At 48.6% G+C, this 144,179-nt stretch overlaps 1 protein-coding gene, 1 long non-coding RNA gene and 1 other non-coding gene across 3 annotated transcripts; 2 read left to right on the top strand and 1 right to left on the bottom strand.

Annotated features, from left to right (window-relative positions):
- Positions 1-9,892: 9,892 nt before the first annotated feature.
- Positions 9,893-25,476, top strand: LOC144139551 (uncharacterized). The gene is made up of 3 exons (XR_013316265.1): positions 9,893-10,039; positions 23,536-23,590; positions 25,239-25,476. It is a non-coding gene; the product is annotated as an uncharacterized LOC144139551 (long non-coding RNA).
- Positions 25,477-42,490: 17,014 nt separating this feature from the next.
- Positions 42,491-90,408, top strand: LOC144139550 (uncharacterized). Its single transcript, XM_077671856.1, has 6 exons — positions 42,491-42,641; positions 44,689-44,798; positions 53,702-53,846; positions 72,923-73,117; positions 80,062-80,187; positions 90,165-90,408. Exons 1-6 carry the CDS (start codon positions 42,492-42,494, stop codon positions 90,369-90,371), a joined length of 933 nt encoding a protein of 310 aa, XP_077527982.1. The 5' UTR covers position 42,491; the 3' UTR covers positions 90,372-90,408.
- Positions 90,409-136,365: 45,957 nt separating this feature from the next.
- Trnar-ucu (transfer RNA arginine (anticodon UCU)) lies at positions 136,366-136,437 on the bottom strand. Its single transcript has one exon. It is a non-coding gene; the product is annotated as a tRNA-Arg (tRNA).
- Positions 136,438-144,179: the final 7,742 nt, after the last annotated feature.

Raw genomic sequence — 144,179 nt, 5'->3', positions numbered from 1 at the left:
TTTCAGGAACACTTGAGCCGAAAGATAAAAGCCCGCAGAGCAGACGCCGTGGCTTTCGGAACGTCGACGCTCGCCTTCGCACGTCACTTTGTTGCCTTCTGCTTCGCAGCCTGTATACTTTGAGTTGTTATGTGAGCGCAAGTTCGCTCCAATAAACCTGTTATCCTTGAAGACAACTGCGTCGTCTTTGGCCACGTGACGTTTGGTGGAGGTTAGGGGTAAATGCACCCTAAGCCCTCGTCAAGCCGACAAGCAAACCCCACTCGTGCCAGCCGGCGACAGCAAGGTCTCATGCCAGAGTTTGGACTGCTTCCGGACAAAGTGAAGAATGAAGACGTCGTGACGACCACCATGATCAACGTAGGCACCATGACCAGCGCTGCCAATCCTGCCCTCGTTCTTCAACAGCCCCGGGAACCACCATCGTTGCGCGGATCCCCCGGACAAGACCCTGAGGACTGTTTGGTGAAAGCGGAGCGCGTCCGCATCTTTAACAGGTGGGATGACGAAGAAACGTTCCACTATGTTTTCTTCTATTTAGAAGATACGGCCTGAACGTGGTTTGCAAACCATGAAAGCTCCCTAACCGACTGGACACTCTTTAGGAGCGAGTTCCTCAAAACATTCGCCACCGTCGTGTGGAAAGAACGATCCTTCCTTTTGTTGCAAACGCGCACGCAACACCCCAAGGAAGGGGTCGTGATCTTCGTTGAGGAGATGAAGAACTATTTCGCCGCGAGGACCCCGAAATGACGGAGAAAAGACGTTACGCTTCTTGATGCCCGGTGTAAAGGAGGAACTGTTTGCTGGACTTGTTCGCAACCCGCCCAAAACCATCGTTGAATTCGTGACTGGAGACAGCGAAATTGACAAGGACCTTGAAATGCGGGCTAAGCAGTATGACCGCAACTTTGTTCGCGTGGCCAATGCAAATTACGTCGACAACCTTCGGACTCCGATTGATAGCCTACGGGAGACCATCCGCGCAGTAGCGAGAGAGGAGCTGCGGAAACTTCTCCAGACGCCGCCGCAGCCCCACGTCTCTTCCCTTACCCACGTAATTAGGGAAGAAGTGCAACAAGCATTGAGAACTTCTACGCCATCCGAAGTACCCCGTGAGCCACAAGCTTTGTCCTACTCCGCGGCAGTTCGTCGACCCCGCCCTGCTCCAACACGTCGTCAAGAGTTCCCGCCGTACCACCACCCACTGTCGCCCGCCCGACCCCCGGTAGCCCGAAACCAGACACCGAGGAAGACGGACGTATGGTGAACGTTCGACAATAGTCCGCTATGCTACCACTGTGGACAGGGCGACCACATTTACCGTCGCTGTCTGTACAAGAGGCTCGGTTTGCGAGGGTTCTCCGTCCACGTCCCACGCCCCCGACCCGGCCAGCGCCCTACTGAGATCAAAGAATATTTTGCCAATACCAACCGAAGACCAGACCGCTTTAACCCTTCACTGTCGCCCTACCCGTACCAGTCACCGAACCGCCATAGCACTGCTGACTTCTCACGTGGAAGGTCCCCCAGCCCAGCAGCAACTTCTGGAGGTAAAGTTGCACGACCGGAGAAAATGAAAACCCTTCAACGACGCAGCGACTTCCTGAAGACAAAGATTCGCGACATGCCCTCTGCCCGACGGCCCGCTTTAACCCTGACGTGACTCCCGAACACGATGACAGCAAAACGGCTCGACATGTACCATACATGACCGAACCTGCCCCTGAGAATACGACGAAGACGACAACGCATAGTGCCCGACCGTCAACACGTACAAGCAGAGATACGACGCTACGACGTACCCGGAACTCGAGGAAGGCGGCCTCGGACGTTCAGCTGTCCATCGACGGCTTTGATGTAGTCACTCTCATAGACACGGGAGCCGGCTACTCGGTGCTGAGCGGATCATTCGCGTATAAGCTGAAGAAAGTTACGACCAGATGGTACAGTCCGCACATACGCACACCAGGAGGCCACCTCGTGACGCGAAGTGGAAAGTGCACATCGCGCGTCACCATAGACGGCACGACTTACCCTGCGGCGTCCGTCATTTTGCCTAAATTCTCCCGTGACGTAATTCTTGGAATGGACTTTTTGACGGACAACGGTGCAATAATTGATCTACAAGCCAAGTCTATAACATTTTTTCCGACCACTGCATGACGCTGGAACCGAACTCCTAAAACCCTGCTGCTTTAAGGAAAGCCGTCGATCATGTCACCCTGCCACCCCGCACAAGCTTGATGATGAGCGTCTACTGCGAAAATGCGGTTACGGACCTCGACGGTATCGTATAGATTGAGAAAAGATTGCTTCTCGGCCGCGGTGTCTCTGTTGCAAGAGGCACTGCGCGCTTTAAGCAACGCTAGTCGCACGTTTTGGTCACTAATTTTACCGACGAGTACCAGCCTTTAAAAGAGGGTGCTGCAATTGCGTTCCTCGAAGAAACGCAAAAAGCAAGTGATGTGATCGCGTTTTCCAAACTTAAACATGCACCCGAAGATATCTTCAAACTTCCGAATCCATGCGACGCTATTCCGGCGTTACCACAAGCAGAACGGAACAAATCATTGGTTTTGCTGCGTCGCTACAGGGAGTGTTTTTTGTAGAACACAAAACTACGTCAGACCCCTCTACCGAAGCACCGAATAATAACTGAAGATGAATCCCTACCTACGCGACAGTCACCGTACCGCGTCTCTTCACACGAGCGGGAAGCCGCCATCCGGACCCAAGTCGACGACATGCTCAGAGACGACATTATACAGCCATCGAAAAACCCCTTGGCTGCGCCAGTCGTACTGGTGAAGAAAAAAAACGGCACATTAAGGTTTTGCTTTGACTACCGGCGACTGAACAAAATCACCAAAAAGGACGTGTAGCCCCTGCCATGAATCGGCGACGCCCTCGACCACCTGTGCCATTCGAAGTGCTTCTCATCGATGGATCTGAAGACCGGCTACTGGCAAATTGAAGTGGACGAGAGAGACCGAGAAAAGACTGCATTTATGACCCCGGACGGCCTATACGAGTTCAAGGTGATGCCGTTTGGACTGTGCACGGCGCCAGCAACGTTTTAAAGAGTCATGGACACTGTGCTGGTTGGCTTGAAGTTGCACACCGGCCTCGTATACCTCGACGACGTTGTGGTATTCACCCGGACCTTCGACGAACACCTTGCAAGGTTGGAGTCTGTACTCGAGGCCATTAGTACGTCGGGGATAACGCGTAAGCCTGAAAAGTGTCGTTTCGCGTACGAGGAGCTCACGTTTCTGGGCCACGTCGTCAACGCCGCGAGAGTCCTACGTGACCCGGCAAAAACTTCAGGTATTGCTAACTTCCCAAGGCCGAAATACAAGAAGGGCGTGCAAAGATTTCTCGAACTATGCGCATACTACCGGCGCTTCGTCTCAAACTTCGCACACATTGCAGAGCCACTCACACGCTTGACGAAATATAGGACCCCTTGAGCTGGGAAAACGACCAAGCAAAGCATTCTGCAAGCTGCAAAAACTCCCGCAAAGCCCGCCCGTGGTCGCTCATTTTGACGAAGACACCGAAACTGAAATGCACACGGACGCCAGTGATATAGGCTTGGGTGCCGTCCTTGTCCAAAAGCAAAGCGGCTGCGAAAGGGTAATCGCCTTTGCCAGCCGTGGTCTGTCGAAGGAGGAGAAAAACTACTCAGCGTCTGAAAAAGTGTGTCTTGTTATTATATGGGCGATTTCAGAATTGCGCCCATGCGTGTACGGTTGACACTTCAAGGTTGTGACAGACCACCAATGCGCTGTGTTGGCTCGCCAATTTTAAAGGCCCCTAACGCCGTCTTGGGTGGTAAAGCTTGCGCCTGCAAGAGTTCGACGTTACACTCGTCTATAAATCCGGCAGGAAACACTCCGACGCCAACTGGCTGTCCCTTGCTCCCATCCACCCACCAGCACAAGACTCTTAGAAAGACAGCGCGTTCTTCGGAGTGATGGCGGAGAGCGACCTCGCCACCCAGCAGCGTGCCGAGCCGACTTACGTGTCATAATCGACCACCTCGAAGCATGCAACGTCGCCGTGGCTAGGACCTTCAAATGCAACCCACCAGCATTCAGCCTGAAATACTTTGTTCTCGTGAAGAAAAATGTTACCCCCGGAACGAGAACGAAATATCTTCTTGTCACAACCGCAGACCTTCGCGACAAAATCTTGGAAGCGTGCCACGACGACCTTTTTTCCGGACATCTCGGCACAGCCCGCAGAGTCGGAAAAATTAGGGCGAAGTACTACTGGCACCGCGTTACATCCGACGTCACCCACTACGTGTGGAGCTGCCGTTACTGCCAGCGACAAAAAACTCCACTGACGAGACCCGCCGGACTTCTGTATCCTATCGCCGGCCCATCGAGGCCCTTCGAACAGATTTGAATGGACTTTCTGGGCCAGTTCCCTATATCCCTATTCGTGAACAAGTGGATTGTCGTTGCGAGAAGACAACATGACGCGCTACGCAGAGACCGCCGCTCTTCCGAGGGGAAGTGCACAAGAAGTCGCAGAGTTCTTCATAAGCCAAGTTGTGCAGCGACATAGAGCCCCGGAAGTAATAATCACAGACCACGGAACGGCCTTTACTGCGTAGCTGATACAAGGAATATTACTCTACAGCAATACAGATCACCCAAGAACGACGGCGTACCACCCCCAAAATAACGGACTAACGGAACGTCTGAACAAGACAATCGCAGATATGCTTTCGATGTATACGTCGACGTGGAAAATATTACTTGGGACGAAGTGCTCCCGTATGTCACGTTTGCGTACATTACGGCTATCCAGGAAACTACGCAGCTGACGCCGTTCGAGCTTGTCTACGGAAGACAGCCGACTACTATGCTTTACACCATGCTTCCGCATGTAGAAGACAACGACCTCAACCCTGACGTCCAAGGATACCTTCAGCGTGTGGATGCCCGCCAGCTCGCTCGAGTTCGTACAACGGACCAGCAGTTGGTGGATTCCGGGCGCTCCAACCTCCGACGCCGAGACGACGAGTACCACCCAGGGGATCGTGTTTGGGTTTGGACTCTACTCCTACGACGCGGACTCAGTGAGAAGCTTCTGCGACGGTATTTCGGACCCTACCAGATTCTACGACTTGTCGGCCAGCTTACCTACGAGGTAATACCCGATGGTGATTCCGGAACGCCACACGACGCACGGGCCTGAAGACTTCCACGTGGTTCGCTTGAAACCTTACTATTCAAGATGACGGACTTTTTTGTTGTTTGTTCAGATTTTCTTTTGTTTTAGCGTCGAGTCGATGTACTCTTAGAGGGGGGGGTAATGCCGGGAACCATGTATGGGTTTGTTTATTTATTGTTTGTTTTTACTGTTCGGCCACGCCCTGCTCTGGTATCTGTGTCAAGCGAAGCGCGTCTTCCATTCTTTATTTTTACGCCGCACGGTCTATCTAATTGAGATAAGCAGACTGTTTCGTCGTAATATCACTAGCCCAGAATATTCTTCTCTGATCTGCAATGTTCTGGAGGTAAATCGACGGTTCCAGAAACACTCGCACCGAAGGATAAAAGCCTGCTGAGCAGACGCCGCGGCTTTCGGATCGTCGACGCTCGCCTTCGCACGACACTTTGTTGACTGCTGCTTCGCCGCCTATATTTGAGTTGTTTGAGGAGCACACGTCCGCTCCAATCAACTTGTTTTCCTTGAAGACAACTGCGTCGTATTTGGCCAAGTTGACAATATACAGGGCTGTGCCGGGACCAAGGTGGCAGTTCGAATTAACTATAGGTTTGAATTAGCCGAGTTCGAATTGACGATCTTTTACCATACCAAGATATGTACGCTATTTATGCTGACGTTAAAGAAAGCCGCAGCTTTTATTGAGCCCCAAAACACGCTATCAAAAGCAATAACTTCGAAACAATAGTTGACCTGTATCTAGCTGTGCGTACCACCTGCAAAGTCGGTATTTTCTCTTCTAAGATGGTTGGTCCCGGACAAAATATGTAGTACATTTAGTTGCAAGACAAGATTTGCCGATTTCTCATTCGCGTGAGTTTATCGCCACGTGACAACGCAGAGATAGGTTGCAAGGAAGAAGGTGTATGTACAAATGAAACCGCAGTCACCGGCACAGAGGAGGGTTGATGGCGCAAATACGACCCTACCGAAACTCCATCTCTCTTCTCTTCCTTTCCGTTGCTCCTTCAACATCAGCACTTACCCAGATGAACAGATGAAGAGAGATTCGACGTAGCTTGATATGCACAGGTGGTTAGCATCAGCTCCTGGCGATGCTGCCCAAGGTCTGCGACACAACTGCCCGGTCTTAGAAACACCGTTCCGGTGCCTGTTATGACGGAGGAGCAGCGCTAGGGGGATCCCGTGTGTGGTACTGCTTGAGGGGGCCCACGTGGACGAGCTGAGGTGCCGAGGGAAGGGACCACTTTCGAAGCGCCAGAGGCACAATATGCATCAGTGTTAGCACCAGTATGTGCATTTGTATGTGTGTGCATGTATGATTGTATATGTGTCTATTTAAGTACATTGATGTATATGGGTGTATTATGGTTCTTACGACCGCTTTACTTTATTGTCCATATTGAATATATTACTGAGTTGCTATAATTGGATGTATTTATTGTATAGGCCCACGACATGAAGGGCTGAAACGGGCCCACATGATGTCTTGTATTTAAAAATGCTCTGGCCAAATGAAATTGAAGTTAACGTTTAAGTTGAACATTCACTTCCTCGTTAGTTGCATGTATTCGATAATTAATCCTGCCACTCTCTATTCAATGATGAACTTTTCAGCGCCAAACAGAGAGATGGCTACTCCTGCATGACGATCTTGTGCGGCGTCTGTATTTTTGCTATTTTGGGATTTCTCTTGGGGCTCTCAGCGTTTTTGATCTCAGAAATGAAAGGTAAGCTCCACCTTTTGCAGCTTTGGAATGTATTTTCTGCAGGGTGGCACTCTTCACAGCAGCATCAAACAATGGCACCGCATGTTGTAAACTGCTTTTTACTAAGGCTGAATTGCTGCGTTGCATGCGAGTACATCAATCTAAACGTCTCTCCGTTACTCAAATATATGTCCGCTGTATATGCATTCTGAGAATGTCCTTAGAAGTTTCTTGAGAAGCTATCGTGGTGGTTTAAAAAGAACTTCACCTATATGTCTGAGACAATGCAAGAACGTACACAGAATTAATTATTCAAAGACAGATACAGTTAGCTATCTGCAAGATATCGCACCTTAAATTACTACCAGTAGGTTCTGCAACAATTATGATCCTCAACACGGTGTTTGTCGTTAGGAATAAAGTAATTATATCTAGGGTCTCAAAAATCGTCTGAGGAGCTTAGTACTTCCACCCGCACTGTAAGCATTAATAAGCCAACGATATAAAGACTGAAATTATTAGCGCAGCCCGTATATATTATGTTGAAAGCTTTAGAGGTCCATTCTTAGAAAATGCAAAAACGTTTGTTTTGGGGTTTTTTTTCGGTCAAGAAAGTGACCCCTTCTGTTTGAGTACAAAAACGCACAAGCGGTGTCATGGGATTTGTACATGGGTTTTCACCTTATAAGGTCGATGGAATACCGCTTATGCAATATCCGCATGCTGCCCGCGGTCGAACAAAAGTTGTCGTCGTTGTTTTTTTAGATGTGACTCATCTCTTGCTCGCGGGTATGTTCCTCCAGCGTCGTTGTAGCGGCGTTGTCCGCACGCTCACTGCACATGCGCAACTCTCCTCCGTTCTTCTCACCGACAGCTGTGCGCAACACTCTCACTCCTTCTCATTATCATAACAACAGTTTCGCGTGTGCGCTTCGCTGCTCTGGGTGCGCGCATGTGTGCGCACTCTCACTCCGTTTCATTATCATAACAACAGCTGCAGGTGTGCGCTTCGCTGCTCTGGGTGCGCACATGTGTGCGCATGCGCGCGACTCTCCCTACCCCCCCCCCGGCTCCTCTCCTTTCAAAAGCGGGAATATAAGCGAGGGAGCACACGGCACCGGATCATTCCAGCGCTTGCTCTCGAACTTGACTTTGCTTGACGATACCTTCGTGCAAGGTCTTCCAATGAAGACGTGATGGAAGCGACATTCCCTTCAGGGAGTGGACTGACGCAATCCAATACCAGCGTCAATCCAAACGCTCCCCCCTGGTGCGTCGCATCACATCAGGGTTCCCTCGCGGGAAGATGGGCGTAATTTTTTTGAGCACATGCACACTTCGAACAATGGCAGGGAAGCGGAGGAAGCTCTAAGGAGCTAACTTACCCACGTCACAAAATTTCCTTAACCTGAATTGGAAACGCATGAGTTGTTGAACAGTGCGTTCTTTGGGAAACAATAACATGATGGCACGTGAGTACAAGGGCAAAACAGCTACCAAAACGCTGGTTGCAGGGATGTTGTGGCGTGCGTCAGTCTGAATGTTGATGTGAGTCGTGCCGTAAGACGAAGAAGCTATATAAAAGTAAAAGACGCAAACACGCTGTAGCGGTAAAGAAGTCGATGAGTACAATAAGCGCCAAAAAACAGAGCACATAACTCAAACAAAGGGACGGAAATACTTGTAGCATTACACAACCTGTTGATAAGCACCGTCAGGACATCGAATTCGAAGCACGTAAGAAGGGTTGAGTGTACGCAAGAATTCGTACAAACCGTGGAACCTCACCACCAGGTGTCGCTCGTTCCTCTGTACAGAGTATAGCCGCTGGAATACACCGTCCGAACAGATATTTCTTACTTAGCATGGCCTTTGTTATAGTTCTATCACCTTTTTGTATCTGACGTATCGTCAAATAGGGCCACACATTTAGATATTGGCTCAATGGTACGCCGTATCAACGTGCCGAGTGGTTTTGTCGAGTGTTCAGCCCTGTGTAGGCGCGCACCTCACCGTATGATGCCGTACAATGGGAATTCCTAATTCCAACTTAAATACCCGTCATTTAAATCTGTCGTGGCATAGTGTAGGCCGCTCATGCGACTCATGGGGCAACGTTTGGCGCTTGTTTATGCAATGCGGAGGAAACTTCTCCGAGTGCCCCCCTCAGGCCTATCATCCAAGTGCTCAGCTCTGATTGCGATGTTTCTTCTACTGTCTCCAAGACGGCGATGTTTAGTGTTGCGTAGTCCAATTACAGTCTCCAAACTGGATTCTTTAATCGGGTGGTCTCCCATCTACAATTTTCAGCGTCCCGGATCTGTGCGTACTTATCAACAAGCTGTGTTTTACTCAAAAAATTATTAACCTGATAAGTTAAAAATTCGACGCCTGCAGCACGCAGGTCGAACACCACGACTCATTGTTCAAAGGGTACAAAAAAGGTCACAGGATGATAGGCTTGACGGCGGACATCCGAATAAGGTTTCCCGCAATCAAGGTAAGGGGGAAAATTCGGGTCTGGTGTGAATTAGAGCTGCAGCTGCAGCAATACCAGGCGACGACGCATTTGAATGTATATAAAAATAGTATACGAACACATTTTTGCCTTATTTTCATAGTTTTTCGCTTTGTTATTCTCTTCTATTGGAACTCTAACTTTTTTATGCTTGCCGTTGCTGTCTGGTTACAGTTCAAGCTGCTTTTGAATGTTTCCCTGAAACATGGCAATTGCGCAGTGCTGGTTCACCTGCTTGGGCAGAAGGTTCAAAAATGAGCAGGCACGTATTTAGCTTTTATGGGGATGAGTATATGGCAACTTCAAGACCGTCGCAAAATTACGCACCCGTATGAAACTGCGATTTTGTAATAAATACTTGAGACGCCTGGGAATTTCCGCCAGGGTCATTGTAAGACAGTATACAGCTCGTTCGTTAGCGGAAGTAGCTGAAATGCGTGTGTACTTTGCAGAAGATGACGACTACACCAGCGGTGGTGCTGACAAGGCGACTACCAGGCAGCATCCCAGTGTCCAAAGTGTGCGAACAACGAATACACCTGAAGAAGTGGTAACAACGAATACACCTGAAGAAGTGGTAACAACGAATACACCTGAAGAAGTGGTAAGTATTTTGGAGAGAAGAACCTCTGTTAGGCAAACCTGCACCCAATAAGTCTACTTTACGATCTGGCTTTGTGAAATGAGTGCAAAAACAATTTGTGCTGGGTATTGTCTGTACTAGACGTGGGAAGACATCTGCCCAGACCTTGTGAAATAAAATTTTATGCTTGTAGAAGGAACAAGGGTGCTCCCCTTTAATAAATCATCATCACCAGCCTATCTACGCCCACTGCAGGGCAAAGGCCTCTTCCGTTAATCTCCGATTATCTCCATAAATATACATAGGACCTAAAATTAGACAGAAAAGAAACAGCAGGGAAAACAGAGTAAGTTTATTTCCTATGTTAGCCAACCGCTTTACTATCTCGAGAGAAACAAAAAAACAATCTACCGCCCGCATGCATTTTCTGGCGTTCTACCTATACATTCCCGTCGCACCCCCCAAAACTGTTTTGTGTGGTTTTAAGGGCCTGTACCACGACCATTTTCCGGGAAAGGAGTGCTGACAAAGGAGTGTTATATGGGTCAAAGTAGTGGAGTGTGTACTAAACACAATGGAAGTTATCCACGAAGAGAGGTATGGCAGTGTTGCACAGTTTGGTCGCCATAGGATCACAAAACATGTTGTCTAATAAAACATTACAAGACAGCGTGATAAAACGTCTAAAAAAATACAGGATCAACAGAAACATTGGTTTATGCTGGGGACAGCCTGACGTGCTATGGCCGCTGTGGTAATAAATATTTGTACCTCTGCGACCCAGGCACGTTCGTGTGTCCTCCCCACACAACCTATTATACAAGGTGATACCAGGGACCGGGAGTCACGTCCGCAAGTTACAGGGGGCCTCTTTATTACCACAGGTAGTATTTGCAGTGTCCACAGTTTCGACCCATAATTACACTCTACCCTCATTCGGTATGTACTGCTTCAGGCACATGCAGCATCCGCAATCTTAATGTTCTGATTTTGGAGCTACATCACTGGTGCTTACCGAATGGCCGGCAGAAGATCAATTTTTAACGATGCCTCATCGAGCGGTCCAACTTCACTACAGCTCAGTTTGAACATCTCTGGGTCTATGTGGGGATGCTTTCATGTGTTATCTTTGAGTGGACCGTCAAAGAGATAACCTCGAGACTTAATTCAACACGGTGCTGGAAAAAAATTCCCGCTGCGGACGTGTATACGATATCTTTGTTGTGCAATACTCGGCCAGATAATTGTGTGACCCTTGTGTTGTACTGTGTACATGGCTGCCTTTAGTCTTTTGCTGCGCCAAAAATCTAAGCCAGCTTGCACAGCGGGGCAAGCCTAATATTACAGCAAAGCTCTGTTGGCCTCACTAATCTAAACTCGATGAGCGCAATAGGTCATTCAGAACCATTTACCTAGCGTATATATACGTCACTTGTCACGCCGCACAGGAATCGATGGGCCTGACGCTGAAACGTTTTCATGATTCGTTATGCGCGGTCGTTTTGTCGGCGATGCTGTTTGCTCAAACGCAGACTTTCACACATCCGATCGGAGTCCTCAGCTCGCCGTCCCCGGTTACGTTCTCACCTCGCAGCGCGGCGATTGCTGATAAGCCGCCTCTTTGGCGTTCGGATCATCTGTAGTCGCCCCATCTTCCATATGCACGGCAGTGTCGGAGAAGGTTATGCCACAGTTAAGGCATAAAGTTGGGCTAGTTGGTTATCTGACTGCATTTTCAAAATCTGAATTTTTGTGCGCGGTTGGTACGTCCAGCATATGTGTCCCGGGCTCAAAAAAGCAGAATCTGAATTACGCTTCGGCCCACTCCAAGGTGGTTAAGCACGGCATAGCGGCGAACTGCCTGCGTGGTGCCCTCCAGAAGCCGTGCGCTCACAAGGTAGCTGGTAGTGTGCAAGCTCAAGTGGCTCGTCTGACGTATGCGGGCTTCCCTTTGGAGTTGGTGGCTTCGGTCGCAGAAAGCCTGATCAAAGAGGTTAAAGCCGGAGAGGGCTCTTTAAGGGAAGGAAACGGCAACCGGGAGAGGTTGCGACGCGTAGCCGTACCATACGTACATCAGCTCACGCACCGCCTCAAAAAAGTGGGGGAAAAACGCGGCGTGGAAGTGCTGGCCACCACGCCTGACAAGTTGATGAGGATGTGCCCCGCCGTAAACGAGAAGCCACGCCAAGCTTGCACCAAAACACATGGCACCAGTTATCTCACGTGCGAAGAAGGTATCATCTACCGCATTCCGCTGTCCTGTGGCAAATGCTATGTCGGACAGACGGGGCGGTGTTTAAACCACAGGCTGAGAGAGCACCGTGCAGCAGTTTCGTCGCTTGCGGCGGGAGGCCATCTGGCTGATCATTGCAGCCGGTGCCCTGGTTGTACGCCAGCGTTCGATAAAACACGTGTTTTAGGATCTGCACGTGACCAAACTAGTCGCGAGATTAACGACGCATTTCATATCTACAGGGAATGAGTTAATTGTGTGAGCACCCCTTCAATCACTCTTACAGATAAGAAGATAGGCTACCTACGAGGGCGCATGTGTGACACATTGGCTGGCGTGTGTGAGGATGTGTAGGGGTTGATCGTGGTGATATGTTATCTTTCGTTGGAGAGGAAGAAGAAGAAGAAGACGGAGTACAGACCCATGTTAACCTCGCTCCGTCTTTCGACCGCGACCACGGCGATTATTTCATCCTAATTGACCGGATTCTTTCACCAAAACCTCCGTGAAGTCTTCCCGACCATGTGGACACCAATTTCACAGGTGGGAGATCTCGGATTTGCATTCTAGAGGACTTTGAGTGAAATCGGCTGCCGCCGCCGCGCTAACCCTAACCTCGAATTCGGCCACGCCGGGGTCGAGGCGGGTCTCGGGCGGACACTTATAACGACAGCGGGAGCTACTCGGCTGTCGGAAGAGATGGCTTCGGCCATGCACATAGAAGTCGACGGGGAGGAAATTGACCCGGCTTTATGCACGCGAGCCAACGGCTGGAAGACGGCCGGGGAAAAGTTGAAGAAATCGGCGGTGCCGCATGGCACCGGAGGCGAGGCGGCTAAGGCCACGCCTGACGTCATCGGAGACGCCAGCTGCAGCTCAAGGACGGGCGTGGACGGAGCGGAGCGTACAAAGCGCCCGCCTATTCACAAGGGAAGGCTACTGAAGAAGTCACGGATGCCGGAGCTCCCGCGAGGCGACATGAAGATCGTCGTCCGACCACGTGGCGGGCTCTGCGTTAGTGAAGTGACTAAAGTAGAATTAAGTCGAGCTCTGGCGGCGGCAGCGCAGGTCGCAGCAAAAGAAGCAAGAGAGGACGTCGTCTGCCCCAACGGGCACCAGAACATTCTCGTAATAAGCACCCCCCGGCGGGAGAACGCTGACCGTTATGCGGCGGTCGAGCGCATCGACGTCAGGGGAACTGCATATGAGGTCAGTACATACGAGGCCGCACCGTATGGAACCGTTAAAGGCGTGATTCGGGGCATTCCTCTCGAGGACACGGCCATGGACATCCAACAGCAAGTCGTGCAGGACTATAACTCCACGGCATTACAAGCAAATCGCATCGGGCGATCTCGGTCGGTGGTCATCGCGTTTGCCGGAAAGAAAGTCCCAAGATATGTCAGGTACGGCAACCTCCTCACGGAGTGCACATTATATAGAAAGCAGATTGAAGCATGTCAAGCCTGCGGCCGGTTGGGGCATAGAATGGACGTGTGCCCAGACCCTAGCAACACAATCTGTCGAGGGTGCGGAACCGCCAAGCCGACCGACGATCACGCGTGTGAGCCCAAGTGCGGCCTTTGCGGCGGCAACCACATCACGGCGGACAGAACGTGCAAAGCGCGTTTCAAGACTCCTTTCGTCGTCCGGCAACGCCGTTGGGAAAGAAAGCATCAGAGACGACAAGAACGAGGACGAAGCCGCGAGCGTAGAGGTCCTGCAGGCGGACCCCAACGAAGCGACGGTTCGAGATCAAGGGCGCCAACAAGGAGCGCCGACGGTGGCCGGCGCAGCCGCTCCCGATCGCAATCACGGGTGCGTGGCGGCGGCAGCGGCCGGCAGGGGCGCTCCTGCTCAAAGATGGCGCAGAGCGGCAACCGCCGCTGGGAGACGGCAGGGAGAGGGGCGTCCGCCGGGCGGAGCAGTTCGAGGCGGCGGAGCGAGCTCAAGGATGGCGAGGCGTCGGCACGGGGACAGCGTTCGAGGTCATGGGGACGGCCTGGAGAACAAGGATCAGCAACCAAAAAGGTGGGCTGGGCCAGTGGGTCTCCCAAATCGCTCGATTCGGAGTTCCCCCCCTCAACCCTTCCTCCCCCTCCTCTCAGACTACAACTAAGGAAAGTGCAGAAATTGCGGAGCTTAAAGGGACACTGAAGTGATTTGTAAACATTGCGGGATTACTAGCGCAAATTGTAGTTCGGAGTCCGTAGGCATTGTTTCGACCACTCTGGCCGCGTTTACGCGAATTTATTTAGTAGAAAAATCAATTCGAAAATGCTGTCCTCCTCTCTTTACGCTCGCCCATTTTCTGTGGCGTTTTCGTGTGACGTCAGCAGGAGATGAGCTGGAAAATCGCTGCGCTACTGCACGGTTCGCCGACCAGCCGACCTACCGATCGAGTCAGTCGGCCCAGCGTTTCGTCCGCCGGCCGACGGCGGGTCGTCGCTATTCGCTCGCTCAATTGAAACTAAGCCACAACACCTTTGTGAATGAAAGAATGTGCCTTTCCTTACTTTGTTAGTTTGTACACTGTGTCAAACTCAGAGTCCGGGTCGCTCCACACAAGCGCTGCACAAGTGCACATGCGACGCTTCGCTGACTTTACGCTAGTAGGAAAATCTAAGGCCAATTGAAGGCGGGAGAAGAGTCAGCGAAGTCAATATAGGTACTAAGAAAATAAAATCACCTGAAACTTTTACCGTACAGCGCAAAACTAGGGAGCAGGAAGCACTTTTTGCGCTGGGTAAACAAGCACAGCGGTCAGCAGCACGACCGCACATCTGCGAACGCTTTCCGTCAAAGAAATGCAATTGCTAGACGTGAGATATTGTGGAAGTTTGGGGGACACTTCTTGCAGGAGTGATATACAACAAATAGTTACATAAAGTACTTAAAATGCTTAAAATAAATAAAAGTGTAAACTGGTCATACATTATGAACCTTATATATCCAAACCGGCAAGCGCCGGCTCGTGGCCTAGCGGTATGAGGCTCTGGAGTTTGTTTTGAAAGTCGCAAGTTCGAATCCCCGAGGGTACATACAAGTTTTTTTTTTGTAAGTTGATTTTTTCGTATGCGGCCGATGTTTTCTCAACTGAGTTCACCATTTTTGGCCCGTAACGTTCACTGCTCCACGAGCGAGATCGCAGAACGCGCGCATACTGACAATGACGCGCTAGCGAGTTCTCGTTGGCGTGCTGTTGCCACAAGCACCGACTGCTTGCGGGCAGTGGGCCCAGGCCTGAATCAGCACACCCTTGGCCTGGTGCGAACTAGCTTTTTACGAACAGACATGAGTGAGGCAAGCTCCAAATATGCGGGAAAAGCGCATGGCATTTGAGAGTCTGCGGTGACGCGGAGGGCGTTCATCCACTGCGTAGGCCTCGTCTAGTGATTTCTACAATTCCAAGCCGCCCTGGGAGGTTTAGCTTAGACATTTGACAGCCGACAACATGGCAGAAGCGCGGTACGGCGATAATTGAGAAATCGAGAATGCCCATCCAACAACGCCATCAGATGTCAAGCATGTTGTTTTACAGAACCGAAACCGAAACCGAAACTTTTGATTGCTAACCTTGGGCATCGTCCAATCACGGTGCCCCCCCTCCTGACGTCACAGCCTTTAGTTGGTGCGGCCGCCGCAAACCGCGCATAGTAGTTTTTCTTCTTTCGCGCTTTGTAAAATAATTACCGATTTGTGAACCGGATAAACGATGAATAGTGTGTTAATTTGAGCCAGTCTACACAGAGCAAGCAAAAACGGGAGCTTGACAAATTCACTTCAGTGTCCCTTTAAAAAGATCATTGCAAAGCAGAACGCTCAGATATTAGAACAGAACGCCCAAATAAAGGGGCTCATGAGGAAAATAGATCAATTAGTTGCTAAGGCAGACCAGGGGACGGTAAACGACCAGGCAGAAATAAGCGGAGCTGCGGATGCCCCGCGGAAAATGCCCCGTAGGAGGTCACCCCCTCCGACTCCTAGCCAAACACAGGCACCGCAGAAGCAGGAAGCCATGGAGGCTGAAGAGGCACAGACTAGCGAACCGTCTACGCAGCCACCTGTGGAGGAACAGAAGAAGCTATCGTATGGCGAAACGATCATTCTAGCGGCGCTGAAACGCATGGAAGATCGAGTTAACACGCTCTAGACTAAACACATGAAGTATGCGGCACGAGTGGCGGCCATCGAGGTCAGAATGAAATCCACATTGTTAAAGAAGGAACGAACGAGTAGGATCAAGGAGGCCATCTCAAAGAGAAGGGGACGGCTAGAGACATCCGCCAACGAGGACAATGGCCCCAAGTAACAACAGGACTAAGAAAAGGGGCCGCAAAGAGCCCACAACCATTTTTCAATGGAACTGCAGAGGAATTAGATTTAAAGACACGGAATTGGCACTTTACATGAATCAGGTTGAAACTAGGCCGGCCATTCTTGCGTTACAAGAGACAAGGGGAGTCCCAAAAGTTCCGGGATACGTTGCGTACAACGACCCAACCAAAATGGGTACGGCGATCCTAGTGGAGAATCGCATAGCAGCTACTCAACACCTTACTGCGCAGGCAGGGTGTGAGCACACGCTGGTAGAAATACACGCAAAGGAAATTGGCAACAAAAGTAATATTTTCGTCATGAGTGTCTACTGCAGACCATCGCAAAGACAATATGAATTCGATAGAGTTGTGATGGACGCGAAGAAATTGGCCGGGAACAGGCCACTCTTGATTTTGGGCGATTTCAACGCACCACACACCCTATGGGGATACAAATTTCAATCCAAAAGGGGAAAGGCTTTGATTAAGACTATGGAAGACCTGGACGTTTCTCTACTCAACGATCCCGGAGTACCCACAAGAAGAGGCAACAGCGTCTCCAGAGATACAACACCAGATCTGTCATGGCTCAGCGGAACGCTGGATATCTCGTGGAAGTGTGAGGACGAGTATTTGGGCTCTGACCACACCATCATCACACTCACCATACGGGGCCCAGACTTCCGGGCCAAGCTGGGAACAGCTCGCATGACGGACTGGGATAAGATGCGTGCATACACAACACAAGACGGCGATGGCGCGGACGAAGGGGAGCCTCAAGATACCTCGTACAAGACATGGGCCGATAAGCAGAAGAAGATCCTCGAAAAATTCACAAAAAAAATTGCAACTACAACGAAGGTACCTTTCGTCGACAGCAGGCTCGCTCACATGTGGGCGGCCCGGCATTCGCTCACAAAGCGCTGGAAGAGGCAAAGGCGCAACAGGAAGCTCGCGCGTCGCATAGCCGAGCTTAACAACGAAATTTCGGAGTACGTGGCTAAGCTCAGCAAAGAGAACTGGCTGCAGGTATGCGACGGCCTTCAGGGGCAGTTGTCCGTGAGCAAGACATGGAAACTGCTGAGGCATCTCATAGACCCCGCAGGCAGCAAGACAGCAAACAACCGGTTGCTGACGAAGGTTTTAAACACGTACGACGGAGACGGCGACCGGCTTATGACGGACCTAGAAGACCACTATCTTCAAATGGAGCGAGGGCAACACCCGACCCCGCGAGAATACACAGGACCCAGCAATGAAGACCTCGACAGGCCGTTCACGATCTCCGAGTTGTGGACAGCAATTGACAAGAGCAACATGAAAAGCGCTCCGGGGGGAGACGCCATCACCTACAGGTTTCTCGCCAACATGAGTGGTAGGACGGCACAATCCCTGCTCGAACACATAAATAAGGCTTGGGAAACCTCACACCTCCCGCAGGAGTGGAAAGAGGCTGAGGTGCGATTCATTCCCAAACCGGGCAAGGCCCCCGCGATCGAAAACATGAGGCCAATATCGCTGACCTCCTGTGTTGGCAAGGTGATGGAGCGTATGGTTCTACATCGCCTTCAGGAACACCTTGAGATCACCGACCAACTTCCGAAGACGATGTTCGGGTTCCGCAAGCATCTATCAACACAGGACGTCATGCTACAACTTCAAGAGCTGGTGATCAAAAGAGCAGCGCGAAACAGCCCCAGGGCAATCCTCGCCCTAGACCTCAAAGGGGCATTCGACAATGTCACTCATGCTAGTATACTCACTAACCTCAATGAGACGATGTGCGGGCAGCGCACTTTTGGATATGTGAAAGACTTTCTGTCCCCCCGTAAGGCTCGAATCTCAGTGGGTGAAGAGCGGTCGGAGCCCATTGAATTGGGGGAGCGGGGAACCCCACAGGGAGCAGTGTTATCACCACTCCTGTTCAATCTGGCCTTACTGCCACTGCCACGTCTGCTAGACCAAATCGAGGGAATCGGACACGCGTTCTACGCGGACGATATTACTATATGAACGGAGCGAGCGGGTTCCGACGGCTGGATGGAGGAGACACTTCAGGCGGCAGCACTCACAGTGCACGAGTACGTGAAGACCTGTGGACTCAATTGCGCGCCACAGAAGTCGGAACTCCTAGTAATCCAACCAGGGAAGCCCCGCAAGCAGCCCCCACCAGACATCCACATCCAAATTGACGGCACCAAAGTCAAGCCGACAGACACATGTAGAATCCTCGGTCTCCTAATACAAGACAATGGCAAAGCACACGCCGCCGTCGACAAGATCAAGACCAGCGCGGAGAAGATCCTAGCCATGCTGAGAAGGGTTTCAACTCGAAACAGAGGACTGAAGGAAGACGACGCCCTCAGACTCGTGCAGGCATTCATTACATCCAGGATAACATATTCGGCCCCGTATCTTAATCTCAACAAGACGCAAAAAAACACACTCGATACCATCATCAGAAAGGCCACCAAACAAGCCCTCGGCCTACCCATCTATTCGTCGACCCAGCGCCTTCAAGCCATGGGGGCACACAACACACTCGACGAACTCGTAGAAGCCCACCTGTCTAACCAGCGACTCCGCCTGAGCCAGACAAATCATGGCCGCGCGGTGCTGGATAAGATAGGGTGGCGCAAGGAAAGAGCAACAATCAAGAGGTCCATCCCAACTGAATGGATGACGACAATCACCACCAAGCCCTTACCGCGGAACATGACGCCGGGGGAAAATGATGGCAGGAGAGAAGCCAGAGCTCAGGCGGTTAATTCCCAAATGCAGCGGATTGAGGGAGTCCTATACGTGGATGCGTCCCTCGTCAAGGGCAGCAGCAAAGCAGCAGCGGTGGTAACCGACGGGGAACGGTTGATAAACAGCGCTGCAGTCAACACCAGGGAGTCAGCGACAGCAGAGGAAGTGGCCATAGCCCTGGCGCTCGTCCAACCGGGTGCCAGGATGGTGGTCACCGACTCCAAAAGAGCATACGGCGGCTAAAGGAAAGGGGTGATCTCCTCAGAGGCAGCCGCAATATTAACCAACAACAGGGCGCCGGAGCGAGCCGTAGAGCTCGTATGGGTGCCTGCCCACACACAGGTAGCCGGCAACGTCATAACCGACTATCATGCCCGAGCGATGACCCTCCGGGCAGGGCAGGACACCGACACCACCAACCCGGTGCTCACGTACAAAGAGATTACCTCCGAGTATAGGGAGGATCGGCGCACCTTCCCCGAGCTGCACCGCACCCTGAGCAGGGAACAACAAACCATCATCAGGCGCATTCAGGCGGGTTCACTTATACACCCAGTCCTGATGAAAAAATTCTACCCAGAAACCGAAGAGGACACTTGTCCATTTTGCAGAAATAGCATAGGCACTCTCGCACACATCCTGACGGAGTGCAATTCACTCAAGTCCCCTATCCCACCCACCCCCCCCTCCACCCTCCACTACCCCACCCCATGAGCGATGGGAGACCTTACGGTCCAGCCCCGCCCTGCCGATCCAGCTCGCGCTGGCGACCAGGGGCCAGGAGCTGCTGGCCGTATATGGGTCCCGAAACGAGGGAACCACCCCGTCCGACGTCTGAGAAGACGCCGTCATTTTATTTGAGCTCAATAAATGTTTTCTACTACTACTACTACTATCTTTCGTTGTTTCACGGACGCTAAATAACATTTCAGTTGTTGTCTAACGAGTGTCCTGTGTACTTCTTCTTCGTCTGTGTATTTTTCGCTAGTAAAATGCAGGAAGGTTATGTAGCCACCAAATGTCACAAGAATAAGGCGTTGTCTTGTCAAGGGAGCTTCTTAAAAGCGATGCTGCACTTAGAAGAACCTGGATGAAGGAGAAGCCCGGACATTTACCCAGGCTAAGGCGCTGGCAGTTTGAAGAAAGAGATCCGCTCGGCGGTGGTACCAGCTACCGCAGTATCAGCGTTATTAGTGTGGCGTGTGACATCTGGAGGAGACGACAGGTGGCGAGCGCATTTCTGTTCATTGACGGCGTAGCCGATTCTGGCTTGTGACTACATGCTCTTTCTTCATTCAAATGCTTATGCTCCTAATTTACAGTTTGTGTTGCGGGCGGGTTAGCCCTTCTTACATCCCGATTCCTGGTCAGTCCTCCACTGGGGTGCCTGGTATGCTACGTGAAATATTTCACTACTGACGCTCACGTGCTCTCGCCCGTTTCTTGTTATTTTTTCGCTTTATTGACGGCACAACCAAGAGCTCAAACAGCTCTGCTTTTAAAATTTAAGTAGTTTGAGTCAAGGCGAAAGCTGGCGAATTGGCGAGCAGTCATTCGCAAGGGAGGCTGCGGCGCGCTCTTCAGACTAGTTTCAGTAGCAGCCTGGCGCTATTACTGGGAGCAGTGAAGAGAGAGCGCCGCAGCCACTGAGAATTTGTTTAAAGAGGCACTCGAATGAGTTTTAATCTTTAGGGTAAATAATGCGTTATTCAAGTTATTAGATGCGACTACCTCTCATTCACTCACCTTGTCCCTCGATACGGCGTTGTTGTTGTCCGTCCACACCCCTCCCCCATTCTCCTCGCCGCGCGAGCTGCGCTCTCCGCTGCTCACCCCCTCTCCTCCCCGATAGCGAACACTCTCTCGCGAGGGGCATTGGATTGGATTTGATTGGCTTGGCTTGGTTTGGCTTGGCTTGGATTGGATTGAATTGAATTGGATTGGATTTCGATTGGATTGGATTAAAGTGGATTGTGTTGGATTGTGTTGCGTCATAGCCGCGCCACGTTGCGTCATAGCCGCGGTCGTTCCAGCACCGGCGTTCCGATTTCCATCGATGCGTTGAATGGAGCCTAACAATTCTGCTATCGCCCACGCAACCATAACAAGCACCGATCACTGTGATAACAGGAATGCTAGCACCACTGAAGACAACGCTGCGAAGCGGCGTGAAAGCGATGCTGAACGCAAACGGAAACACCAAGTGAACCCCCAAGATGCGTCGCATCTCCACAGGGTTCCCCTCGCGGGAAGGTGGGGTAATTTTCTTAATATTTGATATTATTGTGTAGCTTTTGACGGCGAAGCAATGGCAGGCTTCATGGTAATGGGGCGGCGGGAAAATCACCCCCAAGAATTTGCATATGAATAACGTGTGCCTCTGTGGCGCAGTTGGATAGACATCAGCTTCGAAACGCGAGAAACCCAGGTATTCATCCTCAACAGAGGAAGCGGTCATGTTTTCGAAGCCTCTGTTTGGGCACCTGTCGCCGCGCCGCGGTTAATCCGGCGACTAGATACTATAACCCCGGACGAGTTGAGAGAAGTCGTGCCTCTAAAGTGCACCGCACCCAAAAGTGGACGGGATGCACAAAAATGTGTGCTTGTGATTGTGGGGTTGGGGATTTTAACGACTTTCGATCGTTAAAAGGTGGCATGGAAGACGGCAGTTTGTAGCTGACGGCGGATTACTGGCCGTGGTTGTTATTCTTGGCCCCTAAGTCGAAGCACGTTTACTGAAGGGTATTGTATCAGCTTTCGGTTTTTCGGAGATTCAGTATTCAACAAGGAGACTTCCTGATTCGCGTCTCTTTATTCAGTGCCCGCTGTGTTAGAAGGCCACATATAGTTGCTTGGTATTCCGAAGACGCTGGAAAGCCGTACAAGCTAGTGTTGCAATGCCTACGCGTTCTGTCTCTCGCGATACAAGATGAAAGCCAGGGCTTAAGTTTATGCTAAGGTCTTCGATTTCATCGGTTGTTTGACTAAAAGGTGCCTTACTGGTGTAACGACGAACCACAAACTCACTTTTCAGACAGTTTTTTAGCTTGTGCGGTTGTCATATTCAGCCATTTGCGTGCACAGTAGTCGCACTATAGAGTTGTCTGCTATCGCTGAGCTCTCTAATATGACATGTCTTCACCAAATACGGAGTGTGCGCGTGCTTCAATTGTTGTAGGCGTATAATTATTAGCAAGAAATGTTTGCCTCCATCGGCTTTTTGACAACGTTTAGCTCGGTTTCCCACTAAATTACCCTACCTCTCACACGGTAGTTTGTACTTCATTGCACGGGAGACTGTCGTTTACGTAAGGAATTGCTAATTAGCTTTCCAAGATGTCGAGTGGCGATATGAGACAGCGTCTTGCTGCGGTGTGTGTGTGCGACTAATAAACTCAATTGATTGCGTTTGGTTTGTCAAGTTGCACGAAAAATGTCGAAAGTGACTGAACGTTGTAGCGGTCGTCTTTTCATCGAGGCAGGCGTTTGATCGAATATGTTGGTTTGAGTACCCGAAGCTTGCAAAAAGTGTTCCTGTAATTTAAAGACAGCCTGAACGGAATGGTGGCTTCGGTTGCGTTCTTACACTTCATCCTCCAAACCTGGACATAATTATTATTTTTGAGTTAAATTCGAGTAAAAAAAATTGGATTTCAAAGCGTTTCAAGTCATCATGCAACATCCTGATGCGGCTTGAATATGATCATTGATAGATCGGCCGTTTGACCAACGTAGGAGGATGTGCCACAAGACATGGATTTTATAAGACACACATCTCTGGCAGTCAAAGCAGCCCTTCGCGTGTTTGTCTGGCACCTCCAATTTCGGGTCCAGAATTTAACCAAGTAACAACTCGTGTAGCTTGATTAGTAGTGAAAACAATCACAAACCCCTACACTTTCGCCCCATTTTTTTATTGTGCGGGCAACACTGTGAACATCACGTTTCAGTGGTGACCAGTACGAACGTAATTTTTGGTGCGCGAATTCACAGGCAGCTTCTCGCCAACTGCTCAACCATGATTACAAAACGCCCTGCTACACTCCAGCCATTCAACAATCGTAGCTACACCATCGTCTATGAGGAGAAATTATCCATCTCGAAAGGTGGATTATACATAGTGATCTTTTCCCCGAGACTGGACAAGAAGCTACATCAATTAATTGCCGCGCTTCACCCTCAAGTTACAGGACTCCGTTACATTTTTCTGCCAGGTGACTTCAACGGACGCGCCAAGTCTGGAAACCACAACTACTTCACCCGAACCACGTGAGCTTTTATTTCGCAAGTACTAGTTTTTATGTTCGGTTCGTGCACAGGCAACGAAGGCAAAAGTGCTCACCATTAAGTTACAAGCAGTCTTTTTTAGTTCATGTTAAAGCATCCGTGCTGTGGTCAAAAGGTAGTGACGGTTCCTCGGTGCCAGAACGGGCCTCATCACTAATGTAGTGAATGAAGCAGAGGCAGCAGCTCCGCCAGCAACAATAGTATTAATTAACTCTGTATCGTGAATTTAATGGTGTCATCGCCGATAGTTATGGTGCTCAGAAAGAGAGAGAAGCAAATATAGAAAATCGCATCCCTGCAAGCTTGTCCTGCATGTCACTGCACAACGCCAGTTCGCACAATATGACAATTTTTAAGAAGGGGTGATCTGAAGCAGTAATGGGATCTTCAGTGGTCAAAGAATGATTCGACTTGGGGTGCTGAGCTATAGTTATTGGGCTTGCGTGCACACTTGTTCTTTGATTAGCTAGGATGGCTGGTTGAAAGTGCCTGTGGTTAGATAAATTGGTGCCATGCTGTGTCTAGGTAGCGTGGCACTGCGTAGGTCGCGTTACGTTGCCTCGAGTACGGTGGTTCATGTTCTGCGGTGAAAAGATAGTGTACGTGCGTGCGTGCGTGTGCGTGTGTGTGTCTGTGTGTGTGTGTGTGTGTGTGTGTGTGTGTGTGTGTGTGTGTGTGTGTGCGTGCGTGTTTGCATGTGAGCACACACACATGCATGCATGTGTGCATGCATGTGTGCATGCAAGCGTGCATGCATGTGTGCATGTGTGCGCGCACACATTTCCTGAACGTCGGCTGAATGGCCAAGTGTTTTTATGTCATTAATGTTGACGAACAGGTTCGACGAGTGGCATGGAAAATTACATCCCTCTTTGTAAGCCTGTTCATTGCAAACTTCCCCAATGGTTCTCTAAAGAACTTCCAAGTTCGCTTAAACTTAAGGAGAGCGTCCGCAGAAAGGAAAAGCGTTCTGGGCTTGACAAGTGGAAAGCGGAGTTTAGACGGTATCGCCACTTTCTAAACTCCTTTAGTGGTCACCAGCTCCGTGTAGAGTGCTTGGAGGCGGCTGCGTGTCAGAAACCGGCTGACTTTGTAGCCGTTCTCTAAAGAACACATAAGCCTACCAAACTCTGATGGTACGTGAACAGGTTGAGGATGTTGCCACCAGCTTTGCTCAGTACTTTCATTCTGTCTTTCAACTACCTGATGCTAGCGACTAACGCCTATCCTTAAAAAATATGTCCACTTTTATGTTCGATGAAAAACGTGTCAATGATAGCCTCAAACAGATGAAACCATCATTTTCCTGTTGTGATGATGGAAATCCAGTGGCCGCCATGAAAGGCTACGGAAGGCTGCATGTGGCTGTTTTAACTTCCATTTATAATAATTGCTCACTTTCCGGCAAATTTTCTCGTGTATGGAAGATCGTTCCAATTTCTCCAATATTTCTCCAAGTCCGGTGATAAGTCAGCCGTTACTAACTATCGTGCGTGTATGTGCGTGCGTGCGCATGCGTGTGTGTGTTTGTTTGCGTGCGTGCGTGCGTGTGTGGTAAGAAGGGGCACGGAAGATTGCCAGTGGACAACTGGACTGTGACGCACTACGTCTGCTCGTCTTGTGTGCGCAGCCGCTACGCACCCGCCCTCGACGTACTCGCTGCTGTGCGCCATTCAGGCGTACCATCCACAGGGCCCTAACACCGGCGTCGAGGCACCCCCCGACGGCGTGTGCGACTTCGTTTTCTACGATTCCCTGTACTACGACAACAAAACCGACATTATACTTGGACCTCCCACGTACCGCTTTACGAGCTTCGATGCGGTGGCCAAGGTGTCTCACCGAACTCAGTACGGCTTTTCAGTCGATGCCCGGTGAGTAGGTGTTATGCGAAACTATCCGCTTAATGCGAGAAAAAAAGCGCTCCGGCCGCTACCCGATTTTTCTGGGGTTTTAGGGTGAGTGCAGTCCTTGCTGCGGAGTGTCGTTTAGTTAAGGTGCTAACGGTAGTGCTGCGACAAAATGTTTCAGAGTTGAGAAGCGGGGTTCACGGCCTCCACAGCTCCTTTTCTGCAAGTCCTCGCAGTCGCACCTCCTGGCTGCTGTGAAGCCTAGCTCGCTGCACTACTGCGTACGTTGCTTGGATACGGGTGCGACAGCTAACCGAGCTCGCCCGCGGCTTCTCGCATTTCCCTACACGTTGGCACGGCCTTAGGTCAAGGTTGTGGCCTTCAGCTGGTATCTACGCAGGTTTTACAGAAAAGCTGCGTAACGTACCCTCCAACAATTTCATCGCCGTGGGAAAAAACTATATCCGTGGGCAAAAACACCAAGGCGCCAAGGGTGAAGGCGCAGAGCAAATGCGTCGGGCTAATAAGGCACACAGAATAGAGCTCAGAATTCATTTACGGAAACCACACAACAAGCATCGAAACCGCATAATGGATATTAGGCGCCTGTGAACAACGGGACTCCTCCCTCCCCTATCACGTGTCCGTGGTAAAGATCATGTTGGCGGATTATCTTCGAAAGCTAGGCAGGAATAGTGTCACAGAATAGAGCCGCTCTTGCCCAAGAGTCCAAGCGCATATATCCGGCTAGGTAGCAAACAGCATTTGCCGCCAGAGAATCCGAGCTTCGTGTCAGCGGATGGGATATTAGAGGTACCGCCACGGAGGCAAACAAGTCAGTGACGGCGGCCATTTTATCATTCAACAGTGTTGTTTGATTTCTGCATCTACGAACAAACCGTTACTTCGACCCGGTCGGGTGTTATCACCACTACCAAAGATGCAGCGAAACAGCATCCTTGGACCCACTTCTGCTGCTGAAACGTTGTTACACGCGTTATCTTTGATTCACATTGGAAACAATATCAGTCGCGCGCAGCCGCACAGCAGGGAGGACAAGCTAAGCCTACCACAGTTGACCAACTAAAGCGCACAAACAACAAAATGGCGGCACCCGTTAACCATCGCACTGTTAACAAATGTGACGTTATGTGAACTGAGAAATGATCATGGCAGCGGCACGGGACAATAGAAGAAAAGAGCGCCGATACTCAGCACCCTTGTCTAGTCACACTAGCCGAGCACAAGTGACAAGCCCGCCAAGATGACCAGAAACATTTTACCCTCCTCTATCACAATTTGTCGTGGTTTACAGCAGCTTTGCTGGACATCCACTTCAGCAGGGCGGTTGGGCAACCCATTTTGTATCATGCTTCAAGCAATATGAGGCGGCACGGACGATTACGCTTTCCTGTTTTGCCGCACGATGAGGATAGGAAACAATGGTACTTTAGTGAACAGCCTCCGAGGCAGCACCCAACAGAACCGCGTACGCGTCACGGCCAATGGTTTACGTGTTGCCTCACTGCCACGGACTACTAAAAATGGCGGGAAAGTTTGAAAGCATAACTTTTTCCTGTTTCTCGTTCAGTTGTACCCGGTCTGTTGCTGCTGCTTCTCACTGCTGCTGTTGCTCCCTGTTTATTGCGGAGTGTGCAGCCGGCTTATATCTTACAAGAGATTCTGCTTAGTACTGTGGGTCTTTCAATTCGTTGGAGCCATATTCTTCCCACAATAATCAAATTGCTTCTTTTTCAGCCATTATGCCCAGCTTCAATACTGTCATTTAGGGTGGGGCATAACCACACACACTTAAGATCAGAAAAATGATCTGTCCAAGAAAAAATGTCGCAGAATTGTTGAAACCACCCGAGGGGCCATCCTACGGTTCAACATTTTCTAGCGATCACTATACTGAAGCAACCCTCCATTTGCCATATACGGCTGGCGTTGTATTATAAAACGAAATAATGCACAACATACCAACACTATCGGAAATAGCCGGCCTAAAAATAGGTACCTGCTCTAATGATTGGGCAGGGATCACGCGGCGGACTAAATGTTTGTTCTTCCGACGAGGACACAGTGTACTTATATATGATGGCACAGTACACAAGCGAGATTTTAACACAAGACGAAACGGAACACAGCCCGGGCATTAGGGAAAAGTTGGGGAAAAGGGAAGAATGCCGGCGGTTCGCTACATCTGTGACAATAGGGTCCCGTATACATTAGATGTTCCTAAGTTGCGTCAAAAAGAGATCGCAGAGTAAGCTCCTGCAGTACGAGAGCGCTTGACGCAATCAACTCTGAAAATATTTCCATACAACAGAAAGAGAGAGAGAGAGAAATACGTGCTTTATTTGAGACCTGTGCGAGAGTACTCTTGCTGTCTGCATCAGCTCGGGCCTGTGAGGGTGTTTGGGTCGTCGGGAAAGCTACAATGTAATACCCCGCAGACGTGCTTGACCGCTTTTAGGCATTGTAAACACAGTGATTCCTACTACGTTTGGAATAACGATTTGTGAAGCTACTGGCCAGACAAAAGCTTGCCATTTGTGCTCAACCTCTCGTTTGTTTCAGCAAAAGTCTGGGGAACAAGTTTCGAAGCATTGTGCCTACTATGGCCTAGAAAAGAGGCAGCATGGATGGTGTCAGAGGTGTCGGTTCCTGATCGAGAGAAATGGCTGACTTTGGTCAGGTGCTCGGAGAATTAGAGCCGGAGAGCTTTTGAATCAGGGGGTTGAGCGCCGCCTGCTGACATTCACCCCAAGCAACACGATTTGTGTCTGTTGTTGTTATTCAGGAGCCTGGCAAAAGCAGCATAGTTCGGAAGGAAATTCCGGTAGTTCCTCGTCAAGTCGCATACCATGGCCTATGGACGAAACATTCTCTTCAATGGAGTCGCACTTGTCTGCCTTGCACACAGCAACGCGTTGACACGGTGGCTTCATCTCAGAGGTATGTTATGGGGCTACCCCGACCCTCCCCGCAGATGTTCTCCACCAGCGGTCGCATGACCTGACGAAGCAATTGACGTATCCGCGCAGACTTGGCCGGTGACCCTCGCTAAGGATGCGGCAGGCCGTTTACCGCATGCCCTGATCACCTCACTTGCAGCTTTCGTGGGTAACTGGAAGTATTGACTCTCTCATTTTTTTTGGCAGGACGACCTGTATGAACGATCTCTCCGCTGACAGGTGAAAATGACGATATAGGACCGCGCTGGGTTTGACGAAACAGTACTTGTGCACTTTATTGATGCGTTTTTTTCCCAATCTCGCGGAAACAGTTCATTAGGGTAGGGTTGTTTTGCCGCTATTGTGCCACCTGGTCTCTTTCAACTGGTCAGAATTACAAGCATTTTTAAGCGTGTGGTAGCCAAAAGAATCGCCTTTGCCACCGCCAACACCCAAACCATCATTGCTCGGGTAGCCAAGCCCCTTAGTGATATTCCTCACTAGATTGGGTGAACGTCCGTCTGGACTCTCGAAGTGAGGATTCGGGTTGCCCGCAGCTCTGACACCTGGAAAGTTTCCGAGGACAAGATCGCAGATCGGCCGATCCATACAGGATACTGCGATTTCCGTTACGAAGTAGACAGTGTTGACATAGTCCCTCGCGTGGGCTCATTGTTTCATGGAGCCATCTATGAGCGATACCCAGTCTGTGCTCCCTGTTAAACAATTATATTCATTCAAATCACACCAAACATAGGCGGCATTGCTCCAAGTATTTCGAAGAACTGAAGAACGCTTTCCTTCGAGCGCGGCCTTCAAAGACAGGCGTGCCGTTCGTGCGAAATGCGTCCTTTTCGGCTTCTTCACAGCAATCACGCGGGTATGGATGCGCACGTACCAAGGAAGCGCTGTGCTGACTCCACACCCGATGGTTTCGGGAGATCATGGTCAGTGCGCAAGCAGCAAACTGCTCTCTTCATCGTCTAACCATTTTAAAAGTCCTTCTGCTTGTGTCCGATATGTCCACAGGCACTCCCTTTAGGTAGATGACTCGGTGCGCTGCGGCAGTCCGATGCGCGCGGTCCCCGGCGGTTGCACAAGAAGCATTTGAGAGGTATCTCTTGTGTGTGTTTTCCGCATTCTTCGGCGGTTTTCTCTCGTTATCTGGGCCTTTCCCAAGATTTAGAGATTATGTGCATCAAGGAACCCGCCGGTGTAATCTGCCAAGACATGTGGAGTTTTGCCCTGACGCCTTTAAAAAGACTACAAGCTCTGGATGGCAACAGTAAAGGAATTGCTCCGCTGACTCCACACCCGATGGTTTCGGGAGATCATGGTCAGTGCGCCAGCAGAAAACTGCTCTCTTCATCGTCTAACCATTTTTAAAAGTCCTTCTGCTTGTGTCCGATATGTCCACAGGCACTCCCTTTAGGTGGATGACTCGGTGCGCTGCGGCAGTCCGATGCGTGCGGTCCCCGGCAGTTGCACAAGAAGCATTTGAGAGGTATCTCTTGTGTGTGTTTTCCGCATTCTTCGGCGGTTTTCTCTCGTTATCTGGGCCTTTCCCAAGGTTTAGAGATTATGTGCATCAAGGAACCCGCCGGTGTAATCTGCCAAGACATGTGGAGTTTTGCCCTGACGCCTTTAAAAAGACTGCAAGCTCTGGATGGCAACAGTAAAGGAATTGCTCCGCAATAACGTGATCGCAGATACCCTCAAACGCTTTCGCTAGTCCCGTCATCTCTATCATGTGATCAAACTAATCGCATATTGTAGCTGCTAGCTCCCTTCGTCTTTCGCAATCCTCAGTTCGTGCTTTTAGAAACTTGTTCTTGTAACTTCGGGCAGTAAATATAAACCGCTGAAGGAGGGCGCTCTTGACTTTGGCATAGTCTAATGACTTTGTTGCGGTCATCTGCCTCCCCAGACAAGCACATACGAATGCCAACAGCCCAGTTGTCCTGTGACCAACCCTTACCATTTCCTACACGCTCGAATGGTTGATGATAGGTGTGCGAGCCATCCACCTGACATCATTTCCGTTCCATCCGCCTTGCGTCTCGGTCATGCTCCATCTCGTTCTCTCTGCCCGTTGCTGGTGCAACACATCTTGTTTCTCTTCACCAGCCGCAACGGCTTGGTCTTCGGTTCTTGTATTTTGTAGCATAGGATGCATGGGTATTCCTTGCATGGGAATTCTATCACAAGTACTTACCCACAATGCTATATACACAAGTTTCAATTCGTACACCACGCGCAAAGTACGCATTACAGATGTTCCGACATAACCGTCCAAGATGCCTTAATTACATTTATCTCTATATGGCCTAAATATCCAAACACCTACTAGAATGCAGCGTTTTCGCTTTTCGACACCTAATGATAAACATAAAGACTCAACACTAGTCATACTATTTGTTTGTACTAAGTCACATTTTTTTGTGGCACTATCATGACGTTCTTTATGAGGTCTCCTCTGGGTATTTTTGGATGGGTAAATATTCTTGCTAAGGTTAACTGCTGTCACTTCTGCAGTATGTCAACTTACTTTGTGATGTTTTAGAGATGATGCATTGATTTTGGTTTCTTGATTGATTATAAAGTTTAACACGACGACGCTATACAGGTGTTTAGGTGATTAGGCTCCGGTAGAATTATGACCGCATAGAAATTGTTACGTGCACCCAAATCTCGAACACACGGGCGTCTTCGCTTTTTGCCTCCATCAGAAATACTTTTTCTTTATTACTTTAACTTGTTTTGTGTTGTCGGGTTCTGGAGCAAACGGTTTCCTTGACGTGCAAACAGTGAAGTTGCCATTTCATTTCCATTGTAACCGATGCTGCGGTCAAACCATCAAAGGCCCTTGAGCTAGTGACGCTTGTGGCTTTCTGTCCTGGTGTCGTCTGATTTCTTAGCTGAATAAGGTGGTTATTATTATTATTATTATTATTATTATTTTATCATTATTATTATTCAATCGACGGTTACAAATATCGCCAAATTTATGACACAGGGTTCTGCTGCAGTTGCTGAAAACGGCCAGTTGGACGCCATTTACTGTGACCTCAGTAAGGTGTTTGATGTGGTTAACCATCAATTATTACGGTGTTATTACGGGCTTGTTGGCGCATACTCATTTTTGATAACACCGCTAAGCCAGGGCATTGAGGAGGACAGCAAACGACGTACTCATGGCAAGTGTATGATGTTTCCGGACGAAGGACTGCAGCTTCTACGGTCTGGTGCCCAGCCATTCGTATGGAACTGATCTACAACTGTGGATGGCGAAGGTAGACCTAGCGACGTACCGGACGACTCGATGGTCAGCCCCCGCCTTCTTGCTTCGGCGCCCCTCACCGCGTTCGCCGTGTCTCCTCTGGTTGCCCCTGGGGACGGAGAAACAGGTTTGCGGGAACTCCTATTTAACGCACTGCAGGGTATCTCGTTCCTTACCGACTCGGTCGCTCAGCTTCGGGAGTGAAATGACCGGCTCCCCAGGGAGAAAGCACGTGCGCTATCCTAACATACGGACACCATCGCCTATCTCCCATCGGAGGTTACACGCCGGCGCGACGAGCTGTTGCTGAGCGCCGCATTCATACGGCCTCCTGGTACTACATCTCCCGACCCCAAATTTCTGCAGCTGCTTGTGTACAAAGTGTCGGTGCATCGAAGGCGACACTCATTTGCTGGAACACCTCTCCGGCCTCCCACACAACTGTCGCGAAGCGCACCAGGGCCGATGACCACTGCAACACCTCCTCTGTCTGGCGTGCTGCCCACCACTTCAGTGACCATAACATCTCCCAGTAGTGGACTCCGGGCAATGAAGAGCAAGGAACCAGCCTTACTCGTATCATCCGACTTGACGAGCTTGGTTATTGTAAATCCACCGAAGTGCCAGGCCAAACTCATTTTCGTGTCGAAACTGAGTCCAAGTACGACGGCGGGGCTGTCCCAAGCGCAGCTGTCTTCAGTGAACGTTGCACCGCTATTCTGCCACCAACGTAAGACCAATACGAAACATGTGTATGGTTCTGTGTCTGTGTCGACGACATTTACATTCAGCGTTTATGTGACCCCGGCAGCTGGTGCTCGGACTGTTGGTTCAAGCCTTTTCGAGGTAGACTCCATTCTGATATGACTTTTTCTCCCAACACCAACTCCGTTTCACTCGATGAAAAAAGCGACGTTAGCTTCGTAATATTGTACCAAAATGGCCGCGGCCTTCGTAAGAAATCGACGTTTTTCGCGAATGTGCTGTCCTCTACATACGCAGTCATTATCAGAGAAATTTGGCTTTCAAACGACACTTCCTCCGCTGATTATTGCCCTACTAAGTATCAAGTTTCTCGTGCTGATGAAATTCGTCTAGTTCTAAGAAAAAAGGCAGAGGTGTTCTTCTAGCGGTACAGAGATCACTGCAATGCGTTCGACGTAGGGATCGTTAAACACAGGTTAACTGTGTCTGGCTTGATGGGCTCCTCTTCGAAGGCAAGAAGCTCCTTATTGGGGTGTTCGGTGTTCCCCCTGATACTACCCCTTCCGTGTTCAATAGTGTCCTTTCTTCTATCGAGCAAGCATGGACACTTAACAGCAATCACAATCTGCTTGTCTTGGACGACTTCAACACACCAGGAGTTGAATGGTATAACCTTACATCTTCTCTCTGCAATTACAACAATGAGCCAAAGTGCAGCATAATTCTTGATTTCTCAGCATTTACTTCTTTACACCAGTTAAATCGTACTAAGAACTGCAGTGGTAGCATTTTAGACCTTTCTTTCACGGACATTTCAGATGCGGAAGTTTTTCATTCGGACATTGGTTTTATTTGCCCTGATAAATTTTACCCTCCACTTGTTATTTGCTCATCTTTATCCGTACAGCATGCAATAGCTCCATCCTCGTACTGTACCCTTAGCCGTTATTGCTTTAGGCGGGGTGACTATATAGGTTTATACGAATTCCTTTCCTCGGCCGATTGGTCCACTGCCTTGATCCACTCTGATGTTGACGCGCAAGTTGACTGCTTCACTGAAATTGTAAAGAATGGTTTAGACCGGTTTATCCTGAAGAGTAAAAACTCGCAGAAATTTTATTTTTGTTTCTCCAATGAATTCCGAGCTGAACGATCGCCTACATAGAAAGGCACGTGAATCTGGCCTCGATAAGTGGTAGACATAGTTTGGAATTTACCGGTCAATGTGTAAAAAGTTATACAAAGAAGTCTATCGTTCGTACCTCGAGTCTATGGAGGCTAGTGCAACGCGTGACCCTTGAAAATTCTGGGAGTTGATTCAGTGCTACCCAAGTAACGGCGATGATCACATTCGTTTAGTTGATTCTTCCGGGGTTGAGGTAACTGATCTAGCCAATTCCTTCAGGCGTCACTTTGGTAGCACTTTTGTACCTGTCAGCTCGATTTATCAACATCTCGATTTATCAACAGCGTGCGTGGCGCTAGTTCAGTTCCTGACGAGAATCTCGTATTCGAAAGCCTCAAGGACATGAAACCTTTGTCGCCTGGCCCAGATGGTTTAATGTATCAATCAAAGAAGTTCATTTTTCTCCATATACAGCAAAAAAGGGTAGTCGTAAAAAACAGCCGCACATTCGCCTAAAAGTGCGCAGCAAAAACTTTTACCCTGATACAACACGATAAAACCGCAATGATGCATATAAATATACATTAAAACAAGTCGATATGTTATGTATCTATGATTTCGGCGCACGTTATAGATCGCCAGGTGGTCAAAATTAATCCGGAGCCCTCCACTACGCCGCGCCTCATCGCCTGCGTTGCGACGGCGCGGTAAACCCTTCAAAAAACATGCATCACCCTCGTGAAGCGAAGCATATCCTCATCACTGGAGTAAAGATATACATGTATATATATATATATATATATATATATATATATATATATATATATATATATATATACAATAAAAGAGAAGACTAAAGGGTAACGAACATGTATCAACGTTTCGGCATGGGGCAAGCCTTCGTAAGAATAAAAAATGTTCTGTTATTCTGACGAAGGCTTGCCCCAAGTCTAAACGTTAATACATGTTCGTTCGTTACCCTTTAGTCTTCTCTTTTACTGTGCATTTTTATCGGCCCCATTGTACTTTGTTCACATGCTATATATATATATTAATATATATACATATATATATATATATATATATATTCATATACGCACACATGCGTACACACACACATCTATATACAGCAAATGCCGCAACTCACACGCCATACAAAGAGTAAATATTGGGGTATGACACAAGGCATAAAACTTACAGCACTGCATTAAACAAGCAATAAACAACCTGGCAACAAACGAAACAAGAGCAATAAGTGAGCACCGTGACAAGGTATACGTCGGGATGCTTGCGGTAGAGCAAAGTATTTTCACGCATTATACATTCTTAGAAACATGTGATAAAAGCAAAACTTGGTAAAAATAAAAAGGCATTTTCTGCTGACAAATGCCCTAACAAAAAATGCAAAAATACCTTTACGAGGCATGTTTAGGATGTCTATACATCTTACATCCAGGTAGTTTAGTGTAGCGGGTAATGCGTGCCGAATTCGTTGCGTACCGTACGTAGCACAAGAAAATAGACAGTTTTAGCATACCGGGTACCTTCCGCTAACGCTATGGCCGCGGGTAGGGGGGCCCGACTGAGGAGAAAATTTGTTCCGGTGGCGGGATTAGTTCCGCCGGCCGGCCTTCGCCATGCCCGCTCCTTCTCTCCACTGAGGGGCAACCTCCTCGCCCTCCCCTCGCGCGCATGTGCGGTCGGGTCCCGGTAACCCGCCACCGTAGCGTGAGCCTCCCGTAGCCGCTGTGCTGAAACTCTCTAATCGTATCTCCCATGGTGGTCTGTAGCGCACGGGATATATATTATTATGTATATTGGGATGAGCATGCTCTAGAACCCTCTACAGCTTTCGCTGGACGACACTTTTGCAGGTATACAAAAGTCTGAATATGTATATATTGTGCGCTTTCATTATCGCATGTTTTTCAGAGTGCTGCTGTGTGCTGTAGGTATGCAACATATCCTATTTTACGAATAGGTTATTTCTGTAGTAAATAAATTCTGTGTAGGCTACATGAAGTGGTTTAGCCCACACTAGTTCGCTGTAACAAAGTTAAAATGCGCGTTGTACAGGAGCTTTTTAATCCTACATGGTAGCAATGGCATATTGCGGTTTAACATGGCTATTATTTTGCTGAGTGTGATCGATAAATGCTGAGTGTTTTTATGTGATTTCTTTACCGCAATACTGAAGGGGCCTTGAGTAATTGTGTCTGGATAGGATACATGGGTATTTTGGTCCTATACAATACGGATGTTTCATTTGCTTCATTAAATGTTAAGCTGTTTTTATTGCACTATTTTTGCACCTGGTGGCAGAAATTACGGGTCGTTCGTGTTATTGCTTTTATATCCTTGCTCCTAGGGAACACTGCGCAGTCATCTGCGTAAATAACAAATTTTTGTACTCAAGTGCAATTTAATGCAAAGAGGGAGGTGGCTAAACATACCAACATTACTCAAATTACGATTGTAGGGAACGTGCACCTTGGGGATGGAAATGGGGGTGCTGGTGGGGTGCGACGACTGCCATCTTGCTTTGGGCAACTTTTGCCGTGGCTTTACACTTGTGTGTAAAGACCAGTCTGGGATTACAAAAATAATAATCGAGGCATTCCCATGATAATAAAAAGGCTTTACAATTGCTTGGTTTTTCAATTCGATATTCTCAACGGCGTTCCACGATATATATGCGTACAACCAATGAATTTCAAAATGGTTGGTGCAAATGTAGTGCAGTTTGTACCTTGTGATACTCTGGCAGTAAAACTTTATGAAGGGTTCTTTTAGTGTTATGTACGTTCAAAACAGATTAAAAAGTTGAGTCCCGCCCCCCGCCTGAGCTGCCAAACATTTGATTTGTCAGGCTCCTAAGGTGACGTAATAAATGTAGTTCTTCTGCTCCAAATCAGTGTTCCCCTCCAAAATCGAGATTTCGCTGCTCGAAAACCTGCTCTCAAATCTGGTTCAGCTGTCCCACCCCTGTAACTGCTTAATTGCTAACACATTTCCTGCTACAAGGAAAATTTCTAAAATATATCCTATCTTTAAGCCAGGCAACAGCGCATACCCAGCGAACTACCAGCCGATTTCAATCCTTTGTGCCGTGTTCAAACATATTCGGTCCGCGTTACACACAGTATTGTCTTCATGCGTAAAAAATGCGTTGTTACCCGATCAACAAGGCTTTATACCTGGGTGGTCAACGACAACTAACCTTATCTGTTTAATGACGCATGCATACAAAGCAGTCACAGACCGAGGACAGATTGACGCAGTTTACTCTGATCAAAGTAAGGCTTTTCACCTTGTCACCCATTCCCTGTTGCAAAAAAAAACTCTTGCTCCGTGGTGCCAATGCTCCTTTAGTTGCCTTACTAGGCAGCTATATTCAAAACAGGCGCTGTTATGTCAGTATAAATGGCCAAATATCTGTCGACTACATGATGATTGATAATAATGATGATTGCTATTGGTTTCTCCTTTGTATCAGGGTCATGAGATGTTATCGTACCAAAAAGGACTAATATACCTATGCTCTATACTCTTGGTTTAGTGGTAGCGCTGCTTAGGGCAGGTACAGAAGCCTATTAGGCACAAAATACTTTTTTTTCCCGTTACAGGGGGTAATTGTCTTAGGCAAAATTCCTGACTCTGCTTTTCGTCCACCAGCATTCTAAAGTTCTTTTCGTCGCCTCGACAGCATCGAAGTTAACTTCCTCTGGGCTACCTTTAAATCTTAGGGCTGCTGGAAGCCGAATATTTCCCTCATGTAGAGTTGGATTGATACGCTCGCATTCTAACACTATATGCCGCAAAGTATGTTTCTTGTCCGCAGACCACGTATAACCCATCAGTTTGTGAACACTTTTCCACAAAGCTCTTAGTTCGCAAGAAACCTGCTCTAGCCCCAAGAATCAAAGCGCTGCCCTGGGTAATATCGCAGAAATTTTTCTTTCTGATGTCCAATTTCTCAGCCCTGTACATCTCTAACAACGCCTTAGCTTCCATTTTTTCTCTGCATTATTTCGTTTCTATCTGCCTTGCCTCCTTTTGGTTACCCTGGCTGTTGTGGATTCACCACTTTTCTTTCCATATTTCATCGTTAGGCTTTTAGTCTTCCTTAACGACTGCGTCTCCACGCTTGTCGAGTATAGGCACCTGAAAACGTTGATACAATTCTCTCAACCTCCTCTCAAAACATAATTTACTCTGCGGTTCTCGAACTTCAAAGTACGCCCAAACCATACTTCCCTGCACTGCTTGGTTAGTTGTTTTTCCATGCACGCCTGAGGCCAAACGTCCTACCAGCGATGAACCAGCAGTGTAGCTCAGGGGGCCGTGTTGAGCCCTGTTGTGTTCTCTTTTTTCATTAACGACGTATCTACCTCTATCAATAGTTTGTTCTCCTTGTTATGTATGCTGATGATGTAAAGGTTTACACAATTATTAATTGCCCAGAGTTCTGCCTCGCCCTTCACCATGACATCTCCTGTTTTGCACGCTGGTGTCATCATCATCATCATCATCACCAGCCTATCTACGCCCACTGCAGGGCAAATGTCTCCCATTATTCTCCAATTACCTCGGTCCTGTGCCAACTGGGACCAATTTACCCCGCAAACTTCTTGATCTCATCTGCCCATCTAACTTTCTGCCGCCCCCTGCAACGCTTGCCTTCTCTAGGAATCCACTCTGTTACCCTTAATGAGCAGCGGTTATCTTGCCTTCGCATTACATGCCCTGCCCACGTCTATTTCTTCTTCTTCATTTCTACTAATATGTTTTTAACACCAGTTTGCTCCCTGACCCACTCCGCTCTCCTCTTGTCCCTTAATGTTACACGTATCATTTTCCGCTCCATTGCCCGCTGAGTCGTTCTCAATTTAAGTTGAAGCCTCTTAGTGAGCCTCCAAGTTTCTGCCCCGTAGGTGAGTACCGGTAAGATGCAGTTGTCATACACTTTCTTCTTCAGCGACAATGGTAGGCTGCTATTCATTATCTGAGAATGTCTGCCATATGCACCCCACCTTATACTGATCCTGCTAATTATCTCTGCCTCATGGTTGGGATCTGGGGTCACAACTTGGCCTAAGTAGATATATTCGCTTACCACTTCCACTGCCTCGCCACCTATCTCAAACTGCTGTGGTGTCCCGAGGTTATTGATCATTACTTTAGTTTTCTGCATATTAATTTTCAGGCCCACGGTTTTATTCTGTTCGCCCAGTGCGGAAAGCATGCTTTGCAATTCGTCCCCCGAGTTACTTAGCAAGGCAATGTCATCAGCAAATCTGATGTTACTGAGGTATTCTTCATGAACCCTTACTCCCACCTGTTCCCAATCCAACGTTCTAAATACTTCTTGTAAGCATCCTGTGACTAACATGCTTATTGGAGAGATTGTGTCTCCTTGTCTGACACCCTTCCTTATAGGTATTTTACTGCTCTCCCTATGGATGATTATGGTATTTGTAGACCCACTGTAGATATCCTCTAGTATCCTTACATAATGCTCATCTACCCCCTGGTTCTGTAATGCCTGAATGACTGCTAGGGTTTCGACCGAGTCAAATGCTTTCTAATAATCTATGAAGGCTGTATATAGGGGTTCAGTATACTCAGCGCACTTCTCTATCACCTGATTGATCGTGTGAATATGGCCCATTTTGAATAAGCTTTACGGAACCCTGCTTGTTCTTTAGGTTGACTGAAATCTAAGGTTGCAGAGATTCGGTTAGCGATTACCTTGGTAAATACCTTGTAGACGACTGACAGTAAGCTGATCGGCCTGTAATTTTTCAAGTCCTTCATGTCGCCTTTCTTATGGATTAGGATGATGTTCGCGTTCTTCCAAGATTCCGGTACCATTGCGGTCATTAGGCATTGCGTATACAGGTTTGCAAGTTTTTCAAGTACAATTTCTCCCCCATCCTTCAAGAGGTCTGCTGTTATCTGATCCTCACCAGGTGCTTTGCCCCCTTTCATTTCTTTCAAAGCCTTCCTTACTTCTTCGGTCGTTACTGGTGGGATGTCTATCTCCTCTGGACTACTGTCTCGTTCGGCATTATCCTGTATGTTCCGGCTGCTGTACAGATCCCTATAGAACTCCTCAGCCACTGTGACTATTTTATCCCTATTTGTGATGACATTGCCTTGCTTATCCTTAAGTGCATACATCTGATTTTTCCCCACGCCAAGACGTCTCGTCACTGCTTTCAGGCTGCCTCTGTTTTTTACAGCGTATTCAATCCTCTCCATTTTGTACTTCCGCGTGTCAACTGTCTTACGCTTATTGATTAACTTCGAGAGCTCGGCTAGTTCTATTCTGTCAGCTGCGGTAGAGATTCTCATGGTTTGCCGTTTCCTGATTAGATATTTCGTCTCCTGTGAAAGTTTACCAGTATGCTGTCTGGCCATAGTGCCCCTGACTTCTGCTGCACTCTCTGTGATAATGCGTGTAAGGTTGTCGCTGGCTACCTGTGTCGTAAGCTCGGCTTCCTCGTTAAGGGCGGAATATCGGTTCTGCAGCGCGATCCTGAATTCTTTTACTTTACGTCTTACGGTTAGCTCATTTATCGGCTTCTTTCGTACTAGCTTGTTGCGGTCCCTCCTCAAATCTAGCCTAATTCGAGATCTTATCATACGGTGGTCACTACACCTTACCCTTCCGAGCACATCCACATCCTGCACGACGCCAGGGTTATCGCATAATATAAGTCTATTTCATTTTTGTGCTCCCCATTCGGGCTCCTCCAGGTCCAGTTCCGATTCTCCCGTTTACAGAAGAAGGTATTCATTCTCAGCACGCTGGTGGGCTGAGGGATTAATTCTAAACCCTTCAAAGACCAAAGTTATCACCTACATCCGGAAAACGCATCCCTTCCAATTCTCTTACACGTTTAATAATGCTTGTCTTCCAAAAGTTTCCGAGGTTCGAAACCTTGGAGTGCTGTTCGACAGTTTCCTCAGTTTCACTCCATATACACGACAGATGGTCGGGCAGGCCCTTCGCTCTCTGGGCGGGGTGTGCAGGTTTACAAGAAATTTCCCTTCCCGTGTTCCCTCTTAAAAGCGTTAGTCAGAATTTTGCCTCACCCAATTAGAATACTCATCTGTCCTTTTTAATGAAACCTGCCAGCCCAACCATGAGTATCTTGAGCAGGTGCAGAAATAATTCCTGTCAATATTTGAACCCGTCGAGGACGCAGTTCTGTTTCATCCTCTAGTCAACATCACCAAGCTGCGCCTATTCTATTAGGTTTTCGGCGCGATCGAGCTGATCATCGTTTTCTCCACAGGTTAATACATGGTGTAACTTGCTGCCCAGAACGTTTTTCCCAGCTTACGCTCCGAGTTTGCCACAAGTTCACTTGATCGCGCTATCCATTCCATGCTAGTGCGACTGGTAGTCGTCACTCACCTATACAACGAGGCAATATGTGTACAACTCTCTCGGTCACAGATGGGATGTTTTGTTGGCTCCCTGGGCCAATTTCGTTCAGGCCTGAGCAGTGCTTTTCGTAGCTAGCGGTATGTCTTACTCCGTACATATAATCTTGCCATGCCACATTCCTTTGTTTGCTCGTTGCTGCATTTTATTCAATTTCTTGTTTGTGTAGCTCTTATCATTACCCCACTATCTTCTGTTTTTGTGTTCTGTTGAATGGTACATTATCTGTGGGTAACTCTTCCCTCCATAAAGTGTGATATCACTGTTATTACCGTTCTTTGTGCTTGTTAGTGGAGCGCCGATTTAGCGATCCGTGTTGTATTTATCATGTCATTTTATGTTTCTTACGTTTGTTAGTGTACCAGCACTAAGACATTTCCGTCGTTCCTGGGGACTGAAAATAGATAGATTGATTGATTGATTTCATTTTATAACAGCGTATTACGCCCAAGGGCATGGTCAGGGAAGCGACATGCTGGAGAGGCAGCCTGGGAAAATCCTAGTTCATGGCAAAACCGGCATCTTCATGTGGAAAATTAGGACGTACAGAATTTTTGTTGGTTCATGTATTACTGGAAGAGCGTCTCTTGTTACCGCTGAGAAATATCAGGAACTGGGACGAGCCCAATAACACTTTAAAAACGCCGCATGCTAGTAGATTTCAATCAAGGAACATGATGAAAGGTTCGGTTGCGTTGCGTCTATTGCAACCTGAGCATTAGATCCTACAGTATGTAATGTTGAGCCTTACTCAGCTGATTGCGCGAAATTCCAGCCATCACTACCAGCCTCTGCGATGCCAAATTCATTTCTCTTAACATATTGCTCCGAGTTTTGGATGAGTCTGACAAATCCAGTGGCCCCACTTAACCCCAACAGTTGAGGCTTCCTACAACGCCCTTTCGATGAATCATTCACAGATTTGCAAGCACAATCGCCCTTACGTCGGCGCTGTTAATTTGCGCTTTCTTTCTGCCCGTAAATTGCATGCAATCCTATTCCTAATATACTCTGGTCAGCGCTTATTCACGAAGATTTTATTAATTTCCCACATGCTCAGAACAATGTATGCAGAATTAGACAATAGAAAATGCAAATCCGGATGTTTTTTGTTGCGTTCGAGCGGCCGGTAGTGTCCTGTATTTTGCGCCATGCTTCATCTGATGAAAGTTTCCAAAAGTGCCGAGAAAACGGCCTCAGCACTTGCAACAGTACAGCAGTAACAAGCCCTGCATAGTGGTGGCACTTTGAAGGTTTAGGCCAACTTTGGCGGTTTCTGACTTAATAGTCCTGACAAAAAAATACGCTTTGCGTGTTGGTATTTTCATCGGTGATGGATTGTAGCACATTTCAGCACGCACGTGATTCTTCAGACGCGTTAAATTTCAGGAATAAGTACACTTGTGTTAGTTTTTTGTTGAAAGAGGTTGCATAGTCGCTGAAGCAATTTCGGTCGCTAATAAGTGCTGGTTTTCCCGCGATTTTTTCTCTTGTTACAGCTACTTAATGACCTTCACTGACCACTTCAACAAAAACTCTGGGAAAAATCGCCTGAAAGTGCATGTCATTGCCAATATTTACCATTTTGGCATTTTGAATTTGAACGAACTTGTTCTGAAGACCGATACTCTCAAAAAGGCGCTTGAGACTCTCCAGGTTTGTAACAAGTTTTGGAAAAAAATTATTGCAGAACATTCTTACACTGGTGTTACGTCTTCTGTGGTCTTTATAGTTACGCGCCCTCAATTGGGAAAAAAAGGTATTAAGACATAGCGTCATAACAATGCTCCCACTTGAAACTTTTCTACATTCTTACCATGACAAATTATAAATTAAACCAGAATGTTCCTATTAGCACGCACACTGATTTATTTATGGTTTTGTTACAATAAATAATTTTATTTTGTGGTTTATTACCAAGTACATAACAGAGCCACTTATAGTAATACCAGAAGGCATGGCAATTCAGAGTGCGCTTTGCCAATATCTTAAAATAAGCCCCGAAAACTCTGTAGGGTACTTTAGTTTCAGGCGCAGCATGATGCAAATGCCTTGCTCCGGCGTAAGAGGTATTCAACGTGCTATTTCTCTCAAGTTCTTTGCAGAGCGAGACTGTCTGAATGGTCACGCTCTGAGCGATCTGACCACCTCAGTTTGAATGCATCGGCATCAGCACTGGCTTCCTAGCTCCTTTTGTTGTTTAGGAGTATCGGCATTTCGTCGCCATCTTTTGTATTCTTTTCCTTTTTGCCGCCCCATACTGATTTGACACACTTCTACAGTGGGAGCCGCTTGAGCCGCCAAGACCGCACCCGGCGGGTGCGTAGGCAGAATAAGATGAGGGGCACGGTGCCTTGGCGGGCCACGGCAGCTTCGCCAAAGTGGCTCGCCTTGCTATGTCGCCCCACTCTCGCTCTCGGCTCTTTCGACCCTAGATCTGCGGGTGTCCTCTATGGCACATGGAATGAAACGTGTAGACTATTTGGTTGTGCAAACTCGGCTTTCACATAAAAGGATTTGTGCACTTACCGTGCTTTAGGTCATCTTGAAAAATAAATAAATAAGAAATCGCCATTCCTTCAGAACGGGGTTACGAAGGGTTAATGGGAACCTCAGAGATCCTGAAATATTTTGTCCGAGCTGAAGCATCAATTTATCGTACATAAAGAGAGCTACTGCGGCACTCCTAAATTTTCCTCCAATGTGCCAACGAAGTATCTGGAGGTGTATTTCTGCGCTGTCTAGTGAAGGGGGGTATTGAACGTTCACGGTTTTATAGTCGATGAGAAAAAAAATCAAATGATGGTAATATCATCTTTAAGTCGTTTTGCTCGCAAGGCAATGATATACTACATAAATTTGAAATGTCCTTGCCTCCCATACGTGCTATTGCCGTGGGTAATACTTACATTTAGTTTTTTTAAGTACCTAAAGCCCTGAAATAGAGAATCTTAGGTGTAGAAGGCTCCCTTCAACACACGCAACATGAAATGTACAGTTTAGCCAGACACAGATTGTTTTGAAATGTAGAGTGTTCTAAACATGGAAGGTTTCAATAAATTTTGACTCTAAGAAGTATACAGGCCCATGCGGTAATTTAAACAAATTTTGAAGAAGAAATTTGCATAGGAAATTTGTACAAGTGGTACTCTGAATTCGTTTAAATATTCTGTATGGTGATGAATGTAGCTTTTCATTATTTGCGAGTGCTTGCCAGGTGCCACCAGCTCTTACTTAATTTGTTGCGGAATTTCTTTCGCGTGGTTTGGATCCCCACTGCAATTTTGTCCAAGGTACTTTTATTCCACTACTTACTTTAGCTCTTTTACGTATGGAATGAGGGCGCTTTGAGCAAGATTGTTTCTTAATGCATTAGATATATTATGAGTTCTTCAGCGCTTCTTCGAGTGCTTTTGGAGGTGCTCTCTAGAATGGCTTAGCAACAATATGTGGTCTGCAAACTTTTAAGGCCTAAAGTACTCATTCTGCATCCTTAATCATGAGTTTTCCAAATAAAATTCTGTGAATACCTCCTCCAAAAAACTCATGATGTTCTTTGACCGAAACCAACACGTCCAGTAAAAGTTCTTCTAATTGCGGATCTTGCCTAATCTGTCGAGTTTGCAGAAAAGATTTTTGTGCATCAGTAAGAGATAGATTACAGTAAAAATTGTCACAGCATCTTTTTTACGTGTGCTCGCAGCTTGTCACCACTTTCCTACAAATGACGTCCACAAGAGGTCCGCCATATACTTTTCTCGGATTGTACGGTACGCGACAGCTAGCCTGTGCCGAAACCGCAAAGCTGTTCAGGTGAGCACAATTTTCTCCCTTCTTTATTTACATAAATTATTTTTGCTCCTGTCAAAAGCTGTATTAAGTAAAACTATGCATTAGCCTAAAGGTTAGGCTATGTTCAGACTACCGACGCAAAACCCCTATCGTGATCTATGGACGTGTAAAGCGGATTTTCACGCAGTTCCCTTGGGTGAGGCGGTAAACGACGTAACCCTTTAAATTTATTACGACAGTTGCGGGAACATTCCGAACTCGGCCTTAGGACCCAAATTTAACAGATAAAGAGATAACAAATCGAGGAGTTTTGGAAAACATGGTGTAGTTGTTACTGAGGCTTCATGAAAAGCACGGTCGCGTTGTCCTTGCACCTTACCGAGTACCATTTACAGCAGGGGTCTCAAACTCACATCAGTGAGCGGGCCGCAGTCACGAAATTTAGTCCCGCAAGGGCTCGGAGAGCCAAGAAGGTTGAAACGAAAGGGGGGGGGCAGAGAGATGGTTAACGAAATGTCAGATAACCCTGCCATTCCTGAATGGAACTGGGCGTCAGGATTCCAGACACATATCGATACCAATCTCCAGAATGACTAAAATGTGGACGCCGATTCTGAAATATCAAATATTTGTTCCGCGATTATGCTTCAACATATGGTGACCGCATTGGGTGCCTCACAAAAAAGGCTTTAGGGCTGCTTCATCTGTGTATTTTACTATAGTAAAGCGTTATTGATAGTAATCGACGAGAAAATATTGGCAGTATTATTTATGAAAGTCAGGAAACTTTATTCCTTGAGAAGGTAAATGTAGGTGCAATTGTTCTAAACATGCTGGCTTGATGCCTGGGAATGCTTGGCTGCGGCTATAGAAGAAATTTCCGCATTAACTTCTTGCGGGGAAAAGATCGTCATGGTTGATCGCAGGTGCTCATCAGTCATCCTCGACCGGAGAGCTTACTTGTTCACCTTCAGCAAGAAAAACAGATGTTCGCACAAGTAGGTGTTTCCGAACATGGCAATGAACCTTGCAGCCTGTTGACGAAGCGCCGGGAAACTTGCATCGTCAAGAAACTTGTAGAAGTTTCTTGACGATGCCCTGAAATGTCTGCTTCACGCCCTGAAATGTCTGCTTCAACGGAGTGTTAGCCTGCAGCTCAAGACGTTCCCTCTGTAACTCGGGCGCTGCGTCACCCACCGACACCGAAAAAGGCAACGAAAAAGTCCGGAATTCATCGGCGAGGCTGCTGATGTGTTGGAAGTGTCCTTAGAATTCTCGTTGGAGAACATGAAGGAGGTCAGCGAAGTTATCACAGGATTGTTTACCCACGTTCTCTAGCGACTTCAGGGTTATAAAATGATCTAACTTCTGAATTCTCATCTGTCTCTCCCAAAGCTGCAATTTGAATTGAAAGGCTTGAATGTCGTAATCCATTTTTGTGATCAGTTTGCTTTTCCCCTGCAGTTTAACGTTGAGGACGCTCAAAGGATCAGTGATATCACTGAGGAACTCAAGGGATTGAAGCAACTTTTCGTCTGGCAGCTCAACAATAGTCCTATTCTTGCTCTTCATGAAGGCGTCATTTTCTTCTCGGAGATAAAAAAATCGTTTCAGCACTCTTCCACGACTCAGCCATTGCACCTCGGTATGGTACAAAATTTTACCATATTCGCTGCCAACTGTTTCTAAAAGACATACAAATTGGCGGTGCTTAAGAGCTCTTCATCGGATGAAGTTAACTGCGCTGAGCACGAATTCCATGACGCTCTTCATTTGCAGAGACTTGCCGCACAGTGCTTCTTGGTGCAAAATGCTGTGAACCGCGGCAAATTGATTGGTGATTCCGAGTGCAGCGAGTTTCTTCCGCAATCGACCAACAAGGCCGCTCTTCCATCCCACCATTGATGGTGCACCGTCTGTAGCCAAACAAACCAACTTTTCCCATGGTTGTCCAGCCTGTTCGACCACTCTTTCGAGAACAGAGAGAATATCAGTCCCTGTGGTAATGCCTTTAATTGGGATTAAGTCCAGGAGTTCCTCAGCGACGTTCAGGTTTCTGTTGACACCCCTTAGAAAAATAGCCCATTGTGCGTTGTCTGTAATGTTAGTGCTTTCGTCAACTGCAATAGAGAATGCTTCAAACATCCTTTTCAATGTATCCACTGATCTCGTTAATTCTCTGGGTGACTGTGTTTTGACAGTGGCCTATTTTCTTGAATGTCTTTTTCATGCTGGGACAGGTAGCATCAGCGACTACGAGCAGGCACTGCTTAACGAACAGGCGTGTAACAAAGAGGCCTGTCCAGCGTGTTCGACCACTCTTTCGAGGAAAAATAAGGATGCTTTCTCTCTCTCTCGAGAACATGAAGAATATCCGCCCCTGTGGTCCTGCCTTTCATTGGGATTAAGTCCAGGAGTTCCTCAGTGACGTTCACGTTTTTGTCTACACTCCTTACAAAATAGCACCTTGTTTGTTGTCTGTAATGTCAGTGCCTTCATCAACTGCAATAGAGAATGCTGCAAAATCCGGGCATCGGTTGGTTAATTCTTTTTCAATGTCTCCACTGATCTCGTTAATTCTCCGGGCGACTGTGTTTGGAGAGAGGCTTATTTCCTCGAATGTATTTTTCATGCTGGGACAGCGACTCCGAACAGGCATTGCTTCACGAACAGAGCTTCAGTGAAGGGCTTGGAAGATTTGGCATAAGCTCAGAAATTAGGAAGCTTTCCATTACCGTTTCGTCGCTTGCTTTGGCCGCCTTTTTGAACAGGTTTTTCTGCTTTCCCAACGCCGCCTTCAATTGAGTCACGGTGTGCTCGAGAACGTTGCCAGTAAGAGCAACATACTCCCCGTCACGACAAGACATGAGGTGGCGTCGAACATTGTACCCCTTCGGCACAGCCACAGTCTGGTGGAAGACTAAGCACAACACCTTGTCACTTGATTCCGTAAAGAAATAAGTTCCCTTCGCTCCTGAAAGCACCTCTTCTCGTCTTCCGCTTTGCGTTTTGCAGACTTCCACAGCAGAAACCTTCGCTGTTTGCAGATCGTGCTAAAAAAGGTCAAAAAGACACCTGTCATATTTACGGCGGCGGCAGGCAAGTAGGAGCACAATTATGTAGGGCGCTCTATCATGACTGACTTAGGGCGCGCTACCTTCCAGTGCTTTCAACAGCTTGCGAGTCGGAGGATTGGTGCTTAGTTTGGCGTCTCAATTTAGAGCACGCGCACAAACATTGTGTGTTAGATGTCTGGAAGTTCACAGTTTCGAAGTGCAATGTGCAGTCTTTTCCTCAGCAGAGCGATGTCTCTCTCCCAGGCCATAAAAAGCGCTGCGACACACCCCTAAACGCACGTGGGTGCATTTCGGAGCCCGAACCTAGAGTATGACGCGTGGCTGCGCCCTTTTCGCCACCGCTGCAGCGGAGTAGAAGTGTTTGACACAAAAACGAACAGGAAAGAAAATATCCACAAACACCACACAACGCTGGAAACCTTCGCGCTTTCCCGGAAGCCTGGAAAAATCCGGTCAAGGTTCCGTCTTCTTATTAGTGGCGTGCAGTCGCGTTTGCAGGGTCATAAAACGCCCCGGGGATTTCCTCAGCGGCCTGTGCTCGCCCAGCCCTGTGCGCAATGTACAGTGCTCGATTCACAAGTCGCAGTTGCTCGCGACCATTGCGCACCCGACTTAACGGCGCCCGAATTGAGGGGCCTCCGTTAAAGAGGGGTGTCCACTGTGGTAACGCAAAGCCGTGAAAGACGATATCCACGCATTTTCAAGCCGTCTCAGGCCATCTGCGTCCTTGGCTACACAAGCAGGGCGCGTACTCACGCATTCGCTTAAAAAATGTACCAAGACACTCATGACAGGGCCGAGGGCTGCAATAGAAGGGTCCGGGGGCCGCATGCGGCCCGCGGGGCGCGTGTTTGAGACCCCTGATTTAGAGCCTCTAAATGTACCCCGTCATTTTTCAATTTTTTTATTTCATCTGTATTTCGATACCCAATATTTCGTCAATACTACATTAACGAAGCCGCCCTCTTCAAGTCTACTTCAGTGGAGCCTGTATGTGTATACCGCCGCCGAGCAAAAACAAACCACAAGGGGTGAAACACAAGGGGTGAAAAACCCCCGGGGCTTTTTCTTGCTATTCTTTCCGGAATCTGGTTGTTGGGCTGAAGGATCATCCATCACGTGCCCATATTCCAACAGTTTTAAACGTTGCGACTGCGGTGGCTTCCACCTCTGTACGAGAAACCCGGAAGAATCCCGTAGGGGCAGAGGGTTCCTAGGGGATCATAAACACATAGGGGCTGATTTTGATTCGAGAGTGTAATGGACAAGTGTTTCCGACTTGTCGTTTTTTTTAGCTTTATTAGTAGGTGGAGAACCTAATGTATTTATTCTTCTTTAAAATAGCTGAAATAAAACAGTGTCCAGCGATACTTGGTATAATCCTACATGATAGCATGACATCAAAGCATAAAATTCTGCAAGATGTATTTGCGTGGCTTTAATTTCAGGGGCGAGGTTGTGAACGTTCAGCACTTAAAACGAGTGTGCTGACGATCTCCGCGTATGGGGATGAAGTACCGTGCACCTTGCCTTTTGAGTAATCTACGCAATTTCCACGAGAACGAGCTAGTAGAGCGTGAACGGGCGGTGGCTAAAGGGCTGAAGCGTGTTTGCACGTATTCCGGCGCACTATACAGAAAAGTAATAAGGATGCGCCTTACTTTGTGTGCTGTCAACGCGAGATGGCGCTAGCAGTTCCGGAGCTGAGCTAAAACTGCCTCAATTTCCCAAAAATGCCTTTTTGTTTTAAATACCGGCAGTTTTAACTCCGACCCCAGCATGCAAAGGAAGCAGGCTATTTGGTACAAAATGTTAAATGCATTGTGAAGCGCTGCTGACCGTCAGATATAGTGGGACTTAGTTCACGCTGAAACTTTGATCTTCTTAACGGCTTCTGCGTCTGGAAGGCTACATAAAGTAGAGATAGGCGGCGCTGCCTAAGGCCCACACCCGAACAGGAATCCACGTACCTATCAGCTCAAGAAATAGAATGCAGAAAACTTTGAAGGATATTCCTGAAAAACCTGTGTGGGCAAATTCTAAAAATACGGAAATTCTTTAACCAGAGATGGTAATTTTTCTCCCCGCTACCGAGAACCCCGTCAAGATATACGAATTAGTGGGAGGGGAGTCTCGGAGAGCTTAGCGAAGCCACTCAAGATGACGTTCGTTTTATCGGACTGCGTCCGAATCGTGGGCTTCTGAGGCGACGTGCGCGAGGAGGGCGCCTGAGAGTGCTTATTTCGTTCGTGTATCACGTTCTCTGCTTTTTGAGCTGGTGGCAGCTTCGCCTGAGAGAGTAGTCTCCTAACCGTTTGGCCATACTTCTTTTTAAACCTTTTAAAAATTCTGTATTCCACCCCAACCACCGAAAAAGCAAAACAAAATGGGGTAAAAATACCGGCTCTAGCAGGCAATTGCACGCTTAGAGCCAATATAAAATAAATGAACAGGTCAAGAAGCCAATTTCTTTCTTAAGAAAAGCCAATTTGAAGAATAAAAAATACTGCTTTCCTTGTTTCATGTGTTTGGGCAGCAGGTACATAGAACGTAAGAAGAGAGTTGGCAAGATAGGGTGTGACTGAAAGTAAATAAATTTAAGAAAACAGCTAGCAAATTGTTTCAATTTTGATGTGTAGTAGAATCAAGTTTCGTTAACAGCGTTGAAAAGGAGGAAGAAAACCGTACTGGGAGCAACAAAAACACAAAGAATAGAGAAGGTGCTTCAAAAATAAACGTAAGTCGCTAATGTCCGTTTTGAAGTAGCTGTTGTAGAATGAAAGTCCATTTAGGGTATTTCCGTTCACGAGAATACCTAACTGCAAGGCACTGCTGGAATGCAGGTCACATTATTTACACTATTTAGACGATAGAAAAAGAGGCACCCTCGAGGCACTGTAATTATAAAGAAAGTAACTGGTTCCAGCGTCGACAATGCAACTATATGTATATATTACTTCCACGCACTGTCACATGGTACACACAATACAACAACCACAGCGAAACACTGAGACCACGGTGGAGAAAGGCATGAATTTTCACAAGGAACGGGTCTTCAGAGGGAACACGTGTTTTATTTCATGTTCACACAAAACACCACTTGGAGAAACCTGGGAAAAAAACACGCGCACTGGCGAAGTGCACAGGTCACCAGTAACATGTTGGGCCGCAGGGATGCACAGGCTTGTACGCAAGAACGCACGCATGAATACCACTTCAAATACACCACCATCACACCTTGGGTATGGAATGGGAAATGAATTAAATGAGCTGGATTACGATCTTGATGGCTTGAGAATCATCCAATCGATACCGAAGGTTTGGGGGTTCAAGTGTGGGCCGCACAAGGCTACTGAACGTTGCGGCGAATAGTGGCAGACGGAGGTGGTGGTCTCACCGCAAACGAACAGCCAGTCCGGCGGAAGTTCGAGACAGTGAAAATAGTGAGAGAATAGGCCATGTCAAGTTATAAGGCGCGTTTTCTTAGACGGTGGAAAATAGCAGGAAGATTTTATTGATTTTTTTTTAAATTTATTTATTTATTTATTTATTTATTTATTTACTTATTCCAAAATAACCCTAAAGGCCCTCCGCAGTAAACTCGGCGTCCAGCGGAATAATTCTGTGTCACACTCTTTAGTTGACCACGTCTCCTGCCTCACTAGGCGACCGGCCTTCAATAGCGAAGAGGGCGCCATATCTGTGCTCTTTTCCTGCACACATCCTCCCCTCTAGTAGCAGCACTGCGCGCAACGGTGGCTGCAATTTCCTTCCTCCACAAGCTTTAGCGCGTTGGCTCACGGTGCAAAGCCACGGGAAGTAGCTCGAGACAAGGAGGATGTCCTGCTTCAATTGGTGAGTAGTGGAGGACTAATTGGAACGATTGTTGAGTGCCAGTAGTACAGAAAGACTGTCAGACTTTATATTGACAATAGAGGAACACCTTTTGTCCAGAAGAAACTGGGTGCCTTCTGGACCATAGGGCGCTAGAACAATAGGCTGGTGTTGGCTTTGCCAGAAAAAAGTCTTCTCCTAAGCGATTGTCCTTACGTCTCATACATATCGACGCACTCTACACGGCTCACCATTCTGAATAACTAGAAACTAAAGTAAGCAAAATACCACTAGAAAGATTACTCGTCAGGTAATTTGATCCCATGTATGCCGCGATAAAATTTTGTATTCTGTCGGTCCTGCCTATGCGTTGGATGCGCCAACTTCTCAACATTTTTGGTAACTGCGTAAGTTGCAGAGTCTCATGACATCCGGTTTCGGCGAACATGCTTCTAACTACTAAGATTGCTGGTATGTGCCACAGATGGCACGATGAAGGAGCGCTAATTTGGCATTGGGAACTACAATGTCGAAACAAAGGTTCGTACGAGATTCGAGCCTTTTTCTTCCGGTTGAATTAGCCCATACAGACGGTATTATCTAATCGCACAAAATCATGTCGCGCAAAAATTCCTAAGGAGCTCACGGTAGTTCAGTGCTTTGATGGTAGACACGTGGTGAATATTGACTTTTTTACTGCTGGATTGCGTTTGATTCTCTTTACTTGGTTTGGTAGTTTGCATTTTGACGCGCGTTACACCGACAGGCAGACTCCCTGCGATTCCCGTCGTAGGTCTTCAGGACGACAGCTCCACTATCCGGGCACGTGTCCTAGTGATGTTGCGCACGTTCCCCTGTTGCGTGGCACTCAGCAGGACAACTTTTGTTGCCCCTCGCTAAGTTTCGAGATAGCACAATTCTAACGCACTTCATTCTGCGCTCGCAACCATTTTAAAACACAGCAGAGACCGAAATTTGTTCGTAGTTTTTATTTTCTTCTTAGAGCGACATTCATTTTGTACCGTTGTCATTGATAGCAAAGACTTTCACAACGTTTGTCAGTTTTTGCGTTTTTATTAATTTACCCTAAATTCTCTTACTGGCGTTGTATAGAGATCAGGGGTTTATCAACCCCAGATCTCTATACGAAGGAATAACATAAAAACACCAGCACTCTTGGGAATGCAAATACAAGACATTCCTATTGGAAGGCAGTTGAAGAAAACGAGAACACAAAAGGGGGCCATTAGTTATGTCGCCTTTCATCTGCGCAAAAAAGGATATATTACAGCAGAAAACCAATAGGAAGTTGTCACACAAGAGGGGGGGTGGAGGAAGCCACAACAATAACGGGCCCAATGGAGCCCTCTTTAAGTGATAGAATTGGGCATGCATGTCCCTTGCCCCCAAAGAACTCTGCTGAATCAGAAATGGTGGTCACGTCCCGCACGAAATCTAAAAGAACATGAATGATATTAGACGCCCTCGTGTGCGTTCCAAATGAGGCAACGCGCTGTCTTGTCAGGTTGAGGATGCTGCACTTCCGCTAAACCGCCAGGTGGCTTAGCAGCTGCCTTTACACAAAGGTTCGCAATGTGCACAAGTAAACGCAATTAGCCATTCGCTGTAACTTTTCGTAGCCAAACGATCTTCCAGTGATTAGACATTCATACCAGGGAAATCGTGCCGCTATTGTTTGCGTGTCCCTGCATGTCTGCGCTGGTGCACAAACATTAGAAAACATGTGGCATTGCAAGAATATTTTATTTTCGGAAATTACTACTGCATAAATGGGAAACATCTTCATTGCTATTCGTTCTATTACTACGGAGCTTGCATACACTGAGCATTATGATTCTTTGCTTTCAACTGTGCTCAGTTCAGAACTGCGTTTCATGAAGTAGTGGTAGGGCGTACAGCATAACCTACGTGTGCGGTGTGCGTTGAAACATGGCTGGTATTACCACCGTGCGAAGCGTCCCTTGACTGCCGTCACAAAAACGCTATTCGCAGGAGTACTTTTATGCCTGACGCCATCGTTATCCTTGGCCACCTATCGTTCCGCGACAACAACATCCACGGGTGCAGAATTTTCCCGCCAAACGTCTACAAGAATCCAGGACAGGCGCAGCCTTCGACCACATACGGCCACACATTTGTAAGTCTTGTATGAATTTCTGGCACAATTTTTATTTTGCCAACACAATGACATTTCAGTGCCTTACACTAGCCTGAATCGCGTTTACCAGCTGTAATCAAGACGAGGCTGCACCTCACGCGATAATGACACTACGAACAACAACACAATAAAACAAGCCCCAACTCCATGCCACGAGGCATCTTTACTGCAGCTGTACATTTAGTGCGGTGTAGACGGTGTCGGACGCCTTTCACGAGAAGGTTACATCACGGGAAGAAAAGAACTATGAGTGGCGCCCAGCCTGTGCAGTAACTCTCATGGTCGACATCGTGTATGCAGTTTAAATACATCGCTCGCATCTTTCGAGCTATGTATCAACTTTGATGCACACAAGTGCGTGGACAGTGCAGCCAGACCACTGCTACGTTTTGTACCATTTAGTGCAGATATTATTGCAGAGTGGCTCTAGAATGGCACCCAAGCGGGCCGACGGTGGCTAGAGCAAGTAGCTGATTGTGCACACCCAGCGAAGCCACCCAAATAACGAGCCTGTTGGCGTACCAATATGTCAGGCTGTTATCTGGTCTATACTGCAAATATTGTTATTTATCCCCTTATCACTGACCATTACGCCTATCAATTAACTGTGTCAATAAAGGTAGAAAGTATGCCACATTTTTTTCATAGAGGCACGAACCCACTGGCGCTCACTGCGGCTTTGAGCCTATGGGGTGCTTGTGCTGAAAAAAGTACGCCCACCTCACCTTGCGGGAACCCTGGTGTGATGCAACGCATCTCATGGGGGGTTCCATTGGCGTTTTACATCGTATTGATTACGCCTATAGCAGGGATTCTCACGCGAAGGGGAGGTGGGCGGACGACCGTCCACTGAGACCGCCGGAGCGCGGCATGCCGCTTTATATTCACAGCGCCCGAAGGCGAGGAGAGCGCGGAGAGAGACAGTACTGCACATGCACAGCGCGCGCAGCGCCGTCCACTGGAGCCTAGCAACGGAGTGAGAGCACGCTGCGCCAACCCGCAGCTGTTTGGGAGAGAGTGTTCGCTATCGGAGAGAGGAGAGGAGGAGAGGCGCAGCTGTGCGAACCACGCCGGACAGATGCAGGAAGGACAGAGGGGCGAGTATGAGATGCGTTGCATCTAAAACGTAGTGAACCCCCGCACGGGGCACGTTGGTGATGGCATTGGCGACGCTGCACACCCCGAGCCCCCATACATAAGTTGTTACCTACCGTGACGATGTCTTTTAAGGTGAAGGGTAGAAACCATAAATGGTGCCCGTCGGAGACGTGGTCAAGCTACAGTGGATGGCCTCTCTCTCTGTTACCAGGCTGGGAGCTCTGTAACCTCTCAAGCTCTCTGGGTAAGGTTTGAGAAGAATGCACCCCCGTCCCCTGCTTTTTTTCCAATAGATCATGGATAAATCAAAACCCCCCGTAAACCTGATCGGTCCCTGAAAAGGCGCCGCGCCGATGTCGTGTATCCAGCCCTTCCAATATTCAATCCCCCGAAACCTGACAACTATTCCCGAGTTTGGCGATCGAATCCCTTGAAAGAGCAAGCCTGATGTCGTAATGTCCGTTTTTCTAATTGGAAAGCACATAGCACAAATAATCGGAGAGCGCTACAAAGCCAAAGAGCAAATAAGTGGAGAACTGCTGGATGAAGTCAGCAACCAGTAGCAGGCCAAAGAACTCCTGAACCAGACCCGGATTGCCGATCTGGGCTGCAAGGTCACGCCTCACCGAAGCCTCAACAGCTCGCAGGGCGTGATGTCGGAGGCAGATCTGCAAATGAGACAGAAGCCGATCTTCTAGAAGGACTGGGAAATCAGGGTGTGACAGCAGTCACTAGGATGACCATAAGACGAGATGATCATGAAACACCTACCAAACACGCCATCCTGACATTCCACCGTTCAAGTCGCCCAGATCACATCAACGCAGGCTTCATCCAGTGCTCTGCCCGAGCATGCACCCCGAATCTGCGGCGCTGTTACAAGTTCCATCGGTTCCGGCATAGTACCAACTCGTGTCGGGGCCAACTAACATGTGCCAAGTGCGCACAACTAGGTTATGCCAAAGATAACTGTCCCTCAACTGAATTGCTTTGGGTGAACTGCCAAGGACCGCCCGGCGCGTACTCGCGAGTCTGCGAGAGACTCAAGCTCGAAAAGAAATCATTAACGTCTAAGTCACGGAAAACATCCCCTTCCCACAGCCACGAAAGAGGTGCCCCTCTTTCCACATGGGAAGGTACCTCCACGCGGCTCACAGGGGGCCGAGCGGCGTCTGGTTTTGGTGGGAACCCAGTACCGCGAGTCGGACCCGGTCCTACCACCGCTACCCCTCGGGTTTCCTCTGGCCGCCCGTCCCGCCTCCACACCCCTTGTTGAGCCCGCAGCGGCTGCGGTGGCAACGACGTCATTTGGGGATACCGCTGCATCCACTGTTTCCTCTCCACTGGCCCAAAGCACACGCGAGTGCACGGAGGAGATGGAGACGAAGGCACCCGCAGCGACCCCCTCACCCGCCTCACTGCCTTTGCCATCTGTGGTGCTCCCCACTCCCTCTGCACTGGCACCGCAGGCAAAGAACACCGGACAGGGTGCCAAGTCTAGGGGGCCCAGTCCGCTGGGCACCCGTTTGCCTTCAGATAACGACATGGACGTCGAGCCGTTCCGGCTTGCAACACACCGAAGGAACAGGCTGTGACGTCTAGGTCACTTGACAAGGTGAAAAAACACTTCCAAGAGTTCAAGCCCCGAAAGACGATACATAAGCACGCAGATATTCCAGTTGGTCGAAACTTAAATAATGGGAAGAGAAAATATCATGCAATGTCACTGCAGAGGCCTTCTTTAAAATCTTGATGATGTCGATGAGTTATTAAATTCAAATTAGCCAACCGTTATGTGCTTCCAAGAAACTAATTTAAAAATCAAACACACAAAGTTATTGAATATTGTCATGAAGTCAGAAATGGCAGTTGTCTTTAGGAAAAACGAAGTTTATTGTAGCGAACTTGTGCTGCCCTAACAACTTAAAAAAATACACGCGGCGAAGCAGCAGTCAGCAAAGGGGCGTGCATAGGCGAGTGTCGACGAATCAACTGCCGCGGCGTCTGCTCTAAAGGCATTTACCTTTGGGTGCGAGTGTTTCGCGAACAGTCCAAGTACATCCAGAACACTGAACATCAAAGAAGATTATTCCACACTGGGAACGTTAGTACGAAACGCTAACTCCATCAAAAGAGAGAACATGTGCGGTATAGAAATAAAGAATTTAACACGTGATTCCGTTGGCACACAGATAACAGATAACAGAGCCCGGAGCAGCCGGTCGGCAAAACAAAACATAAACACACCAAATAGATGGTTCGCAGCATTACCCCCCTCTAAGAGGGCATCAACCCAATGCTAAAAATAAAAGTCGGTCCGCACAAACAACAGAAAAGTTCGTTATATTTCATAAGAAGGTTTCAGGCGAACCACGTGGACAACTTCTGGCCCCGTGCGTCGTCGTAATGTTCCGGAATCACAATCGGGGATCACCTCGTAGGTAAGTTGCCCGACACGTTGTCGAATCCGGTACGGTCTGAAATACTTTCCCAGAAGCTTCCCACTGAGTCCACGTCGTCGGATGGGAGTTCAATCCCGCACACAATCCCCTGGGTGGTACTCGGCGTCTCGGCGTCGGGGGTTGTAGCTTCCGGTATCCACCAGCTGCTGCTCTGTTGTGGGAACTCGAACGAGCTGGCGAGCCTCCTCCGCACGCTGAAGGTCTTCTTGGACGTCGGCGTTGAGGTCATCGTGTTCTATGTGCGGAAGCATGGCGTCAAGCATCGTGGTTAGTGGTCTTCCGTAGACAATCTCGAGAGGTGTCATTTGCGTAGTTTTCTGGATAGCCGTGTTGTACGCAAACGTGATATACGGAAGGACTTCGTCCCAAGTCTTATGTTCAACGTCGACGTGCATAGACAGGAAATCCGCGATCATCTTGTTCAGACGTTCCGTAAGTCTGTTCGTTTGGGAGTGATAAGGCCGTCGTTCCTCGGTGATCGTGTTGCTATAGCGCAAGATTCCTTGCATAGCTTCGCAGTGAACGCCGTTCAGCGGTCCGTGATTAGGACTTAAGGGGCGCCATGTCGCAGCACAACTTGGTTTATGAAGAACTTGGCGACTTCTTGTGCAGTCCCTCTCAGAAGAGCGGCGGTCTCTGCGGAGCGGATCACGTAGTCTGTCGCTAAGACAATCCACTCCTCGGATCCTGACGTCGGGAACGGGCCCAGGAGGTCCATACCAATCTGTTGGAAGGGCCTTCTTGGGACAGCGATCGCCTGAAGAAGTCCGGCGGGGCTCGTGCGCGGCGTTTTTCCCCGCTAGCAGTCACGGCAGCTCCGTACGTAGCGGGTGACGTCAGTTGTAATTCTGGACCAATAGTACTTCGCCTTTATTTTTCTAATAGTGCGAGCAGTGCCGAGAAGCCTGGATGACGGGTCATCGTGCAACACTTCCAAATGTCTTCCCGAAGGTCTGCGTCGATGACACGAAGGTATTTTGTTCTCGTTCCGGGGCTGAAATTCTTTACGAGGACGACGTTTGTTGAGACTGAATGCTTGCAAGTTGCGTTTGAAGGCCCTAGGCACGGCGACGTTCCGTCCCTCGCGGTAGTCGATCATGACGCGTAAGTCAGTGTCCGCACGCTGCTGGGCGGCTAGGTCGCTCTCCGTCACGGCTCCGAAGAACGCGCTGTTTTCATCGGAGTCCTGTGGCGGTGGGTTGGGTCGACGGAGGCGTGGGACAGGCAGCCGCCGTCGAAGTGCTTCCTGTCGGATTTATAGATGATTGTAACGTCCAACACTTGCAGGCGTAAGATCCACCGGCCAAGTTGGCCAGAGGAGTACTTCGAATTGGCCAGCGAACACAACGCATGGGGGTCTGTCACAACCTTGAATGGTCTACCATACGTGTATGGATGATATTTATAAACTGCCCATATGATAGCGAGGCACTCGGTCTCTGTGGCTGAGTAGTTTTTCTCCTCCTTCGACAAACCATGGCTGGCAAATGCGATTCCGGTTTCGCAGCTGCTTTGCTTTTGGACGACGACAGCACCCAATTCTATATCACTGGCTTCCGCTTGCATTTCCGGTTGTGCGTTTTTGTCTAAATGAGTTAGCACGACGGCGTTTTGCAGCCGTTGTTGCAGCTCGCAGAATTCTTTTTCTTAGGCGTTTTCCCAGCTGAAAGGGGTGACATCTTTCGTCAAGCGTGTGAGTGGCTCGGCAATGCGTGCAAAGTTTGCCACGAAGCACCAGTAGTATGCTCACAGTTCGAGAAATCTTCGCACGCCCTTCTTATCTTTCGAACTTGGGAAGTTCTCTACGGCTGAAGTTTTTCTCGGGTCAGGCAGGACCCCCGCGGCGTTGATGACATGGCCCAAAAACTTGAGTTCCTCGTACGCCAAGCGGCACTTTTCAGGCTTCAGCATTAAACCCGACGTGCGAATTGCCTCGAGTACAAGCTCAAATCTTGCAAAGTGTTCGTGGAAAGTTCGGGCGAATACCACAACATCGTTGAGGTACGCGAGACAGGTTTTTCACTTCAGTCTGGCTAGTACGGTGTCCATGACTTTTTTAAGCGTTGCTGGTGCCGTGCACAGCCCCTACCGGCATTACCTTTAACTTGTAAAGGCCGTCCGGGGTTATTAATGCAGTCTTCTCTCGGTCTCCCTCGCCCACTTCTATTTGCCAGTAGGCGGTATTTAGATCCATTGATGTGAAGTAGCACGTATGGGAGAGGTGGTCGAGGGCGTTGTTGATTTGTCGCTGGAGGTAAACGTCATTTTTAGTCATTTTGGTCCGTCGCCGGTAGTCAACGCACAACCTTATTGTGCCGTCTTTTTTCTTCACCAGTACGACTGGCGCAGCCCAGGGGCTTTTTGATGGCTATATGATGTCCTCGCTGAGCATGTCTTCCACTTGTGTCTGTATGGCTTCCCGTTCGTGTGAAGACACGCGCTACGGTCACGGTCCGGTAGGTCGGGCTCCATCTTCGGTTATTTGTTGTTGTTGTCGGTAAACTTTATTGACACACAAAAAACAAAGAAAAAGTCCCCCAAAGTCTGCGGTTCTGAAAGGAACAAAATTATCTATACAGACGGGAGAACCTGACGAACGTGAGCCACCAAAGCTCGCCACCAGGCCACTCGGTCTGTTCCCTCCGGTGGCGCGAGCCAGTCTTGGAGAGAAGAGGGAGGAGGTGTAAGCGATTTAAGATGAATTGCGAGTGATGGTTGCGAACCAGAACAGTCCCAAAGAACATGCGGCGTATTGGGAAAGCCAGAGCACTTGGAGCACCGCGCAGGGCTGCGATGGCCTTGTAGTCGATGCAGTATGTGCGGAGTTGGAAGGCTGTCCGTTTGCGCTTGCCGGATAAGACAAGCATCTGCCCGGGGTAACAGGTGAGAGGGAGACGGAAGAGTTTGCCTATCCCTGATTAACTGTTGCACAGTCTGGCGTCGATGAAGACGGGCTTGTCGCGCTTGCGTGGGTGGGTGGAAAGGATTTGGCCAGGGCGTCTCCGAGTCTCCCGGTTGGGACGGAGCACGGGAGAGCTGATGCGCCAGCTCGTTGCCCGGAACGCCTGCGTGACCAGGAACCCAGTCCAGCACGTAGCTAGTACCAGTGTGTTTGGCCAGATGAGTGTGGAGTGCATGCATAATATTGATGGGAAGCGTCTGCTCCTGGAACAAGCGCAGAGCATCCTGACTGTCGCTGAGGATCACGTGGTTACCAGGAGTGGCTAACGATAAAATTGCGTCAGTTATTGCGTGAGCCTCTAGAGACAGGACGGAAGGAACGGCAGAGTATCTTTTCTGCAAGGGCGGGTGGGTAGGAGGAACAACTACTGTGACCCCGCGTGCGTCTTTGGATGAGAAGGAGGCATCTGTGTACGTCACTGTTGCTAGATCACCATAGCGGTAGCGAAGAGTGCATATTCGAGCTCGACGACGTCCTGCATGCGAGGTTGCGGATACATTGATTGGAATGGTAGGAACTTTTATGCGAGGGAGTGGATACCAAGGGGGGTATGTCGCTGTAATTTCGGGTAACGAAGCTACCTCGTAATGAAGTGAGGATAGGAGAAGACGCCCATGCCAAGTAAGCTGGAGACGAGTGTGTTGTGCCGCCAAATGAAGATCAACTTGATCTGACAATGCTGCGAACGGCTGAGCAGCCTCCAACTTAGCGAGGGGGGTATATCTAGGTACCCCTAGAGCCAGGCGGGTGGCAGGCCGGAGGAGCCGCTCAAGCTGGGATCGTTGCGATGACGTTAATTTTACGTACGGCAGTGCGTAAAGAACGCGAGTATATATTAGAGAGTTCACAAGTCGCGTAATATCGTGTTCTCGTAGGCCTTGGCGACGTCGGGTCAGCCTGCCGATTATGTGAGTTAGTTGGGTAATTTGAGCCTTACATCGATTGAGCCACTTTAAGGCCTTCCCATTATCCTGTAGGTCGAAGCCGAGGACGCGCAGCCAGGCCTTACGTGGAAGAGGAATGTCATCAATCACGAGTTCTACTTGAGAGCGTTGGTCGCTAGCTTTAGCCCGCAAACGCTCATCAGTGACCACGAGGTACTCAGACTTCTGCGGAGATAGTGTGAGACCTACGCTTGACCCGAACGAGTGGACCGCATCAATTCCAGCCTGAAGTGTGTCGGACAGTGCAGCTGGGCTGCCGGTAGAACACCAAAGGGTTATGTCATCGGCGTACAGTCCAAACGAGAGATTAGGAATGGAATGTAGCATACGAGGCAGGGGGCGAAGTGCTAAATTGAACAGAGTAGGGGAAAGGACAGATCCCTGAGGAACTCCTCTGGTAGGAGTCCAGGGGGTTTGGCGGTAGTCCTCTAACACCAAAGAGTGTAGTCGTGTGGTCAGAAAATTGTGGATGTAGTTGTACAGTCAGGAGCTAGGCGTAAGTATCCGGATTTGTTCAAGAATTGCAGAGTGCGAAACTGCATCAAACGCCTTTTGGAAGTCTAGACTCACGATTGCTCTAAGTTGGGCTGCGCTCGGATATGCGTACACCTTTTGTTGGATTCGCAGCATTGTATCCTGTGTTGACCTGTGAGCGCGGAACCCGGTCATAGTCCAGTCAAAGAATTGGCTATTTTCAAGAAGCCAAGTGAGACGATGCGGGACCATACGCTCCATCAGTTTTCCAACACAGGACGTAAGTGAAATTGGGCGTAGACTGTTCAAAGCAAGTGATTTGCCTGGTTTTGGATTAGGGTGGATGTTAGCAGTCTTCCACTCAGGGGGGATACAGCCTGTTCGCCATCCTTCATTGATGAAATTTAGAAGAGTTTCTAGAGCGGAGTCCGGAAGGTTCCTTAAGTGGGAGTATGTAATCAGGTCCGGTCCTGGTGTTGTGTGTCGTTTGCAATCGGTGAGTGCAGCGCGGAGTTCAGCGAATGTAAAATCTGCGTCAATAGGTTCTTGAGTGGGACAAGTGACAGGATGAGGCGGCGGAGGCAAAGAAGGAAAAGGAAAGAAGGAAGCTTGAAGTTCGTCAGCCAACTCAACCAAGCTAAGACCTGTCTGCAACCGCAACGATGTGATGTGCGTGGATTGCCGTGCCTGCCCGGACATGGAACGGATAATTTGCCAAATCCGAGTTGTATGCAGTGTTCCACTCAGAGAGTCACAGAAGGACAGCCAGTTGGATGTTTCAAGAGTGCGCGCATATTCTAGAGCCTCGATTGTGAGAGCATCCATGCGTGCTTTGAGGGAGCGATTGCGCTTATTACGCTTCCATCGGCGCATAAGCGCATGACGCTGATCCCAAAGGCGTAAAAGATGTGTATCAACAGCCGGACGTGTGTCAGAAAGAGCAATAAGCTTGGTGTTATGGCCATAGGCGTCGAGAATTGCAGAATTCCAGGTGCTTAAATCAGATATGGCAGCCGTATCGATTGATTCCCGGAAACCATTCCAATTAGTGAGGCGAGCACTTCGCGGTGACAGAATTGAAGCACCATTCAAGGGTACAGTTGTGTGAATAATGTGATGATCGCTGCCTAGAGAATTATCCTGGACTTCCCATATAGCCGAAGGCAAGCCTATTGCCCAAGTGAGATCAGGAATCGTATCTCTTTGGCAACTATTCCCTTGTCGTGTAGGGCTGGTTAGATCATTAAGCAGAGAAAATCGGAGTTGCTGAGTTACCCGCCTTAGGAGTTGACCTGATGGTGAGGTGTATGTGTAGAGCCAATCAGGATGGTGAGCGTTAAAATCCCCAGCCCAAATAACAGCATGATCGCGGTAGGAGCGAAGGATCTTACCTAACCACCCCAAAGCGGGTCTCGCCTTAGGAAGCCAATACGAATTCATGACAACTAGTGGGATAGAGCATCCAGGAAATTGAGTGATAGTAAGGACCGATTCCGACATAATAGAGTTGTATGCGGAAACATCTACCTGGTGAGTTGGTAATGTGCGGAGGACATATGTCACAACATAGGTACGAGGATTGGGATCGCGGCGAGTCGGTATACTGGGCTGTATGAATGAATCGTACCCTGCAATGTTGTATACACCGTGGGTTTCCTGAAGGAGTATGATAGATGGAGGGTGTGGGTGGGATTGAAGGTAAAGCCTAAAAGCGGAGATTTTACGGCGGAGTCCGCGACAGTTCCATTGCACTATAAGTGGTGGAGCCATGTCCAGTTAACAGTATTTGTCGAGTCCGTAGATTGATCGAAGGTCACGTACCCTGTCCCTGACAGTCTCATGAACACCAGGTGAGGGTGAATGCCGGGCGGCAGGTCCAAGGCCGCGTAGCTAAGCGTGGGACGTGACAAGCCGCTGAAGGAGTTCATGTTGACGACGGAAGTGTTGCTCTTGTGCTTGGTAGTGCTTTTCTTGGGCTTGAAGAAGCGGTTGAAACAGTTGATTAAGCAGCTGTGCCATGCCCGTTGGCTGCATCGCTGCCGTAGCGGAATCCTCCTGTGCAGGTGGTCGCCCGGTGTACTGCTGTTCCCGCCGTGCAGCGCGGAGTCTCTTGAGGAGGGCGGTATGGCGCGCTTCCGTTTCTTCGAGTCGTCGTCGAAGGTCAGCTGCTTCCTGCGCGAGCTTTTCCAACTCGGCTTGAATAGTGGCTTCCTCTTGCAGGATGCCCTTCAGTGGAGGTTGTTCCTTTGTAGCACTAGTTGATGTCTTTGCAGTCTCTTCGATCTGGATGGGTGTTGTGGTCGCAGCGGCGTAGGAGACATGCCGTTTACGCTCAACATGCGCCGGTTGCGAGTTGCTCGAACGTTGCTGCTGTCCGCGCGCTGCGCCATTTGCTGATGACGGCAGTGCTGTAGTGGTACGCTCTTGTGAGGCATGATCTGATAACTCCGCATCGCATTGTCCGGGTGTTCTGCCACCGCTTGGTGATCGAAGGGGACCGTATCTGTTCCCTCGGGTCTGTGACCGTGGTCGGCGCTTTGCGGCTAGTTCAGCATCAGCCTTAATTTTAGTCGGACATTTTGGGTCGGTAGCCACATGTCCCTGCTTCTTACAGTTGCGGCAGGTCATTATATTTGCTTCCTTGCATTTAGTGACGGCAGCGGTATCGTTTCCGTGGTTCTTGCCGCATGTGTCACATACTTCCTGGTGAGGGCACACGTCTTTCTTGTGGCCGAACCGATGACAGCGACTGCATACGACCGATTTGGGTTCGTAGAGCGTGACTCGAGAAATGCGGCCGTAATAAATCACAGATCTAGGTGGGCGTCGCCCCTCAAACGTCAACAGGCATGCTCCACGGCTGCCCATTGGGCGTGCGTCAAGTATTCTCTGACGGTTGCACGACAACGCCGCCTTAAGTTCAGCCTTGCTTTCTTTGCAGTCGATGATATAGATCACTCCACGGCACATATCTCGTCCGGGAGCCTGGTAGACTTGCACAGCAACCTGTTTACCCCGAATTTCGAGGTTCGTCAGTTTGAGTAGGGCATCGGCTTGTTTTTTGTCATGGACCAGCACCGTGATTGTGTTCGACGCAGGATGAACTCTGTACGTCATAGGTTTTGTAACATTCTCTGCGGGTGCTGCGGAGATGAGTGCGAAGTGGAGGTCCTTAGTTGGTAAAGTGCTGGGATTCTCGTGGGCGCGCGGGCGTATGACTAGGACATACGTTTCCACGGGAGGTTCAGAATAAGGATTTAGTTGCTTACGTTTACGCCGTTGTTGAACCTGGTAGGCTCCTCCGGTGTCAACACCGTCACCGTCGCACACGTTAAAATCGGTTGCAGGCCAGTCCGCCTGTGATGCAGTGGTGAGCACGGAGTTCTTGAGATGTGCGCCGGTGACTTCCATTGTTGGGTCAGGCACTGTAACATCATGGCCGCATTCCTCGGCGCGCTCTTTCGCCGCGTATGTTTCCATGCCGTCTTCGTCACTTGAGATATCCGATTCATTTTCTTGAGCCGAATGCGTCAGGAGGCCGCGGCGCGTTCTTTTTCCCGTTGTACTGCTGTCTGAGGCGCTCGAAGAGCCCCTCCTGTCGTGGCAGTTGCGGCGAGCGCTGCGGCTCCTCCCATAGCGTTGCTTGTCTTTCCTCGAGCGTTCGCGCCGATGCTGGTGTGGCTCTTCGCGGCAAGCCTCAGAGCTCGCGCCAGGAGTTGCTTCGAGATCGGCACGTGCTTGCCGTTCTTGTTGCTGTGGTATACGCGGCGGCATTTCTGCTTGAATCGGCGTCGCCTGTTGTTGTCTGTAGTCATCAGATGGCGGTGGTGTCGGCGCAACCTGGCCGGCGGTCGTCCCCGGCGGTTCCATGGTGTAGGCTTAGCGAAGCCGTCGCCGGCGGCGAAAGGGTGGCCGTAAAACGGCCTTGAAACACGGTACCGTGTCGAGTGTCACCTCGATGGGCTCCTGGTGCGATGGCGAAAAGGATGACCCGTATCACTCAAAGCACAGACGTGAAGAGAGCTCTTGACTGGCGATGAAATGCAGAGCGTCGGGACATACGTCCATTCACACTGGGCACAGCAGCGCCCTCCCTCTTCGGTTATTATTTGGTGCTTCGCTAGATGTGTTTGGCGTCCGAGGAAAAAGACTTGCTGTAGCGATGTAGCAAAGCGAATAATTTGTTCCGTTTTTCCTGCGGTAGCGACAGATTCACGTCGAAGGGATGCGGAAGCTCGAAGGTAACTTCGGATGCGCGTTGAAATTTCGCGACCGTGCTCACGTCACCTGCTTGTTGCGTTTCTTCGAGGGACGCAATTGCAGCGCCATTGTTTAAATGCTGCCACTCCTCTGTGATAATAATGAACAAAACCTGGGATTGGCGTTGCGAAAAGCACGCAATGCCTCATCCGACGGAGACGCCGCGGTCGAGAGGCAACCTATCGTCACTGTATACGAGAGCGTCTACGTCAGGAGCAGCATCTTCACAGTAGACCGCCATCATCAAGATTGCGCGGGCTGGCAGGGTGACATGATCATCGGCGATCCCTAGAGCAGCACGGTGTTCTCGGTTCCGGTGTCATGGAGTGATCGGGGTAAAATGTTATCGACTTAGTCTGCAGACCAGTTATTGCACCGTTGTCCATCAAAAAGTCCATTCCAAGAATTACATCGCGCGAGTTGTGAGGCAAAATAACAAGCGCAGCAGGGTACGTCGTGCCGCCTGTGGTGACGCGTGATGTGCACGTTCTACTTGGCGTTACGAGATGGTCTCTTACTATGCGTATGTGCGCACCGCCCCATCTGGTCGTAACTTTCTTCAGCTTAGATGCGAATAGTCCGCTCATCACCGAGTAGTCCGCTTCCGTGTATATGGGGGTGAATACATCAAAGCCATCAATGGACAACTGGACGTCGAACGCCGCCATCCTCGAAGTCCGTGCGCGTCGGGGTGTCGCATCTCGGTTAGTGCGTCTTGACGGTTGAGCACTATGCGTCTTCGTTATCGCCGTCCTGTCAGCGGCAGGCTTGGTCATGTCGGGTATGCGTCGCGCCGTGTCGTCCTCGTGTTCACAAGTCATGACCGGGTTAGATCGGGTCATCGGGTAGAGGGCACGTCAGGAATCCTGGTCTTCAGCGAGTGGTTGCGTCATTGGAGGATTTCCGGTTTTTCGCCATAGAGCAACTTCACCTCCAGAAGTTGCTGTTTTTAGTTTGCCCCGCGTGGAATGGGGGACCTTCCACGTGCAAATTAAGCATTGGCACGGCGGTTTGGAGACTCGTATGGGTAGGGTGACAGCGAACGGTTGAAACGGGCTGGTCCAAGGCTGGTGTTCGACAGGTATTCTTCGATCTTAGATGGGCGCTGGCGAGGTCGCGGGCGTGATGCGTCCAGAAGAACCCTCGCAATCCGAGCCTCTATGAAGGGCAGCGACGGTAGATGTGGTCGGGCTCTCCGCAGTGCTAGCACAAGGGGTGATTATCGCCGGTTCGTCATACGTCCGTCTTCCTCTGTGCCTGGCTTTGGGCTGCAGGGGGTCGAGCGGTCGAAAGGCACCGCGGTACGGAGGGACTTCTTGACGACGGGTTGGAGCAGGGCGGGGACGATGAACAGCTGTGGAGTAAGTCTTAGCTTGTGGTTCACGGGATGCTTCAGCTGGCGTTAAGTATCCAGTTCTTATTGGACCTCTTTTCGGATGACATCAGTCAGGGAAGCGGCTTGAATTTGCGGCGTCATTTGAAAAATTTTCCGCATCTCCTCCAGGATGATCGCGCGGATTGTCGTGCGTAGTGTATCGGAGCTCATAGCCCCGGCAACGCTCGTCTCTGCATCTAGCACGTTGACGGGGCGGTTGTACTGTCTCGTACAAATTTCCGGCGTCTTCTTCAATGCGGCAGCCTCGGACGTGAATTCTGCCGCTGTTTTATGAGGTTGCGGACAAGGCAGGCAAAGTGTTGTTGCTTCACTCTGCACATTAGAAACCTTAGCTTATTTTCTTCGGTCATTTCGTGGTCCGCGCGGCGAAATAGTTGCTTCATCTCCTCGTCGAAGATCAGGGCCCCTTCGTTTGGGGTGCTGCTTGCTCGTTTCCAACAAACGTGCGGCTCGTTCTTTCTTCACGACGGTGGCGAATGCTTTAAGGAGCTGGTTTTTAACGGGGTCGTACCGGTTAGCGAGCTTTCATGGTTGTCGAACCACGTTCGGGCTGTATCTTCCAAATAGAAGTAAACATGGCAGAAAGTTTCTTCGTCATCCCACCTGTTAGAGATGCGGACGTGCTCCACTTCTTCCAACCAGTCCTCAGGGTTTTCAGCGGAAGATCCGCGGAACGAGGGTGATTCGCGTGGCTGTTGCAGGGTGATGGGGGAGCGGCTTCATGCACCATGCTGGTGGTTGCAGCGGTCGTAATCTTGAGCCCGTCTGGCAGGAGACCAAACTCGGGCGGCAACCTTGCAGTCGGCGGTTGGCTGTAGTTGGACTGCTTGGCGGCTTCCAGAGGTCGTTGGGAGCATAAAAGTTGCGCACACGGCACCTTTATCAGATGTCACAAAGTCAGGGATGACACACTCGTCTTGAATAAAAAACAAGTTTATTGGAGCGAACTTCTTCTCCCCTGCCAAAAAAAAAAACATAAGCGGCGAAGCAGCAGTAAACAAAGTGGCGTGCATAGGCGTGTGTCGGCGAATCAAATGCCGCGGCGTCTGGTGCACAGTCGAAGTATATCCAGAACACTGTAGATCGAAGAAGATTATTCTAGGGTGTTGACGTTAGTTCGAAACAGTCTCCCTATCACAAGATAACACGTGCGGTATAGAAATAAATAATGGAACACGCGCTTCGCTTGGTACACAGATAATATGATGACAGAGACCGGCGCAGGCGTTCGACAAAAAAAAACACAAGTAAATAAACCCAATGGATGGTTCGCCGCTATATATATACATTGTGAGCACCCTTGGGCAATCTACCGGCACCGGTTGGCACAGTCGGTCTTGGTGTGGGATCATCGGACTGCCATCAGTGCTTCCTCTTCATCTGTACATTATCATCATCATTAGCGAACGTGCTCTAGCACTTCGTCCTCATCTCTGTGAATACTCATCATCATGGTGTGTGTACTTGTGTACTCGGCCGTTTTCCCTGCTCGAGCCTCCGAATAAACGGTCGCCCCGAACATCGGCCTCTCCGGTGAGCCTTGTCCTCTCAATATATATATATATATATATATATATATATATATATATATGTGTGTGTGTGTGTGTGTGTGAATGGTATTTAGGAAAGACAGTGATGGTGATGGCACATCTTCAGGTGGTTTGGGCATCATTGCCCGCAGATCCTTGGCGTGTCACATAATCCAATTCCGCACCATCGTTGAGGCTGTTGCCCTTCGTACAATAATATATAATATGCTAATTACGGTGTCCTTTCTTTACACCCCTCCCGATTTGCAGCTATACAGTTGCGACTTCGAGGCGCTGGTAAACAGCTTGCAGAACCCTTCATCCTTATAGGCCACTTGAATGCACATAATCCTCTTTGGGGTTCTTCGCGCATGTACTCTTAAGGTCGCCTCATTGAAAAATGTTTAATGTCTTCGGGGGATGCCTTCTCAATAAGCAGCAGCCAACATACCATAATATAGGAAACAGCACTTTCTCACATCTGGACTTGGCAATGGGTTCCTAAGTTCTCTATCTATCTAGTGAGGGGGATGTTGACACTAGATCATATGGTGGTGACCACTTCCCTACCTCACTAACATATATAGGTAAAGGCCCAAGCAGCCCATCTTCCCATAACAGGTTCAATGAATCAAAAGCAAACTGGAATATATTCGCAGATACATCTACAGCACACAGCCATAGCACACTTACACGTAGAGGAAGCCACCCAACTCCTCACGGGGCACATCCTAGATGCTGCCAGCAAGTCCATTCCCCAGGCCTCCGGCGCTCGTCGAAGCCCAAGGGGGCCCTCGTGAAATGACGACTGCAGGCCAGCACGAGAGGCCCAGAACAAGGCGGGGGGTGTCCTTCGCCGGTAACTCACGCCAAATAACCTCATCTCCTTTAAACGGCCAAAAGACTTGGGAAGCGTGTGCGCCGTGAAGCAAGAAGGGAGAGCTGGCGCACGTCCCTCACATCGATAAATTCATACACCGACACTCACAAAGGCTGGAAAAGTATACGAAAACACAACGGATAACAAACACACGACCTCCCCCTCGTTAGTACAACAGGTGGCACACTGGGAGACGAGGCCAAAACTCTCGCAAAACACTTCCAACATGTGTGCAGTTCAGCACACTAGACAAACACTTTCATGAAACACAATCGGCCGAAAAAAAGTCTTTACTTGGCAACGACAAGCCAACCTCCTCCTAGAACTTCGAGTTTTCACTTCATCAGCTGAGGGCCGCTCTGAGCCCTTGCAGAACCTCAGCTCCAGGCCCAGATAACATCTCATATACAATGACAGAACCTATACTCAGACACTCTTCTAACACTCCTTCACCTATATAAGAAGATATGGCTTTCGGGGCACATTCCAATAGTCTTGGAGGGAGGCTATAGTTGTAGCTTTTCTGAAAGAGGAGAAGGACCCTTCCTTTCCCGCTAGGTATCGACCCATTGCCTTGACCAACTGTCTGCGCAAGCTTCTTGGGAAGATGATAAACCGGAGCCTTGTGTACTTTCTGGTGTAAATGGTCTTCATGAGAGCTGCCAGGCAGGCTTTAGGGCTGGGCAATCTACCCAAGATCAACTGGTGGCATTAGTCTTATATCCATCTTCAAGCAGTACTGTATGACAGTATTCTTTGATGTTGAAAAGCGTATTATACTGCTTGGCGGTACGGCATCCTCAGTGACCTGAAGTCCAATCGCGTGAGCATTCACATAATCAACACGATGTCCAGTGACATGCCTGGAAGAATTTTTCGCGTGCTACTTCGAACTGCACTCTCTAGGGTTAATGTGCAGGAAAATGGCCTGCCGCCAGGTGGAGTTTTGGGCTTTACTCTGTGTATTGTGAAAATGAATTTTTGTAGGAGGGTATTGCCACCATCAATGTCCTGTTCAATGTATGTAGATGACACCCAAGTATGCTTAAAATCCTGTACCTTGTCTGTCTGTGCGCGCCAAGTCCAGCTTGGTGTTAACAGGCTAGCTGGCTCGGGAGAAAGCAACAATTTTCAATTTATTCCCGGAAAGTGCACTTGTGTTTCGTTTTCCAAGAAGCATTGCAACCGGCCGGATGCAGACATCAAATTCAATTGTGTCTCGATTCCTATAAAAAAGAAACACAAGTTTTAAGGTTTAATCCTTGACGAAAAGTTCATTTTCATCCTACACAAGAAACGACTAAAACACAAATGCTTAAAAGCAATTACTATCCTGAAGGTTATATCGGCACTTTTTTTTGTGCTGACAAACAACTGTTCGTCCGTGCTTTTACTAGCTTAATAGGTTCATGATTGGATTACGGAAGTGTCATCTAGGGGCCAAGCTGCTAAAACATCCCTAAAAACGCTGTACCCTGTGCTTTCATCTGGCGCTTCGCCTGGCGTGTGGTGCCTTCCGTGATAGTCCAGTTGAAAGCCTCTATATCGATTGCAACAAACGGAGCCTGGAACGTTAGCACGCATGCAAGGACGGACCTTCTTTATGCCTATAAAATCTGATCAAAGCCTCACCATCTTTTTAGGTCAGTTTTTTTTATACGTCAATTTCTCAACCCCTTTTTCAATCGTCCATTCATCTCTACTCTCTTCTCTTTCAGAATAAGAGAAGAAGCAACAGAACTTGATATCATGTCTTCAGACACAATCACAACTCCATTACCGAATTTCTAGCACCGTGGCAGCTTCGCCCCATATCATGTGATGTATCTTTCACAAGTGTAGAGAAAAATCGAGTACCGAGAAGCGCGATCCTGCCACATTTTTTGTCTCTGCAGCACAAATATAAGTGGGCCCAGTTTTACACTGTCGCCTAAAAAACTGCCACCTGTGTCTCCTGTGCTGCGCATATAGGCACCTTTGTTGTCAGTAAAACTAGGAATAGAAATACAAGTATCTTTGCGGCAGGGACCTACGGCATTATTCTTGTAGACAATCACAATCTTACATCTCGAATTCCCTATTTCATAATCTATACTGGTTCTTTAAATGCTGCGCATGCATTATCATCACAAATATCTTCAAAAAACCATTTGGTTTTTTGAAGATATTTCAAAATGGTATGAAATTAGCTCTAGTTCTCCGTCATGTATTAGTTCTCTCCGTATTAATTAGTTCTCCGTCATGTATTAATCTTCTTATTAATACTACTACGTCTGTATATGCGTTAAACCTCGAAGAAACCGTGTTCTGGGTGCCAGGGCACTCTGACATTGCAAGAAATGAGACCGCAGACCAAAGTGGTGCCAGTGCTGCACTTTCAACTACAGTTGAAATAAAAGAATACCCCACACCAACGTCAAGTCACAGATCAGACAACACCTTCGCACAACACGGCAAGTACACTGGAAGGAACAGAGACTACAAACTACACATAATAAAGCCACTCTTGGAACCACGCTTCACCGACACACGCAAGAGACACAATGAAGTTACCCTGGCTCGATTACGGATAGGCCACACACGTGCTACACACTCCCACCTGCTCACGGGATCTCCAAGACCCCTGTGTAGCAGGTGTGGAGACGGCCTATTCGTGGTCCACGTGCTACGTCAATGCAAAGCACTCCACACAACACTACACTAACACTTCGCCGAAGTCTACAGACAACACATCCCATCACACCCAGCGTTTTTCCGGTCTGATGACCCCATGATTTCCGTCAAGCGTGTTTTTAACTATTTACCAGAAGTAAATTGCTAGAGCTAATTTCATACCATGCATAATTACAACCTGACCTTCTACACCAGCCATCCTCACTGCCTTTGACTCATTCGTATTGTATTCCTGCTCACAGATTGTAGTGTTTACGCCCCCATTTCTCATATATAACGATTGTTTTATCGATCTTTACCCCAGTTGCCTTGCGCCATAAAAATCAACCAACACCAGCGTGGTGAACAGCTTCTCCGCCCTTTTTGCCAACTCGCAGTTCGAAGCCTGCGAAGTGGCACAGTGCCTGCGTGAGCAGGAGCAGATCGCGTCGCCAGTCAGCGTGTCCGTCACAATGAAGGCACGCACCTACAAGCCCCTGCACCCAGACCCTAGTGAGTCTGACATCGGAAACTATGACATCTTAAGAGAGTGTGCCCAGGGAAACTACAGCCAGGAGATGAGACCTCTCTCGGTAAGTATGTTGTGGGCTGGATAAGGTGAGGCCACAGTGAGTAGAAGAATTGAAAAACGTAAATATATTAGGGGCGAAGCGTCTTAAGGGCTCGGGCTATCAGCGTCTCGTGTCGTCGGCGTCGTTAGTCGTCGCATTCTCACGGGATCACGGCACTAATACACCAGGACACTGGTTTTCTAATTCCTCGCGGTAGAACGCAATGTGTAGTAAAAGGACACACCAGTAAACTCGTATTCCAACGCCTCGCGCTAGAACGTGTCATCCCCAAGAACGAAAACAAGTACAAAAAGAACACAATGGGCCACTTGTTTTTCGTTCGCGCTTCCTTGCTTGATTCTATTTAGCTCCGCACTCGCTTTAACTTCGAAATTTGCAGCTCTCCATTTCGAAATGCACTTCTTTTCCGTCTTCGTAATTGGGATGTCACGCATATCAGCGCGCGCCGTCACGTATATAAGAGAGTGACCTACAATCTTTGCATGGACGTATACACAGCATGCGTCGCCTCTCCCCAGTTTTCACGTTAGTGGAGATGGCCCGGTGTTCTTCAGTATTCAGATATTGGCGCTTTATTTTATAGCAATGGGTATTGCTACGCCGCAAATTTTTCCGTTTATGTACTGTTGTGTGGATACCATAACAATAGCTTTCTTGGCCACATGATTCACGTTTAGAATGTCAATATCGTCCGATCACCCTGTTGACGGTTCTCGCCAGGTAGGCAGCCCGTTAGACTGGATACGATGACGTCAACTACTAAGCATCCCGCACAGGTGTGTTTCTTTATTGATATGATTTATATACAACTACACTGCCTTCCCTGTAGGAGAGCACGAAGATGAAATTGCTAAAGAAAGATTAAGAGCACATGCAAGAAAGAACACACCTACACTGTCGGAATAGCGACCATAACTAGTACGTCATAAATACACTCACAACAAGAATTAGCCGCGCATCTAATCTCTTCAGAGCAAATTTTAAGAGGTGGTAATATTGAGCGGGCGCTGTCCAGTAAATGTCTCCCCTCTCTCCCCATCCACCTGTCACGCGTTTTCCCTTCCGCCTCGCTACTCCCAGGATGAATATTGTGGAGATGTAGTCCAGTTTATTCAATTTTAGCGCATTCCAGTGCTTGGGAAGCCTATGCTGGAACCTTTTGTTATGGTGATCTTGAAATGTCACCCGGAGGGTTAGTTTCTGGAGCGAGCTCAGTTTTTTTGGTATTTAAGCATTATTACCAAGGCGTATGTCTTACTTTCTATCTCAAACATCAAGCACCTATGCAGTGTATTTAGAAGAATACTGCAAATGTTACCTATGTATTGAGATTTTTCCTCAAACACGCCTAATGGTTAGTTATTCGAGGGAAAAACAGGTCTACAGACGTAGAAGGACCGAAATTTCCTCCTTGAACGCCGAGACCGACACTATCGTGTTTAATTAAAACCTAATCAACTAGCACTGAAACGATACAAAGAAAAAGAGAGAAAGAAAGAGTAGACGGCAAAGTGCTATGCCGAAGGAGCAGGAAAACTTCGAAAATGTTTTTACTTCCCAAGTGATTAGGCGTGCACAATATTAGGATTGCAATTAAGGTTGCAAACAAATAGAAACAATAAGCAGCCTATTAAAACATAGCACACTTGAAGAAAGTAGGTGAATCCCCAGGGAAATCTGTTAAACACTTTTATATAGAGACAAAAATATTCACAAATTTAAATAAAAATTGTTACCATACAGTTTCATAGACGCTAAAACACTGGAAACAATATTTGCTGGCAGCCCGTTTTATTCTGTATTATTTGCGGGAACAATGAATACCAAAATGATTTTTGCGTGACAGAAATTCAACAGTGCTGTGAGTGTTCTGATGTCTCAAAGCAGGAGATCGTTGTTATTGTGGCTCACGATATTAAGATACCCATCTCAAAAAAGATGTTCAATTTTAGCCTATTCTTTTCCTTCAGAATTCCAGCGCGCTAATCCTGTCTTTAGCCATAATAGCGCATGGCGGGTCAGTTGGCCTGTATTACGTAAATCTCAAGCAAATGGCAGGGTTTAGAACCGTTTTCAGATTGCGCTTATTCATAAAAATTATGGGCTCACATAAAGAGGCAAGCTCTAGTTTAGAGAGCATGAAAGCGTTGTATACGCCAATGGCGTTACTGTAAACGGAATGTTGTCAATTTGTCCCTGGAATGAGTACTGAAACAATATACTTGTTGCATTTTCTGATGCCATGGGTGCCACCGAGGCCATTAACCTTAGAATGGCGTTATGAGATGTTTGACCACCACGTGAATACATGTTTACATCCTCATTTATTACTGCTGTTATAGACCTCGAAAAAAACAAACGGCGACGTGGCTGCCTTGACAAGAAGGCGTTCTAAGCGTCACAGTTGTCGTAGCGCCCCTGCCAGTCTGGACGCGCGCTAGAGCGAGTGAGAGCGCCCGGATGAGCCGTGCTCGCACGCGCACTAGGTCAGTCCCGAAAAATCGCGCCATCTCCACGAAGTGAATGATGATGAGTGGGGCGAAGCTCCAATGTTTATCGGTAAAACCGTGAAACATTCGCCCACACATAATATAAGACTCGACACGTTGTTATAGGGGCGATTGTATATACACTTGTATACACGATGTTTATTATTTACATATCGGTGCAATTTTATACACTTATATAAACACAAGATGTAATCATTTACATATCGAATAAATTCTATGCAAGGATTACATCTCTTTACTAGCGCGCGCGCCCTAGTATGCAGCGCAGCAGCGGAGACGGAGGAGTACAAGTGTGTGCTGCGTTGCCTTGAGCGGCGGCGCGCCATCTGGAGGCCGACGTAAGAACTATTGCACAGCTGCGCCTCTAGCGGTCGCCTCGAGAACTAGTGGACACGGCGCGCCGAGGGACTTGCCCCGAGCAAGAAGACCTTCGCCCTTAAAACTGTGACGTCATACACAAGGCGGATTAGGGCGCACCAACCGCTGCAGGCATACGTCTACGCCACGGGGCGTGGAAGCGTGCAGTGTTAACCGAGGCACTTCACGCGTCATGTATATCCCGATGTTGAAATGACATCCGTTTTGACCGTGCTCGCGCTTGCAAAGATTTACATTGTTTTAAAGCATGTTATATGGTACTGTGCTGTTGAAAACAATCTTAGCGATTGCTGTACATACAGTGGAAGCTTTGAACACAGTTTATTTAACTTCAAAAATTTGTGTAAGTAGTTCAACCTGCCTTATTCACGTGTGGTTTGTGCGCATGTGTGATCAGGGTGGCGATACCAACCAGAAATGGTGGTAATTGCGAGTTTCGCGTAATGTTACTTCGCAAAACTCCTTATTTTTGTGCCGTTAACGGTGCATGCAAACCAGGGTGGCTTTTGCATTTTGGTGATTGTTAGTAGCAATGCTCTCTGAGGATGGGGCACTATTGGCTACAAATATTGGCTCGGCATATTGACGGACAAATGTGTTCGGAATGTTATACGGGTTCACGAAGCGTCAAGTTAAGGTTTAAGTAGTATAAATCGAGCACTTAAGTGACGTAAAGAATCCCGCGGGCATGAACGGCTCGACGGCTATGTGCCCAGATAATTTAGGGGCGGGGGCACGTAATGAATGTAGTCATTAACTAGGTTTTCTAATTGCACAGGTTAAGTAATAGCAGACTTATCATTTAGCTAATTCCAGTGATTTGGATTTTGTCTTGTTAAGGCTAGCATTTAGCTTGATTTCTTTTATGTTCTTCGGTATTATACCAGAAAAATATTTCTGTTTGGCTGTTTCTTGTGAAGCTGTTTTTTGAAGATTCCTAATGGATACCGGGCAGCTTGTACAATTTAGTTGTGCCGTTTTCATTTTGCGTTTTCTGTGCAACAGATCCCAGTTATTTTAGTATTTCGCTCTGCGAAGACGAATACGTTTGGAAGGAATAAAAATGTATAGAACTTTAACTCTCCGCTTGAAATGAGGCTGAAACTCGAAAACACTATTATACGGCATACAGCCTACAAATATCCAAAGTTATTCCTATTTGGTAGCACTCTTTGCATGAACGAAATTGTGTACACAATTAAGATGAGGTACGTACGCGTACGTATGTGACTGTTGCGGCAGTTATTAGGCATGCAGGTGAAGAATGAAGTACTATGTTGTGATATTTGTGTGAACGCCTACGCCAGGCAAAGGTTTGCTCACACACGCAATATTGAGGTAGTGCTAGCGCAATTTCATACAGAAGCGGGCTGGTGTACAACTTGTTGCAAATCACATGCGATCATATTATATGCCAAATTATAACTCACAACATCATGGTCAAATATGCCCGGTGTGTTAGAAGCAAGTTTAAGTCACCTGTCGTATTTATTCCCTAGTAGCGTTGTAATGTCAAAATCCCACAGCACTGTAAAAAATAGTGGACCAAATAGAGGGAACGTTCCCACGGAGGTCCAAGTCTCTGCGAAGGAACCATTCACATCCACTCAAAATGCAGTCGAATGGCTCCGCTCCGAAGGAATACAGCTTTCTCAGAAACTACACTGTGGAACAAAATGACGTCCTGTCGCAGGATTCCTCCTGTACAAGGAAAGGGAGTCTTGTGGGGCCGATTGTTATATTTATGTTTATAGAAACGTGTATTTACAACTAGTCTATAGCGTCTGGGCACAACGTTTTTACAGATACAGTAAACGGCGCACTAACAAAGAGCAAAACATAGCTCAAGGCAACCACATTTTACTAAAGTAAATATAATAGTTGTCGCTGAGGCACCACACTAAAATCAATTTGCAATGGCAATATTCAATCATTCTAGTCAAACATGAAACCGCTGGTTTAGTAGCGATAACACAGCGATTACTGCAACTTCAGTCGTGAAGGATACTATTATTCTATATATTGGACACTTGTCAACTCGTAAATGTGGGCTAGTTGGTTCAAAGTGTGAAACATGGTTAAGTAGCGCCGTAAAGACGAGACAAAAGTGGAGAGCAAGCAAGACTATATGGCTAGTCCTGTGTGGTCTCTTCTTTTGTCCCGTCTTTACCGCACTACATAACCATGTTTCATATTGGACGCCTTTCTGTATTGTGCATTCCGAATAATACTTTCGGGTAATATAAAATCTTCGTTTGTGGTATGAGTACACTACGTTTAACCTAATGACCGCTGATTATCAGCCAATTTCAGCAGACCGTAGAAGGATGTCCTCAATTGTGGACTTCAACATATTTCTACCCGTCTTCGTTCGAATCCCACATTCACTCTTAAAAATGTCTCACATCCACCATTTTCAGGACTTGTGCAATTCCCTACTTCCAAACTAGTCCCTTCGTGTTGATTCTGTTACACCTTCGTCGAACGGATGTTGACTGGCATAAATCCCCTTGCTCTTCTTAAATTCAGTTGGAACGTCTTCTACTCGCGCTATTTGCTTAAGCTTTGACACTTATCTTGTAATCTTAAGAATGGCTTTCATGATCTCAAATTTCAACGTCTTTTCTACCGAAGCTGTGTAAGGCAGACGCCGGTTTTTATTTCGAAGAAGCCACATTATTCGCATCAATTATGTGCTTCTACTCGCCACGACCAATGCGTATTTAATAATTTTCTGAATCGGCCGATAATGGCACTAGCGCCGTCATCAGCAATTGCACTTTGAACTCGGTTAAGGACGAACGCGTGCCGTTTGTTCGTAGGAACAATAGGAGGAATCAAGCGAGCGTTGGCAAGCGCCGACGGGCCCATGGGGGTGAAAACCGCGGAAAGCAGCTGCGACAGAAGATGCCGCCCCCTCCGTTGCCGCCTAAAGTTTCACCTCGCCGAGTCGCTCCAAATCCCTTCGAGGGAAAGTCACTTGTCCGCTTAGAACGCCCGCGCAGCCTATAATTGATGTTCAGCTAGAACGGATTCCGGTGCAATATTTTTGTCTGTGTCTTTAACGCCGGTGAACGCGAAAATCACTTGTTTCCGGCCTGTGCGTCCCTGTATTCGAGGGGGGGGGGGGGGGGGCTACGGATGGGCCTACATGCGCAGCTTGGCTTTATGTTCTCACCAATGTCAAGGTTATTGTGCGGGTGGAAGATTTAAACGTGGACATCTCACAGCCCAATGCGACCTGGCTGCACTCCCCCGTGTGGTCGAGTGGTTAAAGTTACTCATTTACACAGATAGTAAGAGGCCTCAGAGGCAGGAGGGATATGTACAGCCCCATGTTTGTCACCAAACTGGAGCTCGAGTCCCTCCCAGTTTTGTTCAGCTGATTGGCCAATAATATCGCTCAATTTCACACAAAAATTTCACGAAAAAATTTTATACAAACGTGTTTTTTCCTTGCCCCCCTTCGAATCCGTCGAACATTGCTAGTCATCCTCCTTCACGGAACTGACCTAAACTTTCTTCTTAAATGTAATAGAAGGCTTCGAGCTCCAGCGCCACGAATAAGCACCTGAACTATGCATAGGTTCTCTTAAACTTGTACTTTCGGTGATTGACGTAACGTACTGCGGAATTATTACACATTTTTCTCCAGTCGCTCCAGTTCGCAGTTGGCCTTCAATACAATTTAACATCGTAAAAAAGCAATTAAGTCACTTCTTACAATGATTGATTGATTGATTGATTGTAGGGTTTAACGCGCCGACGCAACGCAGGCGATGAGGCGCGCCGTAGTGGAGGGCTCCGGATTAATTTTGACCACCTGGGGATCTTTAACGTGCGCCGAAATCTCGTACACACGGGCGTTTTTGCTTTTCGCCTCCATCAGAAAAGCGGCCGCCGCGGCCGGGAATCGAACCCGCGACCTCGTGCTCAGCAGCGCAACGCCTTAGCCACTGAGCCACCGCGGCGGGTACTTCTTACAATGCGTGCACTTGAGCCCCCTCTTGCGATCAAATGGTCTCACTGGACATATGCTGTGGTGCTGTGTTTCAGATTTGCGATAACTCGACATACACATCGAGCCTCGCAATCAACGACGAGCACCAAGCAGTGACAGCTTTCAACAAGATTGCAGGCTTCACGGTTGTTTTCGACAACAGCGCCACGTTGCGCCAGAAGGTGAGCAGTTTGTGGGACGATGGATTTAGGTTCGGGCGTAGTTTAAATTGGCAATTTCTGCCCCATACGCATCTCAGTAGATCGGCCGAACGAGCCTTCATGGTATTTATATTGATAATAGGGAGACAGTGAGATAAATTTTCTACAAAGGGTAGGGCGGGCTGAACGAATATTGCGGACTGTAAAACACGATGTGGAACGGTAAAACACGAAAGTAAAAACACAATGCACTTTAATTCTGGACTTGCGCCGCCATCTTTTAGTTTGGAACCAAAACATTATTTAGACTATTAGCTTATGAATACTCTTCGGGGTGCGTTCCAAATCTACTGAGAATGCAACGAACTGCTGCTAGAGTCAACGTAGTTTTTAATCAACTCGTGAGTGCAAATACAAGCTTCGCGTTTAGTTATCCGAAGTCCTGCCCGATGCAATTGCAATCATTGGCTGCGGCGTCGTGAAGATCCGTTCGAAATAAGCACAATACCGGCACTTCTAACGCTGCTGAGAATGCAATAAAAGTGTGGCTAGTCCGCATTGCGGTATTAAATTATCCTAAAACGCACCAAACCGCCATTATTCAGGAAAGGAAACCGTGAAAGGGAAATAAAAAAAGAAATAACTCTAAAGAACTTCACCGTCATGAAAAAAATCCGGCCATCTCCACGAAGTGAATGATGATGAGAGGGGCGAAGCTAAAATGCTTATCGGAAAAACCGTGAAACATTCGCCGACACATCATATAGAGACTCGACACGTCAAGCTTTCCACCGCTCCGTTGACAAGCCCGTTGACGACGTCCATGTTTGTGGTGATTATGTAGGGTTCGTTTGGGACGATGGGAATCTCCATGGGTAAGTTTACGAATTCGGAGTGTGACATTTTAGCCACCTTGGCCGCCACCTTCTCCAGAGCATCTTGTGTCGCGTACCCCCGGTACGTGTCTACAGCTCGCAGGCGACGAACAACCTCTTCTTCTTCCTCTCCTACTTGTTGGGTAGCGACGAACGCGTTGAACGTTTCAACCTATTCGGCCAATCTTTGGTTGGCCAATCTCAAGGGGGATCCTGCCACAATCATCATTAATGTGCCGTGTACGGCCGGGACAGGGCCCGAGCTAGAGGAGCTTTGCCCCTAAAACACTTTAGCATTTCTGGAGCTTAAACTATAGCCGTTCGCTCGAAATCCCGCGACTCTACCACGAAGCTATTCAAGCAAAAATGCGGCATTTTTTTTCCAGTTGCTCGAAAGAATGGTAGGAGTGTTCCACGCAAAGTATTTTATGACGCTGGGATGGTAAAGGAACTATCTATCTCTAAACTAAACGCCGCTATGGCTTTAAAGGGACCCTGCAACACTTTCGATAAGCGCTTCACTCTTTCCTTCGCGTCTGGAACCACCGCAAAAGCTACAGTGATCACCAGCACGGAGCGGCACTGCGTGATTTGCTCGTCGCAGCAGATACACCTTCCATTTCTGCATTTCTTTTTGTGGCTTTTTTTAGTTTCTATCAGAAAGCGTTCATTGCTGCAACTGGGGAAACCGGCTAACAGGCGCTACACGGCCTTGGTAACGTAATTCGAACCGTTGAAAAACGTGAAGACCGGGAAAGAGAGAAAAATATTTTGAGCGAGTTTACAAGTTATCTGACGCATGAAGCAGTAATTTTTGCCTGAGGTTGTCTGCAACCCACTAATCTAAATACTTGGTGTGTTTGGTGACTACGTTTTGAGAGCATTCAGAATTTCAAAAAGTTGGAAAAATTGTTGCAGGGTCCCTTTAACAAACCCATCCACAATTGTTACATAACCCCCTCGACGGGACTGCCCAGGAACTGTATCGCCGCTAAACTGGATTCAGTCTTGATAGTGTGATGTTTCTGATCACGTGATTCCACATTGATTCTTTTCGTGATGAACGCTACTACAAGTGACTGAGATCGCGAACGAACTGAAGCGGCGCTATAGTACCCGGAAGAAAATATTCCATCGCCGCCGTCGAAAGTGTGGGGAGTACTGCTGAGGTGGAATATCTCCGGCTCTTGTAACGCCCTAGAATGTGTAACTGCGAAACTCCAGCATCCTCCAATACTGGCAGAAGTTTCGTATGGAACATTGAGTGGTAGAGATAACTTTTCCTAGGACGAACTGATAATACTAGCTATCGTTTGAGTCAGCTCCAGAAATAAATGGAAAAGTCCAGCGAAGCCGGCATTATCCCGGGATTTAGTCTCTCGTAGTTTATCTAGATTGCTGATGGTTACATCCCGACATTGGAGCCATTTTTACGTCACGAAATGAGTAGGCTGAGGAATTTTGTGTGCAGAAATTTGTTTCACTATAGCGGGGCTACGGCACTTGTGGCGCCTTGTCTAGTGCGCCGCAAAGATGGCCGCCGAAGATCATACAGCTTCGCGCAATGCCAGTAGGGAGAGATACGCCTCGTAGTGTGAAAGGGATGTATCGCTAGGAAAAGAAGAGTAAGCCGTGGATATGAGTGCGACATACAAGAACCACGCAGACGACGGCGTCTGGTATCCACGACTATATTTACGTGACCTGCTGCTCTAGAAATGAACGGAATAGCGCATCGAGGGCATTGTCTCGCTACCGCTGATTCCACAAATCCGACTGCGCAAGGCTCGCCTGGTCAAGCACTTGATTGTCGGTTTCGACCATTATTATCCTTTACTGTGGCGTTAAAAGCACGGTACAGGTACTACAACGTAGCCATGTATATACCCAAATCGGACGTCCGAAGGCGGCAATGTGGCTAGCGGAGTTGCAGTATCGCGATGTCCTAGCTGAGTCAAGCCCGTGACAGCGATGAACGTTCACGTTGATAGTGGGCATCAAGTAACGAGACGTCACGGGTGACTGGGAGCCGCGAACGCCATGATGGGTCAAAGAATGGAGGGCATAAAAGACCGTCCGGTCGTTGCGGAGAGGTATGCTGGGGCCGGAACGGCGGGTCGACTTATCACAAATGAGGGGCATGTCGCATTCGTGACGCCAGATGTCTTCATACACCACAGAGGTATTGGGTGTGCGAAGCAGTTGGAGTTTGTCGTCAGTGCGTCACCCAACACGAAAATGGCGGGAGTGCTCGATAGCCAACTATGTTGCGAGCAGCTTGCCTACAAAATTGCTGTAGCGACACCCGTGGGGCACAAGCTTCGAAAAGAAGACGATTGGTTTATAAGTGGTAGTAGCGAAGTGCTGCAAGAACGCTCCGACACCCATGTCCCAGGTGGCAACCATGATGTATGTTCGGACGTCGCACATTCGGTGGACATCAAGGGTGACTCCGGAAAAGATTTTTTTTATTCCTCTAAGTGCGTGGTACGCGCTGCCAGCCAAGGCTATTGAGGCTATCGGCATATTAAGGCACCTGAGAATGTTGCAGAATAGCTGGACTACGTCGGCGCTGCGAAGTATAGGGCGCGGTAATAGTTGTCGAGGCCAATCAATTTCACACTTGTTTTTTGGGAGATTGCTGAGGAAGACCTCAAATAATTGCGACACGTGTCAGAAGTTGGCGAATTTCCTGTGTGTTGACACGATAACCGAGAAATTCGATCTTCACAAAATAACTCGCGCTTCGGACAATTAAAAAAATGATTCGAAAGCAAATCTTTAAACGACACCCACACAAAATGCCCATGCGTCGTTAATTGAATTCACACACGTGGCTTCACAAAGAGTAAAGCCAGACATTTTGCCGGCAGTTTCCTGGGGCTCGCGGTAATGACATCCCGATTGCAGCATCGTCAGCCACGGCCAGGGTAGAGCGGCGGGAGCCGCCGCTCTAGCCCTGCCGTGCGTCGGCGGAAAGGAAACGGTGACGAACGTAATTTCGAAGGGTGAGGAGGGGGGCGGCATGCGCGGCTACTGCGTCATCTCTCTCACTGCCTCCCCCTCGCTCTTGTTTCATGTGTCGCCTCCAAAAAAATTAGCGGTGGCTTAGCTCGACTGTGCCAGGTTGTACGTTGCGTGAGCTAAGGTTCAGCTGGTTATTCTTAGCTTTCCTAGTTGTCTGTGATTAGCTTGATTATCATGATTGCTGCTGCTGTAATGACAGACACACGGTATACGCAGTATGTGGCACATGTATAATTATCAAGCAGCTGCGGCGCCGCGTCGCCAGTCATCCCAGAGCTAAGGTGGTTGGGGCTTGTAGGGCGACGGAAGAAACTTTATGTACAGATATCTACATGGCGTTCGACTGAGTGAACAGGGTTTTGCGCTCCTGCGCGCAGGAGATTAAATAACCAGGTTGGGTCCACCCCGTTTCCCCCTTTCCTCGACTGACGTCAGTATTGTCCAATCAGGGGTGCCTCAGCTGACGTCCACACACTCACAAAGAGATGGCACTTTGCACAGGTTAATGTGCAGTTGACTCCTGATGATGCAGTTGTTGAAGCGCGGGGAGGACGCCTGGACCAGGTCGATAATCCGGCGTGGAGTACTAGGTGAATGGCAGCGTCTCGGACCACAACAAAGCAGTCCCCCGCTGACGATTGCCGCCGGAGAAGCAATGCTGCACGTCTTTATAAATCCCTCCCTGCCTCCCTGCCTCGCCGGGGGGGGGGGGGGGGGCGCAAGCTGCGGAAAGCGCCTTTTTCAGCAGAAGCGTCCCTCTTCGCCGCGTCATCGCATACAAAGCCGGGTCGCTCCCCATCGATGAGGGTAGGAGAGACGAAAACTTGCGATAATGGGCCGACAGAAGCGTTGGGTGACTGAACCCGATAGCATTGCAGACGGGCGTCGTAATGTCAATACGCCGATCGTAACAGTACAGATGTTCCCAACAAGTGTTCCGGGAAATAGAGTGTGAGGAGGGCGTCGTATTGTGACCACGGAAAGGAAACCGACATCCATAGCGTTGTCAGCGCGCTGAGCCAGAGTTATCAGTGGCTCGGGCTAATGCATGGTTCAATTCATAAGCACCGAAAGTAGGCTGGCCCTGTAGGTAAGGTCAATGCAGATGTAAAGTGCCCGCAAAGGCAACCAAGCCATCTCTTCCGGTTAGTTCCCCATGCCATGAATTGAGGCGCTAGGTTTGCGATCGCCGAGCTCTTCCAATCGGAATAGTTGCTGCATTCTATGCTGCTGTTTCGATAGTGCACTCGATAAAAGCCGCCTTAAATGAACTACCGTCTTAAGCCGACATAGCGAACTACCGCAGAAGCCGTAGGCGTAAGCGCTCTAACGACGTCGTCGAACGCCGTCAATTGCGAGGTGGCACCTTAACGTCGGATCAATGACTCGATGCTAATAAACCAATGTTTGCGGTCTGACAACCGGAATTCGGAAAGATCGAGGGGGTAGAAATCGGCTTTGCGAAGTGGTGGTTGTGGTTGCGGAGATGGCTACACGTAATGGGAAGAATACGATGTCACTGCTTAAACCAGGAATAGAACTTGGCCAAGGCAGCGTTTGTGGGGATCCAAGTGAGGACAGGAAACGAACGCAGGAGGTATGAGCCAAGGAGCGCAGGCCGGAATTACGAGTTCCTTGCATAGAATAACCACACAGATGTTGGTGCGTCGTATCCACAAACATACTTTACGTGACCTTCTCGTCCAGACAGGAAAGAGTGAGCGCATCACTGGCCCTGTCTTGCTATCTTTAATACTCCAAAAATGCACCCGCCCGAACCGTGTCTTCAACCGCTTTGTTGTAGCTTTCTACCGTCGTTTTCATCCACAGTGGCACATTAGGGACGCGCTGCTAGAGTATGAAGTTGGAATCTGACCAAACTCCCGACGTATATATAAATCCTTTACTGCGCAATACACAATAAAGAAAAGCCAGCAAAAAAGACTAAGCTTACTCTATAATCTGTTAGTTGGCCGCAACGCTAAGGAACAATGAAAAGCTGGAGAAACATTTTCATGCAAATTATGGAGGCTGCTGGACGCTTTTCCTTTTATAAAATTTTACGTGCTCAAAATTTTCCGCATGCACTCGGCGTGTCCCGGGAGACAATCTGATTGTCGTCGCCATCAACGGCTGTGCTTTAAAAGCCCGCTGGTAATAGCAAAGACACAAAGCAAGTCGGGGGTTGAGAACAACGTGAAAAACAGTAACAGTCCAAAATATATGTAATGTTCCTGCCCCAAGACAACTGTGTGGCGTGGCGAACGTATTACTTACACAAATGAAAGACGCCAAGGCAACGACCACAGCAACATTAGTTAGAAATATGCAAGGGCAACTCGGACACCTTCAGAGGTGTATGAAGCTGTTTTGGATAATTGAAGAGCGAATACTTTGACACTAGCATTCGTATGGCGCGAGACCTGATAAAACTGCACCCAGGAAAAAGTTGAGATGGAAAAATATCTGTCTTTATTAAAGGCTTATGATTATAACAAGCGAAACTTATAGAACCAGAAAATAAAACTAGGAAGCTGGTGGAATGCGACAATTGAACAGCGTTTTCACCACCAAAAAGACGCGGATACAACACTGAGATAGATAAAAATTGTTATGGCAGCAGATGAAGTAAAAAGTGCGATTGCCAGCCGGGGGAAAATATAATGTGATTGAATCGGTAAAAGCAGAAAAAGGACGTGGATGAGTAACAGGTATCACTTCCGTCATTATCATTACATAAATAAAATACGGTGAGTGTGCAATTTTTCGCCACCATCACTACAATCACCTCCTACTTGTGGGATGCTGCCGGCTTGCCACTGTCTCTTATGTGAGCTTTTGGAGCATTGCGAGCAAAAAAAGAGCTGTGTGCACGCGGGACCCGGAACTTGCTAAGGCATGGTTCATGGGCAGGTGTTTCGAGTAGCGGGGATTACAGAGCACCAGAGCCCAATCTCGAAAATCACGAGTGCCAAGGCCGCAACCCTATAGCTAGCGCCATCCCTACACCTATTTTCGGGCCCCACTGCGCCCGAACATAGATTGGGATGGGGCCTCTGCGCGAACCTATGAGAGCGTCTGCGACAGCCGGGCTGACGCGTCAATGGGCCACCAAGACGAATACATTCAGAAGCCCAGTTCGGGTTTCGGAGGGGCAAGAAGGAGGAGGCTCGAAAGTACCCGAGGTGCATTGCTACCGGGCCCCGGTTTACAGTCCTATTTAGCATTGCAAGGTGTTGCGACACAAGGGGTTGCGGGGAAACTTTCAGTATTGTTCACCACTTGCCTGTTTAAGTGACCTGTTTTTAGTTAGCCTTGATGGACTGAGGGCAGATGGCATAGATGTGAAGCAAACATTCTAGGCGGGCGTTTGCTTATGTAAAAGCGAAGCAACTGCAGCTGCGTCAAGTTTAGAGAAAAACGGAACTTGCGACTTTTTTAGGAGACAATATTCTGATCGCTGTTCCTCGTTTTCGGTAAGAAGCCCGCTTGTTTAGTACCTTGCGATGGTGATGATAATGCTGATAATTACGTTTCAATTCTAATGGCGCAAGGCCAACTACGCCAAATAGCGCCCTTGAAGTGTTGTTATTGTTATGAATAGGTGCCTATAAAAAAAAATCCCCCCACCTCCCCGAAGGGGATCGTGCGGAAATTCGAATGCATTGGGTGCACCGAATTCTTCTTTGCGGTATCGTTGCCGCGAGGGATTCGACTTCACCGACTTCCATCGCTATCAAGGCGCCAGTCGGCAAGCAGTCACGGAGCGAGGCGCGCGCTCCCTGCCTTTATATGCGCAGCGAGCGGAGAGGGGTACGCGGAGAGGAGAGAGAGACCCGCACCAGCCCGCGCGCGAGCTCTCTCTCCGCCCCGAGCTCCGCGATGCGAGCGCCCTCACACGCCGAGCGCGCTCCTCTCCCCTCACTCTCCGCTACTCCGCCCGAGCTCCGCGATGCGAGCGCCCTCACACGCCGAGCGCGCTCCTCCTCTCCCCTTGCCCTCCGCTACTCCGCGCCTGCTCCGGTTGCTACGTGCGCGCTACAGCTGTTGCTAGGCGCACGCCGCTCAACGACGCAAGACAACCTGCGGCTAAGAAATGCATTCGCATTTAAAATTGGTTAGATTGAACTGGAATAAAATCAATTAGATGATGATGACGGCTGGTGCAGAGTCAGAATGAAGACCAAGAGTGATTAAAAGATAGATAATGTGACTGGTGTATAGGAGCACGGGTAAAAGTATGGGTGGGGATGAGATCAGCTGAAGAAGGGAAACTTTGACAGGAACACAAAGCTGCGGCTAAACGAAAACATGGCATCGTCACCTAAAGAGTCTGATCGATGTAATGAAAGAAGTTGTCTGTAGAGTTCTCCGAAGTGTTTGCGACGTGTAATGTCGAGTTCCTTGCATTGAATGAGGGTGTGTATCACGGATGGGCCGTCCCCACACCTGCTACACACATGTCTTGGATGTCGAGTCAGCAGGTGCGAGTATGTTACATAAGTGGGGCCTATGGGCAACCAACCTAAGGTTACATGAAGGTGTCTCTTGTGTGACTCAGTAGTGTATTGTCCCAAGTGTTGTTTCATTTCGTGCAGTTTCTTGTCTGTCTGTTTCCAACAGTCTGCTTGCCATGCTTTGTCGAGTTATTGCCTGATGTGCGGCTTGAGGTCTGTGTAACGTAGTGTTGTTATGTTGACCGTGTTTCGGAGTGCAACGCCGGCGGCCATTATTCTGCCAGCTCATTTTCACCGATGCCAGCCTGGCGGGGCACCCAGCACACTGCCACCTGAAGGTTTGAAAAATAGGCTAGTATAATTAACGTGAAAACAAGAATAACGACGTGCATTTTCGATTATATTTCGGATGACGATGTATGGACTACGCTAAGCGAATCCGTATAAATTATGGACTCAGCAATATGACGTTCAAGTATGTAAGCTTCAAGAGGAAAGCAACTCACAACAACTGTGTGCCATGCTGACACACGCTTGTTCAATATCGCCGTGCGGTGGCAAAGCTATACTTGGTGATTCTTCGCCCGACTGAAATTTACTAACTTCGGAGTTGCCTTTTAATCTGCCACAACGTTGATGGCTTCCTCCTACGTGCAATGTGTTTTAGCAGCAGGCCGGATGCTCAAGCATCCCCGAACTCGCCCACGCGCGGAGCTTCCAAATCTTGCAGTAGGATAACCCACCATGCATCTAAAGCTTTGAGCTCTGATGCATGTCCTCATGTTTCTACTGCACAATAAATGCAATAAGCCCGAACTGTGAATTTTAAGACGATAATGTTTTATGCCAGCATCCACCAAGATCTGACTGACTCATCGCCGTCACGGAAATGGCATCGCCAGAAAAAGTTCCATTGCCGTGAATGCGCCCGGATGCGAGCCGGTATCTCCATCGCCGCAACTGGAAGGGCATGATGCTTTACCAACTGCAATAGTAGATGAAGCACAGACTGCAGTATGAACGCGCCATATATCCTTCCTATAACCTTCTCCATTTAGATATCGCTGCCGTCTACGAGAGGTGAAGAGAAGTAGTCCAATCACGATGCTAATGAGCGCCGACAGTTGGCGCCAGCGGAGCTCCTCGCAACGCAACCTGTCTGCCGTGCACTATATGGAGCAGATGCGGTGGTCGCACATTTGCCAAAGCGCCGCGTTAGCAGGTCGCTGTTCGCCAAGCACAATGAGAAAACAGCCCCGCAAATCATGCTCTTTCGCTGAAGCGGACCGTGAGTTCACCTAATGATTGGCTGACAAGCCGTTCGGTTTTGTTCGCATGTTTGCGAGCGCGACTGGTTCCATTCGGGTTTACGCAGTGCTCCCGCGCGTGCAATCCATTGTCTAAAGTTGATGCATCTAACGTTGTCATACCGTCGAAATATAAATAGCGATGTGGCAAGTTCATGTCGATGCAGAATAAACAATCAACTGATCCTGTGAAGCACAGTTCACTTTTGTGTTTTACCGATTCCTGGGAAATCGGGATAAACAACATTTTTTACATTGATCTGCATCATTTTCTAGGATCCCATTTTCGTCGCGTCGCCTCAATTGCTTCTTTTCTTAACACTTGCTCGCAGGTGTGCGAGGCCAAAGCGAATCTGGCAACTTTCGAGTTTGGGCTCGCAGTATTCGACGTCAACTACGACCAGGGCCCCACGGCATGCCAGGATAAATTCATCAAGGGCTATGGCACCCGCCTTGAAATGATCAAGAAACTCTCGAGCTATTTCAGGAACGAGTTCAACGACGCCTCCAAGCTGACAGGCTGCATTAGCGTTGGTTAATTGCAATTCGCTGTCATCTTTCTTTTTGATTTCAACTATGTCTGTTGGAAAAATCCGAAAGGAAGAAGAGGTGGCCATTAGCAGCTGCCTCCTACTATCACTATCATTGTAAAGTTACATCCGCCATTAAAGGAATCACTCACGTCCCGCGGTCATCGCCTCGGTTCTTTAACAAAATGGTGCCGTGACCAGGATCAAAGGATAACACAGTTGAAGACCTGAGTGCGCACCGCCCCACAACGATGACGTGAGTGACCGCAACGACGGGACTGAACCGTTACCGCTGACCATTCACCGCAAGCGTCCACAAGAAAACTTAAGGAATTGAGGATGAGCCAAACGTGCATGTACCGAATCCCACGCCCTCAACCATTTTACCGATTCTTGACGGACGCCTCGTGGAAACCAGTGAAAGTCAACGACAACGGCTTCAAACTTTCACCTCACCGATTCTTTGCGAAAGCCTTTTGGAGACTAACGGACAACTGCTTCAATTACACCGGCCATGACCGTTCTCGACGACCAACCGACACTAACGACGCCGAGCGCGGGCATGGAGTCTCTGTATGAACGACGAGCCCTCATCCAAAACGACACAATTTCACTGATTGAGGACATCAGGACAGAGATGAATGCCGAAGCCACATCGATTCGGAAGCTGATTTTGCTCAAGAAAAGCCTAATAGAAAAACACGCGATTATAAAGAAGCTGGACAGCAGGATTGAAGAACTTGTCGCCCTGGATGATTTAGAGAAAGAATGTGAAGCATCATTAGAATTCGAAGATTTGATCCGGCTGACAAAATTTAGAATGGAGCGATTGTTCCCGGAGTTACAAAAATATTCTAGGAATGATACTGTAGCAATAGCCTCCGAACAAGACAACAGCACCATAAAGAACAAAGAGTCAGCACTAAAGAACAGTGGCCGTCCTAACAAAAACAGGGATTTGGTGGCACATTCGAAGGACGATCGTCAGGAGCCCCATGTCACCGAACGAGCGGGTACTTTCAAAGAACAACATAATGCCTCAATCGACAAAGTGCCGGCAGCTGCTCCTAAGGCTCGCTCAGATGAACTGAGAACAGCTTTTCCCACAGTTGATGGTGCAAACGATGAACCCGCGTCATTACCTCGAATGAATATAACGAGGGATAGAAGTGACGGCACTACACTTCAGGTACCAAAAAAGAAGTCTTCTGCGCAGGATTTTGAAGAGATTAAGAAGTGTTCACCGCACAACGAACGACTTCATGGAACCCCGAAGGTGAACCAAAGAACACTGCAGAAACATCGGCAGATTGACGCAGTTACAGGCGCACCCGTCGATCGTTCAATTATATGTTGCCATCACGGAAACACGACTTTGGAGGGGATTTTATTGAATAGAACAAAACGTGAAGATTTTATAACCCGATGCCAAAACAACGACGGCGAAAATGGCGAAGCCGGACAACCCTACGACAGGCAGGTACAAGTAGCACAAATAAGGCTCAACCGAAACGTGAGATCCAGTACAATGTGAGACTAAAAGCAAGGAATCAAGGGAAAGCCCCATGTCGAAGGACCTGTATACAGCTGAAGAGATACATCCGGTACTTGAATTTCCTTAGGACCCGACAGTCCACCCGACGACCATGCCGCATGAAGTTTGTACGAAGTCTGCAAGGTCGTCATCCAGGACGGACGACTGTGCAATCGAGTCGATTACCCTGCTCAGATTCTGCAAGGCGCAGGTATCACAAACGCACCAAGCATCGATGGAAACGAAAGTATCGACTAGACTAACACAGGGCGGCTACGACATTCATGACAAGGATTTTGAGCACATTGAACTGATCACGGGACCTTAGACGAAAGTGTTAAAAGAGGAGTGCTTGATGACCGTTGAAAACTGCAATCCTTCACGTCATGCCCATTCTCCTCCGCCATTTATCGCGTGGCCGGGAGGATGTTGGAAAAATCCGAAAGGAAGAAGAGGTGGCCATTAGCAGCTGCCTCCTACTATCACTATCATTGTAAAGTTACATCCGCCATTAAAGGAATCACTCACGTCCCGCGGTCATCGCCTCGGTTCTTTAACAATGTCTTACTTCCTTCACGTTTTCTTAACCTATGCCACTTTGGGTTTTATGGGTACTATTGGTTATTTCGGCAATATGTACCAATTTGTAATTTACAACATTCTTTGGGCTATGTTTGCCACGAGTTGCCGCCTTAAGACAGTTGTGTGGCTGTTCAAAATACACGTTAATAAAAGTTTGACATCAAGATTCACCCATAGACCATGACTCTATGAATTTCAGTTTCTGCAATCAAGATGAGGGGTTACGGTTTTATTCACAAAAAAAGCCATACATGTGCGCTACACCCACGCAGAAATGTTTCAGGGCCGTTTTTCCAAAGTTAGGTTGAACAAAATACGACAGAGATTACGTTCTCTCCGGAACCCTGAAAAATACTGTAACCCTCTGCCTTGTTTTGAAGCTCAGTGCAGCAGTGAAGGGAGAATTCATGCAAACACATTTTTGTACACACAAAAACAACAAAAAGTTTAAGTTTACGTCAAATGAACTATGGACAGTTGAATCGAGACAACATGGTTGGCACGCAAATGGTGTCTACTGCCACAAGCTAGTCCTAATGTGTTTTTAAAGTGTTTGCGTCTTGGTTGGGTGTTTTGCAACCAAATTGATTTGTTGTTCTATTGTGTATATATACTGCCGAAAAACCAATTTATTGAAAAAACTGTGTCGTTGTGCTTCCTACCCTCTACGTTTCTCTGGGTACCAACTTACCATTCGTTCAGGCGAAATTCCTTCCGTTCTCACCCTTTAATATTGTCTTGGCGTTCATTTTGATGCTATAATTTTTAAAGTAAAGGAAATACAGTAATTGAAATATGAAGCTGCTTAACTGCCACCAAAAGGCAACCGAACAATTGCATGGCCAGTGTTGCACGAAAATAGCAACTGTTGTGTTTGAACGAGCACCGGCCTTATGGTAAATATTAGAACTTTCTCTTGCTCCTTACGCAAGACAGGGCAATAAACGCACAATTCTCTTTTAAGGGCACAAACTGTGCCAGGCGGGGGCTGAAGCTGATTTCCTGCTTTGCTGATCGCTTACGGCTGCACGTGTGAGCGCAGACTGCATCACAAAGAAGACGTTTGCTAGAAAAACTGACTGGTTACACAGGCATTTTGTGTTCGTTCGATTGGGAGTACTTCGTTTTTCAGGCCCAAAAGAGGTCAACAAGGCCATAAAAATTCCTTCAGCCACAGAAATCTTCTCTCGACCGTTCGTACTGGGCAGGTAAAGAAACATGTGTTGCGAAAAATTAAAAAAGAAGTTACTGTCCGTGGTAGTGTATTTCTGGCGTCCATGGTTCAGGAATGTATCTTTGTTGGCACCCTCTTTTGCTCTCTATTCGGTGCAAATAGGAACCCTGAAGGCGAAACCGAAAAAGTAACTATATGTTAGCCCCATTTGGAAAACGTTTTTTAGGCGAAAGACGTCATATCTGAACAAAAATAGAACTATCACAACTTAGTTAAGCATTTAAAATATGTTCGACCCCAGCAGCTTGCATACGGTGAACCAGTACAAAGGACACACAAGGCACTGTGTGTGTCAGTATAAAATGTCCTGTAGTGGAAAAGCGTAGATTCTTGATCACGATATTTTCGGTATGATATAGTGTAACGAAGAAAATGCTGTTTGTGAAGTATAAATCTAGTATAAACTAAGTATAACTAGGCCCAGCTAAGTATAAACTAAGCTAAGTATCAGCTAAGTATAATGTAAGCCCAGCATCCGAAATCTCAGCCCACTCACAAGAAGGCTTTTCCGTGTCATGCTCCCAGCAACAGACATTGTAAGTGGGCAGGACATTCTAAATATCTGAAGCGCCAATCAGCATAGCTGGCGGGAAAATGTCGTCCGCAGTCCAACATTCTATCGAACATCTTACCGAACGTCCTGTAGGCATTCTAGAAATAGTTATATAAGATCTAGGCAGATCGGAGCCACAGAAAACATCGCCTATAAAGTAAACATTGCACCAGCTTCCTGAGCCGGGCACGTGGGTATTCTTAGTTACCCACTGCAGTGAACCACCGAAACACAAAAGCTACAGCAGACTGCCAAGAAATACACTTTAGTAGCCATTCAGCTTTGGAGATAGCATCATCGCAAAAGATACAGCTATACTACTTATGTGTGTGCATGGTGGCCCCATTTCTCTGATATGCCGCCGGTGCGAAATTCCCCTTCTCTGCACAGGAATCAATGTGCTTGTTTGTGTGCGCGCCATTGCCTGTGTCTGTGTATGTATGTGCTTGCGGGCGCATGCGCATGTGCACGTGTGAAAGTGGTTGCCGCAATTGCGCTGGTTGCAGAGGTTGTGACGTGCTGGGCAGATGGCGCTGTGATGAGTCCAGTCTCATGGAATACGGGCATATCAGGCGAACACAGCTTTGCGTTGTTTGAATAAAGCAGAAAGCACACTAACGTGAGTATTTTGGATTAGTTGCAGAGCATATTGAACAATAGGTCTACAAAAGCCGTCAATGTTTTCTCTGGACAAAACATAGCAACAAGAATTCTTTCCGTTCACCCCCTTTGGTTGCAATCTAGTGATATCTCTCATTTCGGCAGAAGTACTGAGACTTGCGATGCTTTCTTAATGCGGCTCGAACAACGTTGTTTTTAGAACTCATGAAAGTCGAGGTAGCGACTTAGTACATATGTTGTGGAGAGAAAACAGCCTAATTCCTCCGGTGTACTTAGGAAAACAGGCGCTTTTCGCTTAGCGGGCGCAAAGGCTGCCCAGCGACGACACACGAACATTTCTGAACACAAACGTACGTGAAGGAAGAAGCAGCAGCTGAAATGGGTAACGTCGCACATAGCACGCATAGTCGGACAACGGACGTGAAAGCGCCGAGTTGTCGCGAACAGAATGCGTGGCTGCCTATGTGTTTCATTTGTTGCAACTGCAGCTACCTCTGCTTACTGTACAGTAGTTGTACTGCACCGCCTTTTACGTCTACAACGGGAGTTCTCAGGGTCTTTTCGTGTTTTATTATCCACAGTTTGAGACAGTTGACAGTTTTGTAGCGGGCATCCAGAGTTTTAGTCTCTTGCCCTCAGCTGACGCAGCAGTGCGAATCGATGCTTCAGCCAAGCTGCGTTGCGACTGATCCAGAGGAGAAGACACTGCCGGAGGTGCAATTGAAGGCGGCTTCAAGGGTTCCCTAAAATGCTCCCCGAAGAAAATGTCCGGCTCCGGGAAAACAGGCCAAAATGATGAAGTTGCTGTTGAGGCGACCAATGGCAGCGTAAACCAAAGAGGGCAACAGGCAGTACGTAATGAAGGCACCAGCACTGGGGGACTCAAGGCACGAAGAAGCGTTAACAATCCTCTTATCAGCACGAACGGCTTACCCCGGCGACTCATTTATACGACCGCGTTTCTTTCCCCGCTTGGCACAACGGTGGTGTTTTTCTTGCGTGTGCAACTTTTTTGTGTGCAAATTGGAGTTCAATGAAAGCACACAATAATTTAAACAACCTAGTTATCGCAGACGGGAAATGAATTTTCACATCAATGTGGTTTTGGTCACCATTATCGCGACCTATTTAATACTAAAAGCGTTTCAAACATTCCTTGTTTATAATAAAGGAATTGAAAAATTTAGAAAGGATAGATGGAACGCCTCTTGGGGTGAAAGGGATGACAAGGAAGAGGGAAAATAAACGGAATGGCGAATGGGGTTCAATCACAACGCGTGTCTGCCCCGATCACAAACCACTTGATTTAGGCCATTATCACTAGACATGTACGGCCAGCAAATATCCACAGGGTCGCTAAATGTTCCTGCGCGTCACTCGAAGGCGTTAACCATTCTTGAAGGGAGATGACGTGAGGAAATAGACACCTACAGCGTTCCTCGGAGAGTCCGTCACAGTCCCAGACAAGGAGGTGTATGGTGGCTCGGGCAGCACTGCACACGGGGCAGGGGAGGATAGGAGAAGGAACAGGTGCGGGGCCATCTGGTCTCTTTCTGCGGAAACGCCGGTGCCAGGTCCATCGGTCGCGTTCGTCAGGATGACCGCTGTGCTGGAGCGGGCCATGTGTATAAGGAGCTGGAGGCCTCGCGGGATGTCATCAGGCGCTGGTGGGTCTGAACTTCGGGCCATTTCTTTGATGTGGTATACTTATTTCGCTGCAATACATATCCCCATTCTGTTGCTCCTCCAGTCTCCGTCTTCTTACGCTAAACACAGCGGATGTTTGTTCAAGTGAATTAAATTTTCTAGCACTCGTTCACCTGATGTACCTTCAATCGGTGCCTTTCGTTTCTCTCAGACTTGGAATCTCACTGCGATATCTAGGCTCTAGGGTAAAGTTTCTAGGGTAAAGATTCGTCGGACCAAAAAGCGGGACGGGACGGGGATTGGGGGAGGAGGGGAAGAAGAACGTGGCACATAGCTTGATGGGGAACTAATGCTCAAAGCAAATTTATTCTATGTGAAAGATCATACGCTTGGTACTTCTCTTGGCCTTTTTTCGACGAGCACTGACGCGTTATTTGCTGAAGAAGTAAATGTGTCAACCCACCATTCGTCAGACGCAAAAAGGGTGTGCTGAACGGTTTGTTCGTACACTGTAACTTGAAGAAAACAGCTCAGCCATTGGAACTAAGCAAGGAACACACAATAGTTTCTTGCTTATGTCCCGTCACGTGCGCTCTTTTCTTGAACTTCCTCAAACTGTTTCTTTTGGCTCTTCCATTCCTCAAGCTTTTCATTAGCAACACTGACTTGGTGTAATACCCATTTTCCGTATTTCCGGCCGAAGGTTGGGCAAAACACCGTCCAAGAAGCACGCTGCGGGACAGCGGGACCACAGCAGAAAAAGCAAGACGTGTCCCGCCTTTATCGAGATGTCTGGTCATTTTACTCTAGGTTGAATTCGTTTCGCGTTTTCTTGCGAAAACATTGTTTTGTACATGTATTTTTTATTTCTATTGCAGAATTGAAGCACAGAATACTTTTTATTATAAGAACTCTCCGTGAGTACCAGCTGCGTAGCAATGTTTTGCCTGTGGTATACAAGGTATTCTAAGAGAACTATAAACAGCCCAAAAAGTAAGACTACACAAGAACACACACACCACAGCGTGTGTGTGGGCTCTTCGGCCGTGTTATTTGCGCTGTTTGTTGCGCAGTGATGTACCAACAGTCTCATCAGCAACCCGTATTGCCTAAAGTGCCCCATTATGCCATTAAGAGTTTTTGCTGTATTTTTTTGTTGTCTGGTCAGGAAAATACCCACCACACTAAAACATAAACAGAAACGTGGGGTCCGATGGCAGTTGAAGGCAGGTCCGCTCAATAGCATGTGATTTATGTCGTCATTTGCTACCATAAGCAGTCATTTAGTTGTGCAGAATACACTTTACTGAACGTTTAACCCAAAGATTCGCTAATTGATGACCACTGTGCTTATGAATTTCATTTACTGCAATCAAGATACGGCGTTATGCTCGTATTGGAAATCCCATTAGCGAAAATGGTGGGCTTCGACTCTGAAGCAATGATTCGGGAGCGGTTTTGCTAAGAAAGAATGAATAAAATACGACGAAGTATTTGTTCTTTCTGGCCTCCAGAAAAAGTATGTAACCACTGGCGTGTTTTCAAGCTCAGAGCAGCAGTCAGGTTAGAGTTGTTGCAAGCACGCCTATGTAGAGTACAGAAATAACACAGGAATTCCAAGTCGACGTCAGATGGACTATGGATTGTTAAAACTAGACAATAAGGTTGATCTGCAGATGGTATTTAAATTCACAGGCAAAGTCCAATCTCTTTCTTAAATGTTTGCATTTTAGTGGGATGCTTCCCAGCCAAATATATTCCGTTATTATTTTGTCAAAAACATGCAGATGGCAAACTTGAATTTAATGACTCAACTGTGTCACAGCCTCTCCAAGTGAATAATTTTCTCCAAACACCAATTTATCCTACGCTCCCTCCTTCCATCAAGTGAAAACCTTACCCTCAAAAACTTTTCCGCGTCGACCACATCCTTCAGGTAGCTGTCAAGGCCGGAACTAGTGCAGCCAAGCGTGTCAAAAAAATCCCGCAAAGCTCGACTTAGTCGAACCTGACACACACTTGTCAAAGCGTGAGTCCGCATATTGAAAAAATATAAAAACCGACTAAAATACTGTAGCATGGACAGGTGGGGGAGCACAAGCCAGCTTTCCTGAAGTCTCCTGAAAATTATTCTGCGACTACGCCTTTCCCAACGTGAGGCCCTAACAAATACCGCGAACACGAGACGTTTCTGCGGTTTCCGTGATGGACAATGTGTAACTTGATTGATATACCACAATTTGCTAGAAAGGAAAACTTTGCAGGCGTTTGCTGTCGCGAACTTAGAAAAACCAGACCCCTTCCATTTGTGCGCCTTCTCGGGCAGCTCATGCACGTGAGCACCTCAGTAGGTCTCCTTATCTCTAATACTATAATGGAGTGCTCCCGTACTTGGCCGGTTGGGTGACCCAAGCAATGCCGGTGAAACTCTCTGGAGAGACTAGCCAGTCATGAGGCCACAAACCCACACACTTTCCCCAGCTCACCAGGCTTCATGTTAGAACGCCAAACTGTTTCATGATTTCTACTACGTGATCGGTGCTTTGTTGTCGTGACAAAACACAGCAACGCCATCCGCAAATGACAGACGTTTCAATATAAACGTATCTGAACGAAAACCTCGAATTTCTGTATTCCTTATAATGGTCAAACACCAAATTGCAATGAAAATTCGAAAACACAACATGGCTATTTGCATCCTTGTAACGAGTAATACTTGTCTTGCCCTGCGGCGCAGCGCATACCCAAAGTGTACCGTCCTAACTTGTCTCTCGTCGGTGAGCAATTGAAGACAGCGCACAAGAAATTCTCTGTGTCCCCTTTCACAGTAGGTGCATAATAGCGGATGACACACCATTTGGAGTTGTTGAAAGCAAACTCACACACAAGGAAAGAACAAAAAACGACCTGACACTTTGCACACACTGACACATATCTTTTTTACAAGAAGCACACAGCCTGCGCAGTTTTAAGCAGCAAAGTTGATTCACGCATAGTAACTAGCCTAAAAGTGCTGCAGCATGCTTTTGGTCTCTCCTTCCCTTCAACTTTGGCCTCCTGCAATGCCAACAGATTGAGTTCATGCTCAGTAAGTAAGCGGTGTACCGGACGTGTTGGTTTGGGCTTAAAGGCCTCAAACATTTCGCATAGGGGTTACGTCAAAGTACCGTCAGGAGGCATTTAAAATACGAGGGGTGGAGGTCGGAAGCATGGCGGTTATAGAGCGCACCATACGTCGTTAGGTGTCATCGTCCGCTGTTTGGCCGCCAAGTCACCGTGACAGTACAGGCGTTGTGAACTGCGACTTGTGATCAACCTCAACTTTCACTCGTAGTGAAAGAACCAGCGAGCCGCGACGTCGGCCTTTCGTGATAGCTTTCAGGTGCTACGTCCTCCCATCTCCCCCTCGAAGCCAGCATGGTCATCGGACGGATTAGCGGTCGCGTTGGCGTTGCGAGAAGAGGTGGCGCCGATGGTTTCCATCCCTTGCTCCTCTGTCGCCTCCGGTTGGACCTCCACAAGGGTGGAACAGAGTGTCTCCACCGACTTACCCGTGAGCAGCAGGGGGTGAAGGAAGCACCTCGCGTGGTTACCTATTGCTTGCTTGGACTTTTGGACTCTGCCGCTAGTTCCACCTACACGCGTTGTCACAGCGTCAAGTTTTATCAAGCCTTCCACCGCTTCCTCTGCTTGCGCTGTGCTCATAAGTTCAGACGAATCCTCACCCCCACGGTCCCGCTCAGGTTCCTGTACGTCGGCGCATTGCGCGGCGTGGATTCTGAAGAGCCCGACGCATAAGCAGCTCAGCACCTAGTAGTACCTGTGGTGGTGGCCAGCGGGGTGGCAATGTACGCACCGATTGGGTGTCCGGGGACAACGACGAAGACCTGTTCGTCCGTGAATCGAAATTGGCGGAGCATGTCGTCCACCTTCCAGAAGCACTACAGCTTTAGGAGCCCGCGAAGGTGGAACCGTTGTGGTGCCCCCTTCTACCCGCCAACGTTCCGGCGCTACTTCGCCCGTGTGCTGAATACCGCCAACGCCGCACGAATGCCATCCGCAACACCGTAAAACATCCAGTGAGACTTCAATTTCACCTTTTGGTCGGTGGGGTAGACGACCAGTAAGTGTCGTCCCTTCAATCGCAGCTCTCGTCCCGCAAGCATTGGTTTTGTCGCCTCAGAGCTGTTAAAAGTCACGGTCTGGATACTTTTAAGACGCCAAGGCCATTACATGTGAAAGCATGCCAGGCTTCGCAGCGTATCTCTGAAACATTCCACTTGAAAAGTTCGGGCTCGCAGTCACGATGACGAAAAGTTTTTTTTTGCGTAACATAAGCGGTGGACAAAGACCGTAAACAAATCTGGCAGTCTTCCGTATCATTCACACCTACCATGCTTCCGTGGCTAGGCTGTATCGTTACTTCGGCCCTTGGTAGCGTGTGGCCCTACGTTCTTTCACTACATTTACCGGAAGTAGCATGCGCATGCTATACACCTGACACCATTAAACAGGGCTTTGAGAGTACGTATACCTATATCTTTTCGTGTGATTTGAATGCGTAGACGTTGCGGCTTCCCCTGGGGATATTTTACAGCCATATCGCGTGTGTGTCCCTCTTACTTCATGATGTCCCCATGATTCCGATTCGCAGCTTAACATCCCGCTCTGAATTAGGTACAAGCGAGTCACTTCTGGTGCGATATCGAAGGTTACTGAAAGGTGTTGGTATGCACTGCCTCACCTTTAAAAAGACCCACAAGATACCGGATGACCCATATTTACGAAAACAGCACGCTGGTTTAGCGAAGAGGGCATTTTACAATACGAAAAAAGAGGTATTGCGAAAATTATTTTTTTGGTCGGGATTGAACCGCGGATTGTAGCGCAGGATTTCTAACCATAGTTTATTCAGGACGAATAGCGGGGGTGTCATGTGTCAGGGCACCCCCCGAGAGGGGATGCATGAAAACCCCGAAAAATAGAAGAAAAGAACAAAGGAACGAGAATTTTGAAGTGCGCGCCCGGAGAGCACCAATCAGCAAGTGCCTTCGCCGACGCACCAAGGAATCATGGGCAAAGGTGGCAGCGCACTGGTCCGCCAATCTGGGAAGGCCGCGCATGGGACAAGTGGCGAGATGGCCATATAAGGACAAAGAAGAGGCGAAGAGCCAATGAGAGTGCGCCACGGGAGAGCCCAGTCGGTATAAAAGCGGGGTGCACAAAGAGAAACGGGGAGGCAAGAAACCGAAGAAAGCAGGAGGCGGCCGGAGCACATGCGCTTCAACGAACGAGCCAGGGGGACGCGGCCAGGCCATCGACCACACCATCCGAGCCTGGGCGGGAGCCGGCCGACTTCACATCGGCATCGTCATCCTATAGGTGCAGAACAAACCTGTGTCTTCGTGGCCCTAGCGGCATCGGTCGGGCACCAGCGGCCAACGTCCACGCCCCGTGGACGTTCGTCTCGACGGCCCCGAAAGGCTACGTTCGGGCCGAGCCTACCTGGAACCTCCAGCGGCAGCGGCTACGAGGGGGTAGCCACCGAGGAAGCACGCCGCCGAAGGGATGACCGCGCGCGTCGAACGCCGGCATCAAGGACCTCCAGCGAGAGAGGCTACCAGGGGGTAGCCATAGAGGAAAGAAGTGAGGACGCGCGGAGCCCACGCTGTCCAAGGATTGACTGCGCGCATCGAACGCCGGCACCGAAGCGAGACGAGGACGGCTACCACCAAGTCGCGGCCACGAACGGGTGGGACACAGCAGCGCCGACGGCAGCGGGGTAGGCCAGTCCAGTAGGCACGCAGTTGTAAAGGACACAACTAGGGAGTTGTGGTAACAGAGAAATTAACTGCAACTTGGTTAAGGAGTGTATTTAGAGTGTACTTAGTGTAGGACGTTATTGTAGAGACTTTTGAGTTTTGATTTGAATTGTATATTGAGCTGTTAAGTTGGGGGTTTGTATGTGAGTTGTATTTTGGGATTGTAGAGGTGTGAGTGTTTATCGTTTGTGGGTAGTTTAAATATTGAGTGCTTTGCGTAAAGGTTTTTTTGTGTGTGTGCATTAAATGTATGTTGTTAAGCACGTCAACGGCTCCACTGGGTCCATTGCTCTGAGCTGGTAAAGACCACCCCAACATCCGTTCACGTGACAAATAATTGGCGAGCCTGCCAGGATAGATTTATCCTCACCAAGGATATTTCCATCGGGCCCTGTCACGTGTCTTACAAGCTGCGAGAATGGATTTGGGAAAGCTAGTGGCGTTTTGTAGCTCATTAAACTTGAATAAGGAAGAGGCGATGGCTATTTTAGACAAAGTCTCGCGGGACGAAAACGCAAGGCTTGATAAGGAGAAGGAGGTGCTGGAAATGAAGGTGCGCTTGGCAGAGACAAGTGAACAGAGTTCTCGAGTAGAGCGGGATACCACCTTGTTAGGGGTGGCGACGCCGCTTTCAGTGAGCATATGCCCCAAGAAACTAATTGCCCCTCTTGATGAAAAGCGTGACGATTTGGACGCTTAGTTGCACCGCTTTGAAAGAATAGCCTTAGGGCAGGGGTGGAAACGGAGTGAGTGGGCCACAGCCCTGAGCATGTGCTTGGTTGGCGAAGCATTGAGTGTGTTTGGTAGCATGCCCGCGGAGGAGTCAATGGACTATGATAAGGTGAAAGTAGCGTTGCTGCAGAGGTTCCTCCTTACCACGGAGGGCTTCCGGGAAAAGTTTCGAGCTTCCAAACCGGAATACGCTGAGACATCTAAGCAGTTTGTCGCGCGCCTCTCGAACTATTGACCGATGAATAGAGTTGGCTGGAAGGGCCAAATCGTTCGAGGGACTTAGAGAGCTTATGATTGCCGAGCAGTTCTACGAGCGCTGCAGCCCGGAGGTAACGGTGTTCGGGAAAGAAAGGAAACAGAGAGGGCTGGCGGAAACCGTGGAGCTTGCGCACAGGTTCATGGAGGCTCAGGGCCTAAAGAACTTAGCGAAACGGAAGCAAGAACCCGTCACGTTAGATGATCAGAGGCAAAAAACTCGTGGGGCAGGGTCCTGGGCACCCCAGAAGTGTTTTCTGTATGGTCGGGTAGGGCATAAGGCCGCGGAGTGCAAGGTGGGATCCCGTAGGGGCGCCCCGCCGTCTGTATGTCAAACGTGTCAAAAGAAAAGACACCACACAGAGGATTGCTGGTCGCGAACCCCAGACAAGGTGGCTTGCATGATATGCCCCAGGGTGAGTCCCCCAAAGCGCACCGAGCAGAAAGGCGACGGGGGCCAAAGAGTTGCTGAGGGCGACGCTGATAATCTGGCCGGTGATGTTGAACCGAAAATGCCTGCGGTATATGGGGAGATGAGCAGCCGACTAGTGTCAGTGTTAAGAGATAGTGGTTCCACTACGGTGCTCGTTAGGAGGAGTTTGGTTAAAGACCAGGATTTAACGGGAAATGAGGCGGTTATATTCATGGCGGATAGCACTAAGAGGTGGCTGCCAGAGGCGCAGACCCCGTACAACTCGGGAAAATTAAAATCCAAGTGTATGGAAGACCCAATGTATGATGTTATCTTAGGCAATATACCTGGTGCCAGGAGAGTAGATTATCCAGATCCCAATTGGAGGAGCAAGTTGAAGGTGAGCGAAAAGCTAGTGCACCGGGCTGGTACACAGCCGGTAGATAAAACTAGATACGACAGTGGGAAGAATAGCAACAGTGCACGCAAGAGTGAAATCCGAAGAGGACAGAGGGATGACAATAGTAGAGGCCACAGTGTCGCGAGGGTTGAGGGTAACGTTAAGCGAATTAGCGGATCAGCAAAAGAAAGATGCCTCACTGAAAGTGGGCTTTCGAAAGGTCGGCGAGGAGGCTAGGCGAACGTGCAACCCTATGGTATGCAGGTTTCAGATAGTGGAAAGAGTTTTGGTTCGCCATTGCACCTTTGGTGGGGGTAGAAAAGTAAATAAGGTACTAATTCCAAAGGGTTTCCGTGGTTCAGTTTTAAGGCGTGGACATGTGAGCACTAGAGATGAACATCTACGAGTCCGGCAGACGGCTGCTAAAATTAATGAAGAATTCTTTTGGCTGCGTCTACACAGTGACGTCCGGAGATACGTGAGATCATGCGCAGCATGCATGAGGGGCGTCGATAAGGGGAGAATTGCTGGTGAGACGCAAAAGCAGCCTATCCTAAACAACCACCAGAATGAGACATCGTGCACAGGTAGTTGGCATAGGCATGAGGGAAACAGAATGCGCCTTCAACCACTAAACAAGTGTAAAGGCAATATGGCTGAGTGGTGTGTTTGCGGAAGACTGAAGATGAAGTAAAAAAAACTGAGTGAAATCATGGAGTTGACGTGGACAGTAATCGGACCTATAACGGTTGATTGCAGTGATGTGTTAGAGAAGAATTTGAGTATTTCGGTGTTTGAGAAGTGATGTATTGGTGATAGAACGGGAACGTGATGCGAACCGACTGTGCGTGTTGTGTAGACATGAGTAAGCTACAGACAGGTGTGGGAAAAGTGAAGGCGAGGTGAAGTGGGAGGTGAACAGTGCGACGAAGGAAGTGAGCAGTGGGGATTAACAGTGAACTCATGAGAAGTGACCAAGGGTTGTGGAAGAAGAAGACATCGGAGGCCAAGACGCAGCAGTTTTTTGAGAAAAAAACTCTTAAAGCGGGGGGTATTTGTCATGTGTCAGGGCACTCCCCGAGAGGGGATGCATGAAAACCCCGAAAAATAGAAGAAAAGAACAAAGGAACGAGAATTTTGAAGTGCGCGCCAGGAGAGCACCAATCAGCAAGTGCCAGCGCCGACGCACCAAGGAATCATGGGCAAAGGTGGCAGCGCACTGGTCCGCAAATCAGGGAAGGCCATGTATGGGACAAGTGGCGAGATGGCCATATAAAGACATAGAAGAGGCGAAGAGCCAATGAGAGTGCGCCACGGGAGAGCCCAGTCGGTATAAAAGCGGGGCGCACAAAGAGAAACGGGGAGGCAAGAAACCGAAGAAAGCAAGAGGCTGCCGGAGCACGTGCGTTTCAACGAACGAGCCAGGGGGACGCGGCCAGGCCGTCGACCACGCCATGCGAGCCTGGGCGGGAGCCGGCCGACTTCACATCGGCACCGTCATCCTATGGTGCAGAACAAACCTGTGTCTTCGTGGCCCCAGCGGCATCGGTCGGGCACCAGCGGCCAGCGTCCACGCTCCGTCGACGTTCGTCTCCACGGCCCCGGAAGGCTACGTTCGGGCCGAGCCTACCTGAAACCTCCAGCGGCAGCGGCTACGAGGGGGTAGCCACCGAGGAAGCACGCCGTCAAAGGGATGACCGCGCGCGTCGAACGCCAGCATCAAGGACTTCCAGCGAGAGAGGCTACCAGGGGGTAGCGATTGAGGAAAGAAGTGAGGACGCGCGGAGCCCACGCCGTCCAGGATTGACCGCGCGCATCGGACGCCGGCACCGAAGCGAGACGAGGACGGCTACCACCAAGTCGCGGCCACGCAACGGGTGCGACACATCAACGCCGACGACAGCGGGGTAGGCCACTCCAGTAGGGACGCAGTTGTAAAGGACACAACTAGGGAGTTGTGGTACCAGTGAAATTAACTGCAACTCGGTTAAGGAGTGTATTTAGAGTGTACTAAGTGTAGGACGTTATTGTAGAGACTTTTGAGTTTTGATTTGAATTGTATATTGAGCTGCTAAGTTAGGGGTTTGTATGTGGGTTGTATTTTGGGATTGTAGAGGTGGTAGAGGTGTGAGTGTTTATCGTTTGTGGGTAGTTTAAATATTGAGTGCTTTTCCTTATGTTTTTTTTGTGTGCATTAAATGTATGTTGTTTAACACGTCCCTGGGAGCCGTTGCTCCGAGCTGGTAAAGACCACCCCACCATCCGTTCACGTGACAGGGGGCTCTGTTGGCAATTTCTAGAAAAACTAGGAGTGTTCAAATCGAAGCAGCAGATGGGAGCTGGGTATACGTATTCTGTAAGTCGAAGGATTAGGCCCCTGGGCAAAAGGAGTGTCGCATTCGTAGCTTCACAGTACGAAGTTACAAATGGTATTAGGAAGAATTAGAAGCATACTTAGAGCGATTTCCTAATATTGATGGCACGCCTTTAGAGATTCAACTTAGTCGGCCTAACTAATGGCAATGTGAAAGTGTTTTAGCTTGTCGTGGAAATACCCTACTGCTCTTTCGCAAGGGTGTCATGATCATCATGTGGACACCATAAACAGTAAGGTAGCTTGTGAGTCAACTGTTTTGAAAGGTCTTCGGACTGGTCATAAATCTGCTCGAACAAACTGGCCAATGATGATGACGGGTGGTTTTCGAAACTCACGTGAGACTCACGAATTCCCTTTCTGCGGCGACCACAGCAGATATATTTACAATACCAGATTCCCTCTCAGAGGGACTGCAGGGAGTGAAGGTGCCGTGCCGTCGAATGCTATCCGTCATTTAACCACTTCCGTAAGCAGACTTCAGTGCCGTAGAGCAATTTTTAGCATTGCGGTGCGAGTGAAGATACGCTTACAAAGAGTACCTGCTACGTGCCCTAGGCGACCCTGAAAAGTTTTCGCATTTTGTCTATGTTCCTTTAACACAGCATTTCTATATTACAACTTGTATAATGCATTTTGTGGCCCGTGACTTGGGAATGGCCCACGTTTTAAGGCGAATCTTAAGCGTCCTCCATTTTTGCGCACATTTTCTGCTTTCAAGTTAAACTCCGTTGGTTATTACGTGAACATATTATTGCTACGAGAAGGAAGGAGTCGGCAGCGGCGTTCTAACCCGAGTTAGCAGACGACAAACCGGGTTGTACATTGCCCCTGTGCTCCCGCTATCGTGGCCATTCATTAAATTCCCCACTCATCTGTCATCCTCCTGCCTCCCCTCCTGTTGCAGCTGTAAGATCTGCATAGAGGGTGCATTGGTCATCCCTATCCAGCTCTCCATCTCTGCACAGCCTTGGTCTTAAATCTTCCGTGTATGCTACGTGGGCAGTGTCGGTTGGCACCCAGCCGCGCCCCACTCCTATTCAGCACACCGAAGTCCCGAGCACAAAGCTTCCAGCCTGTGACCCGCAGGCTACGAAGACGATACGAGGCGTGACCACACGACACCACTGTGTGATTTTAAGTGCGATGCACTTCTTAAGCGACCCTGAACCTGCGTCCACCGGCGATGTCCGCATAGCATACCCACGTGGGGGATTGGCCAGGAATCTCCTCGTCTTCCTTGGCAACGGGGGGAGATGGGCGCACGCTGCCTGGCCGCTGACATGGCACATACCCACGTGGGGGATTGGCCAGGAATCTCCTCGTCTTCCTTGGCAACGGGGGGAGATGGGCGCGCGCTGCCTGGCCGCTGACATGGCACATACCCACGTGGGGGATTGGCCAGGAATCGGGCGTGAGAAGGGCTAATGCACCCGCTTAAAGGAGTACTGACACGAAATTTCAAAGCTGAGATCCGCTCTAGCAATCAAGTACAACGACAACACAAATAGGTGTCTGTGAATAAATGCATCTTTCTTTCTTTGTAGTTGTGTGTGTGTGTGTGTGATCTCTCTTTCGCGAACATTACCGAACCGCGCAAATTCAACTCGTGCATTCGCACTTTCACATTCTTCCCCTCGGGGAAATGCGGGGAATTTTTCCTTCCGGCACGGATAGGAAGGCATTGATGATTTTTTAAGGCTACGGTGGATATCACCGTTTTGCTGCCAGGATGTACGCAGTTCATCGTCATCCGTGTCGGAAAGGATTTAATAACTTATCGTTTTAATCTTGCCTTTCATTTTTACTGCACCCGTTCATGGATTGCAACCTCGACCATGACAGTCGTTTTCGACCGACGTTAAATTCTACGAGAAGAAAGAAGTCGGCAGTGGCGCATTGCGGCATAATAATTGGACGTAGGACACGACCAGCACAATGGCAGATACCCGTCGTTCATCCCATAGTGACAGCCCATTCAACCGCCCCTTCACCTGCTCTGGTTCGTTACTTCTATCCTGCCGTCATGTAACAACGTTTCTTGTTATTCTTTTTTCTCAATGTGTAAAAACGGGGAATAAAGGGTTAAGGCATCTTAGCCACACCAGGGCGGAACGCCTCGCTGCCATCGTGTAGTAATGACACAATATTGGCGATATCATTACATCGTTCTTATGCCTCCATGTAGAATCATCATTATTCTTCTGCGCAATTTTGTGTGTGTATTGTTTACTAGAGCACGCACAAGGTCTTTATTGGTGAAAATATTTCTGATCCATTGTATGGTTTTAGGCTGGAAGTGGGTGTGTAAGTTGACTATTAATTCTACGAATAAATTTTATTTCCTTGCGGATACAAGCATGTCCTTTGCGCACCCAGGGCCATCCCCTCTTCGCTTACAGCGCTGCATCTGTTCTAATACGGAGCTGCCAACAGAGCTCCGTAGTTTTCCGCAGTAGCCTAGGGGCACACTAGTATGTTTTGGAAGCGAGGTTGGAACCAACCCCAAGGGTATCAACAAAATCAGTGCCAATATTTTTGCAAGACCCTAGGGGATTTTTATTGTTAATTGTTCTCTGACTTCAGTGCGATAAATCTAACTTCTAATACAAAGTGATTTTGTATCTCTCTCTACGGCAAAGAGATTTGGCGCGGCATATGAACACCTTTATTATGTTCTCGCTTTCACCGAAAATGCCTAAGTCGAACCTATCTTCAGAAAGAATATCACGGCCACTAAAATCACCAGCCTTCCAATATTATCCGCTCTGTGGGGACCCGGCCACTCCAATCCACTCTATGTGGGCCTGTTCTCAAGACCCCTTTCCCTCCATAGTTGATGAAGAGCGGTGGGAGGGAGCGCAGGGCAGCTCGGACCCAGAGGTCCACATGCTGCTGGTCACCCGCGCTGAAAACGTCGGCGCCGGCCTCAAACCGACGGCCACACCATTTCCATTATCCCGCTTAAGCCTCAATAAAGTGATTCTCTCTCTCCGAAGCGCAAACTTGCTTTAAGTAATTTTTTATAGGGGACGGTACTTGTTCTAAAGTGTTGTAAAAAAACGGCGCCATTGTACCTTGCAAGTCTGGAAGTGTGAATACGGGGTGACTCAGAATCCTAAACAGCGGTGCGATCTCACGTAGACAATAATGTTGGTCTTTGCTACTGGAGTTTCACTCGCAAAACGACCGACGCAATTGCCGTAGCCCCAGCGCCGAACCGCTTCGGAATTTCACTATCGAATGAAACAAGATACGCCAGCCAAAACAAGGTCTACGCCGAAACAAGGTACGGCGTTATTGAAGCGTTTTGGGCTAGTGGAGCGAAAGGTTTAGGCCCCGGCGAACGCCGTTTTCTGCGCGGAAAGAAGCCACGACGTTCAAAATCATGCACGCTCGAGAACGCCTCGCGAAAATGGACGCCTCATGCTTTGAAGAAACGCGGAACCTGGGGTTCGTGCTCGAGCCTGGACGAATACCGCCACCCCAGGGAAGCCGGAGGATACTGGCCACGAACGTTTCTTGGGAGTGTAAAAACACAGTGCGAGGATTTTGTTGAAGGGTCCCTAAAAAGGTCCGAACGCTGGGACTTCACGCGCGCAATCACTGTAGTAAGCCTTCACGAAAACGTATTCCGTTTTGAGGGATAACAGTCTACGCGGAAAGAAAATGCCCAGAACCCTGTGCACAATGCGCTTGACTGTAAAATTCGATTCGGAATCAATCAAAACCCAGCGTGCGCGGGTTTTCTTCGACGTCTGGCCTGGCCACTACGCCAAATAGTACTGCAAGTCAAACAGTACCACATAGCGGGATTATATTTTTACAGAAACACACCTCTATACCCATTAGGAGAGAGGAAAAATAAAATTGCAGACTTTTTCTTCGAATCTTCACTTCTTCATCGTAGATTAACGCTAGGTGAGAATCGTTAGAAGCTAGGCATATTTTTGGTCGGTACTGAGTCTGACCAAGGTAAATGTTTTTTTAAAATGCAGTTAAAGGGAAATCTCGCGTAGGCCGCATTCAAATCAGCTGTATGCACAGGGCGCAAAAAGATCAGTAGTCTTTACAGCTTCAGGCGTGCTAATACCATGAGAGAGAGAGTAAATGTTTATTGAAAAAGGAGAAGAGGTCGGCCTGAGAAATTGATCTTGGGCCTGCTACTTCCCTCTGGGGGGAGGGTACTGGGGACAGAAAGAGAAAGGAATGAATATGGAAGGTATTGGGAATGACAATGATCACAAATGAACTATGTACAAGCAGTAAATCAATAAACGTCTCACGTACAACGGGGCGCTGAATCAGATGACAACAGTTCACTTTTAAGCACATGACTATCATCCATGAAAAAAAAAAAAACTGCTCAGACATTATTTCGCCAACTAAACAAGTAATGCATGTATATGGCGAGTAACATAATACGAACCTGGCCTTTTTGAGATAGCTTTACTGTTGAGATAATTTATGGTAGTTTCTATAAATTCGACGCATGCGTTGTACAACTCGTTGACGAGAAAATTTTATAGCGTCGACAGAGCTAAAGATAACTAAGGTATACTATCTCTATTCACCCTCTTTGCGTCATTCGGGGGCACTTCACAACTACGGCGCATCCTCTTCGCTTACCAGTGGTGTGTAGTCCGTAGACAGCACTGCCGCGAAGTCTATGTAGCTCACCCTCTCGTCCATCCTCGCTGAGTGGAATTGCACTGATTTTGTCGGCTCTACCGTGCTGTCTGAAATCATCATGAGCTATAAAATTCTTACAAGCGTCGAATGTCAGCCTTGTCATTGTGGGTTCGTAGAAATTTGTTTGCACCCCTGAAAAGATTTATCCGTTTCTTAAGGAGACCCTGAAACGCTTTCGATAAGTACTTTCACTCTTTCCTTCGCGTCTGGAACCACTGCAAGAGCCGTAGTTAATGCCAGCACGGAGCGACACTGCGTGATTGACCCGTCGCACGAGATACGGCTTCCATTTCCGCTTTGTTATTGTGGCTTTATTTGCTGTCGAAAAGCTTTCATTGCTGCAACTGAAGGAAAACAGGCTTACAGCCGCTACGTGACCGTAATGACGTAATTCGAGCGGGCGAAGGACGTCGAGAGCGGTAAAGAGAGAAAAAATATTTTGAACCAGTTTCCGAGTTATCTGATGGAAATAGAGCACTCATTTTTGGCTGAGGCACATTGCGACCGTCTAATCTAAGTACTGGGTGTGTTGGATGACTAAGTTCTGCAAGAATTTCAGATTTCAAAAAAGTTAAAAAAGTGTTGCAGGGTCCGTTTAGGGCGGGTTACTGGAATGTTTGAAATTCTCCCTTTTTAATGTTTTTGGAGCTATTGGGGCCTTAGAATTCTCGTTTTAGGGGGGGGGGGTTATCTACGAACTTTAAGCCCTTGGAAACGGGCATTGCAGATATAAATCGAACTGGTAGAAGAAGACGACAATTCTAACGAGAATCGGCGGATGCTCTGGCGGGAATGGCATTGGGCGGTCCAATAGTGGAGGTTCTGCCGCCCATTTCCCTCATAACTTCGGCTCGCTTCCGTAGGCTGGGCTTACTTCAAAGTCTGCCTGATTCTACTTACGATTACTCGGAGCTCGAGCACCTCCGGTACTCATGGAAGTGCAGCATTAGCCAGTCGCGAGCTTGTGAAGTAACCCTCACTACCTTTCGCTGTGGCGTGCCAAATTTAAATTATTACCTGCACCGCTCTAATCTGGCCCTGTCGCCGTTATGCGCCTTTTGCAAAGAACCAGAAACAATGGACCATTTCTTCCTCTCCTGCCGACGGTTCTCCTCGATAAGACGAAGATACTTAGAAAGTACACGCAGCCGGCTAAACCTCCCGCTGTCTGCTACAGTTATTTTGTCATTCGGGGCGAAGGAACTGGGATTCTGCCACGGGGATCTTTGCAGTGCGTTGCACTCATTCATCCTGGAATCAGGCCGTCTGCCGTGCTAGACAGCATTTTGCTTAACTGGATTTTATTGTCAAGAATATGCGCGCCAAGCTCACTGCTTCGTCTGTACCACTTTCTTCGTGTTTCTTACTTCCAATTTTCATTAAATGGTGTTCGTTTTTACCTTTTTTTTCTTTCTTTCTCTAATCGCCTTACGTTTATTAATCTACTCATCTACTGCTGATCCATCCTAATAATTCAACATTTTTCTTTGTCTTCAAAAATTACCTAATTTCATTCGGTAAGGCGCCCATTTCCTGGCCAATCCCCCTGAGTGGGTACGCGCCATTTCACTGGAACCACCAGCACCACCATATTTCCAACGGCTCGCTCCACGCGAGTATCTACGAAGACAAGGAAGAAGCAAAGGACCCAACCGGTGATTTGTCTGATCCTCCACTGTTTGACTCGTCGTGGCACCTTCCGTGTTCCTCGCGCCTTTTTCAACGTACTGGGGACAGCATGCATTCCCCGGAGGGCCATCCCTACCCAACCGAGGGTAAGTAGAGGGTGCTTAACTTTGTCGTTTTACTTTGTCTTTGTAGGTATCATGCTCTCCCCATGTCTTAGACTTACGGTCCATCCATATACCGCGTGTTTTAATCTATTGACGGCTTGTAAATAGTTTACCTCAAATTGCAAAATTCATCCCAGCTTGCGCCTTTTCACGCCAATATTGTATTCATAATGTCGAGAGCTCCGTTCAACGGTGCTTAGCTCACCTCTTGTGCACAGTGTCACGGATGTCATATTATGAGCCTAAAAAGACGGTACTCAAGATGTTGCCAACTAGGTATCTGGCCCAGATTTGCCGCGGCGGCAATAACAGCCGCGACGATGGGCATTCTTGAAATTTGCTACTTCCTCGCATTATTCAACGCAAGCAGATATAATGCCAGTTGTCCTGCGGATTCATAAGCTGAAAACAGTGTTTGGTTGCTTCCCGACACAAGAAGCTTTAAATGGGGCAAGAAGCTTTTTTACACAATCTTCAATGTTTCATTGCAAGTTTTGATGCTTTGATTTTGGATGCCACGTTTCTCTCGACGGTAAATATTTTCTTGTAGCTTTTAACGCTTAGTGCTAAAGGCTTTGCCTAGCGGAATTGCCGGTGATGAACCTTCGTAAATAAATAGTGATGAGCCAGTGTTGAACCTTCGTAGAAAAGCAAACAACGTACTGAGAAATATATCCCCTCGCGCGGAACACTTAATCCCCAAACAACGTAACGAGTGTCCCAAAAGGTAGCATGGGTATAGGGTACATAAATCTACTGCACTGTAACTTTTAAGCGGGAGCGAAAACTGTTAGTGCTCGAGGGAACTGCTGGGGGTCAGGATGACGTTATCGCTTTACTGTAATGCGCTGCAGTGGGCTCTTTTTTAACAGCGGAGATGTTAACGCTTTCGTTCTTTCCGGGCGGAACATCAACAGACACCTATATTAATGGGCGAAGTGGAGAGGAGAAAATGCTAGGGTAATAAGTGTAAGGGAAAGTGGCTGGGAGGCAAGGAGCCCACATGCAGGAGGGTGCGCGCCAATAAAAAAAATGTCCTTACGGAAGTCCCGGGAATGAAACTCCGGACTTAAACGCCGCGAAAACAGCACTTAGCTACTCTGGGCCACAACAAAGCCCGTGAGGTACCCGGCTTGAAGCGGCGAGAAACGAAACATGCGCAGCCAGTTGAAAAACAAAAAAAAAAACTTGTGTTCGCACACAGTTCTCAGCGCGTACAAAAAAATCCAGATTTGAATTTACGAAGTATTCAAGCCAATCGGTTAACCTTGAAGTGCACAAAAATAGATACACTTAACAATGAATCGAGGCGCCATTAGCCTGCAAAAGTAATGCCATTTCGTCTTTCATCCCACCTCATTACGGGACGGGAACACAAAAGCACATATGGGTTTGGGAGGTTGGAAAGAGATAATAAAAAAACAAAAATTGCATACCTTAACCCCCAGATCAACCACCACACAAGAAAATAAAAAAAGTAAAACAATGGAAAAGAAAACAGAGAGAAATAGAACCTCTGTGCCTCGTGATATGAAAACGCTGTCTGTCCGGTTGCGCCATCATCCCATTCCATTCGTGGGGTTTTCCTTTGTGGTGGTTGCGCCGGCGTTGGCTTTGAATTTTGGCTGAGTTTAAGTGGGCTTCGAAATTCGGTAGTTTAGATTTTGTGCTTTAGGAGGGGGAAATATGGACTTTGGTTTACCTCAGATTGCATTTGGAAAGTTTCGTTTTTGACCACCTTTTCTCTTAAGAAAGCGGCACACCTAAGGAAACCGAAGATAAAGCTTGTGAAGACTACGAGTTCCGCAGACTCCTCAGTATCGGCCTCCCATTTACGAAGGCGGCTGAATTTATTCTTTACAGATGTGCTATGGCGATAACGATAGCACAGCTACAGCACTATGGCGATCCGCGCTCAAGGGCGAAGCTTGTGTCTCTTTCAAATTTTGGAGAGCAGCTCTTGAGCGGCAGCCCCTTTGGTCCTTTGATGTAACCTAGAGCACAAAGAGAAGTCCAAAAAGACAGCCAGAGGGAGAGGGCGGGAGGAGAGTGCGGCGAATTTGTGAGGGGGAACGGAAAGCACCGCTTCTGCAAAGTGAGACGTGCGCCACAGCAGCAACCCGCTATCAGGATAGCGCCAGAGCAGCGCGCGTTGTCGTATGTTCGCCGGTGGTGCGATCACTTGGTGAAACGAAGGAAGTCCTTCACGAAGCAGCTGCAGCTAAGCGAGCTGTCCGACTACGGGTTGAAGGAACCCTGTAACACTTTTTTCAACTGTTTTGAAACCTTAAATTTTTTCAGGACGTATTCACCCAACACACCCAGTACTTAGTTTAGGGGGTCCAAAAGTACCTCTGCCAAAAATCATTGCTCTATGCCCATCAGCGATTACCTTGGTAAATACCTTGTAGACGACTGACAGTAAGGTTACCTAGGTATTCGCTGACGGAATTTCTGCCACCTTATATTTCAGTCAACCTAAAGAACAAGCAGGGTTCCGTAAAGGCTATTCAACAATGGACCACGTTCACGAGTTCAATCAGGTGACAGAGAAGTGCGCTGAGTATACTAAACCCCCATATATAGCCTTCATATATTATGTGAAAGCAATCGACTCTGTCGAAACCCTAGCAGTTATTCAGGCATTACGGAACCAGGGAGTAGATGAGCATTATGTAAAAATCCTAGAGGATATTTACAATGCGTCCACAGCTACCATCATCCTCTATGAGGAGAGCAGTAAAATACCTATAAGGAAGGGCGTCAGACAAGGAGACACAATCCCTCCAACGTTATTCACAGCATGTTTACAAGAAGTATTCAGAACATTGGATTAGGAACAGGTGGGAATAAGGGTTACTGGATAATACCTCAGTAACCTCAGATTTGCTGATGACATTGCCTTGCTAAGTAACTCCGGGGACGAATTACAAACCATGCTTACAGCACTGAATACAGTAGAACCGTGGGCCGGAAATAATATGCAGAAAACTAAAGTAATGATCAGTAATCTCGGTACAGCACAGCGGTTTTAGATAGGTGACCAGGCAGTGGAACTGGTAAGCGAATATACCTACTTAGGCGAAGTTGTGACCCCGGATCCCAACCATGAGGCAAAGATCATTAAAAAGATCAGAATGGGGTCGGGTGCATTTGGCAGGCATTCTCAGATAATTAATGGCAGCTTACCATTGTCCCTGAAGAAGGAAGTCTATGACAGCTGCATATTGCCAGTACTCACCTACGTGGCAGAATCTTGGAGGGCCGCAAGATCTCGAGCCTGAGAGTGTGCGGTTTCATTCCCGAACGACGCCGACGCTCGCGCGACGTGTGGTATTGCGTCTACGTGGTTAGGGCTTAAGCACAGCAAAGAAATTCAACGCACGAAACCAAGAATCCGCCTACTCTTATGACACCTCTCTCACTCTCACATTTTCCCCCTATTTCCCAAGGTATGCACCCGAATACAACACCGGGCTTTGGGCTCACTCAGCTCCCTGTATTAACCGCTCCTTCAACGCCATCTTCTCTCCTACCACAATCCCCTATGCCGACACGTCACCTACCACCGTGTTGGTGTCGGAAGTGTTTTCGGCGCGACACTTGGCTTTCTGCGTGAATGACCGTAGCTGGGCTCTAATCATCACGACTTGACGGACGAGTGCAATTTTGCACGCGCAATTATTTAAACCTATGCTAACTTCTGCGGAGAACGCAGCGTCACATTATCGCCAATTTGATAGTGTAACGGCTCTTCGCAATGGGGCGAAAGAGCCCGCCATCATCATCGTTGGCCGCTACCTCCATCGTCAGGAGCGCGTGGCATCGACACGCACGACGAGCCACGCGCTACAGAACACCGAGGCCCCTGCGCTGCTCGGACGCATTCCAGAGGCGCTCCCCGACACGCGGACTCTGCTGCCGTCAAATCTCCTCTGCAAATAAATGTAGGGTCCGCCGCACGACCACATCGGCACCTACAATAATTGGTGACCCGGACGTCGGCAGTATGGAGCTCCACTTAGCGTGCCCTCTGTCGCCCTACCCGGCCTTCGAGCGACCATACCCCCGAGCCTGGTTCTTCAAAATAGAAGCGCATTTCCTCATTCGCCACATCGGCTCACAGGCCGAGCGCTACCGCATCACCACCGCCCTGCTTCCGGGCGACCTACGCGATGAGCACCTAACACGCTTCGAGCGGCCCTACGATACACTGCAGGCCTACGTGATGGCGCGCCTCGACACGAGTCCTTCACTCCACAACGACAGCGCATCGCCTCCTGCCACTTCTTCCTCGCACGCCGTGACTCACGATGGAATGGGAACCTCTGCCGCACGGCTTGCAGCCTCCCTCGTGCCCTCAAGACGACTCTCCGACCCACGCGCGAAGAGGCGTTCTACCACCAACCGGCTTCGCTGAACGTCATTCTACGGGCCACTCAAAGCGGGCTGCGCCCAGTCACTCCATTCAAAATGCTTCCACCTTGGCACTCAGTGCGGCGACCTTGCCACCCCGCCCACCGTTCCACCCTAAGAACCACGAGGTGTGGCTTATGCAGAAGGAGTGCTTTCTCGATCTGTACCAGGTCACAACCCAGGAGGACCGTTACTCGCTGATGTACGAGCGTTTACCGTCACGCTTAGCCTCCACACTGCCTAAGCCCGGATCCAAGCCGTACGACGAGCTCAGAGCATTCCTGGTGGCGCGCTACGGTCGGTACTTCAAACAACCCGCCCCAGCCGTCCAGCCATCCCCAGTCGAGGGCCTCGTTCTTAACACCAGCATGCAGGCGTCAGTGGTACCACCCCGGGGCGACACTACTACCACGACCTTCTGTGCCCGAAGCGCCGAAAAAAGTGCGGGAAGTGCTGGTTGGTTGGCGTAAATGACGAGCAGCTCACGACCAAAAACGCTGTAGCGCGTCTCGGCAGGGTGAAGCTTCCGAGAGGAGGAGGAGGAGGGACAGCTTTATTTAGTCAACAATCATTAAGTTGGAATATTGATAGGCTTCTTCTTGATTCCGTGAAGTGGCCAGAAGACCTTGCTTCGTGGCGACTTCCAAAGCCCAGTCCACGGCCTGAATTTGGGTCTCAGGCTCGGAGCTGGTCACCGCAGTCTCCCACTCTATTTGGTTAGAGAGATGCCATTCGGCTTTAGGTTGGAGCTCAGGGCATTCATATAGGATGTGGGCTAAGTCGACTTTTTCGGCCTCACACATTCTGAACTTTGGGGCGTACATACTTGGGCACATTACGGCCAATTTATAAAGGTTCAGAAAGGTATCAGATTGGAGTTGCCTCCATGTCGCCTGCGGGATTTTCCTTAGTGAATAATGAGGGGCAGGGTAAACTAGTCTTTCATTTCTGTAGTGAGATGTAATCTCTTGAAAGTAACCATACGCTCCTTAGACCCTCGCAGGCACGATTGGTCCATCGCCCGGTTGACGAGTTCGCGGGCAAAACTGTGGGCCGCTTCGTTCCCTGGATGGGACGATGGGAATCCAGATAATCTGGATCTGGCGGGGTTCGAACTGATTCCTTAATAAAATTAGAGATGCTGCTTCGTGAATTTTGTTTTTCGCAAAATTACGCACAGCCGTTTTGGAATCGCTGAAGATAAACTTTGCTTTGGTTATAATAATTGCAACAGAAATTGCAGCCCCTTCCGCTTCTTCCGGCCGCCTGCCATAAACAGTGGCTGCGGTTATGTGCTTGAGTTTGTTATCGACGGCTGCCACTGCAAAGGCATCCTGCACTTCGTATTCGGCTGCATTCACGTATACTACCTTCTTGCAATGTTTAAACAGTTTTTCGAGTGCTTTGGCTCTAGCGTTTCTCCTTTCCTTGTGATCAGTAGGGTGCATATTTTTAGGAATGCTGTTAACGGTGAGGTGCTGAAATATATCTCTAGGGACCGGGTTCTCCTTTGTTTGTGTTCCTTCATAAGATATAATTACATCCTTTAGGATGTACTGTCCTGTCGATGTCTTCGAAAATCCTTCATATTGAGCGATTCTATGGGCCTCTATTATTTCTTCGAGGGTATTGTGGAGGTTCATCTTCAGAAGTTTATCAGTCGGAGTACACCTCGGAAGGTGCAAAGCTGCTTTGTAGGATTATCTAATCAAACAGCTTACTTTCCCCCTCTCCGCCTTGTGTAAACTAAGGTATGGAAGGGAGTAGACAAAGCGACTCAGAAAAAAGGCTTGAACTAGCCTTGTGAGGTAGAAACCCAGAGGGTGCCACTCGGAGTCGATTCGCTGCTGGAGAACAGCGCCGATTGCAACGCTGGAACCATCCACCATGATGCGAGTGGGGACGTCGGTTCTCGAATGGATGAGAAGCACCGAATCGGCGACTGCTTGTATAGCAGCGTTGAAAGCGGCTTGAGCTTCGGGAGACCAGGAAATCGCGGACGAGGACCTCTTGGCTGTGCGAAGAAACTCCGTCAGTGGATGCAGAAGTTTGGCACAGTGGGGTATAAAGCGTCGCGAGAAATTCACCAGGCCCAGGAACTCACGAAGCTGGCGGAGGCTGGTAGGTTCTGGGAAGTCCTTCGCGGCTTGAACGTGAGAGGTTAAAGGGCGAATTCTCTGCGCCGAGATTTGATGGCCCAGGAACTCGAGCTCGGAAGTCCTGAAGACGCATTTCTGGGCGTTGGCAACCAGACCAAATTGTTAGAGGCGCCGAAAGAGTTCTGGGAGGTGACACTTCTGATCTTGTGGAGTGGGACTCGCGACGAGGATGTCGTCCATGCACGCAAATACAGCCGAAAGGCCGTGTTTCACCTCGGCCATGAACCTTTGAAATGTTTGAGCTGCGTTGCGTAGCCCAACGGGGCATGCGCACATACTCAAACAAGCCGAAGGGTGTAGTGATGGCCGTCTTCGGGATATCGGCAGGCTCGACGGGGATTTCGTGATATGCCTTGACAAGGTCCACTTTGATAAAGCCTGTGCACCCTTCCAAGTGGCTCGTGAAATCCTGGATGTGGGGTAGGGGATAGCTGCAGTGGACAGTCTGAGCGTTGAGCGCCCGGTAATCGCCGCAGGGACGCTAGTCTCCACTTTTCTTTGGAGCCATATGCAGTGCAGACGCGTGGCTGCTGGACAATGGGCGGATAATACCGAGTTCCAGTATGTGCTCAAATTCACGTTTAGCAGTCGCCACACGCTCACCGAAGAGGCGGCGCGGCCTAGCGGCGACTGGTGGACCACGCGTGACGATGTGGTAGGTAACGCTATGCTTGGGCGGCTGCTTTAAGTTGAAGGGTCTCGTAACCTAAGGGAAGTCGTCGAGGATTCTTGCGTACGGGCATGAGGGAAGCAGCGTGCGGATGCCATTTGGAGCGACACTAGACAGTACCCCCAGGATGGATAGGCGCGTCTTGCTGTCAGTCAGGCGATGGTGACGTATGCTGCCATCTGGGTCAACTTGGATCAGGAAATCGGAACCGAGGTTGGGCTGATTGACGTCGGCTACTACAAAGACCGACCGGAAGGCCCGCCGCAAACCAAGGTCGAGGGTGAAAGACCACAGACCATACGCGGCGATAGAGGTAGAGTTCGCTGCACGAAGGGTAGGCTCAGGTGACTTAGAAGTACGCTCCTCCTTGGTGGCTGGTAATACACTGACCTCAGCACCCGTGTCTACAAGGAAGCGCAAACCAGAAATGCAATCCGTGACCAGGAAAAGGCGGCCAGGTTGTAAGGCGAGGTCACATGCCGCCATCAGTGATCTCGCGTCGCGTTTTCCGACCAGCTGCATGGGGAAGTGCAGTGACGGGCGCGATGCTGGAAAGTGCGATGATACCAGCAGATAGACGAGCTTCCAGGGCTGCGCGAGCAACAACCCGCCCGGGGAAGAGGAACGACGGCTAGGACATGGGGAGGAGCCGCATCGGCGATCAGAGGACGTCCTAAGCGCTTCAATTAAAGCGGCGAGTTGATCGATACGAGTCTCTAAGCGGGACATGGCCGATGACTCTGCTGTCGAAGCGATGGTGGCCGACTGAGGGAAAAGTCGCATCGTGAACTCTATCAGCAAGCTCGGCGGCGCGGTCGAGGGTCAAGTCCTCTGCAGCAGCTAAAACGATGCCAGTGGACTGTGGCAAGCGCTGCAGAAAGAGCTCCTTTAAAAGTGCATCGATCGAGTCCACGTTGCTCGCGCCCACGAGCTGTCGCATGGTGTTGAGCAGCTGGGAAGCGCGGCGATCTCGAAGCTCTTCATGGGTGAGCAGGTGCCGGAGGCGCGCGCTCTCGGACGCTGTGGTTCAGTTCAGAATACTCTGCTTGAGCCGCTGGTACGGAGCATCGTTCAAACGTGCACCGATGACGTCTGCCACCTCATCAGCCACCTCACGAGGCAGATTGCAAAGCAAGTGGCGAAACCGAGTAGTCTCCGAGGTGACGCGGTGCAGATCGAAGACAGCTTTGACCTAGGCGAACCAAACGTGTGGGTTCTTGCGCACGAAGGTGGGCAGACGGAGCTGTATGACTGCGACGTCCGGAGGCCGCGAGGAAGCGTCAGGCAAAAGAGGGCCCAAGGACGCGAGGTTGCGGGGGTCGGTCATGTCTTAGTCCAGAGTCACCACTCTCGGGAACCGCGGGGTCGCAGCGTAGCGCAAGAGAGAAAGTACCAGTGTGGCAGGCGTTCGGAATCAGACTGCCCGGGCCGTGCTGGCGCCCCAAGCACGCGCAGCTCGTTTCATTATTGTCCTCGTTTTTTATAGCCCGTGCCTTGGCGCCGTCTAAGTATCTACTCGCGGATTTATTCCTGTATCCCTCATTCAACGCACTGGCCCTCTCTCTTAGAGCAACTCCTCTATCATCTCACGGGAGACGGGCGGTTGTGCAGTTCGTCGCCATTCAGGCATTAACGGTTGCGAAAGAGCTCACACTTTTGCCGCAAAACTAATCTACCAGACCACTCAAGAAGCTGTAACTCAGTCAGGGCTTATTAAACCTCTTAACAGAGACCTCCTCCACGCCCATCTCTCCTGACGAAAATTACACCAATGCAGGCCGTCCTATTGCATCCCAACGTGGACTGTAGCGGCAGCTAAAAACAAATGCATTTTCTTCCCTTAATAAAAGCACTCTTTACAATCACGATTCCATCCATGCGGAGACGCTACAACCCTTGCGCACTATGCATGGCTTTGCTTGCATAACCTCCTCCTCCCGAGTTTCCGAACCCAGCACCGAAATCTCACGCGCAGCAGCTCCCCTGCACATGGGCGACTGAACAGCTACGACTGATCTACCGTGCCTGCGCAGCAGCTGGCCTCCATGGCAGGCCAGGCCTCCCATGGAGGCCTGGCCTGCTGGACTTGCTTTCCTCATTTAAAACAAAGCTGTACTTAGATTTTCCGCCACGTTTGAAGGGGGCTGCTGCTGCTGCTACGGCAACTACCCCAAGTACAGTAACAGTAAAAATGCGACACGCCATTTCATTTCAACCCGGTAGGGCAATTTTAAAGCTTCAGGGTGCGTCGACTGCCAGTCCTCTCTGAGATGGGCAAAATGTTTTTCTGAGTTCGCGTTATACCTCCACTGCCAACGATGAGTGGAAGAGCGTGGTGCCTGTCCGCAATGTCTTCCTTCTGTATGGTTGTCTTGCGCTTATCATGTTTTTAAAACCTCACGCTCTGAATCTCACGCGTTTGCGCTCCGCCTCAGTCAATGTATTTTTCCTTCAGTATTCAGCATATTCTTTCGCTGTCGGAAAGGGCTTGGTGCGCTGGATTGAGGGCAATTATATAGACTGCTCTGGGTGGTGATAGTAGGTATAATTCGAAGAATAGCTTTACTTGCGGATTACACTTTACCATTGCCTTCCCAACGCTCAAATGTTACAACCACAGATTCAGTAATATGAATTGGGTGCGGATATCGCATTTCAAACCTGTGTTCACTTCGTGAGAATACAAATAGACTTAGCTCTCACTCACCGTTGCAGACGTCTTCGGAAAAAATGTAAGATTTGTTTTTGGGCATTTGTTTACATAACGTATCATAAAAACACGTTACAGACATCAGCCGCTGGAACACACATAGGTGAATCCTTAAAAATATGGAACTTACTGCAATTTGTGAATTTCCGATTAAGGGCTGGCTTAGCGAAACTGAGCACTTGCTTCTAAACATTTCATGGGTAACTTGTATTACAAAAAATAAGAGCTTTGTCTGAAAGCGTCGTAAGAGCTGAAAAATTCCCGAGAACAGTTAGCTCTTCATACATCTTGGAGTATCTTGCTAAATGCAAAATAAACAATTGCCGGTGAGCGCGATCACGGGTGGCGCTACGAAGCGCGTTTCCGTGACTTCAGGTTCGGGATTCTGGCATTCGTCGCCTGCTTCACTCTGGCTAGCTCCTACCTTCTGGTTATTGGCGCTCGGTTGATTTTTGGTACTTGTCAGTACCAGATTTTACGTGTGCGTCACTTTTTGTCCCAATAAAAGAATGGAAATCCCAGAGATTATCTTAAGACGTTATTTAGAGAACAGCTTTAGATACCTCTCCGGAAGAAACATTGCCTGCGTCGCACCACTCTTGCGAAGCCGGTCCTGTCCGGAGGACGAAGAGTCAAAGTTAGGCGTCTGCTTCTCTATCGAGCAATCTTTCTAACAAAGAAAACAGCCAGCTGCTCATAACCGACAACAAACGTGCAAGATTAAAGCTAATTCCAGGTCTTCGGAGTCTTCGGCTTTGGCAGAAGGCATTGCGGCAGTACGCAGGGAAGTACCCAGGAAAGACGTCTTTGCTGGGTACCTAAGCCATTTTCACATTTATTCCTTTTTTCGTTTCATTAGCAATACAGGACACTGTCGGCCACCGTACGTTCCCGCCCCCCGCCTTTTTTTTCTTATGTCTCTCTCCTTTTTTCGCGGAAAAAATTTGTTACCGCGAACGCGCCGTTCGCGCGGTCATTCACCATTTCTTATGCGCACGGTTCCCCCCCGCCTCCGCTTCTTGGACAGTTTAGATAACTCAAAAATTTCTCATTCATTTTCCCCTTCTTTTCATGCCTCCATTCTGCTGTAACATGCTTATCATATACACGGAAACTTCTTGACCCTTACTGGTGACCGATATAATAGTAACTTCAACGCAGGACACACCCAGCTACTTCCTACCTACTTCCTACCTAGCTACATATTCTTATAATTGGTTGCGTTGCTGGCACATGCGCCCTTCTGTGACTTCTGTGAACTTGTGAACATTCCCCACGCCACCGGTCACTGGGGTTTTCAGAAATGAATGTGTCACCGGCGGCCTCCGTTCCGCATTTGTTGTTCTTGTACTTTGCATTTCGTGTGTCGAGACGTTCCCTAAAGCATTCGTTTATTGGTGTGATTCGTACGTTAAGTGTCTGTTTTTCAAAACCTTCCCACCCTGTCTTTTTATTTAAATGGAATAAATGGAATATTAAACCTTGTTCTGGCTGCAGTAAGCAGGCATGTTTGTATTGAAATGTTAGAGAGAAGCGTGTTTCCGCAGTTTAATTTGGCAGAATTCTTATTGGGAATCCGTACTCCGAGATAATAAACTGCGAAGTTTAATTGCCGTTCGCATGAACACGCATGCTAGACAGCCAAGTGCCACGCAAGGCTCCTCCCTTTCGTTCTGTGTTTCGATAGCGGTTCCGAGTACTGCAGAATGCGATAACGCCAGCCAAGACTGAAAGGGTGCCAGTTACCACTTTCGCCTGTCCCTCCACACCGCCTTCAAACAAAACACCGCACACAGCAGGCACGTCACATAAGGGAGGAGCTTCGCGCCGGTCTTCGGTTTTGAGAATGCGTAATTATTAGAACGGCAATTAAGCTTCGTAGTTCGATATCTTGGAGTACGGGGGTATCAGAAGAATTCTGGCAAATGAAACTGCTTAGAAACACGATTGCATCTAGCATTTCGATACAAACATGCCTACTTACAGCAGCCACTAAAAAGGTAATTATTAAATGGTAGGTAATTAAACCACCGACATCACCAACTACCACCTAATCATGTGTCCCGCTCGGCGCATAACCTCACTGTGAAGGTGGCGTTCACCTAATCTAAGCGCCTCATTCACGGCCCTGAAGAAGGAGATTCTAGCCCCGAAACTGTTGGCAACAAATACGGAAAACGTGTCGGGCGACTTCTTCTACAATATATATATATATATATATATATATATATATATAGCGAATCAGAAAATGGGAAATGAGGGGCTCAGTGAAATAAGACAGAATATAACAGTTGGCAGTCAAGAAAACCTCGGAAAGCAAAGGGGAGGTTGGGGTGGGTCATATAAACAGATGAATTTTTTGAGTCAGAAAGAAATTGGTGAAAAAATGCCCGCCGGGTGGGATCCGAACCCACGATCTCCAGAATACCGGTCTGGTGCGATAACCACTACGCTACCGGCGGGGCTGTTTCCCCACCAGTTTCTCGGTTATTCATGTTAAGGTATTTTTTGTTTCCTGTACTTGGGGGTGGTAGCCAGCGCCACTCGTACTACACGAGGTGAAGGGGACCTTCTTTTAAACCCCCGGGCCGTGACTCGAGTGCTAACGACATGTCGGGAGTGGTCGACCAACGTTGAACCCTCTTAAGCTACCTTTGGCACCAAGACTGCCAGAACAGAGGCCCTCGCTAAGCATGTAGCGAATCAGAAAATGGGAAATGAGGGGCTCAGTGAAATAAGACAGAATATAACAGTTGGCAGTCAAGAAAACCTCGGAAAGCAAAGGGGAGGTTGTGGTGGGTCATATAAACAGATGAAGAATTTTTTGAGTCACAAAGAAATTGGTGAAAAAATGCCCGCCGGGTGGGATCCGAACCCACGACCTTCCGAATACCGGTCTGGTGCGATAACCACTACGCTACCGGCGGGGCTGTTTCCCCACTACTTTCTCGGGTATTTATGTTAAGGTATTTTTTGTTTTCTGTACTTGGGGGTGGTAGCCAGCGCCACTCGGACTACACGGGGTGAAGGGGACCTTCTTTTAAACCCCCGGGCCGTGACTCGAGTGCCTACGACATGTCGAGAGTGGTCGACCAGCGTTGAACCCTCTTAAGCTACCTTTGGCACCAAGACTGCCAGAACAGAGGCCCTCGCTAAGCATGTAGCGAATCAGAAAATGGGAAATGAGGGGCTCAGTGAAATAAGACAGAATATAACAGTTGGCAGTCAAGAAAACCTCGGAAAGCAAAGGGGAGGTTGTGGTGAGTCATATAAACAGATGAATTTTTTGAGTCAGAAAGAAATTGGTGAAAAAATGCCCGCCGGGTGGGATCCGAACCCACGACCTCCAGAATACCGGTCTGGTGCGATAACCACTACGCTACCGGCGGGGCTGTTTCCCCACCAGTTTCTCGGTTATTCATGTTAAGGTATTTTTTGTTTCCTGTACTTGGGGGTGGTAGCCAGCGCCACTCGTACTACACGAGGTGAAGGGCACCTTCTTTTAAACCCCCGGGCCGTGACTCGAGTGCCTACGACATGTCGGGAGTGGTCGACCAACGTTCAACCCTCTTAAGCTACCTTTGGCACCAAGACTGCCAGAACAGAGGCCCTCGCTAAGCATGTAGCGAATCGAAAAATGGGAAATGAGGGGCTCGGTTAAATAAGACAGAATATAACAGTTGGCAGTCAAGAAAAACTCCGAAAGCAAAGGGGAGGTTGTGGTGGGTCATATAAACAGATGAAGAATTTTTTGAGTCAGACAGAAATTGGTGAAAAAATGCCCGCCGGGTGGGATCCGAACCCACGACCTCCAGAATACCGGTCTGGTGCGATAACCACTACGCTACCGGCGGGGCTGTTTCCCCACCAGTTTCTCGGGTATTTATGTTAAGGTAGTTTCTGTTTCCTCTACTTGGGGGTGGTAGCCAGCGCCACTCGGACTACACGGGGTGAAGGGGACCTTCTTTTAAACCCCCGGGCCGTGACTCGAGTGCCTACCACATGTCGAGAGTGGTCGACCAGCGTTGAACCCTCTTAAAGGAGCCATGAAGAGAAAACACAAGTTTGGCTCATTCAAAAGATTGCCTCGTTAGAACCATAACGACACCACTTATAACGCAAACGTCGCTCAAATAAGCTACATAATTAGGAAAAAAGGAAATGAACATGCGACCCACCAGCTCATTTTCCGCAACAGAACCTATGATGTCACTTGGGAATGCTCTGCGATTGGCGAAGGCCGGCAAAAGCAAACGCATGTTAGGCAGGGCTTACAGTTTGCATAGCGAGCTAAACGCCCGTGAAACCTACTGCACATTCTTTTTATGACAAAGAACGGTGGAGTAATCGGTTGAAGTTCCGAACGAACACGCAAGCGTGTATGCCAATGCGTACGAAACTACCGCAAGCCGAACTCGACATCTCGCCGTCGCCACCGTCGCGCAGACGAATTTTCGGGTTGAAGGCTCTTCGGGGCCAACGAACCGTCCCAGCACGCACAGCCGCGACCATGCTTGGTATCGTAATCCCTTCACAGGGGGTTGGCCGTCATATCGCCAACCAGCAAAGGTAAAAATAGAAACAAGGGCAGTAAGGAACACAGAGCAGCAACGAGATAGTGCCACTCGTCGCACAGGTTTCGGTATGGAGGTCGTGTTGGCTTGCTGCTGTTGTTACGAGCTCGTTTACAGTTTACAACCACTGAAAACTTCAGTTTGCTCGAGTACTTTCGAATGAAATTTCGTTGCTGTGTTTTGAAATGCCCATGTAGTACGGGCAAATCGTCGAGGGAGTGCGACATCCCCGCCGGTGAGATCTCCTTTCATGTGCTGCCCAACGACGAACCTCGGCGAAGCAAGTGGCTACGTTTTGTGAACTTTGCAAACGGAGGAGAAAGAGAGCTAAAGGAAGTACGAGTGTGCTCGCTTCATTTCCGAGGAAGTGGTTATGGCAGGGACCCGGACATGCTGGCGCTCGTCACCGACTTCGTCAAATCGCCTTTCAAAGCGCTCTGACCTTGGGGTAAAAATGGCCGTACACACCGCGCATTGACGCTCGAATCTTTCTGGTCGGAGCAGAGAGCTCGAGCGAACGGCTTTCCATACACGACACCGGCCAACTGGCATAAGCGATACTGCTACTGAAATTGAAAATACGGCAGATACGTACCAGTCTGTATTCGTTCCTCGCGACGGGGCTGACGAGGCAGCGGTGCCGACGGCTGGGCGTTCGTCTGTTGTGGCTTTCGCGGAGTGGTCGCTTTCCCGTCCACCGCGTATCCCACAACTCTTGCCGCTCGTGCACTTAGAAGCATTGAGCTTTCAAGTGGTGTGAGGTTGTTAAATGAAAGCCCGAGCTCCTCGGAGAGAGTTTTGTTCTCCGGATCAGGCGATTCCATGACTAGGGCTGCGGGTGCACTACGTTTTACTAGTATTTTTAAAATGGCCGCCGTCTCGGTCGACTCCCGCGTGTGGGTGCTATATGGAGTCGACGTACTAAGTATCTGTTTCATGGACCGGGTCGTATGACGCCATTGTTCACGTGAAGAAATGTACAATTTTAGCGGGAGATTTAAAATTTTCACTTAAATTGCCTTATTTCTCAGTGAATAAAGCACCATTTGCTTCCGGGAAAGCGCTTGGGTTACTATGAAACACCTAATCTTTCGAATAAAACTAACTTTTGTTTTCTCTTCATGGCTCCTTTAAGCTACCTTTGTGTTCGGATCCCACCCGGCGGGCATTTTTTCACCAATTTGTTTCTGACTCAAAAAATTCGTCTACTGTTTATAAGACCCACCACAACCTCCCCTTCGCTTTCTGAGATTTTCTTGACTGCCAACTGTTATATATTATATATATATATATATATATATATATATATATATATATGTAGACTGAAAAGATAAAAACTCACACAGAGCGCGAAAAAAATAAGTAGAGACAGAGACAAACGAGAAAGACTTAGAAAATAAAAATAAGTTTACTGACGTTTCAGGGAGACGACTCCCTTTCTTCAGAGTGCCAAACCCTATATATATATATATATATATACATATATATATATATATATATATATAGGGTTTGGAAATGCGGGGCTCGTTAGGAAATACAGAAAGAAATGCCGGCAGTCTACAACGCCAAAGAAGTCATAGGGGAATGATTAGACTATTTTTAACAGTTAGTGACGTTACACTATTTTTTTTATAATTATTACCCGAGAAAGAAAGAAAAACACGCGCCCAGAGTGGGGACCGAACCCACGCCTTTCGGTCCCCACTCTGGGCGCGTGTTTTTCTTTCTTTCTTTCTCGGGTAATAATTAGAAAAAAAAATAGTGTAACGTCACTAACTGTAAAAAATAGTCTAATCATTCCCCTATGCCTTCTTTGGCGTTGTAGACTGCCGGCATTTCTTTCTATATATATATATATATATACATATATACAGAAAGAAATGCCGGCAGTCTACAACGCCAAAGAAGGCATAAGGGAACGGTTAGACTATTTTTTACTGCTAGTGACCTTACAATATTTTTTTATTAACTACGTGAGAAAGAAAGGAAGATAAACACGCGCCCAGAGTGGGGGACCGAACCCACGCCTTTCGAAAGGCGTGGGTTTGGTCCCCACTCTGGGAGCGTGTTTTTCTTACACATATATATATAATATATATATAGTATATGTAAAGAGTCGGATACACAGCAAGAACAATAACAAGAAAGGCTTACTTACGTAGCGGCAACGGGACTTGCCTTCATCAGAGTAAAGTTACATGATTTTGCTGTCGCAAACATTTGGAACACATTTCTTATATAGGTTTGAAGAAAACTGTGAGAAGGAGCGGAAAATGTTTCAGAAAAGGAGAGTACGCATACAGTCGGGCTACGCCTATGTTACAACAAACAAAAAAAGAAAGGGGGGGGGAGCGAGAGAGAAAAAGGGGTCGTGTTAACAAAGCAGCGTTCAAGGTTGCACCATGACGGCTTAACGTATGCCGCGTGGGCTGCAAGTTCAGACAATGCTAGAAACTGGACAACCGCGGTTTCAAAAGAAAGGGAAGAGTATACAGTAAGGTATTCAGTGGCTGGGGAGACTGGTTTGGCGGAAGCGAAGATGGGTGTGCCCCCCGCGGATGAAGAGAATAGATAGGGGCACAAAAGAGCATTTCACAGAACCTAGCAACTGAACAGGAAATAGGTAGGGTCAAAAAAGGTTAAACATGAATAGATCACAAAGAGTTAAACATTCTTAAGTGGTGGTGGGAACGAGGCCTCTTTCCCCAGGACAAATGCCATTGTTGAGCCGCATTAGGCTAATAAAGCTGCTGTATTAGGAGAGTTTCTGCGAATTCTGATGGGAAACTCAAGGGTAGCAATAATGAACGTAGTTATAAAAATTATGAAGCCACCAATTTTAGTCGAGGGATAAGCACGTTAGTTTTCCGTAACTTTCATTAATCCTAAGTGTGGCTGACCCGAACTTATAAATGAGATAAGATTCCCGAACCTCGCGGTCGTGGTGCGTTTGGAAGGCTGATTCTAAAATCGTTGCTTTAAGATGTTCTAATGCATGCGCGGGACTGTTCACATGTCTTGACAGGGGCAAATAAGGGCAGCTTTTTGCGTGAGAGCGGTGATTATTGAACCGTATTCGGAACGGCGTTTCAGTTTGGCCGATATACTGTTGCCTACAAACAGTGCACTCTAGAAGATATACGACATTAGCGGAGTAACAGTTAAAGTTACCTTTTATATTTACGTGGTAGTCTGAACCCGTGCTGGTGGCGCGCTGTGTAGTGGTCATGTGAGGGCATACTTTACATCGGTGTTTATTGGAGGGCATGCAGCCAGTAGTTGCCAGTCGGTTGATACGAGAGTAAGTAAGAAAGTCACCTAAATTCTTATTACGCCGGCAGACAACGCGTGGTGGTTCGGGGAATATGCTTTTTAAGCGGTCCCTTTGCATTAGGATATTGTGACGTTTTTTTAGCACTGTTGACACTCTTGGAGCAGAGGATGAGTGGGTTAAAACTAAGCTAGTTTGCGGGTTCCCGTTCGGGGCTTTTTTCTTACAGATTACGTTACGGTCTAATTGGTTGGCTCGCCCAATAGCGTCGTCGATAACTTTTTTCGGGTATTTTTTATTCAGGAGGGCGGTCTCGAGTTCTCGACAGTTTGAGTCAAATTCGGCTTGGTTTGAGCAAATTGTCCTAAATCGGTGGGCTTGGCTGTAAGGTATTGCTGTCTTGCAGTGTCTGACATGGCTACTTCGGGAGTGCAAATACTGCCGTGTGTCTGTCGGTTTTCTATACAGTTTAGTTTGAAGCCGACCTTCCAAGGTAGTAACGGTGACGTCCAGAAAGTTTACACTCTGTTACGAATAGGAATGAGCAAGGGAAATACTAGGATGGGCTAGGTTAAATGCCTCAACGAAGGTGAGGAGCTCCGCCTCACCGCGTTGCCAGATCATGAATATGTGATCAATATACCTTTTATAGTACATTGGCTTTAAATTTTGGGTGTCAAGAAAGTTTGATTCGAGGTGAGCCATAAAGATATTGGCATAGTTAGGTCCGATTCGAGTTCCCATTGACGTTCCGCTGACTTGCACGTAATGAACTCCGTCGAACTCAAAATTGTTGAGTTCAAGAAAAGCCTAAAGAAGGTTTGGAGAGCAGAAGAATCGATAGGTTTGTCGCACGATGACTGCTCATACGCAAGGGATACAGCGGCGATGCCATCTTCATGGGGGATGTTAGTATACAGTGACGCAACATCGAGGGTGACTAGAAGGCAGTTATCAAGAATTTCAATTTTTGAGATGTCTGAGAGAAAGTCATTGGTATCCTTAATGAAGGAGGGAAAGCTGGGCGGAATGTCGCAAATGAGATTATCCACATAGCGCGAGAGGTTTTCAGTAACAGTGCCAATGCCAGAAACAATGGGGCGCCCTGGGTTGTTCACCTTGTGAATCTTTGGGAGAAGATAGAATTTACAGGCTACTGGGCTTAAGGGGATCAGGGAACGAGCCATGCTTTCATTTATTGTTTTATTTTTAACAAGCTCAGCAAGTTTATCTTTGACAATTTGCTTACTGTCTTGAGTGGGATCATTGGCTAGTGCTTTATAGAACGTCGATACTGATAGTTGCTTATTGGCCTCGTTAACATAGTCGGTTTTGTCAAGGATTACGATTGCGCCTCCCTTGTCGGCAGGCTTAATAATTATGTCGGGACAGCTTGCGAGTTCCTCTAGGGCTTTCTTTTCGTTGGTAGTCATGTTGTGTTGGAAAGAAATTTGTCTTTGGTATGCTTTTCGCACATCGCGTTGGACAGCTTTGATGTACATGTCGAGGTAACGATCACGCCGTGTGGTAGGGGTCCAGGGCTTATAGCTAGGTAGGGTTCTGCGGGCTTCTTCCGTCGTGGGGTGATCGTAGAAGTATTCTCGTAGCCTCATGTTTCTGGCGAAGTTATCTAAGTCCTTAAAAAGTTGAAATTCATCAAAACCACCAGTAGCCGGGCAAAAGTTTAGGCCCTTTGACAAGACGTTCATCTGCGCTGGGGAGAGGGTTGTATTTGAAAGGTTCATTACATTTCCGGTAAGGTTTTCTTTTGTGACGGCAGGCGAGGGAAAATTATTAGTACAGGGTTTTAACTGAACTGTTTGGGGTGCAGTAGTCGAAGCATTTATTACAGTCGTAGTGACATTATCGGCCGTATTGTCTGAGTGGGGGCAGTTACTAGTGCCGGAGCTTGTTAGGTTCTTACGCATGTGGCCAGTGTTAGAAATCTCATCTTGGTTAAACTTTGGGTCTTTTGATCGGGATAGGGCGGAGCCCGTCTTAGATTTGTAGACGCTTAAAAGGTTCAACTCTATTTTGCTTAGGTCCTGACTAAGTAGTTCCTCTTTCTTTCGGAGAGAATGGGCCGTAGTTTCGTAGTGATTGAGGATTACTTCAGTTAAATGTAAAGATGCTTTATCGAGTACCTGTTTCCACTTATTCATGTTGGACGGGGAGAGTTCGGTAGTAGCAGGTTTTATTCTCATCCTAAGGCCCCTGGGAGCGACCGTGGCAGTCAAGTACTGTGCAAGAGCGGAAACGTGCAATTCGGAACGTATGCGCTTTTCGGTGATTTTTCTTAGCTTTAAAAACTGTCTTGAAACGGGGAAGGAGGCCGCGTTACCTGTTTTTTTGTATTGTAGTCAGTTGCTGCTACGCCGACTCTTTCGAAGGTTGTAAGGGCGTGTGGCACGGAGGGCTGGATTTTGGACCCCGGAAGGTCCGGCGGACGCGCTGCTGTTGGTTTTCGTGGGCTCGGCGGTCGCTGAAGATGCGGAGGTTGGGCGTGGCATACTGTTGGTGCGGCGCTGGTCAGGGAGGTTCGTAGTGTCGCCGCGAGCGTTCCCTCGGGGTGTTGTGGCCGCTGCAGGTTTGCCAGTAGGGGATGGCATGTCGCTGGCGCGACGCTCGTCCGTGGACTTCGGGGTTGGGGCGCTGGCGCTCGCCCGGGGCGCCGTGGTTGCCGTGGATCTGGGGGGCGGTGGCGGTGGGCTGCTGGCACGACACTGCTTCGGGGTCCTTACACTGGATTGAATTGGAGGCAGTGTTGGAAAGTACCTGTCATTTGGCAAGAAAGCCGGGGCTGCAACTGGGTCTGTGGTGCAGGCGAAGTCGCGCCAGCCCAGAGGATTGCAGCGCTGTTGCATGAAGCAGAGTGCACGAATGTGGCCGGCCAGCAAGGTCACACCCTCGAAGCTCGGGTGTAAACCGTCCGCAGCGAGTACTCGGCAGGCTGGAAGGTTCTCAATGCCATGATCGACGAAGCGGACAAAGCGTGAGTGGCGGCAAAATTCGCGGAGAGGTGAGTTGAAACGGCGTGCCTTTTCGTTGCAGCAGCGAGCGAAGCGAGAGATGCGGTAGTCGCGGCGGCGGTTAGCGGAGCGGGGAAGAATGAGACTGGCGTTAATAGTGGAAATGTTCGGTCGAGATTCCAGAATGAGGTCAGTCAGTGAGCGGTAGTCAGAAAAAGCATGTTCAGCGAAAGTAGAGCTGAGGTCCTTAGTACCAACATGCAGAAAAACTGTAGCGGCAGAGGCAGGGATAAAGTCGATTAGTGAGCGTGTGTCAGCAATGCATACGCCAGGCTGAGAAACAAAAGCGGGGGTTCCAGGACAGAGGGGATCGAAGTGTTGATACAAATACTTGGTCTGGGAGTCCCCGATCACAACTGTTGTGGTTTCGGTCTGCGGAAATTTCCAGATGATGCTCTTTGCTGTGGTCCTGTCAGCGCTCATGATAGAAACAAATCTAGAGAAAGATAAAACTCACAAAGCGCGCAGAAATAGTATAAGTAAAGAGTCGGATACACAGCAAGAATAATAACAAACAAGGTTTACTTACGTAGCAGCAACAGGACTTGCCTTCATCAGAGTAAAGTTACATGATTTTGCTGTCGCAAACATTTGGAACACATTTCTTATATAGGATTGCAGAAAACTGTGAGAAGGAGCGGAAAATGTTTCGGAAAAAGAGAGTACGCGCACAGTCGGGCTACGCCTATATTACAACAACAAAAAAAGGGAGGAGCGAGAGAGAGAAAGTGGTCGTGTTAACAAAGCAGCGTTCGAGGTTGCACCATGACGGCTCAACGTATGCCGCGTGGGCTGCAAGTTCAGACAATGCGGGAAACTGGACAACCGCGGTTTCAAAAGAAAGGGAAGAGTATACAGTAAGGTATTCAGTGGCTGGGGAGACTGGTTGGGGCGGAAGCGAAGATGGGTGTGCCCCCCGCGGATGAAGAGAATAGATAGGGGGCACTAAAAGCATTTCACAGAAGCTAGCAACTGAACAGGAAATAGGTAGGGTCACAAAAGGTTAAACATGAATAGATCACAAAGAGTTAAACATTCTTAAGTGGTGGTGGGAACGAGCCCTCCTTCCCCAGGACAAATGGCGTTGTTGAGCCGCATTAGGCTAATAAAGCTGCTGTATTAGGAGAGTTTCTGCGAATTCTGATGGGAAACTCAAGGGTAGGAATAATGAACATAGTAATAAAAATTATGAAGCCGCCAATTTTAATCGAGGGATAAGCACGTTAGTTTTTCGTAACTTTCATTATTCGCAAGTGTGGCTGACCCAAACTTATAAATGAGATAAGATTCCCGAACCTCGCTGTCGTGGTGCGTTTTGAAGGCGGATTCTAAATTAAGATGTTCAAATGCATGCCCGGGACTGTTCACATGTCTTGACAGTCGCAAGTAAGCGCAGCTTTTTGCGTGAGAGCGGTGATTATTGAACCGTATTCGGAAGGGCGTTTCAGTTTGGCCGATATACTGTTGCCTACAAACAGTGCACTCTAGAAGATATACGACATTAGCGGAGTCACAGGTAAAGTTACCTTTTATATTTACGTAGTAGTCTCAGGCCGTGCTGGTGGCGCGCTGTGTAGTGGTCATGTGAGGGCATACTTTACATCGGTGTTTATTGGAGGGCATGCATCCAGTAGTTGCCAGTCGGTTGATACGAGAGTAAGTAAGAAAGTCACCTAAATTCTTATTACACCGGCAGACAACGCGTGGTGGTTCGGGGAATATGCTTTTAAAGCGGTCACTTTGCATTAGGATATTGTAATGTTTTTTAGCACGGTTGACACTCTTGGAGCGGAGGATGAGTGGGTTAAAACTAAGTTAGTTTTCGGGTTTCCGTCCGGGGCTTTTTTCTTACAGATTACGTTACGGTCTAATTGGTTGGCTCGCAAAATAGCGTCGTCGAGGTTTTCTGGTAGCCGAGGTTTTCTTGATTGCCAACCCTTATTTCTGTGTTATATATATATATATATATATATATATATACCACAGAAATAAGGGTTGGCAGTCAAGAAAACCTCGGCTACCACCCCCAAGCACTGGAAAAAATTACATTGACATAAATACCCCAGAAAGCGGGGGGCGGAGATCGCCCCGCCGGTAGCGTAGTGGTTATCACACCAGACCGGTATTCTGGAGGTCGTCTGTTCGGATTCCACCTGGCGGGCATTTTTTATCCGCTTTCATTCTTTCTTTGCAAATTCTTTATCTGTTTCAATGACCTACCACAACCTCCCCTTTGCTTTCTGAGGTTTTCTTGACTGCCAACACTTATTTTGTGTTATTTCTACGAGCCCCTCATTTACTGTACTGATTCGCTACAAATATATATATATACAGATATATATATATGGTTAGGAAATGAGGGGCTCGTTAGGAAATACAGAAAGAAATGCGGGCAGTCTACAACGCCAAAGAAGGCATAGGGGAATGGTTGGAATACATTTTTTTTTACCATTAGTGAAATTATATATTTTTTTTTCATATTAATTGAAGCGAGAAAGAAAGAAACAAAGAAAGAAAACCACGTGCCCAGAGTGGGGACCGAACCCACGCCTTTCGATTAGATCTCGAATGCCTTACCAATTCGGCTATCTGGGCGGCTGTGTTCTGCTTCACTTTCTGGGGTATTTATATTTACTACAACTGTATCTGACGCTTGCGGGTTGTAGGCTACTTTGTAGACTGCCCGCATTTCTTTCTGTATATATATATATATAAATATATATATATATATATATATATATATATATATATATATATATATATATATATTGTCACGAAGACAAGGACGATGCAGTTGTGTTGAATGAGAAACACGTTTATTGGAGCGAACTTGTGCTCCCCTAACAACTCAAAAGAATACAGAGGCGGCGAAGCAGCGGTCAACAAAGTGACTTGCACAGGCGAGTGTTGTCGAATCGAATGCCCCGGCGTCCGCACTGCAGGCTTTTTATCTTTTGGCGTGCGTGGTTCTCGAAACGTCGATTCGCATCGAGAACATAGTAGATCCAAGAAGATTATTCTGGGCTGTTCACGTTAGATCGGAATGCTCTCCCTATCACAACAGATAACACATGCGGCACAGAAGGAAAGAATGGAACACGCGCTTCCCTTGGCGCAGAGATAACACAGACCGGCGCAGCCGGGCACAAATAAACAAACCCAATGTATGGTTCGCAGCATTACCCCCCCTCTAAGAGTGCATCGACCCGATGCTAACATAAGCAACAGTCCGAACAAATGAAAATAAAAGTTCGTCATCGTCCGTAGAAAGGTTTTAAGCGAACCACGTGGACGACTTCAGGCCGCGTGCATCGTCGTGATGTGCCGGAGTCACCATCGGGGATCACTTCGTAGGTAAGTTGGCCAACACGTCGTAGAATCTGGTAGGGTCCGAAATACCGTCGCAGGAGCTTCTCACTGAGTCCGCGTCGTCGGATGGGAGTCCAAACCCACACACGATCCCCTGGTTGGTACTCGGCGTCTCGGCGTGGGAGGTTGTAGCGGCCCGCATCCACCAGCTGCTGGTCCGTTATACGAACTCGAGCGAGCTGGCGGGCCTCCTCCGCACGTTGAAGATATCCGTGGACGTCGGCGTTGAGGTCGTCGTCTTCTACGTGCGGAAGCATGGCGTCGAGCATCGTAGTCGGCCTTCTACCGTAGACAAGCTCGAACGGCGTCAGCTATGTCGTCTCCTGGATAGCCGTGTTGTACGCAAACGTGACATACGGGAGCACTTCGTCCCAAGTCTTATGTTCAACGTCAATGTACATTGACAGCATATCTGCGATTGTCTTGTTCAGACGTTCCGTTAGTCCGTTCGTTTGGGGGTGGTACCCCGTCGTTCTTCGGTAATCCGTGTTGCTGTAGCGTAATACGCCTTGCATCAGCTCCGCAGTAAATGCCGTTCCGCGGTCTGTGATTAGGACTTCCGGGGCTCCATGTCGCAGCACAACTTGGCTTATAAAGAACTTCGCCACTTCTTGTGCAGTCCCCCTCGGAAGAGCGGCGGTCTCTGCGTAGCGCGTCATGTAGTCTGTAGCTACGACAATACACTTGTTCTGTGATCGTGACGTAGGGAACGGGCTTAAAAGGTCCATTCCAATCTATTGAAATGGTCTCGATGGGACGGCGATCGGTTGCAGAAGTCCGGCGGGTCTTGTCGGCGGCGTTTTTCGTCGCTGGCAGTCACGGCAGCTCCGGACGTAGTGGGTGACGTCAGAGTTAAGGCCGGGCCAGTAGTACCTCGCCTTGATTTTTCCAATAGTGCGGGCTGTGCCCAGATGTCCGGAAGACGGGTCGTCCTGGCGCGCTTCTAAAATTTCGTCACGAAGGTCCGCGGGGATGACGAGAAGGTAATTCGCTCTTGTTCCGGGGCTGAAATTCTTCTTCACAAGGACGGAGTTTCTCAGGCTGAGTGCTGTTAAGCTGCGTTTGAAGGTCCTAGGAACGGCAACGTTGCATCCCTCGAGGTACTCGATTATGACGCGTAAGTCGGGGTCGGCACGCTGCTGGGCGGCTAGGTCGCTCTCCGTCACGATCCCGAAGAACGCGCTGTCTTCATCAGAGTCTTGTGGCGGTGGGTCGACGGGGGCGCGGGACAGGCAGTCGGCGTCGGAGTGTTTCCTGCCGGATTTATAAACGACTGTAACGTCGAACTCCTGCAGGCGCAAGCTCCACCGCCCAAGACGGCCAGAGGGGTCCTTCAAATTGGCGAGCCAACACAGCGCATGGTGGTCTGTTACAACCTTGAATGGCCTTCCATACACGTATGGGCGAAATTTTGAAATCGCCCATATAATAGCCAGGCACTCTTTCTCAGAGGCAGAATAGTTTTTCTCGTCCTTCGACAGACCACGGCTAGCATAGGCGATTACCCTTTCGCAGCCGCTTTGCTTTTGGACAAGGACGGCACCCAAGCCTATATCACTGGCGTCCGTATGCATTTCCGTTTCGGCATTTCCGTCGAAATGAGCGAGCACGGGCGGGCTTTGCAGGCGTTTTTGCAGCTCGCCGAATGCTTTTTCTTGGTCGTTTTCCCAGCTGAAAGGGGTGCTATCTTTCGTCAAGCGCGTGAGTGGCTCTGCAATGCGTGCGAAGTTTGCGACGAAGCGCCGGTAGTATGCGCACAGCCCGAGAAATCTCCGCACGCCCTTCTTGTCTTTCGGCCTTGGGAAGTTCGCAATGGCTGAAGTTTTTTGCCGGATCAGGTAGGACTCCCGCGGCGTTGACGACGTGGCCCAAGAACTTGAGTTCCCCGTATGCGAAACGGCACTTTTCAGGCTTCAGCGTCAACCCCGACGTACGAATGGCCTCGAGTACAGACTCCAACCTTGAAAGGTGTTCGTCGAAAGTCCGGGCGAATACCACTACGTCGTCGAGGTATACGAGGCAGGTGTGCCACTTAAGGCCAGCTAGCACAGTGTCCATGACTCTTTGAAACGTCGCTGGTGCTGTGCACAGCCCAAACGGCATCACCTTGAACTCGTATAGGCCGTCTGGGGTTATAAATGCAGTCTTCTCTCGGTCTCTCTCGTCCACTTCAATTTGCCAGTAGCCGGTCTTCAGGTCCATCGATGAGAAGTAGTTCGCGTGGCAGAGGTGGTCGAGGGCGTCGTCGATTCGGGGAGGGGGTACACGTCCTTTTTCGTGATTTTGTTCAGTCGCCGGTAGTCAATGCAAAACCTTAATGTGCCGTCTTTTTTCTTTACGAGTACGACGGGCGCAGCCCAGGGGCTTTTCGATGGCTGTATAATGTCATCGCTCAGCATGTCGTCGACTTGAGTCTGGATGGCTTCCCGTTCGTGTGAAGAGACGCGGTACGGTGACTGTCGGGTAGGTCGGGCTCCATCTTCGGTTATTATTCGGTGCTTCGCTAGAGGCGTCTGACGTAGTTTTGCGCTCGACGAAAAACATTCGCTATAGCGACGCAGCAAAGCCAGTAATTTTTTTCGTTGTTCTTGCGGTAGCGCCGGATTCACGCCGAATGGCTGCGGGAGTTTGAATGCTTCTACGGGTGTGCGTTCAAAGTCGGTGACTGCGATCACATCATTTGCTTCTTGCGCTTCCACCAGATGTCACGAAGACAAGGACGATGCTTTGTTTATTTGTGCCCGGCTGCGCCGGTCTGTGTTATCTCTGCGCCAAAGGAAGCGCGTGTTCCATTCTTTCTTTCTGTGCCGCATGTGTTATCTGTTGTGATAGGGAGAGCATTCCGATCTAACGTGAACAGCCCAGAATAATCTTCTTGGATATACTATGTTCTCGATGCGAATCGACGTTTCGAGAACCACGCGCGCCAAAAGATAAAAAGCCTGCAGTGCGGACGCCGGGGCATTCGATTCGACGACACTCGCCTGTGCAAGTCACTTTGTTGAACGCTGCTTCGCCGCCTCTGTATTCTTTTGAGTTGTTAGGGGAGCACAAGTTCGCTCCAATAAACGTGTTTCTCATTCAACACAACTGCATCGTCCTTGTCTTCGTGACATCTGGTGGAGGTGCGGGGTAGCAGGGTGATGTGATCGTCGGCGATCCTGACAGCAGCACGGTGATCGGGGTTCGGCTGCGGCGTCGTGGAGTGATTGGAGGAAAATGTTATCGACTTGGTCTGCAGATCAATTATTGCGCCGTTGTCCGTCAAAAAGTCCATTCCGAGAATCACGTCGCGGGAGCAGTTAGGCAGAACGACGAACCCCGCAGGGTACGTTGTGCCGTCTATGGTGACGCGCGATGTGCACGTTCCACTTGGCGTCACGAGGTGGCCTCCTGCTGTGCGTATGTGCGGACCGTCCCATCTGGTCATAACTTTCTTCAGTTTAGACGCAAATGGTCCGCTCATTACCAAATAGTCAGCTCCCGTGTCTACGAGGGCGACTACGTCAAAGCCGTCGATGGACACCTTGACGTCAGATGCAGTCGTCCTGGAGTTCCGGGTTCGTCGGGGCGTCGTATCTCTGCTTGTACGTGTTGATGGTCGGGCACTGTGCATCGTCGTTGTCGTCGTCTTCTCAACGGACGTCTCGGTCAGGTCGGGTACGCGTCGCGCCGTGTAGCTGTCGTCGTGTTCGGGAGTCTCGTCAGGGTTAGGTCGGGTCGGTGGGATGAGGGCATGTCGTGAATCACTGTCTTCAGCGAGTCCTTGCGTCGTTGGAGGATTTCTAGTTTTTCGCCGTAGAGCAACTTCACCTCCAGAAGTTGCCGCCTTTAGTTTCCCCCGCGTGGGCTGGGGGACCTTCCACGGCGAAGTCAGCGTTGCTACGGCGGTTCGGCGATTGGTAGGGGTAGGGCGATGGCGAACGGTTGAAACTCGCTGTGCCACGGCTGGTTTCAGATAGATACTCGTCGATCTCACGTGGTTGTTGGCCAGGGAGAGGGCGAGGTGCGTCGACGGAGAAACCAGGCAGTCCGAGTCTTTTGTATGGGCAGCGACGGTAAATGTGGTCGGCCTCTCCGCAGTGGTAGCACAGAGGACGGTTATCGGGAGTTCGCCATACGTCCGTCTTCCTCGGCGTCTGGTTTCGGGCTACCGGGGGTCGGGCGGGTGACAGTGGGCGGCGGTATGGCGGGGCCTCTTGACGGCGTGTTGGAGCAGGGCGGGGTCGACGAACAGCCGCGGAGTATGTCATAGCTTGTGGCTCTCGGGGTACATCGGATGGCGTAGAAGTTCCCAATGCTTGTTGCACTTCTCTAATCACGTCGGTGAGGGAAGCGACTTGGGGCTGCGGCGGCGTTGGGAGAAGTTTCCGCAGCTCCTCTCTCACTATTGCGCGGATAGTCTCGCGTAGGCTGTCGGGCGGGATCCGCGTGCTGCCAAAGTCGTTCGCATTGGCCGCACCAACAAAGTTGCGGTCATACTGCTTAGCACGCATTTCGAGGGCTTTCTCAATGGTGCTGGCTTCGGTCAATTATTCGGCGACGGTTTTGGGCGGATTTCGGACAAGTCCAGCAAACAGTTCCTCCTTCACTCCACGCATTAAGAAGCGCAACTTCTTTTCTTCCGTCATTTCGGGGTCCGCGCGGCGAAATAGCTGCTTCATCTCCTCAACGAAGATCACGACACCTTCGTTGGGGTGTTGCGTGCGCGTTTCCAACAAAAGGACGGCTCTTTCTTTCCGCGCGACGGTATTGAAGGTCTTAGTAAACTCGCTTTTGAACTGAGCCCAGTTTGTCAAGGAGCTCTCGTGGTTCTCGAACCAAGTGCGAGCCGAATCTTCCAAGTAAAAGAAAACGTGCCGGAACGTTTCTGCGTCGTCCCACCAGTTGAATTTCCGGACGCGCTCCAGTTTCTCCAACCATTCTTCTGGGTCTTCTGCGGGGGCTCCTCGGAACGATGGCGGTTCCCGGGGCTGCTGCAGGACGATTGGCGACGTTGTTTCTTGCACCATGGTGTTCGTTGCAGCGTTCCTTTTCTTGGGCCCTTCTAGCATCAAACCGAACTCGGGCGGTAAATCTTGCACGCGGGGGCTGGCTCTTGTTGGACTGGCTTGGCGGCTTTTCGAGGTTGTAGTGGGCATGAAGGGTGCGTACCCCGCACCTCTACCAGATGTCACGAAGACAAGGACGATGCAGTTGTGTTGAATGAGAAACACGTTTATTGGAGCGAACTTGTGCTCCCCTAACAACTCAAAAGAATACAGAGGCGGCGAAGCAGCAGTCAACAAAGTGACTTGCACAGGCGAGTGTCATCGAATCGAATGCCCCGGCGTCCGCACTGCAGGCTTTTTATCTTTTGGCGCGCGTGGTTCTCGAAACGTCGATTCGCATCGAGAACATAGTAGATCCAAGAAGATTATTCTGGGCGGTTCACGTTAGATCGGAATGCTCTCCCTATCACAACAGATAACACATGCGGCACAGAAAGAAAGAATGAAACACGCGCTTCCCTTGGCGCAGAGATAACACAGACCGGCGCAGCCGGGCACAAATAAACAAACCCAATATATGGTTCGCGGCAATATATACATATATATATATATATATATATATAGAAAGAAATGCCGGCAGTCTACAACGCCAAAGAAGGCAGAGGGGAGTGGTTACCGTAAGTGATGTTACATTATTTTTTCTATTAATTACGTGAGAAAGAAAGGAAGAAAAACACTCGCCCATAGTGGGGACCGCACCTACACCTTTCGATTAGATCTCGAATGCCTTACCAATTCGGCTATCTGGGCGACTGTGTTCTCCTTCACTTTGTGGGGTATTTATATATACTACAACAGTATCTGACGCTTGAGGGTGGTAGCCAGCACCACTCAGACTACACGGGGAGAAGGGCACCTTCTTTTCAACCCCCGGGGCATGACTCGAACGTCTACAGCGTGTCATGAGCGGGTAACTCGCGGGAAGCCCTCTTATGATACCTTGGCATCAAGGCTGCCAGAACGGAGGCCCTCGCTAAGCTCTCGCACGATAATATGGTTTTGGAAATGAGGGGCTCGTTAGGAAATACAGAAACAAATGCCGGCAGTTTACAACGTCAAAGAAGGCATAGGGGAATGGTTAGACTCTTTTTTTACCGTTAGTGACGTTACATTATTTTTTTATTAATTACGTGAGAAAGACAGAAAGAAAAACACGCGCCCAGAGTGGGGACCAAACCTACGCCTTTCGATTAGATATCGAATGCCTTACCAATCCGGCTATCTGGGCGACTGTGTTCTCCTTCACTTTGTGGGGTATTTATATTTACTACAACTGTATCTGACGCTTGAGGGTGGTAGCCAACGTCACTAACGGTAAAAAAAGAGTCTAACCATTCCCCTATGCCTTCTTTGGCGTTGTAGACTGCAGGCATTTCTTTATTTCCTAACGAGCCCCTCATTTGCAAAACCATATTATCGTGCGAAAGCTTTGCGAGGGTCTGGGTTCTGGCAGCCTTGATGCCAAGGTATCATAAGAGGGTTTCCCGCGAGTTACCCGCTCATGAGACGCTGTAGACGTTCGAGTCACGCCCCGGGGGTTGAAAAGAAGATTCCTTCTCCCCGTGTAGTCTGAGTGGTGCTGGCTACCACCCTCAAGCGTCAGATACAGTTGTAGTAAATATAAATACCCCACAAAGTCAAGGAGAACACAGTTGCCCAGATAGCCGAATTGGTAAGGCATTCGAGATCTAATCGAAAGGATTGGGTTCGGTCCCCACTCTCGGCGGCTGTTTTTCTTTATTTCTTTCTTCCTCACATAATTATTAAAAAATAATGTAACTTCACTAATGGTAAAAAAAGGGTCTAACCATTCCCCTATGCCTTCTTTGGGGTTGTAGACTGCCGGCATTTCTTTCTGTATTTGTTAACGAGCCCCTCATTTCCAAAACCATATTATCGTGCGAAAGCCTAGCGACG

This window comes from Haemaphysalis longicornis, unplaced genomic scaffold, assembly GCF_048455015.1.
Source record: "Haemaphysalis longicornis isolate Haplotype H1 unplaced genomic scaffold, Haemaphysalis longicornis Haplotype H1 scaffold_5, whole genome shotgun sequence".
Taxonomy (NCBI): domain Eukaryota; kingdom Metazoa; phylum Arthropoda; class Arachnida; order Ixodida; family Ixodidae; genus Haemaphysalis; species Haemaphysalis longicornis.
This window is presented reverse-complemented; position numbering and strand designations above follow the sequence as displayed.

Excerpts from the sequence above, each read along its gene's own strand:
- LOC144139550 (XM_077671856.1), top strand. The coding sequence starts at position 42,492 with ATGACCTTCACTGACCACTTCAACAAAAACTCTGGGAAAAATCGCCTG. Across the intron at positions 42,642-44,688 it reads AGGCGCTTGAGACTCTCCAG|CTTGTCACCACTTTCCTACA; the intron begins GTTTGTAACAAG and ends GTGTGCTCGCAG. Across the intron at positions 80,188-90,164 it reads GCGCCACGTTGCGCCAGAAG|GTGTGCGAGGCCAAAGCGAA; the intron begins GTGAGCAGTTTG and ends ACTTGCTCGCAG.